The sequence below is a fragment of the Solea solea genome, chromosome 14 (assembly GCF_958295425.1).
Source record: "Solea solea chromosome 14, fSolSol10.1, whole genome shotgun sequence".
Lineage (NCBI taxonomy): Eukaryota > Metazoa > Chordata > Actinopteri > Pleuronectiformes > Soleidae > Solea > Solea solea.
The window spans coordinates 2,488,033-2,606,078 of record NC_081147.1 but is presented as its reverse complement, the minus strand read 5'-3'; the positions used below and the strand labels follow the sequence as shown (position 1 = coordinate 2,606,078).

At 39.2% G+C, this 118,046-nt stretch overlaps 4 protein-coding genes and 1 non-coding gene across 7 annotated transcripts; 2 read left to right on the top strand and 3 right to left on the bottom strand.

Moving 5' to 3' along the window:
- Positions 1 to 32,933: 32,933 nt before the first annotated feature.
- trnal-aag (transfer RNA leucine (anticodon AAG)) lies at positions 32,934 to 33,015 on the bottom strand. The gene has a single exon. It is a non-coding gene; the product is annotated as a tRNA-Leu (tRNA).
- A 5,830-nt stretch (positions 33,016 to 38,845) lies between these two features.
- Positions 38,846 to 47,779, top strand: smu1a (SMU1 DNA replication regulator and spliceosomal factor a). The gene is made up of 12 exons (XM_058649086.1): positions 38,846 to 38,967; positions 39,949 to 40,159; positions 40,479 to 40,631; positions 41,085 to 41,195; positions 41,284 to 41,412; positions 41,504 to 41,623; positions 41,716 to 41,832; positions 42,762 to 42,889; positions 42,986 to 43,112; positions 44,111 to 44,278; positions 44,368 to 44,520; positions 45,856 to 47,779. The coding sequence occupies exons 1-12, from the start codon at positions 38,942 to 38,944 to the stop codon at positions 45,952 to 45,954; spliced, it is 1,542 nt and encodes a 513-aa protein (XP_058505069.1). The 5' UTR covers positions 38,846 to 38,941; the 3' UTR covers positions 45,955 to 47,779.
- An 84-nt stretch (positions 47,780 to 47,863) lies between these two features.
- LOC131472167 (probable carboxypeptidase X1) lies at positions 47,864 to 58,960 on the top strand. 2 transcript variants are annotated; one of them, XM_058649067.1, is made up of 15 exons: positions 47,864 to 48,318; positions 49,751 to 49,906; positions 52,958 to 53,067; positions 53,160 to 53,299; positions 53,929 to 54,013; positions 54,268 to 54,427; positions 54,508 to 54,599; positions 55,144 to 55,267; positions 56,041 to 56,237; positions 56,314 to 56,493; positions 56,688 to 56,885; positions 56,981 to 57,077; positions 57,520 to 57,659; positions 57,749 to 57,851; positions 58,383 to 58,960. In XM_058649067.1, exons 1-15 carry the CDS (start codon positions 48,078 to 48,080, stop codon positions 58,688 to 58,690), a joined length of 2,331 nt encoding a protein of 776 aa, XP_058505050.1. In that variant the 5' UTR covers positions 47,864 to 48,077; the 3' UTR covers positions 58,691 to 58,960. The 2 variants fall into 2 exon arrangements, with proteins under 2 accessions (XP_058505050.1, XP_058505051.1); XM_058649068.1 differs by lacking the exon at positions 49,751 to 49,906.
- Positions 58,961 to 59,801: 841 nt separating this feature from the next.
- elp1 (elongator acetyltransferase complex subunit 1) lies at positions 59,802 to 96,848 on the bottom strand. 2 transcript variants are annotated; one of them, XM_058649052.1, is made up of 36 exons: positions 96,736 to 96,848; positions 95,416 to 95,619; positions 95,173 to 95,325; positions 94,499 to 94,580; positions 94,337 to 94,417; positions 94,132 to 94,217; positions 93,419 to 93,609; positions 93,225 to 93,348; positions 92,753 to 92,846; positions 92,447 to 92,677; positions 91,878 to 92,048; positions 91,369 to 91,447; positions 91,111 to 91,266; positions 89,986 to 90,092; positions 89,805 to 89,908; positions 89,670 to 89,723; positions 89,465 to 89,570; positions 88,950 to 89,065; positions 88,783 to 88,856; positions 88,551 to 88,629; positions 88,149 to 88,228; positions 87,908 to 88,048; positions 87,291 to 87,376; positions 86,848 to 86,996; positions 86,433 to 86,556; positions 86,036 to 86,133; positions 63,621 to 63,822; positions 63,409 to 63,470; positions 62,112 to 62,174; positions 61,941 to 62,001; positions 61,708 to 61,821; positions 60,766 to 60,865; positions 60,556 to 60,683; positions 60,326 to 60,477; positions 60,034 to 60,109; positions 59,802 to 59,956 (listed from the first exon to the last, which is right to left on the bottom strand). In XM_058649052.1, the coding sequence occupies exons 2-36, from the start codon at positions 95,563 to 95,565 to the stop codon at positions 59,889 to 59,891; spliced, it is 3,942 nt and encodes a 1,313-aa protein (XP_058505035.1). In that variant the 5' UTR covers positions 95,566 to 95,619; positions 96,736 to 96,848; the 3' UTR covers positions 59,802 to 59,888. The 2 variants fall into 2 exon arrangements, with proteins under 2 accessions (XP_058505035.1, XP_058505036.1); XM_058649053.1 differs by having other exon boundaries at positions 95,416 to 95,634; positions 96,736 to 96,794.
- Positions 96,849 to 100,857: 4,009 nt separating this feature from the next.
- On the bottom strand, positions 100,858 to 106,347 carry lman2 (lectin, mannose-binding 2). Its single transcript, XM_058649096.1, has 8 exons — positions 106,090 to 106,347; positions 104,643 to 104,761; positions 104,445 to 104,562; positions 103,579 to 103,661; positions 102,783 to 102,944; positions 102,592 to 102,706; positions 102,361 to 102,480; positions 100,858 to 101,677 (listed from the first exon to the last, which is right to left on the bottom strand). Exons 1-8 carry the CDS (start codon positions 106,235 to 106,237, stop codon positions 101,517 to 101,519), a joined length of 1,026 nt encoding a protein of 341 aa, XP_058505079.1. The 5' UTR covers positions 106,238 to 106,347; the 3' UTR covers positions 100,858 to 101,516.
- Between the last annotated feature and the right edge of the window lie 11,699 nt (positions 106,348 to 118,046).

The following is a 118,046-nucleotide window of genomic DNA, read 5'->3' as shown; positions in this document are numbered from 1 at the left end:
ACAAATCCACGCTGTTGTTTCACCACCAGAACAATGTGCATGGTGTATTAAATTGTGGGTATCCATAGCAACAACAACACAGAGGTAACAACCCTACAATAATAATAAAACAATGCTTATACAGTATAGTAATATTTAATAATAATTATAATAAGCCTTATTTTTATGGCACATTTACAAACTCGGCTACAAATCGCTGCAATAATTAAAAACGTTTTTTATTGTTATTGTCCTCTTCTTTTACAGGCTGAGAGTCTCCAGGTTTATTGAACTTTAAATGAATGTAGTATGTTGGAGAACCTGTCGCCTCCAGTTCGTTGTGGACTACACTGTAAAAACATGGTGGAAAATAAGACTTTTGCATCTTCTATCTTGTTGTCAGCCATCTTCCAAAAGAATACCTTGAATAAAAACCTATGTAGCCTTCAGTTAGCATCAAAACCAAAAAACAAAGGTTTTATTTTGTTCACTGTGGGCTACTGTGGTCGTCCAAAATAGCCTAATCTATAGCTCCCGATCTAAATATAAAAAACTAACTTAAATTTCTGCCAAATACAATGTATTTCAGCTACATTTTAAACATAAACAACTGGTCAAGGGTTTACTTGACAGGCTTCACACCTGGCAGGTGACTTATTAAGGCCACTAGTGTATGAAGTGTTGATTTAGACATTGTTTGGACAAGAAATGTCCCAGATTTCAGTGAAAGAAAAAAAATTAAGTTAAATTGGTAATTTTCTAGTCGTGATGACCACTCAAAGCTGCTTTACCAAGCTTGTTTTTTAATCCTTTACCGTTTCTGCTTCAGCGTGGCGTCTTTGCTGTCTTCTTTTGTGTGGCCGTCCCTCTGTCGCCTGCAGCAGATCATATATCCTTTGGGACGATGATGAAAATAATAATAACAATAAAGCTTCCCAGTTCCTAAATATCATCCTAAATGTGCATCTGTGTCAGTGTGGGACACAAAAATCTGTCAATACTTTACAGCAGAGACTAAAATAATATGAGTGTGTTCTCGTTTACAGCCTGGCCTCATGGCATTTTGATAAAAGACTGTGCTGTTGTTAAATATATATGTATACAATATAAAGCTCTCAGTGTATTGAGCAAAGTTACAGAGAGAAAAGTAAACTTTCAGGACTAATGACTTCCTGTTTCTTCCTTTCTTAACAATGGCAAATTCCTCTTTGCAGGTTTGTTGAACCGTTGTCAGGATAACAATATGAGGTCAGAGCAGCAGTTTTTTTGATTAGGGATCACTGCACCTAATGTGTATTGAATGGTTCCAGAACAATAATCGTCACATTTATTTTCACTTATAGACCCACAACAAATCTGCTGCCGTTCACATCGACCGTTACTTCTCCATTAGGTCAACACAAATGAGTCCATGAATTGACCAATCATTCGTCATAATCCCTAATGTGTTTTAAAGATCGCAGTGACCTCAGGTCTTTGTGTGAAAACAGACTCTCCATCGTTTTTGTACGTACATTTATAAGCATTTATATTTTCTTTTCATGTAACTTCTAACATATTGTATATTACAGTTGTTCTAAAAGACTATTTTTAAACCGTGAGCTGCATTTCTGAGGAAATCTGGACCCCATATTGTGGATATATATGCATGACCTCTATCTATAAATGTCCGTCTGATTGTCACTCACATATCTGTCTAATAGCTTCAACTTGGCAGGTCATTTGCAGAGGGTACCAGTGTGTACTGTGCCAACTTTGGTGATTTTTGGATAAGAAATGCAGGAAAATAAATGGTAGAAATGTGATACATATATAGCGCTAATAGAGCCACTTCTAACCCCCCAAAAAACAGACACATGCAATGCACTATTAAAGCTCATTTTCATGGCGATTGTTTGGTTGGAAGTATGTTCCAACCAAACAACATAAAAACATTTTATTCAATGTTTCCATTGAATAAAACGGTTTGATTTTGTACAGTACGGTACGTATATTTGTCTGTGTTTATATTAGGAGAAGTACCATTTTTTTGGCACCCTTCCATTGGGGCACCAGAGAACCAGAGTGACGGCACTGTCAGGGTGCAGCTGGACCGGCTGATTGGGAACAAACTCCCTTGTAATCGGTGTAAATATTCCTTGGAAGTTTAGACAAACAATCACAAACCGAGGAGGAAAAAAAGAGCTGCTGAATGTCCTGTACCAAACATATCATGATGGAAACACGGCATAAGAAATCCTTCCCGATCAGAGTATCAGAGTAAAATGGTACAGTAAGGTCTGGGTGGAGCTAGAGCGACAGAAAAACTCTCTGGCGACCGGCGTTCCTTCAACGCCCGGAGTCTGTTCTCATAGAAAGTTTGAAGTCTTGTTGAGACAAACAGCCACAAACTGAGCAGAGAAAAAACGAGCTGCTGGATGGCCTCCTTTGTTGTCTGTTGTGTAGCGTTCAATGCCGTTATTCGTTGTCGTTGCACCACCGTCACGCTGACATAACTCGCTGACACGACCATCATTCCCTTGGGGTTTACTGAAGTGAAATGGTGCGTAAGGTCAGGGTGGAGCTCGACCTGCCGTTCGTCGTTGTTGACGCACCAGGACGATGTCACGTTGCCATAACCTACCAAGTTAAGATACTTTTCTGAGTCGAAACACAAGCTGACCCAGGATTTTACCGTACTGTACCAAAGAGAACCGTATCATGATGGAAACGCAGCATAAGGAACCCTTTCCTTGGGGTATCAGAGTAAAATGGTACAGACCACATGCCGCCTACCAAGTAAAGGTACTGTTCTGAGTCAAAACCTTTGACTTTACAGTTCCAACATGGTGGAAACACAGCAAAAGTGAAAGCTTTTGAGTTTCACACCTCAGTAATTCCACACTGCCACAGAGTAACTTATACACTGTCATTTCTTAATTTAAAACAATTACTTATAAGTGGAGCTTTGATCTCGTCCTCATCTGGGTTAAAAACCACCTCGTGGACCTCTGCGTGTTCTCGGGCCCTCGACAGAAACACCACTGCTACAAGTGGTCTCACATCTCCAGAGGGAGAGAGAGAGAAACCTTATCCAAACACACAGCAGGGGAGCAGAGCTCCACCAGTCTGAGGGAATAGTTAAAAGCTCAGCTCAGAGTCACGAGCTCGCTGCAGGTTTTCAAGCCCCGGTGCTGCAGAAATGAGATGGGAGTGACGGCGTCTGCTGCTGCTCGCCCAGTACATCTGCAATGCGTCGACGTTGTTTGTGTTCGTGTTTGTTTGTTTTCCTCCCATTTAAAGAAAAACCGTGAATATTACAACACATAGCAGTCGTTACAATCGGAATCCGTCAAAGGAAAGAAAATCTGGAGCTCGTGATTAAAAAACTAAGCCGACTGTGTGTGTGTGATCTGCATTGTAATATTCTGTGTGTTCACTGCAAGGTTTTAAAAGATTCCTGCGTGGGAGTTTGAAAAGCTCCCCACGGTGCTTGGGTTGTGTGGGGGGAACAAAGGCGGCGCTGGTGTTCATGTTTCCCATGTTTCCCCGGCATTAGCTTTTCATCATTATTTTTTTATTTTTGGGGAAACTGGGGCGATGAAACAGGTCTCCCCTGAAACAGGCGGCGACGTATTTAGTCTTAAATGTCGCTGTTGTTGGTGGAGACGACTGTGATTTATATGAAAATAGAATCAGTGTTAAAGGAGAATTCGGAGATTGTTATTGACGCAGCACAAATGTGCAAGGAATCGACAAAAGAGGGGGACCTTTGACCCTGGAACATTATTAAAGTACATGGCAAATTGTCTATTGACTTGGGTGTGCACGGTGGGGCAGCGGTTAGACCTGGTGCCACAGGAATCGCAGTTTGATTAACTGAAAATCCTTCAACGGACAATATATGAAATTGTTAATGTGATTGGATTACTACAGAACGCCAAACCTCATTTCTTTACTACAAATTGTCCTGAATGCTTTTTTACAAGCTTATTCATGATCTGAACGAAATTGCGAAATTGCGAATTCAATCCACGCAATGAGCAAATTGCAAAGGCTGCAATTGAATTGTTCTGTTTTTTTTATTATTTATAAAAGTAAAAGTAAACTAAAAATGTGTGGTACTGAGTTTATTAAAGTCTTATTCTGTCCTGGTGTTCATACAAACCGGAGGTGAAACGTACACTTGTTTTATTTCCACTGTGTTTTGGTGATAAATTAAAGTGAAACAGATATTTGTGACACGACAAGTTCTGACATAATAATCAATAACCACCGCAGAACTGTTAGAGTCCTGAGAGAGAGTTTATCAAAGCACAGACATGGTCTAAACACCTGATGAAATATTGATTTATCTTTATTTATATATATTTTGGGCCTGTCTTTTATAATGGAGATAACCTGATATAGTGGCATGTTATTTAAATGCTGCTGTTTCTGTTTTAAGTGTGTGTGTGTGTGTGTGTGTGTGTGTATATATATATATATATATATATATATATGTATGAATGTATGTGTGTGTATATGTATATATATATATATATATACACACACACACACACATTGTGCTATAGTGTTTAAAACTATACAATAATGAGCAGAAATAGAAAATTAAAACATGGTGTGTCCCCCTTTCTCTCCTCTGTCCACCCATTTTTCCTTTCACCACAACCTGTCTAGGCACATGGCCACACACCTTTGAGTCTGGTTCTGTCAGAGATTCCTTCCTCTCTGTAACATTTTAAAGGTTTCTGCACCGAGTACAGAGCCTTGAGATCATCTATGTTGTGATTTGGCGGAATACAAATAAATTCAATTCAATTCAATTCAATTAAATTGAATAACTCTTTTAGAGGCAGTTTATGGTCAAATTTCAATTTGACAGAAAGTGAATACTAAAAATATTTACTAAAAAGACACATTTATAGCCTCTTAATAAAATAAAATAAGTTTTACATATGACAAGAAAACATTGTAAATGATATAAATAAGGAAGCTCCAGCACAGAATATATGAGGTATATGAGACCCTAAAAATCATGGTAAAGAAATATTAATAAGAATAAGAATAAGAATATTAATACACACCGAGGAAAAACTGTTTACCATGGAATTCTATGGGAGATCAGGTCTGACTCTGACCCTTGACCCTCATTAATGAAGAAAACACTGTTTTTAATGCCGAGCAGAATATGTTCACTTCTAACAGAAGACTAAAAATGGCCGGATGTTGTTGTGCGACGAGGTTCGGTCACACTGAACAGTGTCATTCTTAAAAAGATAAGCTAATAAAAGCTGCTAATTAGTCTAATTATCTGGTGTCTTGTGCCGTGTGTGTGTGTGTGTGTGTGTGAGAGACGTGAAGTCCATATATCATGTGTGCTCAGACATTCACAGAGAGTCAGTGTGTAATTAAAGCGTCCTGTGTTCATGGTAAAGGTGTCACAGTGACTTCTTCTCTCCTCTTCACGTGTGATGGATGCGGTAATTACAGGAAGTGGAGCTACAGCAGAAGCTAAAAGTGTCTGTTTTTTTTTTACTAACATCTACGTCTACAAGTCATTTTAAAAACAGAACTTTCTTCGTGGTGAGACGTTAGAACGTCTTCTCCGCTCACGTCCTCCCTTTTACCAAACATGTCAGTGAACTACGGTGGCCTTCATGACCTCAGTAGAAAGGTTGTTGGCACAAGTTGCTTTTTAAAGCTGCATTACATAACCTATGGCCTGCTAGCAAAAAAACTGCAAAATAAACTGGAAATAAACCAAATATTCTTAAATTTATTTAAATGTTCATGGTTTTTTAAAGAGTTTGTAAATCTACAGTCACTCTTATACTGTTATTAGACTTAAAACGAGGAAAAACTGGACATCATTTTTGATTTTAAACATTTATAACATGATAGAATTTAGTTTGTTTCCTTTTCTGTGATAAGTTACTTCTTCTACGTTATTTCTATTTGCATTTTAGAGTTTTTTAATTATAGTGTATGTTTTGATGATGTTTTTTAAATTGTTTTTAACTATCTGCTATCTGGATTGCTGGTTGTACTGCTCCCTAGCACAATGACAATACATTATATTTATTCTATTCTATGAAACAAGACTTCTGTTACATTCATGAAAGTCCGTTTTTGTTTAACTTGAAGGCCCTGTCAAGCAAAACTATCAGTCTGTGTGCGTTTGTGTGTATACAGCAGCGGAGCAGAGGCAGCCGGGGTTAAAAATGACGTACGACAGCTTTAAATCACATTAAAATACTCTCTTTTTGTCCTTTTTTAAGAGCTGCAGATCACACTTTTGTTCTAATTTCTTCTCTTTTTTATTCTATTTCTATTCTCTGTCCTTTAGCTGCTGCGACACATGCATTTCCCCAGTGTGGGATTAAATCAATGAAGTCTAATCTAATCTAATCTTCTGTGACTCACATCCTCAGAAGCTTGTGATCATTTTGCTGTGACAATAATGGCTTTGCAGATGCTACAGATGTAAAACTCACCTCAGACTCACAAAATAATAAATCCATGACCTCTAAAAGCTGCATTTTAGGAAACCTGCAGAGTGAGTGACTGACAGAGAACGAGGAAGTTGGGAATTTCTGTGCTTAATTGTGCTGGAAAACTTTCCAGGGAAAAAAAATGCAAGAATATAGAAGTTATTTTCTGCCGATGTGGCTGAACTGGGACGCTTTAGTGCTGACAGGATATGTTTCTCCTGCAGGTGAATGCTCTTCTAAAGCGTCTCATGTTAATTGTGACAAACTATTCCAGGCGATTAGTCCCGCGTGGGGGAAAAACGCCACACATCCGTCAAAACACCGCAGCGCAGTGGGCGGAAGCTTTTTCATTGTCCGCTGTGTTTGGTGGGAGTTGAGTCGGGGACTGTGAAGACAGGTAAACGTCCTACTTTGCCTCTCGGGCTGCACACACACACTGTTCACATGAAACTAGGAGCCTTTACAGAAACTGTGTATTTTTCCAACTGCAGGATCCGGATCTAAATGATGTTGCACGTCAAAGCCAATGTGTGGTTATCATGGTAATTTGCTGATGCAGGAAGCCGGCGGATTCAAAGAATTGTTAAAACACCTGTATATAGTTTCCATTTTTTGGCCATTGAGACAAAATCTCAAACAAATATTGCTTTCAAATTTCTAATTTAACACGTGCAATCTGTTAAATTGTTAATACACTATTTTAACATGCGGTAAATTGTAAATAACTGCCAGATATTGAAAGTTATTCTGGAAAAATGGACAAAAACAGGACATACTCTGGTCCTTTTTCATAATTTTGGAAACTATTCCTCTGCACCAAAGTTCATAGAGAAAATCATGATTTTTAGTAGTAGTCCAGTTTGGCAAGTCTGTGTCTCCAAAGTGAATCCATTTTGTAAAACACATTCATTAAACTACAGATGTGACACAATTACACATTTGAACTTAGTGATGGAGGCAGCAGTGGATCAACAACTCCTCTGTGCTGTGATGTTAAAATCGTTGATTTTCTCTAGGGAGTTTGGTGCAGGTTTAACAAAACTTCTTTCAGCTCGTCTAACATTTGGGAAAAAAATGGGAAAAAAAGCATAAATGTAATAAAAACCTGTCTGTTTTCTTAAAGCTGCCTCTTCAGCAGGTGTTAGAGCTTAACTGGAAACTTGCAGCTGCTGAAAAAGGTTTGTTTCCTGAGAGAGAGAAAATTAGTTTAGGTTATATTTCCCTGTTGAACAGAGTTCCAATATACAGTAAACACAAAGTGAATGTAAATGTTCTTGTCCACACACACACACACAATAGTTTTATATCAGTTTTTGCGCCGAATAAACTGAGAATAATGATGTTGTGACAGATTCTCAGACTGGTTAGTTTGGCGTTTAACGGTCAAAACTGTTTCCTGTAAAGTTCCTGCGTCTCCGAGGTCGCCTCCTCCGGCTCCCAGCGAGCGCCTCGCGCTGTTAGCACGTGATTAATGTGCAGCTTAATCAAGGCGCTCGTTGGAAAGGTCATCTAATGAGTGGGAGTGAAGATCATATGTTCGCCTTTATCGCTCACTGTGGGGAACAGTGGTGAGCAGAGAACACCTGTCGCCCCCGCTGTCACAACATTAGCTCGCGGTAATTAGCGCGGGTCGACTGCGGGCGACGGCAGCGAGAAGGAAAGACCTTATAAAAATAAATCAAATATATGTAAATTAGGAGTCCTAAAGTACCCTTTTTTAACAGTTTTCAGAGTCAGTGTGATGGTTAAATGTCTGACTGTGTTGCTGTTGGCACCGCCAGACGACAATCCTTCGATGAAAGGAGTAGCCGAGGGGTAACATAAGCTTTTAGATGTTTAGTTTGTACCTTTTCCAGGCTACCTGGGTGCTAAATCCTGCCCCTAAACTAGAGGATTTTTAAAAACGTGAGCGACCACAGGCTTTTTTGTGATCTCACAGAAACACGCGTGATTTAACACGACACGGAGGCGGACCTAACTGGGCTGTTTTTTGAAGTAACGCGTGAAGGAACTTTGTTTAGCCGTCGAGTAATGTGCAAACAGGAGAGAGAGGATGTGGAGAAAGGATGTTCATTTGTTTTAACAATTATGTTTTGTAACCATTCCACAAACCTTAACCCTAAACCTATGAAAACCAATAAAGATATTTGTGTTTTTGTGTTTCTTCAGCATTTTGTGCTGGAAATGGTGCAGAAGTAATAAGAAATAACCAACGGCAAAAAACGAGAAATTGGCGTGTTCATCTAATGCCTATCAGAGCAGAGTCAAACACCGGTTAAAATAAATAATTAAATGAATGTATTTAGGTGTTTTTTGGAGCAGTGGAAAGTGGGTTTTACTTCAGCTACTTTCTCTCCGCGCCTCCACTTTATTTAGCTTATCTTCTCGTCCTCCTTTTCTCTGCAGACTCCTGTGGATTCCAAAAGGTCACTAAATGTGGGACGATTAAATGCACACACACACACACACACACACACTGAAGTCAGTGCAGGAGTTCAGCTCTTGACACTAACTTGAAATCAGCATGAGGCGCCTGACATGTTTTTAAAGAGGGAAGGTGTCCTGTAACACCCACACACACACACACACACACACACACACACACACACTCAGACTAACAACATTATCCTTAACCATAACCACAACTAGTTAATGCCTAACTCTAACCATAACCACAATTCAAATCGTAGCCCCAGTTCCTCAGAGTATGAGGGTTCTGCCTCATATCAGGACCAGGTTCTGGTCTCCATGAGGACTCCTGGGTCCTGACAAGACCAGTATTTACGAGTGTATGATCCAAGAACGCACTTGAGACGCTCAGCCTGTGCTGTGTTTCATGTATAATGTGAACCATAGACTGTGACATTTAATTCACACTCTTCATCGACTGCAGCAACAAACTCGCACAATGTTGTGCGTCTCCTTTATTTATCGCACACATGTAACAACAGTAAGTGTTGCCTCTTTAACTACATGTATAAAAGCGTATATGTATATACACTGTAACAAATACGCTTATTTCTTATTCAAAAAGCTATTTCTTTTCTGTTTATATCTTTTATTCAAAAGATATAACATTATCCGTCTGACAAATGTTCCTTGCATTTTGCAGGTTTCAATTTCTCACACTTAAACGTTTCAGATCATAACACAAGGTAACACAAATAAATACCATATAAGGTTCATTTATTAAAAGGACATGTGAAAAATGTATTGCCCTAGTTTTAAATCCCTTTTCACGGCTCTGTAGATTATTCAGTAACTTGATTCTCCGTGTTGAAAAAGCAGAAAAAGAAACTTTACATCACACATTGTTTGTGGGAGGCTGAATCAACAGTCGCCCGGCAGCATCTGAAGTGTCCCGCCCCAGTGGACGCTGTCGTCTCCGACTGGAGCACGGTCGTCTTCATAACACGCAACGCCGTCTTTGAAGGAAGCCTCGCTCTCGCTGTCACGGAGGCATGACAGCCCCGCAGGCCGCCGCGCTTCAGTGGAGGCTAAACTCTGCTGGATCTGTGTCTCGCAGTGTGTGACAGACAGAAGCAAATAGTGATGACAGGAAAAAGCCGACAGGAAAAACACTCTCATGGCAAACAACCAAGTCTGGTTTGATTCAGATCTCTTCCACACGACGCTGGCTCGAGGTCAGGAGGACGCTAACGAGCTCTGAAACCAATCCAGAAATCTTTCATGTCGGCACTTAGCATCTCCAACCAAGCCGCGCCGCTAATGAGACGACTCTCAGAGAGAGAGAGAGAGTGTTTGTTTCCATGAATTTCTCTGTTAAATTCATGTTTAAACACAAACTGCACACATTCACTCGTTACTCCTCTGAAAGCACGGTGCCGTCACTGCCTCGATGCTAATTAGCTTTAGCAACCAAATAAAAGAATTTCCGTAGTTTGCGTCACATGTGATGTAAAGTTTTCTTCTATTGACTTTGTTCGTTACACGCTTGGTTTTAGGCACGATGTGGTTTTTAAATGTAGCTTAATGTTAGCCTGGAGCTAAAGTCTGGGCTTGAACATGTATTATGATGATTTGAAAACAGCACAGCCAAACACCCTTCTTTAGGTAAACATGATTTATCGTCAAGACGTCTGTTTTCGCCCTAGTTCCAGCTAGCTGCATGTGCTAGCTTCAGGAAACCGCTTTCTGACGGAGACCACATGACGTAGCGTAACCTTGACGTCAGTTACGTAGTGTGATATGAAGTTCTAAAATACTTAAGTCACAATTTAACAAAACCATCATTTAAATTGACCCTGTTTTTTTAGAAGGTCTTGAAATGACTACCCTGTCAAAATAGCAACTAGCTAGCAACTATTTCTGGGTTTTTGTTTAGTCTGGTTTTATTTTGTAGTTCCTTATTCATGCAGGAAGTACTCAACGATTCTGTGAACAAATCTTTTTTATCAACTGATTCTAATGAGTCAGTTACACCGAAAACAACCGCTTTACAAGTCACTAGTTTGTGTGTTTGTGTCGCGTATAAAACCACGTTGAGGAGGCATGAAGGAGGAATGAAGTAATGTCATCGTGCTAGAACGGTAAAAATGGAAAAGAGGCGTAAAGTTTTCTGATGAGTTCGACTCAAACAGACGCTCAATAAAAACACAAAAAAGAGCGTGAAGTCACTCTCTGCTCACGACGTTTGCACATAAGAATAATCTGAAATTAAAGGTCCAATGTGCGACAATGTCTTCATAGTAGGTGACAAAAGCGATTCATAGTGTGTGTGTTTGTGTGTGTGTACGACTGCAGCTCTGTTTCAATTTGTCCTCTCACTGTAAAAGCAAAATAAATCAGCTTTTATTGGACTGCACTGTGGCTCCAAATGACTCCAATACACCAGTGAGTGGCTGATGAGGTATTTCATCAACACCAGTGGCTCAACAGTTACTGGCTCCAGCTGCGGGTAAATCCAGTTCATTCACCACAACATTTCATGGTGGGAATTTATTTATCCCCTCCCCCCCCCCCCCCCCTGCCACCCGTTAAATTACAACATATTTAATTCATGAGAGGAGAAAACAAATGAAAAGCACTTCAATTACCACAGAATCCTCCAAGGTGACGTTTGAGTACGAACATTTCGGATTGTTCCCTGCTCTCATTAGAATCCTTGTTGGTCATTATTATGAAAATGTGCCTTTTATGTGAGTCGTAGAGCAAAACAGGACTCAGTCAAATGAGTTAAAATCCAAACAAGACATGTTTAAGAGACTCTTTGTTAGTAGGTTCACATGCAGGGTCTGAAGGCTAAACTAAATTAATTACTGACCAACCTGAGCAGGATGTTGGCTTCCACCTCCGAGGTCTTATTTCTTCATTATCTGCTGGCACCGTTTCATTTCTGGCTGGGAAAAGTGTGCTGAGTGTGCACATGGGGTTGTTATTTTCAGTCTCTGAGGAAACAGGATGTAAGTAAGAGGCGAAAAATAAACAACTGTGTGTGTGTGGAGGAGCGTCTCAAACTCACACTGTCTTTGTAACTAGGGCAGAGTGATATGGGGACAATATCTAGTGATGATATTTCCGATACTGCTGTCAAATACTGCCTCAATTCAATATTGCCGTTCATGACGGAGCATTCCCGACATGCGATATCATCAAAATGATTGATTTTTATACTGCAATATAGTGATTTTAAATTGGTATAGAACATAGAACAATCAAAATCCCCACCATGAAATTTGACCTCTTCATTTAATCTGTGTTTTTTATACACCACTAGTGTACACACTTGGGGATTAGGTGCCTTGCTCATCGGCAAGCCCGTCCTTTACCTGTTAACCCTCTGGTTACAAGCCTAACTTCTTTTCTGACTGACTAGATATCTGTAGTGACGAGTAGCTGAACAGGTGTACCTAACAAAGTGGCCGACAAATCTACGATATGATATGAATCTATAAAACTGCACACTGTCTAGTTCTGTTAGAGCACAGGTCGTTTTGATGCCGGCTCATAAACTGTGCGACGTGTTGGCAAAACAACCATCATTGGATTTATCATCCCATCTTATCTTTTCTGTGTCTCTTTCTCCATTAAATCCTCGTCTTTTCTTCCTCTCATCCTTCACTTCTCTGTCCTGCCTCCTGCTCCTGGCACTGTGCAACTTTCATTAAAATAGAAAAGAATTGGCACGGGTCTCTAATTTACTGCCATATGGCCATCGTGTCCAAACCTAGGTGAGCTGCAGTCGTTGCCAGCGATGAATTATTTTTGATCAGTGGAAGATGACTGCGCTGCCAACGACAACGACACAAATCCTGACAAAAATTGGATTCGGGAACAAACAGCGGCTGGCTGACAGGTTGCCATCATGGATCGGCTTCAAGCTTTTGATGAAGTGTAGTCACAGCAGTAACAGCTGACTGCATCACTCTCATCTCGCCGAGACTTCTAATTAGAGATGAGATGTGCGACCGCTCGCCGAGATGAATGACATGTTTCTACTTAACCCTGAAAGCCAATTTAGACAACGGAGCCGCCTGCGCCACAGAGCGAGAGAATAATGGGGAGGCTCATTCACCAACACGCTGTGTATGAAACTTTTAAAATGTAAACAGAAGTCTGTTGTAGCACATATTTGATCTCTTGAGTCTTATCCACAGATATTTCCCTATGGTCTTTTTTTATTATTTTTATCTATCCTTCAGACACACTAAACACTATACATGCCAAGCATGTACATGTGTGCTGTGTATAGTTATTGTATTATATTATTATAATACCTAAATCTTACACACTGGACATTTGAAGCGATTACACTTGCAGAATTACACAATTATGAGTAGTATTTTCAATGTTCTGCCCTAGAAAAAAACTTAACTTTTTGTTACACGCTAAACCTTTAAATGTGAAGTCATCTGTTTACAACCTCTTTTGATTAAGAATTTAAATTTTATTAATCCCCTTAGGGAAATTATTCCTCTGCATTTGACCCATCCTAGAATTAAGAGCAGTGGGCTGCCACACTGAATAGCGCACGGGGAGCAAGGGGGGGGTACCCCAGCCCTTTTGGCTGGGTGGGGATTTGAACCGGCGACTCTCTGGTTACAAGCCAAGTTCCCTTTCCACTTGGCCACGGGGTACCCAATTAATGTATAAAGTGTAATATCAAACCCTTGATGTTTAAAGTTATAGATTATAGATCTATCTTTTTATCTTATCATATTGGGAGAAGGGTAACTATCTAGCTAGCTAGCTAACTAGCAGTCATCTATTTACAACCTATATAAAGATTTTTTTTAAATCTATCAAATGTTTTGGGGGGTTATAAAGGGGGTTCGAGACTCAATTTGGCAACTATTGTAAACTAACTAGCTAGCTAACTATCTATAAATTGCAAATAACTTTTGTCATGTGTAGGCTACCGTCCGTCCATTCATCTTTGTCCATAGTGGTCATTAGAGATTAATCAGGGTCTTTAGCTCAGTGGTGGCAGAGAGTTTTCCTGCCTGACACACACACACACACTATAAATAGGGGCAATCACAGAGTTCCTGTCTGTTCTCGCGACCTCAGATTGCTATGAGGGAGAAATGACATGCTGTTAGAAAAATCACAGGCTGTTGCACCAATAACGGGAATGAGCCATTTGTGACATGCTGTGTCATTCGTTTCATGTCAGCTCACTTCATTGCTGAGAAAAAGAAAAAAAAAACTGACAATCGCTCAGTCATTACACGATCAGGAAAATATCCACAAAAAGCCAATTCAAAGTGTTCACATTTAATAGTCATATAATTTGATATATGAACAAGAGTTTTGTGTTTAATATTCATATTAAACACAAAAAGCATTACATTCAAGTGTTTTTAGATGGGGTTTAGTGACTTTTCTTTTTCTCAGAGCTCTGGGAAACGATGGTTTCATCCTCTGAAACTCCTGCTTTCCTGCTTTTTCTCACCAAATTCACCAAAAAAAAAGAGTTTAAAACCACTGTGTGAAGCTTTGACACCTGATTGTTATTCATTTATTCATGACTTTCACTCATGCCGAGAACCGACGACATGAATTTTCAGGCCAATTTTCGAGCGATTTGGTCGTGACCGACGCATTTCCAGTGTCGGACGCGATTATGGACATCAGGAACAATGAACAGACGTGTAGCATCACTTATTTGAAGCGTCTGGGTTGTTGTGAGATGTTCCACGACACAAGAAGTCTACCGTGTTAGAAGTTTTTCTATTTTCTCACCTAGTCTGATGTCTCCTACGATGTAGACCACAAGAATAACAGAGTGTGGAGACATACGGACATAAACATGGTGACGAGAGCGTCTCTCTGAAGCTATGTTTCTATGTAGCTCTCTAGCAAGCTTCTTATTGGAAACAAGCTAACTGGATAGCTAGTGAGCTAACGAGCTATTAGTTAGAAAGACATTTTGACATGTGATGAATATTTATATCTATCTAGCTCTCTTCATATCTTTCTATTTTGCTATCTTGAGGGCTATCTGGCCATCTAGCTAGCTAGCTAGCTCACTCTCTTTCTAGCTAGCTGTCTTTAAATCAGTGTCATCCAGTGAGTAAACCTTTGTATTCTCAAAGAAGGCCGCTGACCTTTGGCACACAAATTACAGAATATAGATTTGAGGAAATGTCGGTCTGTGACTTGGTTAATGTGCAGGAAACAGTAAATGTATGAAAACATCATTTTATAATTTGGGAGAATTTCCACCGTTAAAGCTCCATTAGCTCCATGTGTTGACTTTAAACTCTATGTAGCTCTCTAGCGAGCTCATTATTGGAAACAAGCTAACTGAATAGCCACCTAACTAGCTATTAGTTGGGAAGATATCTTGTCATGAGATGACTATTTATGCTATCTATCAATCTAGTTCTCTTCATATCTTTTTATTTTGCTATCTTAATTGCTATCTGGCATTCTAGCTCTAGCTAGCTAGCTAGCTCGCTCTCATTCTATCTAGCTCTCTAGTTAGCTCTGTTGTCATCCAGTGAGTAAACTTTCGTATACTCAAAGAAGGCCACTGGGCCATATAAATCAGAACTACCTATATAGATTTTAGGAAATGTCAGCCTGTGACATGCAGTGGTTAATGAGCAGGAAACGGTAGAAAAAGCTCCATTTGCTCCATATGTTGCCTTTAAACTTCTCGCGTGTGAAGAAAGTGCAGCAGCGTGTTGTTGTAAATGAATCACTTTCTCTTTTTTTTTAACGGCTAAATAAAGGTTATAGAAACCTGACATTTGTTTACGCCCCCGAGACGCCATGGTAGCTGGCATGTGGTGACACTGAGAAATACCAGTGTGAGAGCTCTTTGACATGAGATGCCAGCTCACCCCGCCTTTTGTGCGACTATTTTATATTTTGGTCCAGTCCAGGTCGTGACAGTACCTGCAACATTGGCTCACTGCAAAGTTAAACTTGATTCTGATGATAGGACATAAAATCTCAAACTGTAAGTGAGACTTTTGTTGTATTTTTGTGACACAACGTCTCTGAATGCTAATTTAATTCAGACATAGAAGGGAACTCAGATCTGTAAAGGTGCAGGATAAAATATTTGACCATAAAATGCAATAAAACTACTGCAGAAAGGAAAGTTTCAGACTACTTTGGGTTCATTTGAACATGAAAGCTTTTAAAAACTGAGAGGCAGATAATTAAAAAGAAAAAGAAAACTCTCAAATTGTGCGTGAGAGAAAGTCACTTTCAAGGTTGAGAAATAAAAGCACAGAGAAAATGATGGGATTTTTGTGTCTGGTTCCATTTGGCAAAGGTTAAGGATGGAATACTTGATTATAGAATGAAAGAAAGCAAGGTTTTTTTAATTCATTTGCACATGAAAGTATTAAAAACTGAGAGGAACAGCAATATGCAATGCAGATTATTAAAAAAAGAAACTCATAAATGTCTAAAATTTCACGCAAAAGGTGAAAGGGAAATTCAAACACACCGTGCATATTCAGTAGTATGTTTAGTAAAAGTTTGGGATAAAATATGTGACCTTAAAATGCAGAAAAGCAAAGTGTAAAGTAGTTTCCTTACTTTATTTTTTGGTTAATTTGCACATGAAAGCTTTGAAAACTGTGAGGGAAAGAAAAATGCAACTCAAATTATGTATATTACGTATATTGAAAGCATAAAATATCAGGTCATGAAAAGCCGCAAAGGAAAGTATGGAAAGGTAATCATTTGCACATGAAAGCATCGAAAAATGGAGAGAATTGTTCAGAAAGAAAAGGAGTAAAAAAGTTATAAAGACAAAGAAACTGTCAATGCTATGAAAATGAAGCACATGGTTCCATATTGCAAAGGTTCAGGGCAAAATATTTCATTATAAAAATGCAGGAAAGCAAAGTAATAAGTAAGATTTGAAAAATGAGAAGAAAGTCAGATAATAACAAGTGGGTGAGTAAAAGAAACCTTTGGGTTTTGAAGTTAAAATACTAAAAATATGATAGTTTTTTTGTGCCTGGTCCCATTTGGTAAAGTATTTGATTCTAAAAATGCAGGAAATCAAAGTATTAAGTAAGATTTCTGACCTTTTTTGGGGTTAATTTGCACATGAAAGCTTTGAAAACTGAGATTGGCACTAAAACACTGTATGTATATCATGTATATTTAAAGGATAAAATATCCCAATCATAAAATGCAGGAAAAGAAAGAACAGAGAGGACGTTTTCTGACATTTCTGTAATCATTTGCACATGAAAGCATTGGAAAAGAAAAGTGAGGATAATCAAAACCATAAAACTCACAAACTGTGAGACAAAAGAAAAATGTCAAGGTTATGAAAATAAAGCACTCAAAAATGATGCGTGGAGGTTTCCAAATGTGTGTCAAAACACTGCAGTACATATCTTTTATTTTTATGCCTGCTTCCATTTAGTGAAGGTTCAGGATAAAATGTTTGATCATAAAAATCTGCAAAAGCAAAGAAAAGGAAGGTTTGTGGCTCATTTTGTTGTTAATCATTTGCACATGAAAGGATTCAAAAGTGGATAAAATAAAGAAAAAAAATAGATAAAGGCAGAAAGACAAATGTTTTTTTAAACGTGTGCCTTTAAGAAGCAGTGACCCGCCACATTTCCAGCTGTCATGTGTTTGTAGGATAAACAAAAAACAAAAGTGTCACCACAGGAATATAAAACTCAGATATAGAAAAATCATCACCATCTCTAGAAGAAATGAAGGGGAAATAAAGTCCGATAAATTGAGCAGGGAGACTAAAAAACACAGTGTTATAAAACAAAAATGATTGAGAAGTTTGGCTTCATTGGCCTTGCAGCTAAATAATAGCCCGGTGGTCTCGCGGTCAGGAGTGGAAATGACACGGTAATAGTAGCAGAGTGTGTTGTCGAGGTCGCTGATGGAAGGAGATTGGACTGACAACACTGATCACACCGACCGCTCCATCTTCCACCACCGGCGCCGTCATCCGTCATCCTGTGACGTAAAAAGGTCATGAGAGATCGTCATGGCCGACGATCTCTGCCACGAACAAAGAGGTCGAGACGCTGAGCTTTTTTTCATCCTCTGACCTCAGAGACTGATGAGTTCCAGTATTTATTGACTGAGTGCCAGCATTTATCGACTGTTTTTGTGTGTTTTTCACTATGTTGTGTTTTGTTGTATGTGACGTATTTACTGTGGTGGCCTGGAAGTGCAAACCATTATTACAAAACGTGAAACCCCTTTTTTTCAAATACCAAAACAAATTTAAAATGAGGCGAAACTTTAAAAAATAAACAAAAGAGATCAGCCTGCCTTTCAAAATAAGAGCCACTGACTACTCCTTTTTTACTACTTCTTATATATCATCTTTTGCCATAATGTTTACTGTATTAGTTAATGAGTTAAATATGATGTTAAATATGATGTGTCTTAGTGTCACAAAAAAAGAAGAATTGACCCCTCACATTATCGCTTCCGGGTCACTTGCAGCATTTGGTACATTCCGTTTCCGTGAGGACTGTGTGCTTTTGTAAATCACTTTTGGGATTTCCTGTTTTGCAAAATGTAAATTTGTCTCACCCTGTTGCAAAGAAACCAAACTATCCCTTTAACGATGATTTCAGTTCATGTTTCCGATGTTACAGCCATCGTCCCACTCACACATAACTGTCAGAGGAGACAGTGACAGGCTATTAAAATAGAAACAGGAAAAAACAAGAGTAGATTCTGACATACTTTCTCGGTTGTGTGATAAAAATGATTCCTCTCCGCATCTTAATCCCAAAAAAAAAAACAGTAATACTCTGTGATTGTTGTCTCAGAAACACAAGGACGTGTGTCTCTCAGTGGAATCCTCAACCAGAGTGAGACATTCGTGTTTAATTCATGCGCCGCTTGTTTAATTTGGGATAAGTGAGTTGATTTTCGGTCAGCCAGCTGGCCGGCTGGCTCCCTCTGTGGGGAAAGTGACAGTTGCTTGGAGACACAGAACCTTCTCAGCGACACTTGAGCCGCGCTGCGGTAAAAGAACATGGAAGTGCACTCTTGCGCTTTCAGAGAGTGGACCGAGGCGTCTTGACCTCTAATCTCTCACTGGACGCACAATAAGTCACCGGCGTTCACACGGGAGGAGCTGCTGCTGCTGCTGCTGCTGCTGCAACACCAAACACAATCATTTATTTCCTGTTAGTGATTTGTATTAAAAAAGGAATCAACTAACAAACAATGTGAGGGGGCTTTTATTTTGGAAATTAAATATATTTACTTACTACTGAATGTCAGCCCACCGTGACATCACCCGCTATTTTGAAGACTTTTTAGTTTTTTTTAAACTAGAAGTAAGCATATTTGGAAGTGCAGAGGCGGAGCTTGATCAGGAACGGAACGGAAATTGTGCAAATTAGTAGAACTCTGGGCCAAATAAAAGAGTTCAACTGAACAAAAACGCTACTCGAAAAATGCTGCTAACTGCCAAATATCTTTTTGAGTTGCTGCCATGTCCCAGGATACCAAACAAATTTTACTGGATCACCAAAGAACTGCTATTAAACACCCTCAAAGTGAAGATAGACATCAGAGCAATGGGAATCGAGAGGCAACAAAATTGGAAAAAAAAATTCCTGCCAACATGGCGGAGTAAACAAACTGAGTCATAATATGTCTGGATTAAGACGAGATAAACAAAGCGGGAAATTGACGATGTCAGAATACTGCAGTTCCGGAATAATATCCTCTCCAGGTGTTTACGTGATATATTGCATGAGGTCCTTGCATCCGTCTATTGATGTTGTTGAGGACAGACAATTCACTGGTGAGGATTTTAGTGGTTGTATTTTGGATATTTTGATTCTGCTGTAACACTGCAAATTCCCCATAGTGGTACTTATAAAGGATTGGATATTTTGTATCTTTTTACACATATGTACATGTTTCAAATATGGAAATGTATGATGTATAAATATGAAGGAAATGGCTAATCTGTTTAACAGTTTCTCCTCTTTGTGTAGGATTTCAGTGTTTTGTCTCTTTTATATGAATGTTTTGGTTATAACTCTCATAACTCACAATCTCTTCCTCAAATTCATCCGTTGCCATGAGACGGCACAATCACAGCAGAGGGATCAGTGTTTTCTTCATTTTTTTTAAATTGCCGTGTAAACAAAATTCATCAAATGTCAGTGGAAGCCAAAGTGAATTTTCACGCCGCTATCACAAGATAAAGAGCCACTTTACAGTGAGAAGCGATCGGTAGCTGGCGGAGACCAAACCATGTGTGCGACATCCCAAGGTAACGTGTTATTATGCTATCAACGAGCAGCTCAGCAGCCATTATTTCATTGTCAGAGCTGATGAGGACGGGCGGGGTCCAGAGGAAGATCCTTGAGGGAAAAATCAGCCCAGGGAGGAAGCTGACAGTTGAGGAAACATCATGACAAAGTTTGTCCTTAACGCTTCGAGTGTAAGATTTCAAGAACCTTGGCATCAAATACGACTATTTCTGTACACGTTTTTACTGATATCCCTTGCATTTTTTATCTACACAATGTCAAATTTGTCACCACACACACTGATGCTCTCAGGAACTCATGGCTGCAGGCAATCCATTCTACAGAAGACTGTTGGTAATCTTTATGTTTTTGTCTGCAGAGAAAAAAAACAAAGATTTTTTCTATGCACAAACTATTGTTATAATAAAAAAAAGAAATATGGAGAAAGAATTAAATAAAGAAAATTGCTTTAAAAATTTGGTTCTTTCATTTAATTTCAGCAAATAACTTAAATTATGTTCATAAGAAAAATGAAAGTTAACAAGTTATAATCAACTGTGTTCAAATGAGAAATAAATGAAAAAAGAAAGTGGTCGGACAAACATGAATTTAAAACTTAATTTCATGAAATTGGGTTTGAACTACATTCATTTGTGTTTTCACAACGGAAGGACTTCTTAATGTTTGTCTTTTACCAAATGAAGCACAATGAAAATAACACATGAAAACATTAAACTGAGATTCTTATATTATTATGAACTGCATTTGTTGCTTCACTGCACAGTTGTATTACAGTTATACATGAATTCCCCCTCACACGTGTATGAACAGACGAACACTATCAAATGATCCATAATTTGCCACAAAGTGCAGCCTTCAAAAATGCCATTGATTTTCCTGCGCGGGACTCCACTCGCACTCTCATTGAGTCTCATTGACTCCTGGGTGTAAATTACACAGTGAAATGCAGCCTCTCATTGAGCGGGAGGAGCCTTTTCAACGAGATGGATATGAGGAGTCTATCATTAGGCCTAATGGACTCAGAAACCTGGACTCAGAGCCTGGACTCACTCAAGGGAACAAGAGGGGTTCACCTTTAGAATTATCAAGTGAAACCATGAAACTTTGCTCATAAAAGCCCTTGAAAGCTTGGAAGTAAAAAAAACATTGAAACCTTATAAGAAAATCTAGAAACCTTGCAAGTAAAAGACCTTAAAACATTGTAAGTAAAAAAGAAACCTTCAAACCTTTCCAAGTACCTTGAAACCTTAAGACCTTGAAACCTGGCAAGTAAAAGACCTTGAAACCTTGCAAGTAAAAAAAAACCTTGGAACCTTGTAAGTAAAAAAAACCAACCTTAAAACCTGAAAGTAAAACCCGGAAATCTTTGAAGTGAACTCTTGAAAACCTTGCAAGTAAAGGTTTCAAGGTTTTGCTTGCAAGGTTTCAAGGTACTTAAATATCAGGAAGGAACTAAAATATAATGTTTTATCTTTTTTGTCTTTTCATTCATATTTCTTATCTTTAGTTTAGATCTTTAGATCTTTTCCTCCACGAGCTGAAGTCTCTTTTATTCGCTGCTGCTGCTGCCATCGTAAACGTCTTGGCCCTCAGGGATCAATAAAGTTTATTTTGTCTTATCATATTTCTCGGGGGGGAAGTCGATGGAGCGCGCGTTTCCTCTATCACTAATGTGATCAGACTCACTCTCAGTGAGAATGAAGTCACAGCAGGACGCCGTCTGCTCAACACTGACGGGAACACACCCTTGCTCGAGGGCACGCGGGTAAATCGGCGTTGTCATTTGTGATCTTTGAAGCCTGATTAACATTAGACACAGTTTCAGCTTCAGAGGCTTCCTCTTCATGTGACTCTGACCTATTTTAGTGCGTTCATTACTAGAAAGGTTTCTGTGTCACTTTATAAGTTCTCTGCGTTTATTTTGGTCAAAATGTGGGCCAGTTCTCGATTGTTTAAGCTGGGGGGCGTGGATCAATAGGGGGCGCTATGGCAGCTCCCCAAGTTTGAAGTTTAGTCATTTTCTGTATAATGACGCAGTATTTTCCAGTACTTTCAAGGTTTCAAGGTTTTACTCAGAGGAGAACCAGGACCGTGAAGAAGATTTATTACCTTACAAAAATACTTTAAAGAAGGTGAATTAATGTGAGTAAAATGAGGTGACCTTTAATATCAACGTGAATCTGGCCTGAAATTCCCTGCGAGTGTCTCTGATTGTGTTTGTCATGTTCTTGCAGCCCGGCGGCACCGAGGCCGACTCCGGGAGAATGAGTCTGATCGTTGATGAAAGAAGCGGCGAAGATGAGCTCTCGTCTTTTCAGATAAGATCTGCGGGAGCCAAAGGAGGCAATTTGTCACCAGCGTCTGCAGCTTTTTATTTATACCTTTTTCTTCTTCTAATAACTCGCTTTATTTTCCTAATGAATGTCATATTTCACCCTCAGCGGAGACGGAGTGACACAGACGCAGACGAGGGGAGCTGTGGCGACCGGGAGCAGCCGTGAAATATGTAATTTTTGTATAATTCTATTCTTTTGTTGTTTTACATTTTTAGATGTTGTGTTTATTAGAAACAATATAAAAAGTGATATGGCGGTGGGGACGTGATATATCCACATTTGTACACTGATCATTTAGATCTGCTTTACAAAATCTTACCTTATCTAAAGACTAAAGTCTGATTCATTTTCATTTTTTAAGTCCTGCTCAAATCACAGCTTGAAAAGCTGATTCTGATTTCATCACATTTTCTTCTCGATGCCAGGCTTCTTGCAAGTAAAACCTTAAACACTTGAAACTTTGCAAGTAAAACCTTAAACACTTGAAACTTTGCAAGTAAAACCTTAAACACTTGAAACCATGCAAGTAAAACCTTGAAACCTTGTAAGTAAAACCTTGAAACCTTGCAGGTAAAACCTTGAAACCTTGCAGGTAAAACCTTGAAACCTTGCAGGTAAAACCTCGAAATCTTGCAGGTAAAACCTTGAAACCTTGCAAGTTAACCCTTGAAACCTTGTAAGTAAAACCTTAAAATCATGTAAGTAAAACCCTTGAAACCATGCACGTAAACCCTTGCAAGTAAAACCTTGAAACCTTGCAGGTAAAACCTTGAAACCACGCAGGTAAAACCTTGACACCTTGCAGTAAACCCTTGAAACCTTGCAAGTAAACCCTTGAAACCTTGCAAGTAAACCCTTGAAACCTTGTAAGTAAAACCCTTGAAACCTTGCAGGTAAAACCTTGAAATCTTGCAAGTAAACCCTTGACACCTTGTAAGTAAACCCTTGAAATCTTGCAAGTTAACCCTTGAAACCTTGCAAGTAAACCCTTGAAACCTTCCAGGTAAAACCTTGACACCTTGCAAGTAAACCCTTGACACCTTTTAAGTAAACCCTTGAAACCTTGCAAGTTAACCCTTGAAACCTTGCAAGTAAACCTTTGAAACCTTGCAGGTAAAACCCTTAAAACCTTGCAGGTAAAACCTTGAAATCTTTGTTTTAGGCTGTAAATGAAGACAGCGGTAAAATATTAAAGGCGACATAGAATGCTTGTATCGCACATATATGTTAGTTATGGAGGTCTACTTACATATATTAACTTGTTTTCATGATTAAAAACCTCCTAATCGCTGCAAACGAGCCGATCAAAATATCTCACTGACGAGAGCGTCAGTGAGGTTTTGGTCAGTTTCAGACCAAAACCACCCCCCCAGAATGTGGACTGTGTTGTGATTGGCCAGCCAACGAGAGCTTTCCCACTGTCCTGTGATTGGCCAGGTACCTGGAAGTGACGTAATAGATAGGCCAGCTCTCAGATACACAGCTCCCCCTCTGGCACGGTGGATGCTCTGCATCTCAGCAGCTACAACCAGAGTAGTTCTTCTTCTTCTGCGGTTGAATGTACGCAACCGGATGTGCCCGGACTAGTGCCCGCACTAGGAGGCGCTACCGTGGTGAGAGGAGTGGAGAGGATTTTTGATGACGACATCAAACTACGGAAGTGCCGATCCGCTTCGCAGAGCCCAGGAAAACAATACAACACTATTTTCTCAGCAGTGGCTGAACTGTTTGTTCTGAAACTTTAGGGTTTCATAAACGAGGTAATGACGCAGATACACACACAAACGCAGCGTTAATTGGAGCTTCCGGTCTATGTCACCTTCCTGATATATAATAAATAAATGGTCCAGTCTGATGTCATGTGCAGAAACAGTGAGTTCACATGAGGATTTCGGGACAAAGACACAGATTATTGAGTCCACATATGTGGTTTTTATGTCTCTGTCCATTCACACAGAGAGGAGCCTGGTCTTGTCCAAAAATAACTGCCCTCAGGCGTTTTCAACATGGCTGCCAAGTGGCAAGAATCTGCTAGAAGGACTTTTCAAACTCTAAGTATAGTCGGACTTTCTTTATCCTTCAACAGGACACGTCATTTAGCCCCGAGGCACCGACTTCTGTCTGCTGACATGTCCTCTGACAGAAGGACAGGGAGAACACCAGTTCACATTGGACCCAAAAAAAATAAAACCCCACAGAAAAAGAAGTTCCACAATGTGGGTTTGATTGAAATGATGTTTACAGAGAAAAGGCTTCACACGCGATCACATCGTTATTCTGTGCTGAGTTGAAGCTGAATCAAGGGATCAAGGGATCAAGGAAAGGATGTAAGGGATCAGTGCAGCATGGTGGAAGTACGCGCATCAAACCGATGGTGGAACAATACACCGTGAAATTAATATACACCTTTCTCATGATTTGAATAAATACCAGTGCAAAGGGAGGCGGGGGGGGGGAACAGGGTAACCATGGTAACAACAAGTGCAGTTTACACTTCAAAACAAATCTGTGTGTCACAGTCGACACTGCACCTCCACTGTCCTCGGCAACACAGTTACAGATTCTCCCGTTTCGCTATCATCTCTAGCAAAGGTGCTGAAACAGGGGTTCCCAAAGACTGGGTTGGGACCCACATATGGGTCACGGGGCATGTTGTGGGGGTCCCCAAAACAGATTTATTCAAACCTTCCCAATCTTTTAGTTATGACTGTATGTTTTATGTACCCTAATTGAACAGATTCAGAGTCATTGTGATGGTTAAATGTCTTGTTGTGGGGAGATTGGGGGTTGTCTCCACTGCCCCCTAGTGTCTGTTAGTGGGAAACGGGGTTATTTTAGACGTTCATCGTGGCAGAGTTCTGGTTCTAGCTGACTTCAGTGATGTTTGTTTGTGGAGAAAATTTGCTTTTGATATTTCAGATGAAATGAAAGAAGAATTCAGAAATAGCCTCAGATTTTTGTCTTTATTACTACTAAACAAAAACAGCCTGACAGTCAGAACCTGATGAGGTGAAGGAATCATTCTGAGAACGGGCTGCAGAGAGGAAAACACTCTTCTCTGCACTGGATTTAAGTCTCACCAGGTCTCCATTGCAGGATTTGTGTGGGTTTTAGAGTTGTATAAGCTTCTTTTTTTCTTTTTTTCCACTGCCGTGAACAGAACTTTAGAAACACCTCTGCTCTTCTCTCTCATCATTCATTTCTTCCATTCTCTTTCAGCCACAAGAGACACATATTACATAATCACTCCCTGAAGCAGAGGAAGATACAGATTCTTTTTTTTTCCAAACGCCTCTTCTCAGAAATGAATCAGGATAATGGGATTGATAATGATTTTCAGAGTAAATATTGAGTAGAACTAGTGTTGGGTGCTGCTTACAGCTCTTTATTTTTAATGACATGAGGGATTTGCCACAAACACTGTTGCCTCACAGCAAGAAGGTTGCCAATTCAAAGTCCAGTTTGACCAAGGTTCTTTCTGTGTGAAGGAATTGGTTTTTGTCCTTCCAAAGTCCAAAAACATGCAGAGATAAATTGGACACTGAACGTAAGAGGTGAATGGTCCCTGCGATGGACAGGCTGACCTGTCCAACTTGTACCCCACTTTTCACCCGTTGTCAGCTGGCAACCCTCATACGAAGGATAAAGCTGTAGATAATGAGTGAGTGAGGGATTGTGTTGCTCAGTTTGGAGGTGAAGGTGTCAAGACCTGTCAAGGTGAAAAGGTTTCAGTGATGCTGAGTCCAAAAGAAGTACACTTTCAGTTCAGTTCGGGAGGTTGGACAATTAACTGTATTGCCATTGTCAGAAACCTGTCTGGACTATTCCAGTCTTTGGCCTCCTTTCACTGAGGTACCAAGTGGTACCACAGTGGTCCGGCTACTAAAGGGTGGAACAAGACACAAAGCAGTCCAATTTGACCACATGGTGGTGCAGTAGCTAGGATTGCTCCCTCACATCAAGAAGGTTACCAGTTCAGATCCCAGTTGGACTGAGGGCGTTCTGCATGGCATTTGCATGTTCTCCCCAGGAACTGCGGCTTCCACCCACAGTCCAAAACCATGCAAACATTGGGGAGTGGACACTCTACATTGGCATTAGGTGTGGATCTGAGAGTGACTGGTTGTTTGGCTCTTTCTGTTGTCCCTCTGATGGACAGGAGACCTGTCCAGGGTGTTCTCCAGCCCTATGTTGGCTGGGATTGGCTCCAGTTCTCCCCACAACCCTAATGTTGTGGATAAAGCCATAGAAAACAGATGTATGGAAACATTTATGCCATGCAACACTAGGGGAACAAACCCCAAACTGTTGTGTTTTCTACGCAGCCTTCTATCAAACAATATTCTTGTGATAGTCGACCACATTCCAGACAAACACAAACTTCTGGATGTCCTTCCGTTGTTACCTTTGAATCCCTGCACTCTCATACTGGTATGATATCACAGTTGACACGGCTCTCACCATCCGGTGGTGGAAACGCAGGCCAGATCAGGGTGTACTGTTCCAAACTGTTCCATGGTGAGCAGAACTGCTTGGTGGAAAATAGGCTGTAGGCTGTGTGTTTGGGTATTGAAAGCCTTTGCATCCCTGACACCTGCATTCTCTTGAATAGCCATCAGGGGTTAGGGTGGCAACTGCTCGTGACATCACCCAAAAGAATCAGAACTCACATTCTCACATTTTTAAGCCTCCAGAGCTGAATCTTGGCACGGCACCATGTTGACATTTTGGATGTTCAAAAACCAAAGTAGAAGTAGAAGCTAATTTTCTTATCAACTTCCAATAAAACTGACTTGAATGGCCATTCTCTATACTTTTACTTTCACATTTCCACAAGTCTACATCTACTGTGAGGTCAGCTGTGGTTTGTGTGTCTTTTATTTCCTTCCAGCCTTTATCTTCCCTCCCCATCTCCTCTCTGTAGATTTGTGAAGAAACCCAGGGAGCATATAGATATTTGACTGAGCCGATGTTTGCCATCATATGAATGCAAACATCCTCCACAGTCCATGTGACCTTGGTCTTCGAACATGGACGGAATGATTCAAAGAAAAAGGACTGGTATGAATTGAACTGAGTCAAATAAAAAGCATTATCCGCTGATATGAATTCTAACTCTGATATTTTCAGGAGGCTTCAGGTCAGTTCTGCCTCTTTAATCAATAGAATTCATGCTGCAAGAACAGCCTGTTTCACCCGGGAGCCAAATGTGTTTTGCTCGTGCTTCTTTGGCCCCTACTTCCCCTCACATACATCACACACAGCTCCACCTGTGCGTTTCCTATTGAAAACAAGCTCATATTCTGTCTGTGTTGCAGTGTTACAGCTGCAGGGGGGGGTCTATGAAATTAATTGTGAATTACTGTGTTATTTAAAAAAAACACATGCATACAGAGTAGAGTGCTGCAAATGTTCTTCTATTAAATCTTCTATAACCCAGAGTCAAAAATCCTTGTTCCCACTCTGATAGGACGACAGTTGTTAGATTTACACTAATGCACTAGTCAAGTGTGAGATCACATCGAACCAATCAATGTCTGCTGCCTCCCGGACTGCAGCAGACAGCTACAGAAGATAATACGACAGGATGCGGCAGTCGGCGACTTCGCTTTCTCCTCACGTTCTGCTGATTGAACGTCAGCAGCAGGTTAGAGACAGAGAGAGAGACAGAGAGAGATTCTCGCAGTCTGCCTCTTCTGCTTCACACTGTTTACCTGAGTGTGTTTGTGAGGGCAACAGGGAAACACCGGGTGTGTTTCCTCTGCAATAACGACAATTGATTTTGACAAAAACAGGAAAATAAACTGTGTTTTTATGTCACAAATCTGTTTGATGAAGCTTCTGTGCTGCTACTTCCTCCCTGCATCTTCAAACTCTCATAAAAGATTCTCATGAGATTTGATTTTCCTGCTTACGAGGAACTCTTGTGAGACTTGATCCACAACAACTACTATCTTTTTTTCGACAATACTTAGTATTTAATATTTTATCTTACTGTCGTGTTTTGCTTAAGCATTTAAAACATTATGAAAATGAGGAATCAGTTTCAGTTAGCAGCTAGCTTTTTAGCAACAGCTAGTTTTTTTTACCAATACTTAACCATCTTACTGTCTTACTGTTTTGCTTAAGCACTTAAAACTTTATGAAAAGTAGAAAATTGTTGTCTTAAAAGCTTGAGTTTCTCATTAGCAACTAACAGCTAGCTTGTTAGCAAATAGCAGCTAGGTTCTTGCCGAGACTAAATGTTTAATAATTTATCCTACTATCGCGTTTTGCTTTAGCATTTAAAGCATAATGAAAATGAGAAAACTGATGTAGCAGCTAGAACCTAGCTACTAGCAGCTAGGTTGTTGCCAAGACTTAATGTTTAATATCTTACATGATTTGCTTATTAAAAATGATGAAAATTAAAAAACGCTTCAATTGTTCATGAACAACTACCACGTAGCTTCTTACCAACTAGCAACTAGCTTCTTAGAAAGACTTAAAGTACATTTTTTATCTTATTGCCGTGTTGCTACTACTGAGATATTATAACCTCAAAAGCCTGAGAAGCCGGCAAGCAGCTAAAGCTTCTTAGCAAGTAGCAGCTAGAGTATTAGCTTCTTAGCAGCTAGCTTCTTAGAGAAATCTGATGTTTAATCGTTGTCTTATTGCCTTAATACCACTTCACAAGTCCAAATTATTACAAAACTGAACTTGACATGTGTCTAAACTGTTATTTAATTAAGATATTATATTACATCAAAAGCCTGAGTTGCTCATAGGTTTTTAGCAAATAGGAGCTATATTCTTAGCAACTAGCAGCTAGGCTCTTAGCAAGACTCTGTAATCCTTGTCTCATTGTTGTGTTAGTCCAAATGATTTGGATAAAGACACTACAGAATGAGAAAAACCGTCTGTAAACATGCAATACTGGGGATTAGGTCATTTGGACACTTTTAGTTGACTGCAGGTGTGAATTTGACAGTGCATTGTTGTGTGTCTCTGTACATTGTCTGTCTCTGCGATGGACAGGAGATGTGTCCAGTGTGTACCCTGCCTTTTCTCTCTCTGACAGCTGAGATTGGCTTCTCCTTTTTTTATTGTTACCACAAAAATACAAAGAAACCTCATTTTCTAATGTTAAAAATAAAACTTGCATGTCATTAAACATTGACAGACTAATTATCATACATCAAGAATTTGAATTGCAAATGGGGAAAAAGCATTCTTGCTGTCATTATCAGGCGGTGACCTTTGCAAATGGGTTTTTCTCCTTATACTTTCATTGAGTCGTGACACTCTCTGACTCTTTCCTGTGGAGGCAAAATGCCACAGAGAAAGAGTAATATAACACTGAGCGGTGCTATAGGACACATGACATGCAAGCCACTGACATTTGAGATTTCCTCTTCCATTTCTGCACTCAAGTTCTTTTTTTTTTCACAAAGGAGCCGGGTGCACACGGACTCCTGTCTCTGTAGGTGTCAACTGCCATGGGGCACACTGACACTTCATCGACCATTATTTCAGCTCGGAAAACCACATCCTTGCTGTGAGGTGGCGAGAAATAACCTCAATCAGCAGCGGATGAAATGTCGAGGGTTTTGGATCAAAAACCACACGGGTCTCGGGGGCTAAGTGGACAGTTGACATGTTAATATGATCCCAAAAAAAAAAAAGAATGAAGAAAGTCAGGAGGGAAAGAAAGCTATATTGATTTTAAAGCTAGAATAGACAACTTTTTGGTTTTAAAGTTGTTATTAGGGTCAGGTTATTTTAGGTTTTTTTTGCACAATCTGCCATATACAGATCAAAGGCAAATACAATTCCCTACCCAAGTTTCCATGGCAACCCGGATCAAGGAGATGAGGAAGAAATTCCATGTTCCTCATCCAATTTCCTAAGTTAGCAGCAGCAGCAGCGTTCACCACCCACACACGCGGATTGCAAGGACTACCAGCTTAAATTTTAACATATTTCTATGCACATTACAGCACAGAGTATGTTGATAAAATAATGAATAAACAGCTGTCTTGGTCCTGAATCCGATCTCTTTGAATGTCTTCTGAACGTCTCCTGGTCTCAATCACTAGTTTCAGCTCTTCTGTAAAAGGGCATGATGTCCATATTATAAGTTATGGTCCTATTTGCAGTCAAATGGACAGTAAAAATGGTACATGAGGTGGACACATGCAGTGGACAAGCTATAGGCCTGTCCACCCACATGGTAAAAACCACATGGCACTGGTCAAAATATTAAATTGAAGCTTCAAAGTGACGGTTGAGAAATAAATTGTAGGGCAAGACAAGTTTATTTTACACAAAAATAAATAGGCACACATAAAAATGAGACCTTTAAGAGCGGAAAAATGGCAAGCAACTGGTCCACCAGGTGCTATGGGACCAAATTTAAACCTCACACAAACCGGTCGCCTGCTTATCTTTAATAGAAAATACTTCATTCAGAGTCAGGAAACGTATGAACCATGATGACATTTGCCTAACATTCATATAAGCTCACAAAAACCAAACAATTTTCATTTTACAGCAAATACCCAGAAACATACCGGGTAGTATATTCCATTTCTGCCACTAAAGCTTCCTAAATGTGACACGAAGGAGCTTTAAAAGTGTCTTTATTTTGGACTTGCTAATGTTTAAGAGGAACTGAGTATGAAACATTCACCACTGCAGCTTTGTTGCGATTGTACTTGTCTCATGAAGAGTGCTTATGTCATTGTTTGAGTGATAATATCCCATCAGATGGCTTTGTTCCACTCCAACAGCACACAATAATTAAACCACCATGGATGAATTTATTCTATTATTGCATTCTCTGTGCCAGTGAACATCCCGAATGTTTCCCAGTCCCCTCGCACCTCACTGCAGCTCAGTGCGGTGTGTTGGGACTGCACGGCAGAGAACAAAACAAAGGTAATCATTAACAGAAGACAAAAGAACCAAAATTGGGCCTCCATATGTCTCCCTCCCTCCCTCTGGAGCACTTTCCCTTCAGCAGGGACAGACAGAAGATGGATTTACTTATTATCGTGCCTGTGCATGCCAATGAGTGAGACTTGGGGAATCAATAACTCTCTGGGAGGAACGTGAGCAGCGTACAAATGCTCGGTCAAGCCAGGTTACAAACGAGGCAATTGCTCCAGTAAAAGTGAGCAGAGAGGGAACAAAATATCTGCTGTATAAATTATTAGCCAGTTACTAAGAAAATGACCACAATAATTAAATGCAAAAAGCGCCCTTTCTGTCTGTCGGTTGGGTTTTTCCATAATAGCCTCATTTCAACCTGCCAGATCTTCCTACGATAGCGTTCAGAAGACAATTACCATTTAATTGGGCTCCACAACTTTGAGGGGCTTTACCGTGTCATTTAGGGAACAGGGTCCTCGAAAGATTAGGTTGTCAGGTGAATTCTTAAGACTGGAGGGATCCGTCTTCCACCCGCTGTGGGTCTGCTGTGTCCAAGCTTGGACAGTGCTTTCAAGACCTGACTGTCTCCGTGCCAAGCATGCAGTTGTGTAGACGGTTTGTAATTTGGCAGAGCAGCAATTAACAATTTATATTTTGAAAAACACACCAAAGCCTTTAATCACAACCCTAATGGACTCGCACTCTTCTCCTTTTTCCACATGAAAGCCTCCGCTCAATCATTTTCTGACTCAGCACATAATGAAGTGGTCCATCGACGACCATCTCCCCGCCAATTAGGAGTTATAACCCCATTCCCACTTGTCAAAACAGCTGATAGCCAGGTTTAAATAGGTTCTTTTGATCTGTTCAAACAGGTTAATTTGGGTGTTTTTTTTTTTAAACCAGTGGGAATGTGTTTAATCAGCAGTCACTCACGGGTCAAATGACTGGAATTAGATTTATTTGCACAGCAGTTAGTGATTGTGATTGTGACCTCTGAATTTAACCCATCCTTTTAACACACCAGCTGTGAACACGCAGACTGGGCACAGGAGCAGTGGCAGCACTCATCTGCAGCAATGACCAATGGTGGTTGGGTACCTTGCTTGGGGGACACCCCAGTCCTTGAACTGGTGACGCTCCAATTCCTTTCCACTTATCCACGGGTTGCCACAAACATGCAGGATATTGTCTTATAAAGCTCCACTACCTGATGTCACACAACCAAGATAACGTCCTCTGGCAGGAAACGACGTTGTTCCCCGCGGTAGACGTAAATACTGGACAACACATACTGTAAATCAGGCAACATGGTGTCACCATAAATGATGTCGAAGCAGTCAGAGTTCCCCAGAGTTTCAGTTTCAATCCTGCTCCGTGAAATTTAAGTGCTCAGTGAACTTTCCGGTTGAATCCAGCAACAGCTGTGTTTATTCTTGACTGTACTTCATAGAACCCGAAGTATGTGACACTGGAGCTCTATAAATACTACACACGAGCAAAGGCAAAGTGTTTGGCAGCGGTGGGATTCGAACCCACGCCTCCGAAGAGACTGGAGCCTTAATCCAGCGCCTTAGACCGCTCGGCCACGCTACCTTGTGTTTGTGCCATGGTTTTATTGTGGACCGGGTCTGACTGTCTGTACCATTTTATTCTGGTAAAAAAAAAAAAATGGTTGGGGCCGGTAATTCTGGCACTATTCCTAATAGAATAGTTACCTTAACGTACCAAACTGAACTATTCTACTGCTTTGGAAAATGGATAAAATGACTTGAACGTGCACATTTCCTCACAAATATTTCTCACTGATACTACGAGGCCACAGAGTGCTGGTTATCATTGCCAGATTAGAATTATGGCAGATTTTTATCTCCCACTGTCACCGTTTGCAACAAGTTTAAACTCTTTCCTTGAGACATACTCAGTTTTTCTGTCATATGTTCATTAAAAGCATAGCGAGCCTGATAAGAGTTTCAGCAGCCTGCTCAAAAGAGGTCTCGAAAGAAACTTTTGCAGTTTTCTCGCTTTAATTTCCCATGCCTCTTTGACTTTTAATGCCTGAAGCTTCTCACCGGTACGCTGGCTTTTATTGCGTCGTCTACCACTAAGCATTGGTCGATATTTCCCACCTCGCACCTGATTGTGAATCTTAAAAAACTAAAGTGCCCAAAAGCTGCTTTTTCACTCCCCCGCCGCCGTCTCCTCCAGCTGGAAAGACTCTGGTGCGTGGCCTGAATGTCTATGAAGCCCTCCAGAGAATGTTCTTTTCAGAAAGCTGACAAAAAGAAGATGCCTCAGAGTTGTTGATGTCAGACGAACATGAGTGCAGGCGCTGGAACAAGCAGAGATAGACCAGTAAGTAAGACGGGGGGGAAAAAAAGAGCTTACCCTATTCAAAACATCCACCATGTCAGCACTTTGTGTTTTTCTTTCTACCCCAGGAGAAGTAGTAGACTCATGCGGGGGGGAAGTCATCGCTTCCATTTGCATTGTCACCAGCAGAAGCATGATCTGCAGTGTATATCACTTTTATTCAGGCAGCTTAGAGACGGAGCATATATCAGTTTGCACGTGTGCACCGCCTTACAGGCACAATCCCATTTCCAGCTCAGCGCTTCATCACCTCAGTGACCAGTGATTCATCGAGCAGCGCCGCCAGCCACTCCGGCACGATAGCACCCGATTCTGTGTCTTTGTATGGGATTGTTTGCCTCCTCTTCAGCAAACTGACTGTAGTTCTTCAGCTACAGTGTTGGCGCTTATTCCCCGTGTTTGAGTCAAGATGGTTGAGGACATCAATATGGACTTGTCAATGAGTCCCCTTTTTGCTTTCTAACGCATCCGTTCAGAATAATAGACGTGCCGACTGGATTGGAGGCTCGTACCCAAGAAGTAAACAGCCTTCAGGGGCAAATCCATCAAGATTTACTGCCTTACTACCACCACCACCACCAGCAGCAGCAACAACATCACAAGAACCAATATCTCTCTCACACACACACACACACACACACACCTCTTCCACCCACACTCGTCACTTGAGGGCTGGCTGGTTGACTGATGCAGAAATCAGCCATTAGCAAGAAACTGTGAGCTGCTTCTCAAATTAATGGACTTGTGTTCGTTGTGTTTCGGCCGCCAGTTACACTCATGGGCAAAGCTCTGAAAGTGACATCAACAACCAGATGCAGTAGTTTCATCGAGCTGTTTTGAATCAGAGTTGTAATTTATTTCTTGGAAGAGGCGGATTCACCTGTTCAAAATTATTTCTCAGTTGAGAAATGGCAATAAAAACTGTTAAAAATGTTATAATATGCTATCTAAATTGACTAGTAGGTCATGATAGGTAGACATTTTTAATTCAAGCTTTAATCAAGCTAAGGCCATAGTCAGACTAAGACAGGCAATCGGACAACTTGTCTGACTCCGCCCTCCGTAGGTGACGCTGTATCTCTATCTAAGCTCGTGGGTATTGAATCAGTTTCCTGTTGACCTTTACTAAGCGTATACATGCAAGAGTAATCGGACTATGAATCACATTATCCAGGTATGTTAGTCCGACTAAGACTAGTTTGTTTTTAGTCAGACTAACAAGTTTGCCTTACATTAGGAAAACTGAATTACTGTTTTAGTCCAACTAAAATTAGACTTTAACATGCTTGTAAAGGCACTGAGGGATTCTTTAAGGTAAGATGAAGGGAAGATAATCAGGAAGATGAGGATGTCAGGATACTGCAGGTCTGGAATTATGTCCTCTCCCTCTGTTTCCAAACTCGTAAAAAGCATTATAAGAATCAGATATATTGAGTCTGTCAAGTATTGTGCGATATTTTGAGCGAGCTCTATGGATTTAAATTGGATTTAGAGTTGAATCCATCATCGGTCCCATTCATTTCTGTGCTGCATGTTAGGCTGCCAACATGATGGTTCATAGAAACCGAGTCCCGTGACGTCCAGAGCTCTATACACGCTAAATTTAGCATGACAGAGTCTTTTGTGAGTTGTGCAGAGAATGGCTGAAAAGCATCCTCTCCAAATCTCAGAAAAAAACACAACATCTTGTTTTGTGGACCTGTAATCCCTTTTTGCTGACGAGACATGACAAAGACTTAGTATAAGGTGTAGCCTGTTCTTATCTTGACTTGAAATTTTTGCCAATTATGCTCGAGACACCTTTAACAAAACCCTCTGTCAATACACCTCGCAGATCTCAACACAGAGGCAGCACAAGATTAGAGAAAGAGGCACTGAATTTGAGTTACTGATACTGAGAGGGTTTGTTTTTTTTCTCTCCAAAAGGAAACTTCTAGATTAGAATCTAAAATGGAACGATTAAATAGAAAAGTGGCCTTTTTATGCTGCCGGAGAGCAGAAGCTGCGATCTGTGCCGGCCTGTGAGAACACATCCCCTGGTGCCCCTCCGGTCCCTTTGCCGCCACGTTTCCCTCCGCATCCATTTTGTCGTCTATTGAATCATTCATCTAAAACACTCCCAATGCTGCACTGTGATGCTTTGATTTGCAATTACTGTCAGAGCGGAGTGCATTTCACATGGCCAAGTGGTCATTCCACTTCAGCATTTTAAATGGTTGCCACAAGAACACAAGAGATTTGTGTGTTATGAAGACTGTGCCAGGAATGTAGATTTATCTGCAGAGTGCTCCACAAAACTGTGATTAGGAGGCAGTGAATAGCACATAATTGTAGTCGGTTGGCAGGGTTTGAAAATATTGTGATATTGTGATGTGTGTGAGCGGAATACAGAGGCAAAACTTCATCAAGATGTCTAAATAAAGTTTCTTTTGTGGTGGTAATGTGTGCTAATTATGACAATGGCCCTGATTTTAATACTTCACATTTAAAACTGTCTTTGTTTCGTTTTTTTCTTCAGTGATTGCGTTACACCTTCTTGTGTCGCTGTTTTGAAAAAATAATCTGCATTTTAAGGACGAACATTTTAAAAAATAGAACATTTGCATTTACCCAGAAAATGCTGATCATGCTAACTACTTAGGCAGTGTTCCATTTACTTCAGAACTAGGACGTACAAACTGGGAGTGACACAGACATGGACACATATCCCAGGCTAGCTATTGTTAGCAATGCTAGTCGAAAAACAAAGCTCTACACATGGACGCTAACGTATACCGGGCTAGCTGTTGTTAGCAATACCAGATAACAACCTCTACGCAGTATTTTGCGCACACAAACAGCATAGCAACATGTCCACAGTTAAAAATTTAACACAACTTTGTGTTTGACCGATTTACTGTGAAACGAATAAAACAGAAGTGCAATTAGCGGCAAAAGTAGCAGTGCTTGTACAGCGGCAGCCATCTTGGAATCCTATGCCCGGTTTGTTGAGGTTGCCCAGAGTTTCCTCGTTGGACATTCCGAGTTCCGACTACAAATAGCACTTGTGTGTATTATATTGTTACACCATATGATCCTATCGTGTATAATTTTATAACAAGCAGATAAAAAAGCACAATTCATGTGTCTGTGCATGTGCAATTTCCCCAGAAAAATGCAGTTAGGAATGCTGAGTCATGCCGAGTACTCTTGCCATTGCTTTTGATATGTGTGCAAACGACCAATCTACCTACCTGTTATCTGCCCTCTCTAATAAGTTCCACTTGGAGAAAAAAATGAAAATATTATTACCCCCATGTGGTTCCTATAGTGTATAATTTCACCAGTGAGCAGATATGAAAGCCCAGTTCATGAGTCAGCTCGAACAAAGTATCTGCTTCCTTCCTGGAGAAAAGTTTCTTTTGTGCTGGTAATGTGTTCTAATTACGACAGACGGGCCTGACTTTTGAAATACGCCCCACGTAAAAAATTAGAACTCCCTTTGTTTTTGTCAGAAAAGGATGAAGTGATTGCATTACAGCCTTTTGTGCCGCTGTCATTCTACCCGCGCGACGGTGTCTCCCTCACTCGTTTTTTCTGCTTTGTCATGCCTGAATCATCACACTGTTGTCTTCTGCTCTTGTGTTAATGTATTCACAATGACGGCAGCGTTTGGGGGGGGGGAACACACACCCCTCCCTCCTTCCTCGCTCCTCGCCATCACTCCCCCCAAAAGGCAACTCAGTCCAATGTCTGCTGTCTTCTTGGTGCCAAATTAATTTTCCAGTGTGGACGCTCTTTGGTCGGATTATGTCATGATTGCGGGGAAAACAATCAAACCCGGGCCGTGGGACTGCAGAGTGAAGTGCTTCTGCTCTGAGCGCCAGCATCATCAACATAACCTTGAAAGACCTTCACTGGCAGGAGGAAGGAGTCAGGAGGGCCTCTGAAGCTGTGGCTGTGCACAGAGCTCCCCCTGTTGACCGTTTTTGGGAAGAAATTACAATGAAAGCAAACAGGGATGGTTGTGCAAATGTCCTCAAATACTCATGAAGAGGAAAAGATCATCACAAATGATGTTTTACACACATCAAATACGGAATGTTTGTGCTGTAACTTCATAAAAACTAAAGGTCAAATACATGATAAATCCATTAAATCGGATTTGAATTCATACTGATGCAGTATATCATATTTATATATACTGTATAATATATGCAAAAATATGTATACTATGCCCTATATATTCTGGGTATTCTATAGTCTATAGTGCAAATACTATTTTATTATCTTCATTATTTATTTGTATATATTGTATATTCATAGATGTTAAATTGCATGTTTATTATTTATTATGTTTTTGACATGTCTTTTCTGCTGTAACTGCTTAAATGTCCCCATTGAGGGACTAATGAAATACTATCTTATATTATTATCTTATTTCTTTGATTCTACTGTGATGTGTATGCTATCTTTGTTTTGAGGCCAAATAACAATAGTGTTTTAGGACGTTTTCATTTTGAGGTTTTGGAAACACTGACCTACATTTGACTGTGTTCTGCATTCTATCAATCTCTCTATCAAAAAAAAATTAAAACATTTGCATTTTAGTTGCAGAAAATGCTGTGGAGAATGCTGAGTCATGCTGTGGCTTCTGCTGCTTTTATCTTGTTTACCTTTGATCTAACTTTGACCACTCACTCAATTTCCTACAGAAGGAAAACAGCAGAAAGGTTCTAATTTCCAATAAAAGTAAAAACAATAGCTGGGAAACAACATACCCAATCCCAGCTAATAATCAAGACTGCATGTCATTTCTTCCAGAAATATTTTATTGAATTTATTAAGAACAGATCAGTCACACACAGTATATATTAATTTATAGATGTTTTTTTGTTTACACTTTGAGAAATATATTTGGAAATAAAATGGTGATTCAGGTAAGATAACCTGAATATTTCTGTTTAAAGTGTATGACATACAATGTTTATTCATGTTAATAAAATAATAATCCACCTTTACATTAACGGTCGAAACTTTTATTCTGAAAACCCTCGGCTCCACTTGTCACTTCCGTGTTTGAGTGTTTCCTGCGTGCTACCTTCTGCTGCCGTATTCTCAGTATCTTGCTGCAAACTGTCTTCTGACTGCGATTTAAACGTTAATAATCATGTCTCTGGAGGTGGAATCCGCAGAGTAAGTATCCCAGTGCACCCACATTAAATCGGCATCTTTTCCATAACAACTTTATTGTTAAAAAGTCCGCTTTTAATCACGTTTTCTGCCAACGTGGCCTACTTCACCCTTCTCTGGCGGTAGCCATTTAAGCTAAGCTAACTCCCGGTTATCTCGGTGTGGATGTTGTATTCTTTTTAATGGTGTTACTAAGTGAAGGTTTAAAGAGTCGATGCGTTTTACAAAGTGCACCATTCTCTGTCGCTTCTGTTTTTTACTGTAATACCTTTTATAAAAAAGATAAGAGAAAGTGGAGTGGAAATAAAAGTTAGCATTATTAGCTAAGATTGCACTGCCATTTGCTGAGGACGCTGCTCTTTCCGACAAGATAAATGTTTTAAACTTAATACGTCATTAATTAATTTGATTGACTTATTTATTTACGTTCATTATATACTTAATATATACAATGATCTATTATCAAACTCTAAACCTTAACAATAATGAAAAAAATACAGTAGCGATATGACATTCTTGGCCATTTACATATTTTTGTACCATGCAGCATGTTTGTCATAGAGAAATAATTTAAGAAATGCAATAAGAAAACAAACTAATGAAACAACTCAGTTTAAATGAATGAAAAAAGCTTTTTAAATGTGAATATTGTCTGGTTTCTTTGCTCAACATATCAAATGAATCATTAAAACAGATACATTTTGGTTTGTTGTCATAATAACTGACATTTCTGACATTTTGTGGTTCAAAACAATCTAATCCAAGAGAATAATCATAACTTGCAGCCCCAATCTGTTCTAACTTCAGTAGCAACCTGCTTTTATTGAGGAAGGTTCAACTTGTTTTTGCAGCAAGAAAATAATCACAGTAAAATTACCTTTTTTCATATTAAAAGCTTCCTATGCAATTTAGGATTTTACTCCAGATCTTAGATAATTATTTTGTCTTAGAATATTTGCTGACCTAAATATGTGTTTTCCACAGCGTGATCCGTCTGATTATGCAGTACCTGAAGGAAAACAGTCTGCACCGGACTCTAGCCACCCTGCAGGAGGAGACCACCGTGTCTCTGAACACAGTGGACAGTATAGAGAGCTTTGTGGCAGACATCAACAGTGGACACTGGGACACTGTCCTGCAAGCCATCCAGTCCCTCAAGCTGCCTGACAAGACCCTTATTGACCTTTATGAACAGGTGAGGGTTATAAAATCTGTCATCTAAAACATATCGTCCTCCTGTCAACTCACACCGACCAGCTTTGACATTACAACCGGTAATGATCTTTATTGTTGTGGCTTATCAGTGATTGTCTATAGTGTGTATAAAGGCTTAATCTTCATCTAAAGGCTTCATCTATAATATGTGTTTGCTTTTTAGATTAAATCATTCTCAGTGTCCGTATGATTTGAATAATGTGGTTCCGGTTAGATTTGGATATGGTCTTACTGGTGACATGAAGTCCCACGAGTTATTATGATGTTGCCATGATCTAATCAATGTTTTTTTTGACCAGGTTGTGTTGGAGTTGATCGAGCTGAGAGAGCTGGGAGCGGCTCGTTCACTTCTCAGGCAAACCGACCCCATGATTATGCTTAAACAAACCCAACCAGAGAGATACATCCACCTGGAGAACCTGCTGGCTCGCTCTTACTTCGATCCCAGAGAGGTGAGTCCAAACCAAACGCAAAAACAAGTTGGTTCAGCCATGTTGGGTCATAAATGGAGCAATAGGCACGGCTTAACAGCAGAATTAAAGAGACGTTTAAAACAACACAGAGATTAAAATGACAGAAATCAATACAATTATGAGAAATAGAAACCATTTTCTTTAAAAAGAACATAAAATAAACTTCAAGGAGCAGAATTAATGTAGTATCAAATATGAAAAAGATAAGAGTAAAAAAAAAGTAAAAGTTTTGATCCTATAACCTCAGATTTTGTGGAATAGTTAAGTTAAAGGCACTTGTGGCCAAATTATATTTCAATTTGGATTAAAAACTGGCAATAGATGGAGCCTAAACACCAAAGACGGACAAGTTAGTTTGTCCTCATGGTGTCTTTGTCTTTATATGAACATAAAAAAATTCTAATATTGTTGTATGTATTTTGGTGCATGTAGGCGTACCCAGACGGCAGCAGTAAAGAGAAGCGCAGAGCGGCCATCGCTCAGGCTCTGGCGGGTGAGGTCAGTGTGGTGCCACCGTCTCGTCTCTTGGCTCTGCTGGGACAGGTAAGTGTTCTGGAAACCTGCAGGTGTGAACCCAGTCGTGCTAGCACACAGCTAAAATTAAGCTAATTGTGTTTCTTGTGTCCCTCAGTCACTGAAGTGGCAGCAGCATCAGGGTCTCCTGCCTCCTGGTATGACCATTGACTTGTTCAGAGGTAAAGCAGCCGTTAAAGACGTGGAGGAGGAGCGTTTCCCCACACAGCTCAGCAGACACATCAAGGTAACACTAGCTTCACTTTTCCTCGTGTTATTCTCAGATTTGTGTCTTAAACATGTTGTAACGTGGATTGTTTTTTTCTTGCCTCCCACAGTTTGGACAGAAATCTCACGTTGAATGTTCACGGTTCTCTCCCGATGGTCAGTACCTGGTCACCGGCTCTGTGGACGGATTCATCGAGGTCTGGAACTTCACCACAGGCAAAATCAGAAAGGTAAACAAACCAGATGGTGCTGTGTGGTTCCATATTAAACTACTGAATTATTTCCTGATGACCTGTGGTTTAATGAAACTGTGGCCTGGCAGGATCTGAAGTACCAGGCTCAGGATAACTTTATGATGATGGACGATGCCGTGTTGTGTATGGGCTTCAGTCGGGACACGGAGATGTTGGCCACTGGAGCGCAGGATGGAAAAATCAAGGTAGACGACAAAATTTCACTTTAATTCTCCTAATCTTGTTTAATTACGTCCTGAAATAATCCATTATTTTGAATAACAGTTTAATAATTAGATTTTTAGGACAGTTTAAGCGTTTTCTTTTGCATCTGCTTCGTTAAATATAAAAAAATCTCTGTACTCTCTCTGTTGACTCGTTTATTCTAGGGCTGCAACTAATGATTTTGATTTTAGTTTTCATATTTAGTTAACCTGACAATTGTTTTTTCAATTAATCGAACAGTTGTTTGTTCAAGTAAATGTCCCAAACCTCGTAATAATGATGATTTTTTTCAACCATAATGATTTTCTTTGTTATATTGAGTAAACAGAAAATATTCACATTTAAGAAGCTGGAAAAAGCTGTTTTAATTATTAAAAAAAAAAAGATCATTGAAATCGTTTACAATTAATTTAGTAATTGATCAATTGTTGCACATACACTACATATTCATTGTTGTTGATTTTGTTTGTTAAGTTGGTCCATTTAAGATTTTTTTAATGAATCACTCGCTGTAGTAATCTCATAGTAATCCTCATAATGACAATAAAAAATTCTTGAATCTTGAACCTATGTTTTTACACTGTAATATTTTATTCCTCTCCTTGCTGATTATATCTTCTTAAACATCTTATTTTATTTCATGTTTTTATTATTCTTTACATGCATATTTATTTAGCTTTTATCTCATATCTTCTTTTTCTTATCTTTTAAGAGTTTTAAATGCCTGAAAGTGTTGCTGTAACACAATCATTTCAATAAAGTATTAGAAAGTTAAATGTTATTGGAACAGAAGAGGTTTACACTTACAGGTCAGTATTAATAAGCAAGAAAACAGGAGGGGGATTTCAGATGACATTGGCATTTAACTGTGTGAGTGTGTGTGTGTGTGTGTGTGTGTGTGTGTTCATAGGTGTGGAAGATCCAGAGTGGTCAGTGTCTGAGGAGATTTGAACGAGCCCACAGTAAAGGAGTAACGTGCGTCAGCTTCTGCAAAGACAGCAGTCAGCTCCTCAGTGCCTCCTTCGACCAGACAATCCGGTAAAAATACAATCTGACCTTCAGTTGTCGTGGTTTCTGTGTGTAGTTGTTCTCCTTGGGTCATGTTTGTGATTGTTTTGTTTGTTCTGCATCAAGAGTCCACGGACTGAAGTCGGGAAAGTCTCTGAAGGAGTTTCGCGGACACTCGTCGTTCGTCAACGAGGCCTCGTTCACTCCAGACGGTCACCACATCGTCAGCGCTTCCTCTGACGGCACAGTTAAGGTAAGAGAAGTCCAAAGTGACAAAGACATGTTTGACTATAAACCAAACCTTCCTGCTGCTTCCAGCTTTGAAACGTTTTCAGAACAAACTCTTCACTGTTGTCGTCTTGTTTTGGCTCCTCCCTGAGAAAAAATGAGCCGCAGGTGCAGAAGTTAAAGAAGAATCAGTTTACATTTGAGCATAATTATTATTAATAATTAATAATATTAATAATAATGCATTTAATTTCAAGAGAGTCAAGGACAACTTCTAATAAAACAAAGCATTTAAAAACAGAATATCAACAGAGACAAAACAACAGTTGGTAAAATGGTCAACGTAGAGAAGCAGATCTAAAAAAGTTGAGTTTGAGGTGAGAAGAGAGTCAGTGTTTTGTAGGCTTTGAGGGAAAGAATGTTAGAAACGGAGTTGCATGACTGAAGGCAATTATTTTCATAATCTGTTGATTATTTTCTCCATTAATTGATTAGTTGTTTGGTTCATAAAATATTAAAAAATATTGAAAAACGTTGATCTGTGTGTACCAGACCTCGAAATGATCTGCAAACTGTTTTTAATTGATCCTTTGTGATATGAAGCAAAGAAACCAGAAAAGTATTCACATTTAAGAAGCTGAAAACTCTGGGAGGTTCTCTTATTTATTAAAGAAAACACTCAAAACTGACTAATCTGTTAATCAAAACTGCTCTAATTCAAATAGATTCATTAATCCTTTTCATTTCCTTTTAATTTTTCTATCACATGTCTCATATGTGTGCACTTTAAGTCTTAAAGTTGTGTTTATTTATATTTTTTGACATAGGCATATTTATTTTTTCTCTTTCTTCTGTTTTATGTTAATGTTCACACCAAGGCGTTTGCATCCAATTTTGTTGTACAGAATTATAGACCAAGAACAATAAAAGACGTTCTGATTCCACTTCCCTGTCAAACGGTATCATCATGTCCGTGTCGTGTGTTTAAAATCCTAACAACCGCTGTCTCCTCTGCGCCTCCAGCTGTGGAACATGAAGACCACCGAGTGCTCAAACACCTTCAAACCTCTGGGCACGTCCGCGGGCACCGACATCACGGTCAACAACGTCATCCTGCTGCCCAAGAACCCCGAGCACTTTGTCGTTTGTAACCGCTCCAACACTGTGGTCATCATGAACATGCAGGGACAGGTCAGTTCAAATCATCACTGCAACGCTCACTGTCGTCTCATGTCGTCCATCTAAACTCAGATGAATGTGTTTTGTTCGTGTGATGACAGATTGTGAGGAGTTTCAGCTCCGGTAAGAGAGAAGGAGGCGACTTTGTGTGCTGCACTCTCTCCCCCCGAGGCGAGTGGATCTACTGCGTGGGTGAAGACTTTGTGCTCTACTGCTTCAGCACAGTCACCGGCAAACTGGAGAGAACGCTGACGGTACGTGACGCCTCAGAAACATCATTGATCAAAGTATTCAAGAGAGAGAAAAAAAAAAAAAATATATATATATATATATATACATATATATATCCTGTCATGTTCGAAAAAGTTCAGACTGAAGTTTTGATCCAAGTGATGAAAGGAGGATGTTCAGCTCAAGATCTTGACGCTATTTTTAACCAAACTACAGCATAATATTCCAAGAAAATTGTTTTGACTCGAGCGTCTACAGCAGGAAAAGCCACAGTGACATAGATGAAACAAACAAAGAGCAGCAAATAAAAAAAAACAGTAAATAAGATTTCCATTGCTGACTGAAGTGAAATGCTTTTATTGTGAAGGTGCTTCACTGAAATGTCTTGGTCTGAATTTGCAATAATTAGAGATAAACTTATTACACTTAACATTTAGTGAAGTCTCTTCTGGTCAGTCAGCAGATTTGTTCTTTAGTTTCTCATTAAAGTTCTTCCACGTGCTGCTTTTCAGATGTTTTAATGTGGCGTTAATCCGCTCAGACGTTTGCCTGTGTTGCCCATTTTCACAGAAAAAAAACTTTTATGAAGGTTTAACAAAGTCCGCGTCTGTCTCACTTTTGCGTTTACTGCTAGAGAGTGCCCCCCCCCCGTGGCCGTTAGCCAGTAAAAATCTATAAATTAGCCGCACCATTGTATAGGCCGCAGGGTTCAAAGCGTGGGAAAAAAAGTAGCGGCTTATACGCCGAAATTTACGGTAGTTCACATACAGTGCACTTTGATCTCAAGTGGGCCAGACCAGTAAAATAATAGCATAATAACCTATAAACAGCAAGGACTCCAAGTTTTTTCCCCTTTTTTTTTACATTTAATGAAGTATCTTTTTTTTTAAAACATCATGAACAACTTAAAAATTCTTGAGGAAAAATAAGTACAATTTCAACAATATTATGCCTAAATTTACTATTTACACGTGTGTAAAACAACTTATAGATCACAGTAGATCTCTGGTGGTTCATTTCTGGCCTGCAGGCCGCGCATTTGACACCCCTGAGTTAGTGTCGTTATCAACCGGTATTGATCACCATGACTTGACAGGTGAGGTCTTGCATCATAAATCCCTTTTTATTGTGTTATTCCATGTCAAATAAAGCACTTTTATTTTGAAATTCAATGAAATATGGCCACAAATACTGTTATGCAGTATCATGATGGAAAAGTAGCTTTTCCACCAAAAAAAGTTAGCAATTTTTTCCCACTTCTTGACCAGACTAGAAGATCATTTGAGTTTGTTTTAACTCAAACATGATTTTATTTCACCTCAGACACCTTGGTCACATGTCGCGTTCTCTCCCTCCAGGTCCACGAGAAGGACGTGATCGGCATCGCCCACCACCCTCACCAGAACCTCATCAGCACGTACAGTGAGGACGGTCTGCTGAAGCTGTGGAAGCCTTGAAGTGTGGAGACTCTCCTCACTCTGGACTCTCTGCTCTGCTCTCTCCTCCTGTTTTTGTTTCATTTTCTTTTGTCGCATCCATGTGGACATTCAGGTTTGGACACAGATCTACACGTTCAGCTGCGTGTTTCCACATCGCTCGGTCGTACGAGTGCGCGTGTGTGATAAATGTAAAAAGTGAGTGTGTGTTTGATTTCCCGTTTTTGAAACACGCAGCTAAATGTTATTTGACAGTAAAAATTGTCTCAGTTTTACTGAAAATATTTCCCTTTTTTTATTCTGTTCACAGCCATAAAAGTGACGTTTGTGCATCTGAAAAACCTTCATTAGCTCAAATTAGTCACAGTCACTGTGGGGGTCATGTGATTTAAAGCTGGGGTAGGCGAGATCTTTTATAAAACTGTTTGATATTGTGTTTCATCTCCAGGTCGATAAATGCTAACATTTTGTGATAAAGCTCTCCGTTTTGACTACGTTAACTTGTCTTGGAAAGGCTCCGCCCACATTTATTTGCGTTTTTTTTCTTTTTATTTACGTGTATTGTCCAGATCTGCTTTAGACTCTTTTTCTCTTTTTGTACATTTATTTACAGCGTAGGTGTTTCCTCGAACAGCAACTTTTCCAGTGAAGGCTCTTCTGTGTGGAGCGACTGAGTAGAGCAGCCTATAGGTGGCGCTCTCTCACACTCTCTTTCTGAACTGTGCTGTGATTGGTCAAAGTCTCCCAGAGTTCCACAAAGCTGGAAACAGTCTAGAGGAGGAAGAAGTCTTGTTTTTTGCCTCCCGCAGCTTTAATGAGTAGATATGACTCCTCTCTCACACACTTTTGCAAAACCACGAGCAGGCAGAGTTCTGGAGTGAGGATTGTACATACTAGACTTAATTGAAACATCAATTTTTGTCTGTAAATATATTTTTTAATTGAGTTATTTTTTCCTCTTTTTGTTTATCTTTAAAGAAGAAGTTCAGTAGTGGTTTTTTTTTTGTAGACGTGAGAGACTGCAGCAGCGGGGGGAATAAAGATATTCTTTATATTCTTCAAACGTGGACACAGTTATTGTCATAAATTGAGCAGGAAAAAGGTTTTTGGTGATAAGTCAACCTTGTTTTTTCTTTGTATGTCATTTCTACAGAGATTCTTTTTTATAATTCTACATATTTTTTTAATTCTGGAATCTTTACTCAGCAACAAGTCACACAAATGACAAATGCTTTAATAATCCACTGGATTATATAATGTGTGTCGTGTTAAACTTCTCGTCCGTGTCGTTGAAGCTGTTTGACCAGAAGAGTGAAGTGAGAGCATGTTCAAGTTAAAAGAGACATGGCCACCAGGTGGCACTGTGCAACCATCAATACAGATCCCTGTAGGACTCGATTTAGACCAAGGTTTCTCAGTCCTGGTCCTCAGGGACCCACCTTTACCAGGACCAGGATTGAGAAACACTGATTTAGACCCAACAGTATCCGTGTGTATTTATTTAAATGTTTGAAGCCTTTCTTTGTGGGAGAGTTTTCAGAGTCTAATCCTTGGATTAAACTTTGGTTTTCACTGTTGGTTCAAATCTGCAGCAAGAGATTTAATCAGCCCTTCAAAATAAAAGCCTGATTTGTCATTTGGACCTCAATATCACAGAAGTTGATATAAAATCCCCCCTGCTTTTTTTTGTCACTGATTATCTCAAATAAAAAAAATGTGTTTTCTGAAATTAGACACCCTGAAATGAAAACGTCTTTGTCTATTAGACTTATTTTGAAATGTAAAACTTGTGTTTTTCTTTACTTTTTTTATCCTTCTGTTATTAAAAAATATGAATTTGACTGTTTTTAACATATCTCTTTTAATGTCTTTCATGTGAAAACAGTATACAGAACACAGTATAAACCTGTGATTTTCCACAGCTGTATCTGAAAGTGCTTGAATTTGACCTTTGACCTGAAATTATTGAAGTACTATGTCCTATAATATGTTTAAAAAGCCGTTTACTGTTTGAGTCTTTTATTTTCCAAACCAGCGACAGGAAGCTGTGTTGTACACGGCGGTCGTCTTGACAACAGTAGGTCACAGAGGTTGAATGAGAGCCCGGGTGTTTCTCTCTGTGTGTGTGTGTGTTCACAGTTAATATGGCAGCGGTCGTTCACCTCACTCTGCTCCTGCTCCCGTTTGTGCTCCGTGGATCTGTTCTCGTTGCCTCGGCCACAGACGTCGAGTTTGTGACGACTGTGAGTCCTTTCTCTGCAGGAGGAACTGTGAGGAACGCCACAGATGATCCCAGCACACCACAAACAACCAGCGTCAGCACGTCCACAACCAGCAGACCTGTCCCTCAACAAGAGGAAGAAGATGAAGGTCCTCTGGAGTTAGGTGAGTCATTTATTGTACCTAAATGAAAAATGAGATGTTAAAATTAGCATCAATCGCTTCAAATGCACATTTTCTTTGTTTTCCCATTAAAAAATAGAAAACCAAAACAAGTAAAACTTGAATTTTAAGGATAAAATGTTTATTAAACTTGTTAAACGATGAATCAATATTTATCTTTCATTAGTTTCATGTGTTTTCTTTTTTTCCTCATAAAGAAAACCAACAGAGGTGATAAAAATTATAATTTTGACTGTTACATGTCAAACTTAACCCAAAAAAAAGCAAATAAAACTTGAACTTAAGGTTAAATATCAAACTTCCCTTAATAACAAAGAAGAAGTTGAATTTAAGGAGAAAATTTTACTTAAAACTTAAAATTCGCTTTATTTTTCATTAGTTTCATGTGTTTTCTTTTTTTCCCTATAAAGAAGACCAGCAGTGGTGATAAAAATGATAATTTTGAGTGTTAAATGTCAAACTTCCCACAATAATAAACCACAAAAAAGCAAATAAAACTTGAACTTGAGGAGAAAATGTTTGTTTAACTTGTGCTTTACTGTCATTAGTGGCTCTGGTTCTGGTTCTGGTTGTAAATAATGTTCCTCAAAGGTTCAGAGTGAAAAGAGCTTTGTTGGTCTTTGCATATCTGCGGTCAGGGAGTCAGTGTCCGAGTGGTTGGGGGAGGATGTTCCACATTCTACCCGGTGACTGTTTTCTGCTGATGGAAAACAGATGCTCGCTGGTGATGCCTTTTTTAAAGAAGAAGGAAAGAAAATCCAGAGAAACAGTTCGACCCTCGTCCTCGTTTACTGCTGAAAACATTATTATTTTACTGTATGTTGACACTGTAAAACAGTGTTAATGTAAATACTTCGAATTTAACTTAAACATCAGTACAAGCATCTGTCAAATTCAGGACTGTAAAAACTTTTATAGCTTAATTTTTTGTGTTTATTTCATGGTTTTGCATTAATTTATTTCTAACGATTAGTCTCGAATAATCCATTAGTTGTAAGAAATTATCTGTTTTGTCGACAAATTAAAATGGTTCAGTTTTAATGATTGTTTTTTTGTTATGTGGAGCAAAGAAAACCAGAAAATGTTCACATTATTTAAAGCACTTTTTTTAATTATGACAAAACCCCTCAAATTGACGAAAATTAAAAGACGCAGCTAATCATTTTCCGTTGTTTCCTTTTTACAAAGTCCAACAGAGACAATAATAACAAGTCACGTACGGCAGTGGAGGAAAACAAAAAAATGTTTACATTCAAACGGTCAATCGTCTTATTTTTAAGCCTTTAGTCAACTGTTTATATTAAAGTGGAAAGCTGTGTTTCCATCAGCTGGTGCCTCTCCACTGCTCCCTCTGGTGGTAGCAGACGGAAAAACAAGTAGTTTAACCGTCTAAGAACAGTTTGCCTCTCCGTAGCGAGCAGGTCCATCAGGAGTGTGGCAAAGAAGCCCAAAGTGGTCCTCAAAAAACGCCGAGTCATCGCCAAGAAGTCAAAGGTCGTTAAGAAAACCAAACCGCAGGTGAAAAAACGTGGCGGCCAATCAGGCGCCGGCGGCACCGGAACGCTCCCACGTACGTATGTGAAGAATATACAGTATGTAAATCAGCAAGGGTCAGAGATTTAGAGGCAAATTATTATATCTAATCATAGACTGTGTATTAAAAAAAGGACGTAAGCAAAAATATACTGAATAGCCACCAGGGGGCGACTCTTCTGGTCTCGAAAAGAACTCAATTTGAATGGAAGGTCTATGGGAAAACCAGCTTCTACGTCCTGAGTCTTAATCGCTAGTTTGAGCTCTTCTTCTTCATCCATTTTAAAGGAAAACAGACGACATGAGTGGACACTAGCTTGATTGACAGCTGGTGTCCTCCAATAGGAGCCTCGTTTCAGGTTTTTGTTTTTTGTCTTGAAATCCCAAATCTCGAAGCTTCACAACAAGACTTTGTCCATTTCTTCATATACAGTCTATGTTTCTAATATACATATAATAAACTTATTTAGCTTTTATATGTGAAACTATTTACTCATTTAACACTAAATTCTGACCCAGGTCTGATTCCTAATACTGTATATCCAAACCTGTACGCTAAAAATAGATGGTTTCAATCTCTTTAATTTAATTTAAAGATGCAGTGCGTAAGAATTAGTGACTATATATTAGTGAGTTTTTGTCCACAGTGGGTTTGTTTAACATGTTTCAGTGACTGGTTTCTTTGTGTTTATGTTAGAAGTCTATGATGTTTTTATTATATAAACACACGTAGACATAGATGAACTTTAAAGTACATATGTGATGATTTATCATGCTTATGTTTGCATGTACAGTTACATATGTGCTGTATGTTAGAAAAGTTGGAGAAGTATAGAAAAGAAAAAATGGAAAGTTTCATCCAAAGTTGAGGAAATCGTAAGTTTTGGAGGTACCAACTTTTATTTTTCTTCTTGAACTTCTTAGATCAAAGGTCTCAAACTCACGGCCGCACCACTTAATATCAAGTAATGAATTATTTCTCGATGTATTTTTAATAAATACAGTCATTTTGCCTCATGGATACATTTTTATTGTGAACTTGATGTGGCTATAAAAAGAAATGCTTTTATTTTGAAATTCCGAGAAAGCCACAACAAATATTACTTGGCACAAATTAAGCAATAAAATAAAGACAATAAAAAGCAGCAGGAGTTAAAGATAATTGTAAATTATTGTAATATCACGACATGGCAAAAGAAAAACATCCAAAAAGAAACTAAGGTCACTGTAGTGACCTTTTAAGTGCCATTTAAGTAAAACTCAACTTCCTCATAACTTGAATTAATGTTGATTAACCAGTTGCTGTTTTTACTGAACTTAGGTAACTAATCGCCCCTAGAGGGCGCCCTCGTCCTCTTAAAAAAAACAACACATTTTTGAGCCAATTTTGAACAAATTTTCTCTTCCCTTGTGTTTAAATTTAGCCTCAAATGTTTGTTTGGACATTTCTTGTCCTCTGGTTTTTGTCTCGTTGATGAGACATCGTAACTCTGTGTCTTACAGTGAGTCAACAGTGAGAAAACAGAAGGTTTGAGGGTTTTGTTCCTTAATCAGAAAAACCCTCAAATGAGCCACGAAGCAGATGTTTGTGTGTGTTTTTCATGACCTCAGTGATTTTAGAGGTTTAACCACTAAACTGTCATGGTTTCATGTCCAGTCATCTGTCTGTCTTTGTCTTCTGGACATCATCATCACAGTGTTTCTGCCTCTGGTTTGGCAGAAAGCCCCGTGTTCCCACCAACAACAGACAAGCTGGAGATCCAGCCGGACAACAAGGAGATGTGGGGACGGTTTTTTAATGTCACACATGTAGCATTCATTGATGCTGCTTCTAAAGCTCAGCGCTGACGCTTCTCCACAGCGTCCCGCTGGCAGGAAGAGGCCGCGTGAACCCAGCTGAACTCTCAGTGAGACAATGAGAGTCTGTCTGAGGCGTTACTGCGGCGGCAGAGGACACTGTACGCTGGACGGACAGGGTTAAAGAAACACACGAGCCACAGACTCATTAGCTGTAATGAGAGGGAGAAAAAAACACACTAAACGTGCTGGAATTCAACCTCCATTCATCAAACACACAAAAGTAGTGAAGTGAATTGGATATAATACGTTTATGATTATGTTTTTATTCATGTTAAATCGTTTTCTTTTCTTTAGAGAGAGCCACAAACTGAAACACCTGAAAAATGGAAGCAAAAGGACAAAGTGCCTGAAACTTGTATTCTCAAGAATGTCCAGGAGGGGGCGACTCCAGAAAAACCCCGTTCTTACATGATTTAAATCGTTAGTAAACATTTGGTCTTAATTACGATCTTCAGGTTTTTCTTCAGTACAGCATGGCGTCCATTTTGGAAATGATGCTCCTGTTTGGAGTCAAATAGGCAAAACAGAGGATGCCTTAGGGCGTGGCTATGGTGTGATTGACAGGAGATGTCGCACATCAACTTGTCGGACTTGTCGGAAGCTATGCCCCTTGCTTCTTCAGCGGCTCCACCCCCTCATCCAAATATGGTCTCTTCTGGTTCTTAAAACGAAACCACATGAGCCATGTTTCCACCATAGAACATTGCAATCTGCAAACTCACCACTAGATTCCACTTAAACTTACACGTTTGTCCTTTTAAAAGGATATTTCACCGCTGGAAAAATGAATTTTTACTGAAAACTGGGTCATCTACGTGGTAGAAATGTGAAATAATATTTGTAGTCGGCACCTTCTTAGCCGAGAAATTTATTTTTGCTCATGTGGCTGAACAACAACTCCCAGAATGCAGTGCACTCACAGGATGCCTTAGCTTAGAGGTTTTGCCCCCTCCACCGGTTTGAAAACTATATTCTGCAGATGTCGTTCTTTGTCGTTCGTGTACTTGTTAGCTAAGAGGGTGGACGCCGTGTTTACGTTCTGGCAATGAAGCCCCGCCCCCTATTGGCGAGTCTAAAATGTCGCTTCCTGTTTAACTTCTAACTGCAAAATACTCAACTAATCATCTACCTCCGTCAATAGAAAATCAATTAAACTGCCTCCATTTCGCTTGCTAATGGTTTTGCAATAATAATGATATTGTGACTAAATCTGTGTCGGCTGTGTCAGAATGTCCTCCGCTGGGACTGGAGTCGCTCCGAGTCAAAGACGATCAGCTCAAAGCGTCGTCCTACAAACGCAGAGGTCTGGGTCCTCACCGTGGACGCCTCAACATCCAGGTGACCTCACAGGAAGCTTTTCTCAGAAGACGCCACGTTGACACTGTGTCCACACTCACCTCTCAGTGCTGCCGTACTTGTGTGTCTCTCAGTCTGGGATCGAGGACGGGGACATCTACGACGGAGCCTGGTGCGCTCAGTACCGAGACAAGAACCAGTGGTTGGAGGTCGACGCTCGGCGGCCGACGCGCTTCACCGGTGTCATCCTGCAGGGACGCAACTCCATCTGGAGGTCAGTACTGAAGGTCAGAGCGTCTGGAGCATCACATTTACCCGTTTGAAAGGCTTCAGAGACTTAACTGTTCATGATAAAGGCCAAAACACGGTATCTTCATCAGGCAAAGTGCCTTAAAACGTCTTCAGTCAGAAACAAAAACTCATCTGCTGCCCTAACCCAACAGCAGTGTTTTTTATTTTTTTTATTTTTTCAAACCAAACATTTAGTTTGAAATCTATTTGTGAATCCGTTCATATTTATTTTTCACAATAAAAGCACCAAACTGAACTCAATGTGGTGAAGATAACAGAATTGTTAAATCAACTGTCGGGCCCAGAAACCGATGCTGGCGGGCCAGTTTTGGCCCACTGGCCACCAGTTGATTACACTTCACTTTTTCACCAGTTAGGGTGCAGCCATCTTATATGGTCCATTATATATGATGTAATGTTTCTCTCATGGTTTAAACATCTTTTAATTGTTGTGTTTTCATCATAAACTCAATATAAGTTGTATATTCTGCTCATATCTTCATTATTTCCCAGCATCCCGCTGTCTTTTTATCTTTTAAGTATTTATTTCATATTTATTGTGTAAACGTCTTGTTTTATAAATATAAAAGGACTTATTTTGCTCTCACTCAGCTGGGACGTGGTTCACAGCTACAAGGTCCAGTTCAGTAACGACTCTGTGGTCTGGAAACCCTGTATGAATGGGACCAAAGAGGCTGTGAGTGAATATGTTCTTCTATTTATCACTGTTTAAACTGTATTTTACTTAAAGTCATCTCATATAAACGAGTATATCTTATGTTTACGGGATGTTTTTAATGTCTGTGATTAAAAGTCCTGAAAGCCATGAATAATAAAATAAAACGTCATTATTATGGTTTGGCTTCACTACACAGTCAAAAACTAGTGTCTTAGTTTATTCTGTATGTAACTTCAGATGGATTTAGCTGTGCTGTGTCTCATGTGTCAAAGGTATTCGAGGGGAACCAGGACGCAGAGACGCCCGTCCTCGCCCTGTTCAACACGTCCACCGTGGCCCGGTACATCCGCATCAACCCGCAGACCTGGTACCAGAACGGGACGGACGGCTCCGTCTGCCTGAGAGCAGAGGTGCTGGGCTGCACACTGCCAGGTACACACGCTTCTACAAGACAACAACAACAACAACAACAACAACAACAACAGACTCACACCATCTCCATCCTTTCATAGATCCTCATAATGTGTACGCGTGGCAGACGGAGCCGACAGAGTCCAGAGACAAACTGGACTTTAGACACCACAACTACAAGGAGATGAAGAAGGTGGGACACACACACACACACACATATGCACAGGGGTGTTTCAAGGAGCAATAGGGGCCTGAGGGGGCATCTTACATCAAAACCAATATAGATTCAACGTAAAAGGATTTTGATTTCTTTGAAATTGGAAACAAGCTAGTGCCTCATTAGGGGCTGTTTACATGTGTGGGGGCCCCACTCAGCTAGGGGCCCCAGGTTTTTTTTGCTGCAACAGCCCTGGATATACAATATTTCCTGTCTGATGATTTCTATGATGAGAGGAAGAGGGAAACCTCCTGATCAATAGTTTCAAAGAAAGAAAATGCTATTTGACTCAAATTCAACATCCATAAGATAAGATTATTTTTTAATTTTTACCGTATATCATTTTGTATTTTGACTTAAAATAATAAATTCTGTTGTCAGGAAACCTAAAAAGTTCTGTTAAAATATCAACACCAGGTTTTAGTTAGTCAATTTTTAGTTAGTCAATTTTCACAATTTTCAATTCATTCACCTTGACAAAATCTAATCTTCATAAACCTGAATTTTTCTTAACCCACAGCTGATGAAGTCGGTGCACGATGCTTGTCCCGACATCACTCGCATCTACAGCATCGGAAAAAGCCACATGGGTCTGAAACTCTACGCCATGGAGATCTCCGACAACCCCGGAAAACACGAACTGGGTGAGACGAGCTAAGAAAAGTGATGCGAAGTTATTTTTATAATTATTCATTCATTCAGTACGATGTTGTATAACTAATTTCAAGCCAGGACATCAGAATAAAAACATAACAACAAAAATTAATTCAATTCAAATTTTTATAACAAGTTTCAATGGGTACATTTTTGTACTTAAGGTTCTGAGTGTTACTATTTCTTTTACACAGTGTTTTATAGATCTATCAAAAGTTGAAATTTTAATTATTACAAAAAAATAACCCTGGCATATTTTAGGCCATGTGTATTAACATATTATCAATAAATAAATAGATTAATATAAGCATAAATTGACCCTAAGGTTGAATGAGGGTTGCAAAGAATAAATTACAGTTTAGTCCAGTTCAGTTAAAAACTTCTAAAAATTTCTGCCTCATAGCAGCTGAAACTGAACTTTCCCTCACACTGTGTCCTTGACACGCTGCTCATCTAATGACGGACAGAGATTATAGGTGTCAGAAGGTCAGGTGCAGGCTGGACGCCCACAGTGGCGTCCACTGTGTCCCAGACCCGACCAACACAGTCCAGCAGTGTGTGAAAGGTAAACATGTGCAGGTCAGATTCACTCTGAGCGGCACTAATGTTGTCTTTGGCCTCGTCAACTCAAAACACACAACACCGCAGAGTGGAGAGAGTTTTCCCGCCAAAACACACGGCAGTGTAGAGAGTTTTCATGGTCATATGGTGCAGTTTATTTAAAAAATAATAAACTTTGTGTTTGTTTTGGCGCCCCCTGCAGGAGAACCAGAGTTCCGGTACGTGGCAGGGATGCATGGCAACGAGGTGCTGGGCCGCGAGCTTCTCCTCAACCTGATGCAGTTCATGTGTCAGGAATACAAACGCGGCGACCAGCGCATCGTCCGCCTGGTCAAAGAGACGCGGATCCACCTGCTGCCCTCAATGAACCCTGACGGATACGAGATGGCCTTCAAAAAGGTCACCACCGTTAATTATCTCCACCTCTAACTGCACTCGCTTCCATCCTTCTTCATCTCCTTCCTCTGACCTTTAGGGTTCAGAACTGGCCGCCTGGGCTTTCGGTCGCTATAGTTACGAAGGCATCGACATGAACCACAACTTCGCCGACCTCAACTCTGGCATGTGGACGGCCATCGAGCTGGAGACGGACCCATCCAAACTCATCAACCACTACTTCCCCATCCCTGAGCACTACACATCTGAGGAGGCCTTTGTAAGTCACACACACACTTTACCCTTACCTTAACCCTCAAAAAGACCCTCATTTGTTAGAAAAGTGAAAAATTATCTGGAAACATAGATGTAAGGGTCTAAACGAGGTTTTAATGTGTCAGAAAGACCAACTTAAAAACACCCTAGAAAGATCTTCATAAAAAGAGCTGGGATAATGAAATTCTCCAACATTAGGTGGCGTCAGAGACCCGCGCCGTTATCAACTGGATACAGGACATCCCGTTCGTCCTCGGCGCCAACCTGCACGGCGGAGAGCTGGTGGTCACGTACCCGTACGACATGACGCGTGACTGGGCTCCCCGTGAGCACACTCCAACGGCCGACGAGAGCTTCTTCCGCTGGTTGGCGACAGTGTACGCCAGCACCAATCAGGTCTGTCCTCCTCCGCCTGAACGACACTCCCGTTATAGTACCGCCATGTTGTTGTCGTGGTTACTGTATGTGTGTGTGTGTCTGTGTGTGAGTAGGTGATGTCCAACCCAGACAGAAGACCCTGCCACAACAATGACTTCCTCAAATACAACAACATCATCAACGGAGCCGACTGGCACAACGTACCAGGAAGTAAGAGAATTTATTTCTGGCCAATGATTATAGAGCTGTGGACGCCATGTGACTCAGTTTGTTTACACCGCCATGTTGGCAGGAAACCACCCCGGTGTCAGGATCCCCGAGATGGGGCGATATATCGCAGAACTTGACAGTTAGGGACCAACTTTGGAATCTTTGTTGGATTTGTCTTGATTTGACTGACATTTTGGTCGAGACAAGATTCCAGGGGGGACGTTTATGAGTGTAGGACCAACAATGACTAAGTAGCCATCGGAGACAAGCGTGGTACGTAAAGCGCTACAAAACTCTCCATTAAAACAGGAGTGAAGGCGACTTAGCTTCTAAAGCTCATAAGAAGAACCAGGGGAATTTATTGCGACCCATCTGTGGGTCTTGACCCAGTCTTTGGACAACACTGAGACTTTTAAAACGATGTGATTGTACGGTTTCGCAGGTATGAACGACTTCAGCTACCTCCACACCAACTGTTTCGAGGTGACGGTGGAGTTGTCGTGCGACAAATTCCCTCACGCCAGCGAACTTCCCACCGAGTGGGAGAACAACAGAGAGTCTCTGCTGGTTTACATGGAGCAGGTGAAGAGTCAAATGACAAAAATCCAATGTAAAATTGTCCTGTTTGCTGTAATTTACACTGTGTTGACTTAAAGCTTATTTTCTTCCAGGTTCACAGAGGAATTAAAGGCGTGGTTCGCGACAGAGACACAGGAGCAGGTGTAGCAGACGCCGTGATAAAAGTGGAGGACATCGATCATCACATACGATCAGGTACAGTTTTATCTGATCCTTGAATTTCACCTTCACAAACATGCAACTTTAACTTTTAGCCAAGTGCTAATCTGTTCATCTGTGGGTTCCAGTCGACGTTCGTACCAAATTTGATGAAACGCCCTGAAGGAACTGTTGTTTTCAAGAGGTCTTCTTCTCAAAAATTGGATTATCGACCCGTAACTCCGCATTCCCGTCTGTTTAGCTCACGGTCGCCGACAGCGACTATAAAATGATTAATTGTTCAGGTCCTTTTGTGAATCCAAACTTTGACGGCTCATTGGGTAATGTATTGTCACAGTGGCCTCAGTTGACCATTGACCTTCCACCATCAAATTCTAATCAGCAAATGAAAGTTTGCCCCAAATTTGAAAGGATTTCCTGAAGGGGATCCTTGAATTTCAAGGGTTCCAGTGGACGTTTGTACCAAATTTGATGAAATGCCCTGAAGGAACTGTTGTTTTAACGAGGTCTTCTCAAAAATTGGATGATCGACCAGTAACTCCACATTCCCTTCTCTTTATCTCGCAGTTGCCGACGGCGACTACTGGCGGCTGCTGAATCCCGGTGAGTACAGAGTGACGGTCACCGCAGAGGGCTACTTCCCGTCCTCCCGCACCTGCCAAGTCATGTACGACCTCTACCCCACAATCTGCGACTTCAACCTCACTAAGGTGCCCGCGCCGAAGGTGAAGGAGGTCTTAGCGAAGAGAGGGAAACTCGCCAAGGACCTGCAGTTCCGGCTGCGCCAACAACGACTGCGTAAACTCCGCGTCACTACCAAGGCCATAAACCAGAGACGAGCCGCTGCCGCCGCTAAACGAGCTAAGAGGGTTTGACGATGATGCTAACGAGAACAAAGCAGGACTTGTTCAGTTCACTAGAGGTTTGGAGACAATCAGTCGTCACTGGGTTCATGTTATTTATCAAATACACTTTCATCTCCTGCTGTGGAGCAGCAGAACGTTCGCAGTTAGCCTCAGGATTTGCGATTTCACTTGGACTTGAGCACAAAAACACTTCCTTTTTCTTTAACAGGAACCTACACTGATGGAATTTTGTAATGTTTGCACAGAACTCTTTCAAAATAAAAGCATTATGTCTTTAAATCCGAACGTATATTTTCAGCACAGGAACTTTCCACCGGCTCTAAACCCCAAACCCTGAACTTTAAAGGCGACATAGAATGCTTGTATCACACATAAATGTTAGTTATGGAGGTCTACTTACATATATTAACTTGTTTTCACGGTTAAAAACCTCCTAATCGCTGCAAACGAGAAGATCAAAATATCTCCTCACTGACGCTCTCGTCAGCCGCGCTGTTTCAGACCAAAACCACACCCCCAACCAGGACTGTGTTGTGATTGGCCAGCCAACGAGAGCTTTCCTACTGTACTGTGATTGGCCAGGTACCTGGAAGTGACGTAATAGATACACACATACACAGCTCCCCCTCTGGCACGGTGGATGCTCTGCATCTCAGCAGCTACAACGAGAGTAGTTCTTCTTCTTCTGCGGTTGAATGTACGCAACCGGATGTGCCCGGACTAGTGCCCGCACCAGGAGGCGCTACGGTGGTGAGAGGAGTGGTGAGGATTTTTGATGACGACATCAAACTACAGAAGTGCCGATCCGCTTCGCAGAGCCCAGGAAAACAATACAACACTATTTTCTCAGCAGTGGCTGAACTGTTTGTTCTGAAGCTTTAGGGTTTCATAAACGAGGTAATGCCGCAGATACACACACACAAACGCAGCGTTAATTGGAGCTTCCGGTCTATAAGTACCAGGAGCCCTTTTTTATTTTTTTTTTATTTTTTTCCAAAGGTCCCTGCAGACCAGTGTCGTTGGCCTTGTCCTGGAACTTGAAGTTCCTCATACTTTTTGACAGAAAGTTTAGAGAATGGTGCTGGAATTTGGGATGTAATACGCGTTTGTACTGCATGGATATGTTTGGTAACTGAATCTTTATTTATTACATATTTAACACTTGACTGTTACACTTAAAAATACATGTTTAAAAAAAAAATGAAATTTAAGTCAGAATAGCGAGCTTCCACTTGATGCCGTTTCTCATCTTTGGCGGCGCCAACACCTCCAAATCTACGAAGCAAAAAGAAATTAAAAAAACTGGAAAAAGTCAAGATAATGCGATGGATAGTGTTTTAAATGCTGCTGACCTTGTGTAGCTGCAGGTCTCTGCTGCTGCTGGTAAGACGCCATGATGCTGTTTGCGGTCGAGTTTGGCCCAGTGAGCTAAAGAAAATGAGATTACACAAACAAAACCACATTCTTGTTAATTGTGCAGTCAAAATATTTATTTTAAGGCGACTGTTTAAGTTTATTGACGTAAAACTAAGCCTACAATATCTTACGTTATCATTAGACAGACTTTTTCAGTGAGAAACTGACGTCAAAACACTTGGTCTCCAGCACCAAAGTCCATAGAGAAAATCAGTGATTTCTAGTTACCGGAGCTTGACTGTTCTGGACGTTCTCCGGCCAAACCTCTGGCACCGCCCCCTCCATCATCTGCAGGGCTCGGTCGTAGGCCGACTGCAGCTTCTCCGCGTGTTTGTCAAACTGGAACAGCACCAGCGCTCTCAGCAGACCGTGCACTTCCTCTGCAAAAATCCATCAAAGGGAGTGAACGTCTCCTCGAGGTCGAGCTGTAAGAGATCCGGGATTATCTCATGTGTTACCTCTCATCTTGTCCACAGTGGTGATGATTTCACCCAGAGCGAACATGAGCGCCCGGTCCTCCATGGGACTTCCTTCCTTCAGACTCAGCTTCTTCCTCTCGGCTTTCCGCCGGTTCTTTGACGACCTCCTGCACACACACACACACAGAGCGCATGGTCATGCCATGTTTGAAAACAGTGAGAATCAGTGGAGGCGTGTTTCCGTCTTACGAGGAAATGCGGGAGTTGCTGTGCGAGTATTTGGAGCCGGTCATCGCGCTGCTGGCCTCGGAGTAAAGCTCGGCGTCGGGACAATCTGGACCGTCCTCGTCTGTCGGAGAACACGACAGGTCAGTGTCAGAAGGGTCAAAATCAATTTGAACGATTTCTTTGTTTTATGGAGCAAAAGAAACCAGAAAATATAATAAAATCCACCAAAAAACAGGACACGTCACGACAAAATCAATGTTAAAGATATTAAAATAATAAAATTACACTCAAATAAAATGTGAATAATTAAAAAAAAAAAACACTGATTCAATTATCAAAGTCATTTTAATTATGTGAGTAGAGACATTTAATTAATATTAATGATCAATAAGTGTAAATATGCCAGATTATATCATTCATAATCCGTCTATAGAGGGCGACCAATGTTTTTTTTTTCTAAGGCCTGTATCTGATAAAATAACTTATTATATAAAGTATTATACAGCAATTTTAATATAAATAATTTATAAACTAAATATTATAATACATGAAATGGGTAAGAAAAAAAATTGTAATAGTCAGTGCAGATTAAATCTAAAATAATGTGATGAAGCAAAGGAAACCAGGAAGTAAGGACCATGAGATTTCCCTTAAAGTTTCCCTCGGATATTTCATTTAAAAGATGTTTTGTTTTGAAGTGGCTTTAAATGAATTTGATGGATTAACTGATTAGAATTTAGTGACTGTAGGTCTAAAAATTTAATTTATTCATAATCTCAGCGCACATTTCCGTCATAATTTAATCCATGTGTCGGACATGTTTTAAACGTTTGGACCAAATTAGAATTCGATTTCCTGGACACAGACGTATAAAAATCACTTGTGTAATCTGTAATGTATAATAGATTAAACCTCTCGTAATGAAGTTGTTAAATGATGGTTCAGATTAGGATTTAATCTCACCCAGCAGGTCCAGTCTGGCCTTCTCCTTGTTCTCTCTGACCACACAGAGTCTGCTTCTGTGTCGCGTGAACGTCGTGACCTGAGCCTCCAGGAAAACAGTCTGTGTGTTCACACCTGACGGAAGAAACACAACATCATCAACAACAACAACAACAACAACAACAACAACAACATCAACAACAACAACACAAGACAGGAAACGTTATCATAACAACAATCAGAAGTGTAGTTACCATCGAGCAGAGCAGGTTTCAGGTTTGTTTCTGTGATGTCTCGTCTGTTGTGCATGTAAATCTGTAACACACACACACACACAGAAACTTTTATTATACTAATAATGATAATAATAATAATAAAACAATGAAAGAACTGAAGTTTAAAACACCATCATTTCTCTCACTGACCAGTCTTAACGCCTCCTCCCAGACTGCACCTGTGATCAGAGCCAAGATGGCTTCCTCACAGTCCTGAAGGAGACAAACAAACACACACACACACACACTCTGAGGTTTGATGTCAAGAAATCTCTTTTTTCTTCCTGAGCACATTTCTTTCTTTCTGAGTTCATTTATCTTTCATTTTACTGCTAATCTTTCTTCTTTAAGTTGTTTTTTTTATAAGCAAAGTCATTTTTTACTAAGTCTTTTTTTTCTTCCTTAAGTTATTTATTCCTTTACTAAGTCATTTTTTTCTTTCTTAACAAAGTTATTTATTTATTTTTTCCTTTACTAAGTCATTTTTTCTTTCTTTCTTAACAAAGTTATTTATTTATTTACTGTCATTTTTTTTCTTTCTTTCTTAACAAAGTTATTTCTTTCTTACTTTACTAAATCATTGTTTTCTTTCTTTCTTAGTTATTTATTAATTTATTCCTTTACTACGTTTTTTTTCTTTCTTAACAAGTTATTTATTTATTGATTCCTTTACTAAGTCATTTTCTTTCTTTCTTAACAAAGTTATTTATTTCTTAACTGAGTCATTTTTTCTTTCTTAACAGTCATTTCTTTCTTACTTTACCAAGTATTTTTTTTCTTTCTTTCTTAAAGTAATTTCTGTCTTACTTTACTAAGTCATTTTTGTCTTTCTTAACAAAGTTATTATTCCTTTACTAAGTCTTTTTTTTCTTTCTTTCTTAGTTATTTATTCCTTTACTAAGTCTTTTTTTTCTTTCTTTCTTAGTTATTTATTCCTTTACTAAGTCTTTTTTTCTTTCTTAACAAAGTTATTTATTTATTCCTTTACTGTCATTTTTTTCTGTCTTTCTTAAAAAAGTTATTTATTTTTTCTTTCTTTCTTAAAGTTATTTATTTCTTTACTGTCATTTTTTTTCTTTCTTTCTTAACAAAGTTATTTCTTTCTTACTTTACTAAGTCATTTTTTTCTTTCTTAGCAAAGTTATTTATTTATTCCTTTACTGTCATTTTTTTCTGTCTTTCTTAAAAAAGTAATTTTTTTTTTCTTTCTTTCTTAACAAAGTTATTTCGTTCTTACTTTACAAAGTCATTTTTTCTTTTTTAACAAAGTTATTTCTTTCTTACTTTACTAAGTCATTTTTTTCTTTCTTAGCAAAGTCATTTCTTTTGTGAAATGTCGTGTCTCTATTTAGTGTTATAATAGTAAGAAAAGCGAACTTAAATAACTAAAAGACTTCAGATTGACGGTTAATCTGATTAAAGGTGTAATAATCTGCTTGTTACTTACTTTAGCGTACTGGTCCAGCAGCAGAGCAGCTTCAGAGAATCTTCTCTGTTCCGTCAGTTTCTCTACAACAGAAAAAGCTCATGGTTTACATTTAAACACCTGAGTTTACAAAAAGGACATTACGTAAAACTATTATTCTTTTGAAGATATTCCAAGGAAACAACTGCTCTGCACAGGGTAGTATCTGTCCGTCTCCGTGTTGCCATGGTTACCTGCCAGGTCTCTGGCCAGCAGAGCGAGCTGGTCAGGTGGTAGAGGGATGTGCTGAGCCACACAGATGGCGTTTCTCCAGCTGGAGCTGCTGGCGAACGCCTGCAGGGCACCGACCGTCTCTCCACATCGCCATAGCAACAGGCCGGCCTGCTCCGCCTGCTGCTGCTCCACCAGGTGTTCAGCGTAGACACAGCTCAGAGCCTGGAGGTCAAAGTTCAACGGTATAAACGACATACTATACTATGACGTTTTTTAGTGATTTTGGACATCATACTATACTATGACGTTTTTGTCACATTTTGGACGTCATACTATACTATCACGTTTTTAGGTAAATTTTGGACGACATACTATACTATGACGTTTATGTCACATTTTGGACGTCATACTATACTATGACGTTTTTGTCACATTTTGGACGACATACTATACTATGACGTTTTGGTCACATTTTGGAAGACATACTATACTATGACGTTTTTGGGTGATTTTGGACGACATACTATACTATGACGTTTTTGGGTGATTTTGGACGTCATACTATACTATGACGTTTTTATCACATTTTGGACGACGTACTATGCTATGACGTTTTTGTCACATTTTGGAAGACATACTATACTATGACGTTTTTGTCACATTTTGGACGTCATACTATACTATGACGTTTTTGTCACATTTTGGAAGACATACTATACTATGATGTTTTTGTCACATTTTGGACGTCATACTATACTATGACGTTTTTGTCACATTTTGGACGACATACTATACTATGACGTTTTTGGGTGATTTTGGACGACATACTATACTATGACGTTTTTGTCACATTTTGGACGTCATACTATACTATGACGTTTTTATCACATTTTGGACGACATACTATACTATGACGTTTTTGTCACATTTTGGAAGACATACTATACTATGACGTTTTTGTCACATTTTGGACGTCATACTATACTATGACGTTTTTGTCACATTTTGGACGACATACTATACTATGACGTTTTTGTCACATTTTGGACGACATACTATACTATGACGTTTTGGTCACATTTTGGAAGACATACTATACTATGACGTTTTTGGGTGATTTTGGACGACATACTATACTATGACGTTTTTGGGTGATTTTGGACGTCATACTATACTATGACGTTTTTATCACATTTTGGACGACGTACTATGCTATGACGTTTTTGTCACATTTTGGAAGACATACTATACTATGACGTTTTTGTCACATTTTGGACGTCATACTATACTATGACGTTTTTGTCACATTTTGGAAGACATACTATACTATGATGTTTTTGTCACATTTTGGACGTCATACTATACTATGACGTTTTTGTCACATTTTGGACGACATACTATACTATGACGTTTTTGGGTGATTTTGGACGACATACTATACTATGACGTTTTTGTCACATTTTGGACGTCATACTATACTATGACGTTTTTATCACATTTTGGACGACATACTATACTATGACGTTTTTGTCACATTTAGAACGTCAAACTATACTATGACGTTTTTGTCATATTTTGGACGACATACTATATACTATGACGTTTTTGTCACATTTTGGACGACATACTATACTATGACGTTTTGGTCACATTTTGGACGACATACTATACTATGACGTTTTGGTCACATTTTGGACGACATACTATACTATGACGTTTTTGTCACATTTTGGACGTCATACTATACTGTGACGTTTTTGTCACATTTTGGACGACATACTATATACTATGACGTTTTGGTCACATTTTGGACGACATACTATACTATGACGTTTTTGTCACATTTTGGACGTCATACTATACTATGACGTTTTTGTCACATTTTGGACGACATACTATACTATGACGTTTATGTCACATTTTGGACGACATACTATACTATGACGTTTTTGTCACATTTTGGACGACATACTATACTATGACGTTTTTGTCACATTTTGGACGACATACTATACTATGACGTTTTTGAGTGATTTTGGACGACATACTATACTATGACGTTTTTGTCACATTTTGGACGACATACTATACTATGACGTTTTTGGGTGATTTTGGACGACATACTATAGTATGATGTTTTTGTCACATTTTGGACGACATACTAAACCACGTCTTTTTTGGGTGATTTTGGACGTCATACTATACTATGACGTTTTTGTCACATTTTGGAAGACATACTATACTATGACGTTTTTGTCACATTTTGGACGTCATACTATACTATGACGTTTTTGTCACATTTTGGAAGACATACTATACTATGATGTTTTTGTCACATTTTGGACGTCATACTATACTATGACGTTTTTGTCACATTTTGGACGACATACTATACTATGACGTTTTTGGGTGATTTTGGACGACATACTATACTATGACGTTTTTGTCACATTTTGGACGTCATACTATACTATGACGTTTTTATCACATTTTGGACGACATACTATACTATGACGTTTTTGTCACATTTTGGACATCATACTATACTATGACGTTTTTGTCACATTTAGAACGTCAAACTATACTATGACGTTTTTGTCATATTTTGGACGACATACTATATACTATGACGTTTTTGTCACATTTTGGACGACATACTATACTATGACGTTTTGGTCACATTTTGGACGACATACTATACTATGACGTTTTGGTCACATTTTGGACGACATACTATACTATGACGTTTTTGTCACATTTTGGACGACATACTATACTATGACGTTTTTGTCACATTTTGGACGTCATACTATACTGTGACGTTTTTGTCACATTTTGGACGACATACTATATACTATGACGTTTTGGTCACATTTTGGACGACATACTATACTATGACGTTTTTGTCACATTTTGGACGACATACTATACTATGACGTTTTTGTCACATTTTGGACGACATACTATACTATGACGTTTTTGTCACATTTTGGACGACATACTATACTATGACGTTTTTGAGTGATTTTGGACGACATACTATACTATGACGTTTTTGTCACATTTTGGACGTCATACTATACTATGACGTTTTTGTCACATTTTGGACGACATACTATACTATGACGTTTTTGGGTGATTTTGGACGTCATACTATACTATGACTTTTTTGGGTGATTTTGGACGACATACTATACTATGACGTTTTTGGGTGATTTTGGACGACATACTATACTATGACGTTTTTGTCACATTTTGGACGTCATACTATACTATGACGTTTTTATCACATTTTGGACGACATACTATACTATGACGTTTTTGTCACATTTTGGACGTCATACTATACTATGACGTTTTGGTCACATTTTGGACGAAATACTATACTATGACGTTTTTGTGTGATTTTGGACGACATACTATACTATGACGTTTTGGTCACATTTTGGACGACATACTATACTATGACGTTTTGGTCACATTTTGGACGACATACTATACTATGACGTTTTTGTCACATTTTGGACGTCATACTATACTGTGACGTTTTTGTCACATTTTGGACGACATACTATATACTATGACGTTTTGGTCACATTTTGGACGACATACAATACTATGACGTTTTTGTCAAATTTTGGACGTCATACTATACTATGACGTTTTTAGGTAAATTTTGGACGACATACTATACAATGACGTTTATGTCACATTTTGGACGTCATACTATACTATGACGTTTTTGTCACATTTTGGACGTCATACTATACTATGACGTTTTTGTCACATTTTGGACGACATACTATACTATGACGTTTTTGTCACATTTTGGACGACATACTATACTATGACGTTTTTGAGTGATTTTGGACGACATACTATACTATGACGTTTTTGTCACATTTTGGACGTCATACTATACTATGACGTTTTTGTCACATTTTGGACGACATACTATACTATGACGTTTTTGGGTGATTTTGGACGTCATACTATACTATGACTTTTTTGGGTGATTTTGGACGACATACTATACTATGACGTTTTTCGGTGATTTTGGACGACATACTATACTATGACGTTTTTGTCACATTTTGGACGTCATACTATACTATGACGTTTTTGTCACATTTTGGACGTCATACTATACTATGACGTTTTTGTCACATTTTGGACGACATACTATACTATGACGTTTTGGTCACATTTTGGAAGACATACTATACTATGACGTTTTTGGGTGATTTTGGACGACATACTATACTATGACGTTTTTGGGTGATTTTGGACGTCATACTTTACTATGACGTTTTTATCACATTTTGGACGACGTACTATACTATGACGTTTTTGTCACATTTTGGACGACATACTATACTATGACGTTTTTGTCACATTTTGGACGACATACTATACTATGACGTTTTTGGGTGATTTTGGACGTCATACTATACTATGACGTTTTTGGGTGATTTTGGACGACATACTATAGTATGATGTTTTTGTCACATTTTGGACGACATACTAAACCACGTCTTTTTTGGGTGATTTTGGACGTCATACTATACTATGACGTTTTTGTCACATTTTGGAAGACATACTATACTATGACGTTTTTGTCACATTTTGGACGTCATACTATACTATGACGTTTTTGTCACATTTTGGAAGACATACTATACTATGACGTTTTTGTCATATTTTGGACGACATACTATATACTATGACGTTTTTGTCACATTTTGGACGACATACTATACTATGACGTTTTGGTCACATTTTGGACGACATACTATACTATGACGTTTTGGTCACATTTTGGACATCATACTATACTATGACTTTTTTGGGTGATTTTGGACGACATACTATACTATGACGTTTTTGGGTGATTTTGGACGTCATACTATACTATGACGTTTTTATCACATTTTGGACGACGTACTATGCTATGACGTTTTTGTCACATTTTGGAAGACATACTATACTATGACGTTTTTGTCACATTTTGGACGTCATACTATACTATGACGTTTTTGTCACATTTTGGAAGACATACTATACTATGATGTTTTTGTCACATTTTGGACGTCATACTATACTATGACGTTTTTGTCACATTTTGGACGACATACTATACTATGACGTTTTTGGGTGATTTTGGACGACATACTATACTATGACGTTTTTGTCACATTTTGGACGTCATACTATACTATGACGTTTTTATCACATTTTGGACGACATACTATACTATGACGTTTTTGTCACATTTAGAACGTCAAACTATACTATGACGTTTTTGTCATATTTTGGACGACATACTATATACTATGACGTTTTTGTCACATTTTGGACGACATACTATACTATGACGTTTTGGTCACATTTTGGACGACATACTATACTATGACGTTTTGGTCACATTTTGGACGACATACTATACTATGACGTTTTTGTCACATTTTGGACGTCATACTATACTGTGACGTTTTTGTCACATTTTGGACGACATACTATATACTATGACGTTTTGGTCACATTTTGGACGACATACTATACTATGACGTTTTTGTCACATTTTGGACGTCATACTATACTATGACGTTTTTGTCACATTTTGGACGACATACTATACTATGACGTTTATGTCACATTTTGGACGACATACTATACTATGACGTTTTTGTCACATTTTGGACGACATACTATACTATGACGTTTTTGTCACATTTTGGACGACATACTATACTATGACGTTTTTGAGTGATTTTGGACGACATACTATACTATGACGTTTTTGTCACATTTTGGACGACATACTATACTATGACGTTTTTGGGTGATTTTGGACGACATACTATAGTATGATGTTTTTGTCACATTTTGGACGACATACTAAACCACGTCTTTTTTGGGTGATTTTGGACGTCATACTATACTATGACGTTTTTGTCACATTTTGGAAGACATACTATACTATGACGTTTTTGTCACATTTTGGACGTCATACTATACTATGACGTTTTTGTCACATTTTGGAAGACATACTATACTATGATGTTTTTGTCACATTTTGGACGTCATACTATACTATGACGTTTTTGTCACATTTTGGACGACATACTATACTATGACGTTTTTGGGTGATTTTGGACGACATACTATACTATGACGTTTTTGTCACATTTTGGACGTCATACTATACTATGACGTTTTTATCACATTTTGGACGACATACTATACTATGACGTTTTTGTCACATTTTGGACATCATACTATACTATGACGTTTTTGTCACATTTAGAACGTCAAACTATACTATGACGTTTTTGTCATATTTTGGACGACATACTATATACTATGACGTTTTTGTCACATTTTGGACGACATACTATACTATGACGTTTTGGTCACATTTTGGACGACATACTATACTATGACGTTTTGGTCACATTTTGGACGACATACTATACTATGACGTTTTTGTCACATTTTGGACGACATACTATACTATGACGTTTTTGTCACATTTTGGACGTCATACTATACTGTGACGTTTTTGTCACATTTTGGACGACATACTATATACTATGACGTTTTGGTCACATTTTGGACGACATACTATACTATGACGTTTTTGTCACATTTTGGACGACATACTATACTATGACGTTTTTGTCACATTTTGGACGACATACTATACTATGACGTTTTTGTCACATTTTGGACGACATACTATACTATGACGTTTTTGAGTGATTTTGGACGACATACTATACTATGACGTTTTTGTCACATTTTGGACGTCATACTATACTATGACGTTTTTGTCACATTTTGGACGACATACTATACTATGACGTTTTTGGGTGATTTTGGACGTCATACTATACTATGACTTTTTTGGGTGATTTTGGACGACATACTATACTATGACGTTTTTGGGTGATTTTGGACGACATACTATACTATGACGTTTTTGTCACATTTTGGACGTCATACTATACTATGACGTTTTTATCACATTTTGGACGACATACTATACTATGACGTTTTTGTCACATTTTGGACGTCATACTATACTATGACGTTTTGGTCACATTTTGGACGAAATACTATACTATGACGTTTTTGTGTGATTTTGGACGACATACTATACTATGACGTTTTGGTCACATTTTGGACGACATACTATACTATGACGTTTTGGTCACATTTTGGACGACATACTATACTATGACGTTTTTGTCACATTTTGGACGTCATACTATACTGTGACGTTTTTGTCACATTTTGGACGACATACTATATACTATGACGTTTTGGTCACATTTTGGACGACATACAATACTATGACGTTTTTGTCAAATTTTGGACGTCATACTATACTATGACGTTTTTAGGTAAATTTTGGACGACATACTATACTATGACGTTTATGTCACATTTTGGACGTCATACTATACTATGACGTTTTTGTCACATTTTGGACGTCATACTATACTATGACGTTTTTGTCACATTTTGGACGACATACTATACTATGACGTTTTTGTCACATTTTGGACGACATACTATACTATGACGTTTTTGAGTGATTTTGGACGACATACTATACTATGACGTTTTTGTCACATTTTGGACGTCATACTATACTATGACGTTTTTGTCACATTTTGGACGACATACTATACTATGACGTTTTTGGGTGATTTTGGACGTCATACTATACTATGACTTTTTTGGGTGATTTTGGACGACATACTATACTATGACGTTTTTCGGTGATTTTGGACGACATACTATACTATGACGTTTTTGTCACATTTTGGACGTCATACTATACTATGACGTTTTTGTCACATTTTGGACGTCATACTATACTATGACGTTTTTGTCACATTTTGGACGACATACTATACTATGACGTTTTGGTCACATTTTGGAAGACATACTATACTATGACGTTTTTGGGTGATTTTGGACGACATACTATACTATGACGTTTTTGGGTGATTTTGGACGTCATACTTTACTATGACGTTTTTATCACATTTTGGACGACGTACTATACTATGACGTTTTTGTCACATTTTGGACGACATACTATACTATGACGTTTTTGTCACATTTTGGACGACATACTATACTATGATGTTTTTGGGTGATTTTGGACGTCATACTATACTATGACGTTTTTGGGTGATTTTGGACGACATACTATAGTATGATGTTTTTGTCACATTTTGGACGACATACTAAACCACGTCTTTTTTGGGTGATTTTGGACGTCATACTATACTATGACGTTTTTGTCACATTTTGGAAGACATACTATACTATGACGTTTTTGTCACATTTTGGACGTCATACTATACTATGACGTTTTTGTCACATTTTGGAAGACATACTATACTATGACGTTTTTGTCACATTTTGGACGTCATACTATACTATGACGTTTTTATCACATTTTGGACGACATACTATACTATGACGTTTTTGTCACATTTTGGACATCATACTATACTATGACTTTTTTGGGTGATTTTGGACGACATACTATACTATGACGTTTTTGGGTGATTTTGGACGTCATACTATACTATGACGTTTTTATCACATTTTGGACGACGTACTATGCTATGACGTTTTTGTCACATTTTGGAAGACATACTATACTATGACGTTTTTGTCACATTTTGGACGTCATACTATACTATGACGTTTTTGTCACATTTTGGAAGACATACTATACTATGATGTTTTTGTCACATTTTGGACGTCATACTATACTATGACGTTTTTGTCACATTTTGGACGACATACTATACTATGACGTTTTTGGGTGATTTTGGACGACATACTATACTATGACGTTTTTGTCACATTTTGGACGTCATACTATACTATGACGTTTTTATCACATTTTGGACGACATACTATACTATGACGTTTTTGTCACATTTAGAACGTCAAACTATACTATGACGTTTTTGTCATATTTTGGACGACATACTATATACTATGACGTTTTTGTCACATTTTGGACGACATACTATACTATGACGTTTTTGTCACATTTTGGACGTCATACTATACTGTGACGTTTTTGTCACATTTTGGACGACATACTATATACTATGACGTTTTGGTCACATTTTGGACGACATACTATACTATGACGTTTTTGTCACATTTTGGACGACATACTATACTATGACGTTTTTGTCACATTTTGGACGACATACTATACTATGACGTTTTTGTCACATTTTGGACGACATACTATACTATGACGTTTTTGAGTGATTTTGGACGACATACTATACTATGACGTTTTTGTCACATTTTGGACGTCATACTATACTATGACGTTTTTGTCACATTTTGGACGACATACTATACTATGACGTTTTTGGGTGATTTTGGACGTCATACTATACTATGACTTTTTTGGGTGATTTTGGACGACATACTATACTATGACGTTTTTGGGTGATTTTGGACGACATACTATACTATGACGTTTTTGTCACATTTTGGACGTCATACTATACTATGACGTTTTTATCACATTTTGGACGACATACTATACTATGACGTTTTTGTCACATTTTGGACGTCATACTATACTATGACGTTTTGGTCACATTTTGGACGAAATACTATACTATGACGTTTTTGTGTGATTTTGGACGACATACTATACTATGACGTTTTGGTCACATTTTGGACGACATACTATACTATGACGTTTTGGTCACATTTTGGACGACATACTATACTATGACGTTTTTGTCACATTTTGGACGTCATACTATACTGTGACGTTTTTGTCACATTTTGGACGACATACTATATACTATGACGTTTTGGTCACATTTTGGACGACATACAATACTATGACGTTTTTGTCAAATTTTGGACGTCATACTATACTATGACGTTTTTAGGTAAATTTTGGACGACATACTATACTATGACGTTTATGTCACATTTTGGACGTCATACTATACTATGACGTTTTTGTCACATTTTGGACGTCATACTATACTATGACGTTTTTGTCACATTTTGGACGACATACTATACTATGACGTTTTTGTCACATTTTGGACGACATACTATACTATGACGTTTTTGAGTGATTTTGGACGACATACTATACTATGACGTTTTTGTCACATTTTGGACGTCATACTATACTATGACGTTTTTGTCACATTTTGGACGACATACTATACTATGACGTTTTTGGGTGATTTTGGACGTCATACTATACTATGACTTTTTTGGGTGATTTTGGACGACATACTATACTATGACGTTTTTCGGTGATTTTGGACGACATACTATACTATGACGTTTTTGTCACATTTTGGACGTCATACTATACTATGACGTTTTTGTCACATTTTGGACGTCATACTATACTATGACGTTTTTGTCACATTTTGGACGACATACTATACTATGACGTTTTGGTCACATTTTGGAAGACATACTATACTATGACGTTTTTGGGTGATTTTGGACGACATACTATACTATGACGTTTTTGGGTGATTTTGGACGTCATACTTTACTATGACGTTTTTATCACATTTTGGACGACGTACTATACTATGACGTTTTTGTCACATTTTGGACGACATACTATACTATGACGTTTTTGTCACATTTTGGACGACATACTATACTATGATGTTTTTGGGTGATTTTGGACGTCATACTATACTATGACGTTTTTGGGTGATTTTGGACGACATACTATAGTATGATGTTTTTGTCACATTTTGGACGACATACTAAACCACGTCTTTTTTGGGTGATTTTGGACGTCATACTATACTATGACGTTTTTGTCACATTTTGGAAGACATACTATACTATGACGTTTTTGTCACATTTTGGACGTCATACTATACTATGACGTTTTTGTCACATTTTGGAAGACATACTATACTATGACGTTTTTGTCACATTTTGGACGTCATACTATACTATGACGTTTTTATCACATTTTGGACGACATACTATACTATGACGTTTTTGTCACATTTTGGACATCATACTATACTATGACTTTTTTGGGTGATTTTGGACGACATACTATACTATGACGTTTTTGGGTGATTTTGGACGTCATACTATACTATGACGTTTTTATCACATTTTGGACGACGTACTATGCTATGACGTTTTTGTCACATTTTGGAAGACATACTATACTATGACGTTTTTGTCACATTTTGGACGTCATACTATACTATGACGTTTTTGTCACATTTTGGAAGACATACTATACTATGATGTTTTTGTCACATTTTGGACGTCATACTATACTATGACGTTTTTGTCACATTTTGGACGACATACTATACTATGACGTTTTTGGGTGATTTTGGACGACATACTATACTATGACGTTTTTGTCACATTTTGGACGTCATACTATACTATGACGTTTTTATCACATTTTGGACGACATACTATACTATGACGTTTTTGTCACATTTAGAACGTCAAACTATACTATGACGTTTTTGTCATATTTTGGACGACATACTATATACTATGACGTTTTTGTCACATTTTGGACGACATACTATACTATGACGTTTTGGTCACATTTTGGACGACATACTATACTATGACGTTTTGGTCACATTTTGGACGACATACTATACTATGACGTTTTTGTCACATTTTGGACGTCATACTATACTGTGACGTTTTTGTCACATTTTGGACGACATACTATATACTATGACGTTTTGGTCACATTTTGGACGACATACTATACTATGACGTTTTTGTCACATTTTGGACGTCATACTATACTATGACGTTTTTGTCACATTTTGGACGACATACTATACTATGACGTTTATGTCACATTTTGGACGACATACTATACTATGACGTTTTTGTCACATTTTGGACGACATACTATACTATGACGTTTTTGTCACATTTTGGACGACATACTATACTATGACGTTTTTGAGTGATTTTGGACGACATACTATACTATGACGTTTTTGTCACATTTTGGACGACATACTATACTATGACGTTTTTGGGTGATTTTGGACGACATATTTATAGTATGATGTTTTTGTCACATTTTGGACGACATACTAAACCACGTCTTTTTTGGGTGATTTTGGACGTCATACTATACTATGACGTTTTTGTCACATTTTGGAAGACATACTATACTATGACGTTTTTGTCACATTTTGGACGTCATACTATACTATGACGTTTTTGTCACATTTTGGAAGACATACTATACTATGATGTTTTTGTCACATTTTGGACGTCATACTATACTATGACGTTTTTGTCACATTTTGGACGACATACTATACTATGACGTTTTTGGGTGATTTTGGACGACATACTATACTATGACGTTTTTGTCACATTTTGGACGTCATACTATACTATGACGTTTTTATCACATTTTGGACGACATACTATACTATGACGTTTTTGTCACATTTTGGACATCATACTATACTATGACGTTTTTGTCACATTTAGAACGTCAAACTATACTATGACGTTTTTGTCATATTTTGGACGACATACTATATACTATGACGTTTTTGTCACATTTTGGACGACATACTATACTATGACGTTTTGGTCACATTTTGGACGACATACTATACTATGACGTTTTGGTCACATTTTGGACGACATACTATACTATGACGTTTTTGTCACATTTTGGACGACATACTATACTATGACGTTTTTGTCACATTTTGGACGTCATACTATACTGTGACGTTTTTGTCACATTTTGGACGACATACTATATACTATGACGTTTTGGTCACATTTTGGACGACATACTATACTATGACGTTTTTGTCACATTTTGGACGACATACTATACTATGACGTTTTTGTCACATTTTGGACGACATACTATACTATGACGTTTTTGTCACATTTTGGACGACATACTATACTATGACGTTTTTGAGTGATTTTGGACGACATACTATACTATGACGTTTTTGTCACATTTTGGACGTCATACTATACTATGACGTTTTTGTCACATTTTGGACGACATACTATACTATGACGTTTTTGGGTGATTTTGGACGTCATACTATACTATGACTTTTTTGGGTGATTTTGGACGAAATACTATACTATGACGTTTTTGTGTGATTTTGGACGACATACTATACTATGACGTTTTGGTCACATTTTGGACGACATACTATACTATGACGTTTTGGTCACATTTTGGACGACATACTATACTATGACGTTTTTGTCACATTTTGGACGTTATACTATACTGTGACGTTTTTGTCACATTTTGGACGACATACTATATACTATGACGTTTTGGTCACATTTTGGACGACATACAATACTATGACGTTTTTGTCAAATTTTGGACGTCATACTATACTATGACGTTTTTAGGTAAATTTTGGACGACATACTATACTATGACGTTTATGTCACATTTTGGACGTCATACTATACTATGACGTTTTTGTCACATTTTGGACGTCATACTATACTATGACGTTTTTGTCACATTTTGGACGACATACTATACTATGACGTTTTTGTCACATTTTGGACGACATACTATACTATGACGTTTTTGAGTGATTTTGGACGACATACTATACTATGACGTTTTTGTCACATTTTGGACGTCATACTATACTATGACGTTTTTGTCACATTTTGGACGACATACTATACTATGACGTTTTTGGGTGATTTTGGACGTCATACTATACTATGACTTTTTTGGGTGATTTTGGACGACATACTATACTATGACGTTTTTCGGTGATTTTGGACGACATACTATACTATGACGTTTTTGTCACATTTTGGACGTCATACTATACTATGACGTTTTTGTCACATTTTGGACGTCATACTATACTATGACGTTTTTGTCACATTTTGGACGACATACTATACTATGACGTTTTGGTCACATTTTGGAAGACATACTATACTATGACGTTTTTGGGTGATTTTGGACGACATACTATACTATGACGTTTTTGGGTGATTTTGGACGTCATACTTTACTATGACGTTTTTATCACATTTTGGACGACGTACTATACTATGACGTTTTTGTCACATTTTGGACGACATACTATACTATGACGTTTTTGTCACATTTTGGACGACATACTATACTATGACGTTTTTGGGTGATTTTGGACGTCATACTATACTATGACGTTTTTGTCACATTTTGGAAGACATACTATACTATGACGTTTTTGTCACATTTTGGACGTCATACTATACTATGACGTTTTTGTCACATTTTGGAAGACATACTATACTATGACGTTTTTGTCACATTTTGGACGTCATACTATACTATGACGTTTTTATCACATTTTGGACGACATACTATACTATGACGTTTTTGTCACATTTTGGACATCATACTATACTATGACGTTTTTGTCACATTTTGAACATCAAACTATACTATGACGTTTTTGTCATATTTTGGACGACATACTATATACTATGACGTTTTTGTCACATTTTGGACGACATACTATACTATGACGTTTTGGTCACATTTTGGACGACATACTATACTATGACGTTTTGGTCACATTTTGGACGACAAACTATACTATGACGTTTTTGTCACATTTTGGACGACATACTATACTATGACGTTTTTGTCACATTTTGGACGACATACTATACTGTGACGTTTTTGTCACATTTTGGACGACATACTATATACTATGACGTTTTGGTCACATTTTGGACGACATACTATACTATGACGTTTTTGTCACATTTTGGACGTCATACTATACTATGACGTTTTTGTCACATTTTGGACGTCATACTATACTATGACGTTTTGGTCACATTTTGGACGACAAACTATACTATGACGTTTATGTCACATTTTGGACGACATACTATACTATGACGTTTTTGTCACATTTTGGACGACATACTATACTATGACGTTTTTGTCACATTTTGGACGACATACTATATGACGTTTTTGAGTGATTTTGGACGACATACTATACTATAACGTTTTTGTCACATTTTGGACGACATACTATACTATGACATTTTTGTCACATTTTGGACGACATACTATACTATGACGTTTTTGGGTGATTTTGGACGTCATACTATACTATGACTTTTTTGGGTGATTTTGGACGACATACTATACTATGACGTTTTTGGCTGATTTTGGACGACATACTATACTATGACGTTTTTGTCACATTTTGGACGTCATACTATACTATGACGTTTTTATCACATTTTGGACGACATACTATACTATGACGTTTTTGTCACATTTTGGACGACATACTATACTATGACGTTTTGGTCACATTTTGGACGACATACTATACTATGACGTTTTTGTCACATTTTGGACGACATACTATACTATGACGTTTTGGTCACATTTTGGACGACATACTATACTATGACGTTTTTGTCACATTTTGGACGTCATACTATACTGTGACGTTTTTGTCACATTTTGGACGACATACTATATACTATGACGTTTTGGTCACATTTTGGACGACATACTATACTATGACGTTTTTGTCACATTTTGGACGACATACTATACTATGACGTTTTTGTCACATTTTGGACGTCATACTATACTATGACGTTTTTTAGTGATTTTGGACATCATACTATACTATGACGTTTTTGTCACATTTTGGACGTCATACTATACTATGACGTTTTTAGGTAAATTTTGGACGACAGACTATACTATGACGTTTATGTCACATTTTGGACGTCATACTATACTATGACGTTTTTGTCACATTTTGGACGACATACTATACTATGACGTTTTTGTCACATTTTGGACGACATACTATACTATGACGTTTTTGTCACATTTTGGACGTCATACTATACTATGACGTTTTTTAGTGATTTTGGACATCATACTATACTATGACGTTTTTGTCACATTTTGGACGTCATACTATACTATGACGTTTTTAGGTAAATTTTGGACGACATACTATACTATGACGTTTATGTCACATTTTGGACGTCATACTATACTATGACGTTTTTGTCACATTTTGGACGACATACTATACTATGACGTTTTTGTCACATTTTGGACGACATACTATACTATGACGTTTTTGTCACATTTTGGACGACATACTATACTATGACGTTTTTGTCACATTTTGGACGACATACTATACTATGACGTTTTTGGGTGATTTTGGACGACATACTATACTATGACGTTTTTCGGTGATTTTGGACGACATACTATACTATGACGTTTTTGTCACATTTTGGACGTCATACTATACTATGACGTTTTTGGGTGATTTTGGACGACATACTATACTATGACGTTTTTGAGTGATTTTGGACTACACACTATACTATGACGTTTTTGTCATATTTTGGACGACATACTATACTATGACGTTTTGGTCACATTTTGGACGAAATACTATACTATGACGTTTTTGTGTGATTTTGGACCACATACTATACTATGACGTTTTTTAGTGATTTTGGACATCATACTATACTTTGACGTTTTTGTCACATTTTGGACGTCATACTATACTATGACGTTTTTAGGTAAATTTTGGACGACATACTATACTATGACGTTTATGTCACATTTTGGACGTCATACTATACTATGACGTTTTTGTCACATTTTGGACGTCATACTATACTATGACGTTTTTGTCACATTTTTGACATCATACTATACTATGATGTTTTTGAGTGATTTTGGACATCATACTATACTATGACGTTTTTGTCACATTTTGGACGACATACTATACTATGACGTTTTTGTCACATTTTGGACATCATACTATACTATGACGTTTTTGTCACATTTTGGACGACATACTATACTATGACGTTTTTGTCACATTTTGGACGTCATACTATACTATGACGTTTTTTAGTGATTTTGGACATCATACTATACTATGACGTTTTTGTCACATTTTGGACGACATACTATACTATGACGTTTTTGTCACATTTTGGACGACATACTATACTATGACGTTTTTGTCACATTTTGGACATCATACTATACTATGACGTTTTTGTCACATTTTGGACGACATACTATACTATGACGTTTTTGTCACATTTTGGACGACATACTATACTATGACGTTTTTGTCACATTTTGGACATCATACTATACTATGACGTTTTTGTCACATTTTGGACGACATACTATACTATGACGTTTTTGTCACATTTTGGACGTCATACTATACTATGACGTTTTTTAGTGATTTTGGACATCATACTATACTATGACGTTTTTGTCACATTTTGGACGTCATACTATACTATGACGTTTTTAGGTAAATTTTGGACGACATACTATACTATGACGTTTATGTCACATTTTGGACGTCATACTATACTATGACGTTTTTGTCACATTTTGGACGACATACTATACTATGACGTTTTTGTCACATTTTGGACGACATACTATACTATGACGTTTTTGTCACATTTTGGACGACATACTATACTATGACGTTTTTGTCACATTTTGGACGACATACTATACTATGACGTTTTGGTCACATTTTGGACGACATACTATACTATGACGTTTTTGTCACATTTTGGACGTCATACTATACTGTGACGTTTTTGTCACATTTTGGACGACATACTATATACTATGACGTTTTGGTCACATTTTGGACGACATACTATACTATGACGTTTTTGTCACATTTTGGACGACATACTATACTATGACGTTTTTGTCACATTTTGGACGTCATACTATACTATGACGTTTTTTAGTGATTTTGGACATCATACTATACTATGACGTTTTTGTCACATTTTGGACGTCATACTATACTATGACGTTTTTAGGTAAATTTTGGACGACATACTATACTATGACGTTTATGTCACATTTTGGACGTCATACTATACTATGACGTTTTTGTCACATTTTGGACGACATACTATACTATGACGTTTTTGTCACATTTTGGACGACATACTATACTATGACGTTTTTGTCACATTTTGGACGACATACTATACTATGACGTTTTTGTCACATTTTGGACGACATACTATACTATGACGTTTTTGGGTGATTTTGGACGACATACTATACTATGACGTTTTTCGGTGATTTTGGACGACATACTATACTATGACGTTTTTGTCACATTTTGGACGTCATACTATACTATGACGTTTTTGGGTGATTTTGGACGACATACTATACTATGACGTTTTTGAGTGATTTTGGACTACACACTATACTATGACGTTTTTGTCATATTTTGGACGACATACTATACTATGACGTTTTGGTCACATTTTGGACGAAATACTATACTATGACGTTTTTGTGTGATTTTGGACCACATACTATACTATGACGTTTTTTAGTGATTTTGGACATCATACTATACTTTGACGTTTTTGTCACATTTTGGACGTCATACTATACTATGACGTTTTTAGGTAAATTTTGGACGACATACTATACTATGACGTTTATGTCACATTTTGGACGTCATACTATACTATGACGTTTTTGTCACATTTTGGACGTCATACTATACTATGACGTTTTTGTCACATTTTTGACATCATACTATACTATGATGTTTTTGAGTGATTTTGGACATCATACTATACTATGACGTTTTTGTCACATTTTGGACGACATACTATACTATGACGTTTTTGTCACATTTTGGACATCATACTATACTATGACGTTTTTGTCACATTTTGGACGACATACTATACTATGACGTTTTTCGGTGATTTTGGACGTCATACTATACTATGACGTTTTTCGGTGATTTTGGACGACATACTATACTATGACGTTTTTGAGTGATTTTGGACGACACACTATACTATGACGTTTTTGTCATATTTTAGACGACATACTATACTATGACGTTTTGGTCACATTTTGGACGACATACTATACTATGACGTTTTTGGGTGATTTTGGACGTCATACTATACTATGACGTTTTCGTCACATTTTGGACGACATACTATATACTATGACGTTTTGGTCACATTTTGGACGACATACTATACTATGATGTTTTTGTCACATTTTGGACGACATACTATATACTATGACGTTTTGGTCACATTTTGGACGACATACTATACTATGACGTTTTTGTCACATTTTGGACTTCATACTATACTATGACGTTTTTGGGTGATTTTGGACGATCTACTATACTATGACGTTTTTGGGTGATTTTGGACGACATACTATACTATGACTTTTTTGTCACATTTTGGACATCATACTATACTATGACGTTTTTGTCACATTTTGGACGTCATACTATACTATGACGTTTTGGAGTGATTTTGGACATCATACTATACTATGAAGTTTTTTAGTGATTTTGGACGACAAACTATACTATGACTTTTTTGTAACATTTTGGACGACACATACTATACTATGACTTGTGGGTGATTTTGGACGTCATACTATACTTTGACTTTTTTGTCACATTTTGGACGACATACTATACTATGAAGTTTTTGAGTGATTTTGGACGACATACTATACTATGACGTTTTTGTCACATTTTGGACGTCATACTATACTATGACGTTTTGGAGTGATTTTGGACATCATACTATACTATGAAGTTTTTTAGTGATTTTGGACGACATACTATACTATGACTTGTGGGTGATTTTGGACGTCATACTATACTTTGACTTTTTTGTCACATTTTGGACGACATACCACACTATGACTTTTTTTGTCACATTTTGGACGACATACTATACTATGACGTTTTTGAGTGATTTTGGACGACATACTATACTATGACGTTTTTGTCACATTTTGGACTTCATACTATACTATGACGTTTTTGTCACATTTTGGACGACATACTATACTATGACGTTTTTGGGTGATTTTGGACGTCATACTATACTATGACGTTTTTGGGTGATTTTGGACGACATACTATACTATGACGTTTTTGTCACATTTTGGACGACATACTATACTATGACGTTTTTGTCACATTTTGGACGACATACTATACTATGACGTTTTTGTCACATTTTGGACGTCATACTATACTATGACGTTTTTATCACATTTTGGACGACATACTATACTATGACGTTTTTGGGTGATTTTGGACGACATACTGTACTATGACTTTTTTGGGTGATTTTGGACGACATACTATACTATGACGTTTTTGTCACATTTTGGACGACATACTATACTATGACGTTTTGGTCACATTTTGGACGACATACTATACTATGACGTTTTTGTCACATTTTGGACGTCATACTATACTATGACGTTTTTGGGTGATTTTGGACGTCATACTATACTATGACGTTTTTCGGTGATTTTGGACGACATACGACGTTTTGGTCACATTTTGGACGACATACTATACTATGACGTTTTTGTCACATTTTGGACGACACATACTATACTATGACTTGTGGGTGATTTTGGACGTCATACTATACTTTGACTTTTTTGTCACATTTTGGACGACATACTATACTATGAAGTTTTTGAGTGATTTTGGACGACATACTATACTATGACTTTTTTGGGTGATTTTGGATGACATACTATACTATGATTTTTTTGGGTGATTTTGGACGACATACTATACTATGACGTTTTTGTCACATTTTGGACGACATACTATACTATGACGTTTTTGTCACATTTTGGACGACATACTATACTATGACGTTTTGGTCACATTTTGGACGACATACTATACTATGACGTTTTTGTCACATTTTGGACGTCATACTATACTATGACGTTTTTATCACATTTTGGACGACATACTATACTATGACGTTTTTGGGTGATTTTGGACGACATACTGTACTATGACTTTTTTGGGTGATTTTGGACGACATACTATACTATGACGTTTTTGTCACATTTTGGACGACATACTATACTATGACGTTTTTGTCACATTTTGGACGTCATACTATACTATGACGTTTTTGGGTGATTTTGGACGTCATACTATACTATGACGTTTTTCGGTGATTTTGGACGACATACGACGTTTTGGTCACATTTTGGACGACATACTATACTATGACGTTTTTGTCACATTTTGGACGTCATACTATACTATGACGTTTTGGAGTGATTTTGGACATCATACTATACTATGAAGTTTTTTAGTGATTTTGGACGACATACTATACTATGACTTTTTTGTAACATTTTGGACGACACATACTATACTATGACTTGTGGGTGATTTTGGACGTCATACTATACTTTGACTTTTTTGTCACATTTTGGACGACATACTATACTATGAAGTTTTTGAGTGATTTTGGACGACATACTATACTATGACTTTTTTGGGTGATTTTGGATGACATACTATACTATGATTTTTTTGGGTGATTTTGGACGACAAACCACACTATGACTTTTTTGTCACATTTTGGACGACATACTATACTATGACGTTTTTGAGTGATTTTGGACGACATACTATACTATGACGTTTTTGTCACATTTTGGACGTCATACTATACTATGACGTTTTTGTCACATTTTGGACGACATACTATACTATGACGTTTTGGTCACATTTTGGACGACATACTATACTATGACGTTTTTGTCACATTTTGGACGTCATACTATACTATGACGTTTTGGAGTGATTTTGGACATCATACTATACTATGAAGTTTTTTAGTGATTTTGGACGACATACTATACTATGACTTGTGGGTGATTTTGGACGTCATACTATACTTTGACTTTTTTGTCACATTTTGGACGACATACCACACTATGACTTTTTTGTCACATTTTGGACGACATACTATACTATGACGTTTTTGAGTGATTTTGGACGACATACTATACTATGACGTTTTTGTCACATTTTGGACGACATACTATACTATGACGTTTTTGGGTGATTTTGGACGTCATACTATACTATGACGTTTTTGGGTGATTTTGGACGACATACTATACTATGACGTTTTTGTCACATTTTGGACGACATACTATACTATGACGTTTTGGTCACATTTTGGACGACATACTATACTATGACGTTTTTTCACATTTTGGACGTCATACTATACTATGACGTTTTTATCACATTTTGGACGACATACTATACTATGACGTTTTTGGGTGATTTTGGACGACATACTGTACTATGACTTTTTTGGGTGATTTTGGATGACATACTATACTATGATTTCTTTGGGTGATTTTGGACAACATACCACACTATGACGGTTTTCTTTCCAAAGTAAATTTACTATTATTTACTATTTATTTATTTACCTTGTACTGAGCGCTGTTTGACTCATAGAGTCTCAGAGCTTCACTGTAGAGTTTCTGCTCCCTGACGAGCTGCAGAGCTTCAGGGAAATGTTCCTGACCTGAACACAAGGGAAAGATTAAGTCATGAAAATAAAAATCTACAAAACCAACACAGCTTTCCATTAGCCTTGATTTTATATCACAGCACACAGGTGTTCTGTGACACAAAGTAAAATTTGGGGTCCCCCAAGGTTCAATTTTAGGTCCTATTCTTTTTTTCATCTTTACATGCTGCTGATACACAGCTTTATTTTGCCAAATCTCCCCTAAGTGCTACAACTCTCTGTGTGAAAAGTGCTATTTAAATAAAGCCTGATTAACTGATTGATTGGAAAGGAGTTGACGCTCTGTGACTGACCACACTTGCTGAGGTGCAGCAGCGCCTTCCTGTAGCGTTTCAGGTGTTTGTCGATGGTGTAGCGTTGGTAGTTTGGCTCCAGGCTCTTCAGCATGTTTAAGAAGGGAAGATATTCTTTGGGATCCTGCCGAGAATAGAGGAAGAAAAAAAAGGCATTAGCAGATAAGTACGACTTTTAGAGCGGCTTGAACACCTTAATGAGCAAACTTGTGTGATAAACGCCTCGTGTTTAATTTTAACTCCAATCCGATGCTTTGTGGTGCATAAATCTGCAGAATTATGACGCTCCCTGCTGTGATAATGAGGTCAAAAATATCACAACTGTTGTGCAAAGACAACATAACGTTCATTAGCATGACTGATCATGTCGTATGTACAAAATCATGGAGAACTTTCCTCCTCTGTCGTCTCGTACCTTCTGAGATTTCTCCACCACCATGAGAACGAGGTCAAAGTCGTACGTTCCCAGAGAGTGTTCGTACAAGTCGTTGACATTGACGAGGAAGAGGAGGTACTTCAGCGCCGCTTCAGCGCTAACGGCACCCGGAGCTTCAGAAGGGTTCTCTGGACAAAACATTAAATGATGTAAACAACTGAGCACAAAAGAAAATCCACTGTGTTCTTGTATTTGTTACCGTGTAAGCAAATCGTCTGGCATGAACACTGAGCTTGGTATTGACTGTTATGGTTAAGTTACAGATTTGTTTAGTCTGCCCAAATAAAAGTAAGTTGAGGAAGAAGAGAGAAGGAAAAGCAGAAGAAGAAAGAAGAGAGAAGTGGAAGAAGAGAGAAGTAGAAGAAGAAGAGCAGGGCAAACCTGTGTGTGCGTATGTGTCTGTGTATTTGAGGTCTTCTCACCTCGAAGCTCGTGGACTTTCTGCAGCGCGATCTCCAGCTCTGGAACCGTCTTCTTCACATGAGTCGTCAGTATCGAGAGACAGAACCTGGGAGGGAAATCAACAATTATGTCATGTCACTCAAAAATGCACATTTCTGTGGGATAAAGGATCATTTATATTCCTTCACGTAAATTCACATACACTGTTTTTACAGTTTTTACATGGAATCTGGAAAACATTTGCCAGATTTAGAAACTTTAACCGATGTTTTAGCCAATTAACAAAACTAAAAACGCTTCACCTAACATAGACTACAATTTTTTAATATTTTGGCTGGTTTATTTCATTATCAAACAGGTTTTTACAAATGAAAACTGCCGCCTCCATCAGTTTAGTTAAAATGTATTAAGTTAGGATTCAGTGTTTGAAATGATTCATTCAGATTCACCACAGTGACACAAACTTGCAAAACAAAGCAGAAATAGACCAGCAGCTCCCTCATCCCCATGAGCTAAAAACGCTGATTTTCTCTATGGACTTTGGTACAGAAGCAAAGCACTAAAGCAAGCAGATTTAGGGGCTGTTATTTAAGGGTAAAATAAGACTATTAAGTTATTAATTTGCGTCTAAACTGACTTGTTTGGATCCATTGACTCCATCTTGCTTCGTAAAGCGTCACAGACCACGTCGACCTTCTTCAGTGCAGAGACCTGTGGCTGTGGCTGCACTGGGCCGCTCTCAGGACGCGGGTACATGCTGCCGGTTGTGTCCTCCTCTCTGGAGACCAAACAAACAAAAATAAGGCCCGGGAAGTCAAACCTATTTTGTGTATTCGATGATTAAATGAACCACTTTTAAGCTGTGACAAAAGTTGTACTTGAGCTCTGTGAGGAAGAGGTTGATGTTGTTGATGGAGGTCAGTTGTGTGATGAAGGTCTCAATGTTCTCCAGGAAAACCTGCAGGTGGAGAAAGAAAAATGGTTTAAGGACGGCTCTAAGTTATCTTTATAATATATACATTAATCATAATATCACCTGAGCGACTGAATAAAAGTATTACTAGTACAAAAATGTGTTTGTCTTGTCTAGATCTCACTTTTTAAAATGGGTTTTAATTGTCAATGTGACTTCAGAGAGAAATAAAGGCTGAAAAACAGAAGAAATAATCAAATAAATTTACCGATATCACATGTTTTTATTGGATTTCCAAAATGCTGAATCTTTCATTTGCAAATCAGGTTTTTTCTGTGTGAATGAAATAAAAAAGATGTGTTCAAACCTTTGGATTGTGGTCGTAAATGAGGTTCAGGTTGATCCTCAGCTTCTTCATACACTCAAAGGCTTCTCTGAACCTCAAACTGGAAGAAAAAGAGGAAAAAAACTGAGCTTCAAGTTCAACATTTAATGCATTAATTAAATTTCAGTGACATTGCCCAGAAGAAGAATGTCCATTTCTTTATTATCAAGACTAAAATTAGGTCAAAATATGTGCAGAGAAATATCAAACTCACACGTCCAACCACTCCCTGAGCTGAGCCAGCACCAGCGCTCTGTGATGAACCGTCTCCAGGTTCCCACGAGGCATCTGGACACAAACTTCTCAGTTTATAAAACAGTTGTTTGCAGTAGAAACGGGCTAAAAGTAGCAGAATGCTAGTATGCGCTAACATGACCTGACCTGCAGAATGACTTTGGTGTCCAGAGGCACCACAGTGACGATCCTGGATCCCCTCTCCACCCGACGCAGCGTCTCGTCATTCTGTCCTTTATCTGTGGCCAAGGCCGCCTGCAGCCCTGTCAGGTCAAAGGTCATTTCAATCAGCTCGACTATTAAATATACAGCGGTGACAACAATAACTAACCTAACGAGTCATTTTTAGAAGAACAGAGGAGCTGAAAAAAGGTTTGTGTCACTGCTCGATCCCCGCACCAAAGTCCATAGAGAAAATCAGGGATTTAGTATCACTGGTTACAGAAGTTGTTGATCCACTGCTGCCTCCATTAGTAGGTTAAAATGTGCTGTTTTGTGATTTCAGTGTTTAAAAATGCTTTCTTTCTTTTACATATGTGACACAAACTTACTAAACAAGGCAGCAATAGACCAGACGCTCCTGTGACCCCAAGAGCTAAAAACGCTCATTTTCTCAATGGACTTTGGTGCACGAGAGACAAACTTCTCTCTCTGTTTCTTACCTTTGACGGTGAGCATGCTCAGCTGGAGGCAGCGGCAGGTGTGAGAGTGTGTGGTGATGAGGAGGAAGTCGTTGCAAACGGCAAAGGAGGACACATTAGATGCCAGCTGAGAGAGAAGAAAAGACGACGATAAATAAAACGTGCAGTTTGTCCCATGCAATGATCACACTGAGACAGCAGGGGGGAAATCAAAGTGACGGCTTACCTCCGTGTCTCCAGCGTACAGGTGGGATCTGTCCGTCAGACCGAGTAGATATTCCTACAAAAACAAACGACGACATGTGAATTCCGGCTTGAAGACGAGAACGTGGTTACGATCGATCGTCTCTGCGTCGATTACCTCTCCACTGACGCTGCAGAGAGACGTCTGGACGCAGGGGACAGGGAAGTTGATGTTACATCCGCTGGAGTCTCGCCAATTCTGCACGGACGGTTCAGGACAATCTGCAGAGACACATGTCAACATGGGCTTCATCTAGAAAAAAGAGAATATTAATAGAAATAAAGTGTTTGTTGCTGACCCCAGAGTAATTTCCTGATCTGTCCATCCTCCAGCTGCAGAGCCACAGTCCCAGTCTGAGCCGAGTGAACCACACTGACCACAACACCGTCCACCTCTACCTCAGACCTGAGGGGGGGGAAAAGTCACTTAAATAAACCTTTAGTGTCATTACGTCACAAGCTTTGCATGTGGCTATCAAGCAATACAATGTTTAAGAGATTTACAGAGACATATAAGCTTTTTTTACTGCTTGTTTTCTAGCATGTCAGACTAAAACAAGAGGAAAACAGATAAATAGAACACTTTCTTTCCTGTCCTGTCTGGTTTCATTGAGAAAATAATGTGGTATTACCATGTTAAAACAGTATATACAGAGGCTTTGCAATATAGAGTGTCTTATATGCTGTTTTCTGATGATGAATCAGAAAAAAAAAAAATGTTCACGCAAAACTACTTAAAATCTTTAAAAATGGGTTGAATTTCGTGAAATTTGGAAATACGTCACAGTTTAAAGTAAAAAAATAAGAGAAAAACAATATATTGTGTGACTTCTGCACAATTATCACTCCCGAAAATGCCTTTTGTAAAGACTGAAGATGTCCATATAAGGAGTTGTGTTTTATTCCCACGGAGTTCCATCTAAAGTAAGGGAGCAGGTTTTAATCTTGGGAAACGAGATTCCCGGAGAAATCCAATCAGAACCATTTCCAGAATCCAGACTCTTTTTTTTCTTTCTTAGCAAAAGAAAATTTCATAGTCAACTCTCAAGTGTTTGTTTTATTTAAGGAGGTTCATTAAAGCAGTTAATTATTATTGTCATTAAATGACAGTAGATTATGTCTCTGTTATCTATCATGTTATTAAGCTTTATTAGGTTTTCTACAAAGACCTGGGCTTTAAAAAAAAAAAAGGCACCATCGTGACTCTTTCCTCGACTCCCTCGCTTATATGCACCTTTTTTTTTGGACACTAGGTTTGAAACGAAATCCTGAACTGACAAATGAGACGACAACCTTGCTTTCACCAAACAGACAACGCACCGGCCTAACTCTAACTCGGGTTAAGCCCTGGACTCAGCTGCTATCCAATAACAAACATTAATGAGTGAACGATGTCCTCGTGGCTACAGGAGCCGGTTCCTGACCTGATCACAAGTGCGTCGCCGTCGTCCTCGGCCGGGTGAAGCACCTGCAGGGCGGAGGAGGTCGGCAGCTGACCGGAGGTGACGCCCACAAACAGCTCGTCCTGCAGCCACAGCAGCTGCCGCAGGGCCAGAGGGTCGTCTCTCTGCGCTGCTACACTGGAGGACCAGGAGCAAGGAGAAATAAAGACTTTACATTCTATCAACGACACAGAATCACTGTGTGTGTTTGTGTGTGATGCTGCCAGGTCGCTGGGTTACCTGAAGGTTTTCTGAAGAACCAGAGGACGAGACACAATCCTGAAGCCGTTCGCTGGTTTCTCAGTCTCTTCTCCCGAGTCTGTATCAATAAAATTAGCAGAATTTAACCTTTCAACAACGTTTTTAGAGAACATTTGTTCATTAACAGATTATTAATAGATTACTAAATGAATAGCCAACTATTTTGATCATCAATTCAGTGGTTTGAGTGGAATTTTGTAATAATCTAAACCGGTTCTTTGACTTCTCAGCTTCTTACAGTGAATATTTTCTGGTTTCTTTGCAAATAAATATAATAATATTAATATTTCGAGGTTTGGGAAACACTAAAATCAACATTTACAGACATTTCATGGCCCAAAAAACAAAAGAATGAATCAAAAAAGCACTTGATTGATTGATGGATTATAAATTCAACATAAAAAATAAACCAAAGACATTTCAATTTAAAGTCAACCCTAGACTCGTACAGTAGTTATTCAAATCTCGGTGGAAAACAGAAACTCCACCTTGGCTGTAGACGGAGATCTGTCCATCAGCGGTGAATGCTGCCAGCTGATTGGTCCTCTGAGGACGGCAGAGGAAGGTCACCTGGTTGACGGGAGATTTGAGCGTGAGCTCGAACGAGCACATGGGAGGAGGGACGACGCCGCGTCTGAAGGTCGTCACCAGGATTTTATCTGAGGGGCATTCGCATCAACTGTGTAACTGTGTCCTAGTCATTTACTGCTTTTTCTAACCGTTAGAAAAAACTACGGGATTGTGCTGCTTTTTAAAACATCTCACTCTCCCGCACCAAAGTCCATAGAGAAAATCAGCATTTTTAGCTCACAGACACACAGGAGTTGCTGGTCTACTGCTGCCTCTTGTAGTAACCGTGTGTCCCTCGGGTAAGTCCAAACAAAAGGATTTCAAACTCAGAAACAATGACATATTTGACCTTTCTGATGGAATCAGCAGTGGCTCGACAACTCACGTGTGCTGGGATGTAAAATCAGTGATTTTCTGTATGGGCTTTGGTGCGGGAGCGTGTGCAGTTTAAACAGGGAGAGAAAACTTCCCATTTTTGGTCCTGTACCTCCATCGATCACAGCCACGTTGGCGTCGTCAGCGGCGTCCAGCCCGAGGCTCCGCTCCGTCGTCCAGCCCCAGTCGTACGTGACACTGGTCCAGCTGCGTCTTACCAGGTGGAGCCTCAGGGGGCGCTCAGGATCCCAGCAGACCCAGACGGGAGCCTGCTGAGGGTCTCCGCCGAAGTGCAGGCTCTGCTTCAGATACCAGTGGTAGTTCCCTACGGTCCACAGCTGGACTGCAGAGGGAGAGCGAGAACAAGGGCTTTTTAAAACCGTCTAAAACCTTCTTCTTCAACTATGGCTGAACTTACTGTAAGTGTTAACTTGTCCGTCCTCTGACGGAGACATGTCCTCCAACCACACGGCCAAAACAGACGAGTCACTGTTCCACAGCAGCTCCTTCACCTACACACACACACACACACACACACACACACACACACACACACACACACACACACACACACACACACTTCTCAATCCAATAATCTCCAGTGAAAAAGCATTTCTCCGTGTCCAGATTACAGTGATTTCAGGCTGACTGAACCCCTCTAGAAGTAGAAGATAAATCTGGTCTTTAACCTCAGACTGATAATCGCTCCAGATCTGGGTTGACTCAGAACTTATCGACGATATTTAAAAGATGCAACATTTCCATTCTTCCTTTAAGCAGAAGCAGGAGAAGAACTTCAAACCTCTAAACCTTGTAAAGGGCAACAGGTCACAGCGCTACCGCAAAGACATTTTACAGCCTAAAACCAGCTTTTTGCGTGTGCAACACACCTTGACTTGGTCCTTGCTGAAGGGCAGGGTGAAGTCTCCATGCAGCAGTCCGTTCTTCTCCATGAACACCACGCTGTGTTTGTTGGGGAGACGTTGAGTGCTGGCGATCAGACTGCCAGAAGGTCTGAAACCCATGGAGAAGATGTCACGTGATTCCTGATTCACTGATTAAAAATGTGTGAAAAGGCTCTCACTTCCAGCAGAGAGCCTGTTCCAGGCCGTTGATGGTCTCACTGGTGGCCTGGAGGATGCCCTCTCTGTTCCACACACGCACCTTCCTGGCTCCCGTCTGAGGACACACGGCGCTGACGGCAAACAGCTGACCGTCGCCTCGCCACGTCACCCGCGGCCGGCGGTCGTCCCACGCAGACACTGCTTGCACCTCCTGCGTTCCACGATGACATCGTACGGAATATTTTTCAGCATCCACATGATTGTGTCGCATTATTTATAGCTGTTGCATCCACACTTCTGTTTTCCATTCCTTAGCAATATTATTGGTGAATTTGCTGAGTCATCATCCATAATGTCATTCTGCACTCTATATTAATATTGTGAGTGCTGAGTCAGCATCCACATCACTGTTTTCTATTCTTAAAGATTAGGATTATTATTATTATAATTATTAGTGGAAATGCTGTGTCAGCATCCACTTCATTGTTTTCCATTATGCATTAGTGGTAATGTGAATGCCGAGTCAGCATTCACACTGTTGTTTTCGATATTTCAAACAGTCGTGCATCAACACATTTGACGTGTAAAGAACAACTTTGCAAAATTGGTCCAAACATTTGAATAATTTTCCTCAACTGAAATAAGAATTTGAGACAAAAACTCAACACCAGAATTTTCCTAACAGTCTTTTTTCCCCCTTACAAACTCCAGTGTTTGTGTGGTTAAAACTGACCTGGATCTTCTTCTGTGCTGCCTGTTTCCCCTCTGAACCGTGAAACTGAGTCTCCTTCTTCCCCCAGCCCACAGTGATGAACTTCCCTGCAACACACACACACACACACACACACACACACACAACAAAACACACAAAAATATTGAAATATGATTCAAGTGTAGTTATAAATTTGTCGCCCTCTGGGTTAAGTCCTTTTTTGTACCTTCGCCAAAGTCGTCTTGGTGGACTCCAACCTCAGTGATGGGCTCAAACTCTTTGGTCATCATGATGATCGTTTCCTGACCTGCAAGTTACAAATTATGAGTGAATTATTTTTGGATCATGTGCAGACGTCAGGATCACTACAAAGAACAAAACCACTGACCGGTGGTGAGAACGACGAGCTCTTCATCAGGACTCCAGCTCATGGACGTCAGACCACTGTCCACGCTGCCGACGCACTCCAGCTGTATAACATACAGTATAATGACATGATGTTTGGTCAGGATCCGTCTTTAGCTCCTTATCTTTAACTCAAATTAAAACAAACTCAAACAGTTAAAGGGATAGAGCCCAAATAAAACGGTCACACTCTCAGTGAAAACATGGCTGAAGATTTTAGCCACACTACAAAGAATATTTAGGCTGGTTTATTTCGCTGTTAGACCACCAAAGTGAAGTTATTTATTGTTTTGTAACCTGCTCGCTCTCCCACACAAAATACCATGGAGAAAGTCAGCGTTTTTAGCTCATGGCAACATGGGAGTTACTGGTCTTACTGCTGCCTCATTTGTAAGGTTTGTGACACTCAGGTTAATCAAAAAGGATCAAGGGATTTTTAATTACTGGTCACAAAAACAACACATCTTAACTTACTAACGGAAGCAGCAGTGGATCAACAACTCCTGTGTGAAGGGAGTGCGAAACAAACTCGAGTTTCTTGTTTTAAAAGGCTGTTTAAGGGTGAGCTAAAGTGTCAAACGTATTTTTAAGATAAAGAAAACTTATGGTGGCAAGGATTTAATAGGGTGAGACTTAAGTCAGTGAGGATTTAAAGACCTGGCAGGTGTTGAGGTTGAAGAGGATAACATCGCCACCGGCTGTGGCCAAACACGCCGACTCAAGTTCAGCCAGGTCCTGCAGTCCGACCACCACACCACTGCCGTCCTCCGGGAGGAAACCATCGGCCGTCAACGAGGCTTCACTGACGACCTGCAGAAGACGAGGGAGGGACGATGAAGTAAAGATGAGGAAAATAAAAATGTTCTCCTCCACCTGTAACTACATGACCACCAGACTCACCTGTCCAGTGCGAGGGTCATACTCTGTGATGGAGTACTGAGAGGCGACCAGCAGTGAACCCGTGTCTGCTCGCACGCACAGGAACTGAGGCGAGCCGGGACTCTGCAGCTCAGAGCTGTGCAGGCTCTTCAGGAGCTTCAGGTTCCTCATCTCACCTCAGGACACGCCGGACCCTGAAGGCTGAAGATCAACGCTGCAAAACACCTGAAAGAGCAACAACTGTGGTGCTGTAAGGGTAACCGAACACTGGCATTTCTGAGCCTTAAACCAACTGCATCGCTTTGAGAAATGTAACAAGCTTTACTTTAAACTTAAATTACCGGTAAGAAGTTAAAAACTATGGGCGAGATTTTTTTAGTCGATTATTATGCAAAGTGTTTTTTAAAAATCAAAACAAGTTCTCTGAATGTTCAGCTTCTTAAATTGTAATATTTCCTCGAAATCAGTAAATTAAACAATTTTGGTATGTGCGACATTTGAGAACATCGTCATCATTTCCAGGGTTTGAGAAACACCAATCAACATTTTCTGACATTTTGGGGACCAAATAAATACTCGAGATTAAAAGATTATGAAAAGATCCATTGGTTGCAGCCCCAATTTTAAAAGTAACAACAATTGTACATTATCTGCTGGAAGAAACGCTTCTATTTAGTGTATTTCTGGCTGTTTTTTTACAGGTGTAGTCGTTTGCACAAAAATTAACTTCATGTTGAGGAGTTTAGTCAGTGTTTGGATGTGGATAGAAACTTTAAATGAAACGTACAAACTATATTATACGTACAATTGATCCATTATCGGACACGCACATCTAGTTGCCTCTCCATTAAAACATGGATTTAAAGAAAAAAAAGACTCTAAGAAGCGAGTCAGATATTTAAAATCCTGTTTCTTTCCACGCCTGAGGCAAAGACTAAAGGATTAAACAGGTTTTGATTCGAAACGTTGTTAAAATTGTTCATGTTCATGTTTGGACACCGAGCAGCAGCACGAGCACAAATCACTCCACGCAAATGCATGTAATATGGAATATAAACCAATGATGTCTAATAGTAATGAATACTTAATACAACACTAACAATACGTATCACTGAAAACGCGTATATGCGACTCACTGGATAAAATGTAGGTGTTTTAATACAAGAGTGTGTAGGGCTGTCCGATAATGGATCTCGCTAGCTTACCATCAAAAACGTATACGAAAACGCGTGTTGTTGTTGTTTTTTTTAGCTACGGCAGCCCGGAAAACCAACATAATATGACGGATGTTGGAAAATGCTGTTTTATGGCGCAATAAAGCGTAAACACAAGAAAACGTACCTAGAGAAGAAGTAGAACCTTTTAAATGTCCAGCATCAACAAAACAACAACGTGCGTGTGGCGGCGCCGCTGCTGTCAGGCTCCGTCACAACCTTTCACCTCTGACGCAGCTAGGTGACAAAATGGCGACAGCGCCATCTGGCGCCGTGGAGTAAATCTGCCTTAAGAGTTGTACTTTATGCAATGTGACAAAAAAAGTGATAAAAACTGTTCTCTACTAACTTTTCTAAATGTTGTCGCCTCTTATTTTAAAGTATCGCAATTCAGGGAAAAAAAACTTTATTTGTGTTTTTTTGTATATTCTTACACATATATGGGCAAGGAACCATACAGGCACTTTCATGGACTTTTATTTTCTATATGCAAATAAAAACATTTTGAAAAATGTAACAAAAGGAAAAAGGTCTCCTCAAGGGTTAAAACAGATCAAAGTTAGCCGCGTTCTTTGGGATTCTCAACCACAGTTCTTTTTGTGTATGGAACTGTTATAAGTTGACGCTTTTACCTTTGATGTTTTGATGACGTGTAAAAAAATAAAAAGGCAGTAGAGCAACATGATGAATAGCCTTAGTAGAAGTTACCCTTACACACCACTACCAACAAACGTTATGGATGCCTTCTACTAATTATAACACCAACTGCCACTGGAATGACCAAGGAGGCAGTAATGCATCTACTGTAAAATACAGAAGAAGAAGAAATACTCGTCATCCAGAACGGCACACATTGTGAAAGCATAAAAGGACATCACCATGTCATTCATGGTGTTTAACCTAGTGGGTGCCGCAGTCACCACGATCATCAGGAGGCTCATGAATTTCCTCACCCCTCTCCAGGGGAACAGTGTTTCTGAAAACCCTAACGTACCCTTTGCATGCAGGGTTCTCGAAGAGTTACATTCTGAAGCAGAGAACACTGTGGTCAGCGATTCGACTCTGGGAAGCGCCGCAGACATCAGAGATGCTTTGACCCCATCGCGGATCCCCATTTTTGTATATAAACCCATATATGTATGTAACCTCGCACACCTGTCAGACGCTCTAACGGTTACGCAGTGCAGCTCCTTCGAGACACAAAACTTCCCAAACACGGATTTGTCCAAAGACCAGTTCAAGGTCAGTGACCCTCGCAGACCCAACTACAAGTGCGCCTCCATCTGCAGGTTCTCAAACGAATTTCTCAACTGCTGGATGAACGCGGCACTACAGGCGGTGCTCAATCTGAATCTTGTGCAGGACATCTCCCCTGACAGCGCCGCAGAGCCAATCACGCCAACGTTTGGTGAGTTGTTTTTGACGGCCCTCGCACACCCGGGCAGATTCTTCTCGCAAAGAGAAGTGTACATGGTTCTGCAGGAACTGAATGACGCCATACCATATCTACGCTTGGGACAGGACAACGATGTACTTGACTTTTTGCAGCCACTGTTGGTCTGGCTCGAGGGGTGTGGAGTAAAAACGATGATTAAGATGGATGAAAACCTCCTGTGCAAGCAATGTGGATTCACCTCTACAGACATCACAAACACCAGTATTTACTTTTTATCGCCACCGTTTTGGGGCGACTCCATTGCATCTCTCTTGCAGAGCTCTTTGAACGGAAGCGCGGGCCTGGCACGTTGCGAGAAATGTGACCGAATTGATCAGAAAATCTCAAACATTTCGTTCCCCGATGTTTTGACCCTTCATCTGCCCCGAACACAGGGCCCCTCTAGAGAGCCCGTGGCCCCGAGTCGAATCATAGAATTAATGCAACACCCAAAAACACAGAGATTCTCACTCTCCTCTGTCATCTGTCACAATTCCTCGCAAACACATTGCGGGCACTATTGGTGTTACGTGATCAAAGATGACATCATCATCCAAGTTAATGACGACGACGTATCGATTGCAAAAAGCCTGGTCAACCTGTACTGTGATGGGCTTATTTACTTCTATGAAAGGTGTTAAATGCTCCAGTTTTGTCAGAAGTCAGACGTTTCTCCTCAGCTTGGATTTCCAACACGGAAAGTCGGAGCAACCTCACAAACCCCCGACATAGGATTCCGAGATGGCTACTAGTTGCGTCAATAGTAAAAACACTACTAGAGGGGAGGTGCGGTTCGATTTGGTGCAGTACGGTAAAGCCCTGGGTCAGGCTTGCGTTTGAATTGAGAACGGTACCTTTACTTGGAAGGCGGGGTAGGCGATGGCCGTGTAGCATGATGTCATACCGGTGCGCAACGAACAACGACATTGAACGCGACACAACCCTGACCACACGGTACCATTTTACACTGGTCCCTCAATTAAATGGAAGGCTAGATAGAGAATGGTACGGCTACGTTCTATCCAGTGGAATCATGGCTAAAGGGTCCTGCTACCTTTCATAGCTCTTCCAAAAACACCGGTATAATAAATAAAAAACAGTTGTTGTTTGTGTTAAAGTTCTCAACAGTATCTATTTGGAACTCTGTTGTTGGTCATGTTATCCATTTCGTGTTTTCAGTTGGGGGAGGGGGGGATGACTCCTCTACTTCAAATAAAGTAAAACAAAATTGTGAACAAAAACCATCTGTTTGGTCTTCATCAACAGATATAGTTCAGTTTTTTTGATCATATTTGAGAAAAGTACCAAAGACTCACTAAACTCACCAGACTTAATTTTAGAGATAACCACTAAAGGACATTCTAAAGGTTTTTGGTCAATATTGGAAGTTTTAAATGCTAACGCTACCTAACAAAGTCCAAGGGTGAAGGAGCTAGCTTATATTTGTGCGTCAGTTTTAAGTGTGAAAATGACTATTTTTAGAGCTGCCTGAGCTGTGTGCGCCCCCTGCTGTACAGACGGCCACCCAGTTGCTATCACTGAAAACATGGCTGCCAATGCTAACACAAAGAAAAACTGGTTTTAGCCACATAATGAAAATTTTACTTAATAAAATCCTTCACCTTTTAACGTCTACCGTATCTGCTTAACGTCAATGTTAGCCAACATTTTTTCAACAAGGAGGTGAACTGAAACTTGTAAGGGATAGTGTGTGTGTGTGTGAGAGGGTTTTTGGGTAATATTGGAAGTTTTAAATGCTAACGCTACCTAACAAAGTCCAAGAGTGAAGGAGCTAGCTTATAATTTAGCATCAGTGTCAGTGCGTTCAGTTGCCTGAACTTTGTGCGCCCCCTGCTGGCCACCAGGGCAGACAGACACCCGGAGACACGGACAGTTGCTATCACTGAGAACATGGCTGCTAATGCTAACACAAAGAAAAACAGATTTTTAGCTACTTAACAAAAACGTTACCCAATAAAATCTTCACCTGTTGACGTCTACCGTATCTCCTTTATGTCAACGTTAGCCAACATTTTTAAAACAAGGACGTGAACTGAAACTTATTTACAATTAAAAAATGTGTATAAATGTAAAGGGCAGCTAGTGTTAGGGAATGTGTTTGTGAGGGTGGGACACAAACCCAAAAGGACTTTCTTTTCTCTTTTTTAAAATTTATTTCTTTATTTTAATACATTATTTCTGATGAGAGGAGCAGGTTTTCAGAGTCTCATCACAAACCTAAGTGATGTGGCAGAGGCAGATGCAGACGGGCTTCAAGATCATACGACAGAGACTCAAAACATCCACCCTGCTAAAAGATTGTTAAGAAAATAAAAATAAAAAAGCAACAACAATCTCGGTTTCATCTCGCTCATCAAAACACAACTCTTTGAAAAGCATTTGAAATGCAAAGCAAATGTGAAAAAGAAACTTGTTAAAAAACTAACAACCAAACAAGACTTTGAAAGAATTTGAAGATATTATTGCTTAGAAAAAATAACATCCATGGATATTAAAAATCAACAAATGACATCTGCGGAGAACAAATATTTAGGGAAATAATTGAGTCGTATTTTAGATAAAAGCCCAACGTGCTGCTCTTATGAAGTGGTTTCACGGTAAAAGCTTCAGTTTTCAAACGTCACAGTTCAAATTTACTGTATATGGACATAATTTACTGCTGCTTTTACATTTTCTGTCCACAGAATGTCAGTTCAACTTACACTGAAGCATCATAATTAATCTATTAATTAACCGACAGCTGCTTTTACAATACATTCATCAGGAAAAAAACTTCCAGCTTTTCAGACTCAATTCATTTGAGTGTTATGTTAACTTTTACTTTGATTTTCATGATCAAATTTCAGACATTTTCAACCAAATGGCTAAACAAGAGTAAGGAAAGTCAGATTAAACAGTCAAATGTGGTCAAAATGAATTGACATTTGATCCTTCCAGTTTAAACGAAAAGAAAAATAAGACAGAAATTGAGTTAAGTTGTGTAACAGTGGTTATTTAAAGAAAATATCTGTTGTTCACAATTTCAGTTATTTCAAAATGACTTTAAAATGCTTAGACAAAAGCAAAATTAGGAAAAGCAAGAAAATCACCACAAAATGTCAGATTATTTCGTGTCAAATTGTCTCTTCCTTCACAGTAAAACAGTAAGAAAAACAAAACCTTTTTTAAAGGATCACACTCGAATCAGAGAAACATAGAAATGGACTTGTGGTAATTCTGCCATCAACGAAAACAAAGAAAACAAACAGCATTTACCAGGGCCTCTCAGCTCTGCTCTGTCTTACCAACATCAAAAAAGAAAAAAGATTAACCCCCAACGCAGTGCTTCAAAAGATATAAACATTTGTACAATCTTTAGAAAAAAATTCACATTGAATGTGCTCGATCTGCCGTCAGGAAACAGTTCAATCCACAGCAAACACCTCCTCCTCCCCCTCCTCATCCTCTTTTTTTCAGTAGAACCTCTTGTTCCTCTCTTGCCTCTTCTGGAAAACCACGGCTCCCACCACGCCGCACACCACGATTCCCAGCAGAGCGCACAGCAGCAGCAGGAAGACCTTCCAGCCGGTGAGCGGCGTGCTGCGGAAGTTTCCGGTGGGATCGTCGATGTTGTCTATGGAGGCGAAAGAAAGTAAGTCACCTCAGATTAGGGCAGACTCAAGGACTTTTTCAAGGACGTTCCAGAACTAATTCCCCTCAAATTCAAGGACTGAGACACTTGTAAGAGCCGTCATTGTTCTGCACAGAATCTCATATCAACAGCGATGAGAGACAGTGGACAGCGTCCACGTTTGTCCTGCGTGACGCCTCGTCTACGTACACCGAGCAGCGCAGGGCATGAAACAGTAGGTGGCGCCATAACAAACAAGGGAGACATTTAACTTAGATACCTCAACTTCACTGCGTTCTCACACAAAATTCAAGCACTTTCAATGATCCATGTCGATTTAGGGCAATTTTCAAAACCTTTCAAAAGGCTCAAATTATTATTTTTCTTTCAAATTCACAAACTTTCAAGGATTACAAGGACCCCTCCCTGGGAACTCTTGATTCAAATCAGTTAAAGAAGCTTAAAAAAAATAAGAAAACGACTTTTATTACCAAAAAAAACAAACACACAAGCTGGGATTTATAAATGAGCTGTTATTAAAGAGTATATAGGAAAGCTATAAATTCAAACTTAATTTTCTTATTAAAACTGAAAGCCCCTAAACCATATCCCACACACACACACACACACACACACAGAACTTTAAACTGAATTAAAAACCCATTCTCCTGTGGTCGTGACGTTACCTTTGGGAGACTTAAGGAGGCTGACGCTGGGCTCGATCTTGGACCAGTCCATGTTCTCCTCCTCGGGGGTGTGTTCTACCATCAGCTGGTAGAGCTTCATGGAGATGATGTCATGGTTATCTGGGGGGGGGGGGGAAACAATGTGAATTTTCCTATCTGTAGTCTAATCTAAAATCTTTGATCCCAATGAGACTTCCTAGTAATTAAATAAAGGTAACATTAAAAGAATACCTGAGAGATCTCCTGTCGCTGCTGAGGCACCAAAGTAATATCCCGTGGGAAGACGAACGCCGCCGATGTCGATGCACTCCCTCCACTCGTTCTTGTCGTCCACGTCGATCATCACCTGCGACACACGCAGCAGGTGTGAGACGCACAGTCACCTAAATGCAGTAGGAGGAGGTTGAAAGGTTCCTACATACAGTGAGTCTTCCTTTGGAGTAGCGGACGGCGAGGTACGTGTCGTGCTCCCGGTTCCTGATCTCGGCCGAGCAGCCTCCCAGCTCCGACAGGCGGCCGTCTTTGCTGTGGTCGTAGCTCACCGTGCCGTTGTTCACCATGGCGGAAATGTACGGGAAGGAGCGCTGGAGACAGAGAAGCGGCGGCTAAGTCACGACAAGCACGCGATGAACACATGAAAGATGACGGACAAATGAATATGTGAAATAAAAAATAATGAACAAGGCCCACATCTCATGCTTAGTACGCAAAAGCCTCCTTCACATGGCAGCGATTTTAAAATGAGGTTCATGTCTAATATTCCGGCTGAAATATTAGTTTACGACGACTCAAATTACAGAAAAAAAGGGAGAATGTTATGAAATATTCAAAACAATAGATGAGTAAAGGTTTTCCCAATTTATTGACCCAGAGCGATTGATTTTTACTTTTCAAAATGCAGGAAAAACACTAAAATAAAAGGTTTATTATTTAATTTCAGCTGCAGTGTGAAAGTCTTGTTGCCGTGCTTCAGGGGTCAAAGGGTCAGACAACATGCCGGCAGAAAGCAAAGACACGAAACTGTCCACTGACACGATGCCGACAGGTAAAATAAAACCTGAGCAGCGACTCACGTCCGACGTATCGTCGTTAGAGTAAGTATCTATAAACACGGCCAGCCCGTGGAAGTGAGCATTGTTGGAAAACACGGGCCCTGCAAAACAAAACAGGGCGGGGTCAATCGACCACGCGGGAGCCACACACACACTGCACACTTACATCCATCCCATGGAGGTCATTGCGGAAGGTATCCAAAAAAATAGCCAGGCCAAGAAACGGATCTTGGTTTCCAAACACGGAGCCTGAGGACGGACAGGGACAGGGATGAGGTGAGACATGAGCAGGCCTGTCTCACACACACACACCGACCGCTCTGTGGTCAGCACTGATGAAGACGACAGGCATGACAACGATCTCACAGGATGGAGAAAGCGTCCTGATGGAGCGTGCTTTCATATTAAGTATCTCTCTGAAGGACAGGGGGACGAATGTACATGTCTGGACAACAGTCTTACCTTTACTGGTGCTGCCCTTCATGATCTGGAGCACTGACTAATATATGAAGGCTGAGAGAATTGCAGTCTGTTCTATATTAATTAAAACACTTCCCTTCCTTTATGATTTTAATGTTCAATATAACGTGTGTAGTGTCAGCCTTTATTGTGAAACACTAACAGGAAGTCAGGCCTTATGTTTCAGAATAAAATACTGGTGGTGAGAGGAGGAGCAGCAGCAGACGACAATTCATTGTTGCATTTTTTGATTTATGGAAACTTAAAAGTAAAGAAATTGAAAAGTAAGTGACTAGTAAGTGATTTGTCAACTATTTAAGGTAATAAATTAAATAATTTCAGAGATATTATATTAATATCAGCTTCTTAAAAGTGAATATGGTCTGGGTAAGGGTTAGGGTTGTGCCTTTTTGCTTCTCTGTGAGAGTAAACTGAATGATACGAGATATTTGAGGTTTTCAGGTTAGGGTAAACAATATTTTCTGAGATTTTATTGCCAGAACAACTAATGGATTAATGAAGAAAAAATAAACCCTTCTTTCACAGAATATTAAAAGAATCAGTCGTCTTCACCTGGGTGCAGTTTTTCCTTCGTGTACCAGAGGGCGATGCCATCGCCGTGGAGATTCTTTTTCCCCGACCCATGAACTTTAAACTGCACGTGCATCTCCCAGTCCTTCAGGTAACAAGGCTGCAGAAACAGGACGCAGGTTTTAAATGTGACCACACAGTACAGGAGATATTCACCACCGTTTGCCAGTTCTTCCTCACCATTGTGTTCCAGATGGATCCCTGTTTGCTCCTCTCGTCCGGGGTGAGTCGGACGTACGAGGACGTCACCAACGTGCTTCCCCAGAAGTCCCACTGACTGCTGGCGCTGCTGCCGACGCCTGCACAACACAACAAACACACAATACATTTGTAAATCTGCTTCACAGTGAAAAAGCAGTCAAGCAGTGCCTGTAATAAAACATGAAGTCATAAAAAAACATGTTTTATTTCTTCTTATTTACACAGACTGAGGGTTGCATTTCTCCGTGCAGTAACAAAGGGAGGCAAGTGAAGCTTCACACGCCTTAAACAAACACTTTCATGGTCTGAGGGGCCTCCTGCCTCCTGTTTTACTGACACATATGTTCTTATTCACAGTCAGGGCGTGGTGTCGAACCTACACACACAAAGGCTGCAGGTCACTGCTCTCGACACTGTGAGAGCCACTTTGTCCGGTTATTCATTTAATAAGGAAATATGTCGTTTTAGTGTCTGAGAAACAGTTGGACATAATAGCCTGTGTCAGCTTTATTTATTTTTTTACTGTACCATATTTTGTTAATGAATGTCTTGTTAAAAAGGGGCATATAATGTAAGATTATTCTACTTTCTCCAACTTTTCGTTTATGTTTTGGGATTTTCATTGTTTAAGGAATATATATATATATATATTAAGTTAAAAAAATACAGATATTGTAGAAAAAAGTATTAAAGAATTTGAGAATCTGAAACAACATAAATAACCAAATTGTCCTTTTCATGATGAAAACGACTACATGGGATTCAGGTCCTATTATTGGCAACAGATTTTACATTATGTCCTAAATCAGATCCTAATAATGATTGTTGCCATCGATGTTGAAATATTCTTACTTTTACAGCTTTAAATGCGCAGCCTTTGCTGTTAGGAGCCTTAACACAAGTTAAGCAACACTTCAAAACTGCTCGCCATCAATGAATGAACAAAAAAAGTAGCAGGAATTAGAAAGATGTTACAAAAAACCTGACCTGTCTGAATTATGACATAAACATTCTTTATATAAGTCACATTCAGGCTTATCCAGTCCCATTACTTTTTCTACACAGTACATACATTTAATCCACTTTTTTTGGTTCTAATCTAACCCTATGCTGCACATTTGTCATATCTTGTTAAGTTTGTTAATACAGCGAATTAATTTATTGATAATGTAAATCAACTGCATTAAAATGTCTACTTAAAAATAACTTCATCCATTTGCAATTCACTTTCACTAGCGGAAAAAAGCTTAGAAAAGGCGCTTAAATGACACTCAAGTGTGAACTACGATAACACATAGTTATAGTACAATTTAACGTTATTACTCTTCGTGTTCTTTTTTGCTAAATAAGTTAATAACAGCAAAGAAAGTAAGGAAATAAACACCATGTTAGCCGTTAGCCGAGGAGCTAACTGTGTTCAACTCACCTTGGTACGGCTTCATCAGCGAGTGCTCCCGCTTCAGGTGCTCCGCGTTCCCGTCCGTAATGTCACAGCACACCAGGCACACGTCGAGCAGCAGCAGTAGCAGCAGCACGGCGAGTGTTGTGCTCGAAAAAACCCTGAAAGTCGTCATTTTTGGTGCTCAAACGCCGCGGAGAGAAACTCTCACAACAAACGCTGTTCGTCCAAACTCCATAAACCGAACCTGTCCCTTCTCTATTGTCGTCCGGCTAGAAACGTCATCAACACGCCGACATTTTCTAAAATTAAAAAGCCTAATTTCTCCGACCGCGGGTTTCGTATAGAACACGTATATTTATTATATTAAATTCGACGACATAAAATTTACATTCTATAGATTTTAAGTTCGCATTTTCTGATACGAAAGAGTAATTTAAAAAAGTGTTTCCACACGGAAGGTTTTTGTAGACGGTACGTTTTCCAATCGGCCAATCAGAGACGAGCACATCGCAAATTAAGCCAATCAGCGATGACTTGCATCTCGCGCCTTTTATCCACAAGATGGCGACAAAACAAAAGCTTTAAAATAATGTTTTTAAAGAACGTTGGAAGGTATGTGTAGTTTTCTGTGATTTAGTAAAGAAATTAAGTTTCCTTACGCCACATGTTAAGAGTCTAAGACACTTACAAGCGAATAATGTTATAAACGGTTATATTATATTGATAGGATGAAACAAACCTGTTTAAAACCTTTGCCTCATTAGAGATTTGGTATAAAAATGAGTTCAGTATTATTCAAGGATTCAAAAAACAACATGTTGTCTCTGCAATGAAATTCTCATTTCTCCATTTCATGACCTGATCACTTTTCTGAGTTTAATTTAAAAAAAAGGAAGTAAATGCAAAAAAAGAGGAAGTTAATTCTAGGAAGTTAAAGAAAATACTAAATGTAACTGTAAATCTACTTAGCATTTAGGTGACACATGTTGTATGTATGAAATTAGACTAAAACATGAAATAAAAGTACATAGAAAACAGGACAAATTACTTCACATTCATACAAAAGCAGTTTAAACACAAGGATATGGTTTTTTTTTTATATCACCTGATGTGTTTATTTAATGCTTAAATGCTTTTACTTTCTTACTTTCTTTAGCATCACAAATGTTCCAATAGTGGAATTACAGTGGGATTATTTTATTGTATCATATTTTATAACATGTAAATTATTAGTTATTGAATACAATGAGTTCAGCTGATTCTAAACTAATGTATAATACATGTTTATTCAATTTAATCTTTATTTCACTGACTTCACAGAGGGATTTTTTTTGACAAAGAGCTCTAATGTTGTATTTTGCTGCACATTTTCTACATTTCTCTGCAGTTCTTCCACTCTCACATTTACCTGAATATGTGAAGATTTGATGGCAGTTTGGTACTCAAGTCCCCGCCCCCCTCTGTCCCTCTGTCCTTTACTGGCAAAAAGAACACTTCCTCGTGTGCGGGAATCTCATCACCAACATGTTCCAGATGTGCCGCGTCGCTCTGTTCTCCTCTCCGTCTCTTCTCGGCACCCATTTGTCATTCATTCATTCATTCATCCATGCTTTCTGGTTCATTCATGTTTGCCTCGGCAGAGGAGATTGATCCATTGCTTGGGACGTTGTGTTATTGATTTTTGCAAACCTTTAATTGATTTTTCTAACGTGAACCCCCTGGTTTTGTATTGTTTTCTTTTTTAAAGTCAGCCATGACATGTTTTTGAAATGTGACATTTTAATTCCAAAATCTACTTATAATTCCAAAACCCACTGATTGGTCAGAGAGTGTCGTCACTCATGACGATTCCGCCCAGGCTGAGGAACTACCATAGTAATGGAAAACGATACCAAACCGAGCCGAGTCGTGCTGGAACTGTATCATGGAAAAGCGTCATTTGGGCACAGAGACGTTCTTTAGTGTCTTGTTTGTGAGCGTTTATATTTAAATCCTCTGAGCCCTGAAGGCAGCACGGCACAGTGGACACTCGGCCCTCAGGCCCGGTCAGAAACACCGACGTGACCTGTCAATAAACCATATTCATCATCGGGGGCCACAGGGGGTGAAATAATGGTGGGAATTTGATGGAAGCGCATGGCTGATAATTCTGTGATCTGTAAACATCCTCTCCACGCATCGACCCGTACATCGATCACGCATCATACTGTGCGTGACGCGATCTGATCAATGGAAACACAACGACTGATCCGTGTTGTTTTTTGACCCCGAGCTGAGTTCATTTTACATAACTTAACCCAGAACTGCTGTTTTTTTTTATTATTATCATTATTATTGTTATTAATATACGCCCTTTGCCGCCGCCGCGCTCCCCGTTACATCATCATCGTGTGATGAGCTCAATTTTAACGCCGCGGCTCTCTCTGACCTCCTTTTGTCACAGTGGATGTGTTATTATGGAGCTGAGCTCTCTGTGTGTAATGAGAAGTCAGCGTTTGATTACAAATCTCATTTAAACACCCAGCGATTTTTACCTGCAGTCAGTTTTCACGGCACGTGTTTGTCCTGTTTGACGCGTGTTTGACTTTGCACGTAAACGTTCTGCGGCGTGAGCGCAGCCACGATACAGAAACCCTCAGAGAACTTTATCTGCTCCTTCACTATTGTCTTTGTTTAGCTAGCTGAAACGCCTTTGTCCTGCAAATGTGTCTTTACCTCAATGTAAAAACAAACAAACAGGAAAGCTCATGCATTATTTCAAATTCAATAAAGATGAAGGAACTGAAGTGAGAGAAGAGTAGAAAGAGAAGCAGGCTGCAGTACCACTGATAGAGGAAAGAGGGAGACAGAAAGCAGGACTGTAGCTTAATCCAGCTCCGTGTTTGTGTCCAGTATGAATTCGTTAAAGTGTGATTAAAAATGGTGAAAAATGTCACTTATATATAAATTTGTGACACAAGTTCTTTGCTATCAGAGAGTTTACAGTAATATTCTGTACAAACACTGACAAACAGCGACGTTCAGCTGCTTTGGTCCCCACTAAAGTGTGTGTTTTTTGGCTCCTTCAGTGGACACGCCCCAAATTTTGGAACATTTTTTTTTGTTTTGTGTTTAATGCCTGAAAAAAGTCACATATAGCCTCTGTAACAGCATGATTCTGGTAATTTTAGTTTGGAAAACTCTGGGTTTATGTGAAGCGACGACACAAAAATACAGTTCCTAACAATCCAGTAAAAGTGCGACCTTCTGCTTTTCATCTGCTTTTAAATGCTTCTGTTTGGCAGCAAACACATCATTTGATTATAAAAGCAAATGTCGCCACATTACAGAACGAAAAAGAACCTTCACTGCACTCCTGAAAATCTCGCTGCTTTTTTCTGCTGTTGAACAAGAGATGAGGAACAAAGAGGCCGGTCGTCGTGATCCCAGTGTCGTTTGTTCCCCAAGATCCACACAGAAGTATAATAATGCAGTCAGAGAAAGCACCATGAGTACCATTATTACCAATCGCCAACGGCACTTTATATCATTTTTATTATGCTTGACGTCCATTTGTGCCTGCACTGTATACACATGTCGACGTGTATATTATTCTGTGCATTTATTTGCTCATAAAAAGCCTCTTTAACTTCTAAACCACCCCTTTCTCAGGTGAAAACCACCGTATATGGGTAATGATTTCGTGTTTGTTGGTTGTTTTTCTTACAATTTTGACTGTTTTGTTTCGTTTTAAGTGTATTATGTTTACATGTTTGAATTAAAGCCTTCATTCATTCATCTAGTATTGTTATTTGTTAATCTGGGTGCAGTTTAATGTAAAGCTTCTTAAATGTGAATATTTTCTACTTTCTGTTATTTTTCAGCTTTTTAAATGTGAATATTTTCTACTTTGTCATTTTTCAGCTTCTTAAATGTGAATATTTTCTACTTTCTGTCATTTTTCAGCTTCTAAAATGTGAATATTTTCTACTTTCTGTCATTTTTCAGCTTCTTAAATGTGAATATTTTCTAGTTTCTGTCATTTTTCAGCTTCTTAAATGTGAATATTTTCTACTTTCTGTCATTTTTCAGCTTCTAAAATGTGAATATTTTCTACTTTCTGTCATTTTTCAGCTTCTAAAATGTGAATATTTTCTACTTTCTGTCATTTTTCAGCTTCTAAAATGTGAATATTTTCTAGTTTCTTTGCTCCGTAGAAGAAATAAATCATTCAAACTGAGTCATTTTTGGTTTGAGAACATCATTATAACAAAGTTTGAGGAAGAATTATCAACATTTTCTGACATTTTATGGATGAAACGATTGCTGAAGCCCTATCAAAAGTATGCGATGTTAATTCTGTTGAATTATTTATCGATTTTTTTATCTATCATTATTTTATAAAAGTACTTATATTATAGATTATAACTCTAGCTCTGGTGTTTCCTCATGTACGGAGGATGATGTTTTTATGTTTTGTGTCATATTTAATCTGTAAATGAAGACTTTCATTTTAGTATCACTGGATACGGTTTTGGGAAAAAACGTGATGAATGGATTCAGATGAAAAGAAGAGAAGAAATGGAGACAGAGACGATGTCTCTGATGATGATGATGATGACTCGTTTAACTCCTGCACTTTTCCTCGTGTGATAATTCCACTGTGTTGATGAGTAAAATGTCAGTTATTAACTTCTTCCACCCTCCGTCTAATTTAGCCGTCACTGCCTGTCGCTCTTTATTTGCTCAGCTAAAGAAAAAATAATGGAATAAACTCTGCTGTGTTAATGAGACGTGGGAGAGAGAGAGAGGACGGATTAGAAACACAGCAAGTAAAAGATTTTTATTGATTTTATTTATGAGATATTATTTAGTTTGTTATCATTTAAAGGAGGGGAGATTTCTTGACTTAAATTTAAGCACTATTGTGGATAATTAACCGTCAGTGATTTTCCCACAATTTTCACCTGAAATATTGTATTTTTTTCCATTTGAAATAGAACGCGTGTTTATTGACCACCAGACGACAAAACAGCACAGATTACTCTCAGAACAAATAAGGATGTTTTATACCTCTGACATCTTTGAACTACAGACATGGACATTTTTCAAATATAACTCATAAGATTAACCACCAACAAAGGAAATGATGCTCTCTTGCCCATGGATTATTGGTCTGGATTAGTGAGATGTGAGGCTCACTGAGTGTAAAACAGTAGACTCTTGTTTGAGTCTGAACAGAACACGGACGCGTGTGGAAATGTGGTTCTCTAAATACGACCCGGTCTTAAATTTTTGCCTCTCAAAACATTTACACCTGTGTGGCAAGTTCCGTCAGAACAAGGTCTGGTTCACACTGGATGAATCCAATGAAAATACAATTCAAGGAGTATTTGGTTATTATCATTGTCAGGCCCTAAGATGGGTCAATGATTGCAGCAGTTTTTGGGAAGGTGGCATTTTCTGTCACTAGGAACAAATTACTAAGTTTTTTTAAGGAACTCTTAAGGGTTAATAAAAATTAGACGATTGGAGGATTGTAAAGGAGCTTCAAAATAGTTTTCGCTGACGTTACCTCAGCTGGAAATGGAGTTACCATTGCCTCTTGTGGGCGACTCTGAATCCACGTGGTGTGTTTTAGTCAAGAACAACATGTTTACAGCTACATGTCTTGATCGCTAATACCTCACCTTGTCTTCTGAGTAGGTCAAACCTCAGTGGGGAGAAGGAGGAATAATGAGGTGCGACAGCGTGCCAAACCACCTTTTCAAACTCAGACACAGCGACGACGACGCTACGATGCTGAGTCACAGCGTTGGGGCAGATCATCACAGCAGCAAGAGACACTCAAGACAAGTGGTATTAAAATAAGGGAATAATAATTAAAGTCCCCTCAGAGAAGTAAGACTGACCTGGAGCTGAGTTTACAGCCTGTCCTTGTGTTTACTGCCCACGTTTGAGTCATTTAAAAGAGAAGCTGCCGTCCACCGCTGTTAAACTTTTATTAATATAACTGAGAGAAGTAACAGGTGATGAGCCCTGATAAATCAATCCAACTTATCCAGGAACAATGTGACAAGACTCTGTACTGTAAATCGAACCACTGAAGGCAGCGAGACAGTGAGTGGAGCATTAAGAAAATTGTAGTTGATTATGATCAGCAGAACATTATTATTATTATTATATTTATCATTGTTATTATTATTCCCGAATAAGTCACTGAGATTAAAATCTGTGAAATCAGTGAAGTCATACCCAACTGTGAAAGTTAAAAATATTAAATGCCTGAACCCCTTTGGACGATTGTCGCAAATTCACCTCAAACCAAAAGTTACATGAAAGTTATGTGAGCGTGACCCGAAAGTTACTTGATCCAAAAGTTGCTTGACCCGAAAGTTGTGTGACCCAAAAGTTATGTGTCCCCAAAGTTGTGTGACCCCAAAGTTACATGACCCTGAAATTGCGTGACTCAAATGTTACATGACCCGAATGTTAGGTGACCTGGATGTTGCGTGACCCGATTTTACAGATTCCAGTTTTTTGCGGATAATAATAATAATTTGGACGTGTGTGTCCTGGCCGGGTTGGAGAGTGCAAAAAGGGGGTGGAGGGGGTACATGGGACACTTGTCTCCGACAGAGGAGTGCCTTGCTCGGGCACAAGAGAGAGGAGAGAGCTCCCTGGAGGTCCAGAGGAGGGGATTCCTTAAATGCCTGATGTCGCTAATTTACCTAAATCTATAGTATGTGCTTTATAAAAAAAAAACAATCTTCTCTTACTTTAGCGTCTGAGACAGCAAACACACATACACATAATTAGCTTTCTTTAATATAATTGGAAATATATTCAGGGGGATTATTAAAGACAGTGTTACATAATCACACTGAAGGAGGACATGTGTGTATCATTAGTTAGAGGCCAATCGAGTGGCCACTGTAAGATTATTATGTTTTAACAGATGCTCCTCTGTGTGTGCGTCCTCTTGTCACCTACGATAAGCTAACAGAGCATAATTAGCCCCGTAATGGAGAAAATAACTCAGAACGGACTGGAACGATGGAAAGATCGCAGAGAAATCAGGTCTCACCGTTGACCCCAATTACACTTTAATTAAAGTTAAGAATGTGAAACCGCTGAAAGTGACGAGAAAGACCTGCTTCTCTGACCCTGTATTATCACTAAGGCTGATTGGAAATGCATAGATACTTTTATTAATCAGCCGTGCCGTTTTCTACAGTTATCTGTTGTTAGTGAGCCCAACATCGGATTTCTAAGCTTATCCAGTCTGTATTTAGCTTAATTTTTGAGCAACTGAACAATTTAAAAACACATGAGGTCTGATTTTTCCAAATCTGAATCTCAATCTGAACGTCACTCACTCTCGGTCACTCAGATAGGATGTTGAAGTGTCTTCCCGAGGGATTCACTGAATGTTTATCCGTTGTGTAGCGTCTCTGTTGTGGCATAAGAAGTGATATGAATCCACTTTAGTCAAAGTATAGTATCTATCTAGCTTCCACTAAAGCTAAAGAAAGCTAAAGAAATCCATGTGGAAGACGAGACTCGACCATGTCAAAATGGACACAAGCAGATCTGATCAGATCACTTGCGATAGATAATGCGAACAGTTCATTGGGAAGATCAGATTCTGATCAGATTTACTTACAAATCTGATTTGGGCTGCAGTTGAAACAAGGCCTTGTTTTTAACCTGAAGTTTGTCTCTCATCGTAGTCAGATTCTTTAAAAATGGAGGATGTGATGTCATCCTTATCTCTTGTTTAAATGTTTTTATTACTTTTTTTTAATCCTTTATTTGCTCCAACTCGCCTTGTGTGATGTCTTCTTTGTCTTAGTTGTCCTTTTGATAATCTCCACAGATAAAGACGAGGATTTATCTCTAAGTTTCTCCTTCTGTTAACAACTTCCTGTCTTCGGTTTTTGACGGACAAAATCTGAATTTTGTTGTGTTAGGGTTTGGTCAGAATCTCCTCGCTGACGATGTGACAAGAAATCCCTATCTCATGTAGGAGCCATATTATATTCAGTTGTATTTTCTGGGTTTATTCCTCTTCCTGAACACCAGGGCACGTAGAGGACGACGAATCACGGGTGTTGCTAATTTTGGGGACGCTTACAGTTTTTGACTGTGCTCGGAAGATGTTTGTGGGGTTTTTATGGTGTAAAGATCGAAGGTAACGTCGCAATAGAGTGTGGACAGCATCCAAATTAAGACATGCGTTTCTAAGCAGACTACCTTTTAGCATTGGCAGCGGCTGAAAATGGGGCATAGCCACTACGTCTTCGTATGACAGAACAAGCTCAGGCGCTTATATCTCAGCAACAACTGAACAGAAATAGCCTGAAAACAACATTTAATATAGATATGCTGCAGCAGAGTACAAATCCAAATAGTTTGGTGCTGATGCTGCGTGTCATTTGTGAACAGCTGCTTTGTAGAGGTGACTCTGTCGACGTGGAAATGTCATTATCATCTGTCAGACTTGATACCGCCGCCTGTCTGTTGTTTTTCCCCGGCTGTGTGAAAAACAGATTGACAGGCGATGCCAGGATTAAGCTTTTTTTGCGCCAAGCTGTGAAGTGAAGTGATGCGAAAGGTGATTGCCACTTCACTGTGATGGAGATAATGATAATAATAATAAATCCGTCACTGAATGTTTATTTTTTCATCACTTTTTCATTATTTTAACCAGCGTCACTGCTTGTAATAGTTTTGAATCACTTTTCAAACATAGATTTCAGTCCAAATTGATATTACAGGAGTTTTATGAGGAAAATCATCATAACATTGCACTGTATATATCAAAAATTATTGGCCCTAATTCTCCTCTGAGCGAGGTATTTCTGCAGCATGTGTCAGCATTCATCTCTAATCGTAGTCTGTTAAGTAGGATTTGGGAATAAATCCTATTCCCTCCATAGCTGAAGGAACACTTTGAAGAGCTTTTTCAAGGCCACTTTGACCAAATGTAAGACCTTTGATTCATGACATAGCAAAAAAGTATGAGACCACATAGCAAACACTTATTTGTCTTTAACCCTTTAACGCCGAGCGTATCAAAGACAACATTTGCATTACCGAAAAACACGCTAAGTAGTTGCACATCAAAGCCCATGTGTGGTTATCACGATAATTTCCCTGCAGCAGATCAAAAAACGAGGTGTCGTAGCGCTTCACATAATTAGTCCGCCTCATGTCGCGCTCAACATGTTGAAAACATTTAAAGGTGTGAACAAAAATTCTCAAATTCTGAAGCCCTGGAGTGAAAGATCTGTAGGGGAAACAATTTTTTTTTTAAAATTAAAGTATAACACGCTCAGCTCTCAGCCCACGTCTTGGCATTTTTCAAAATGAGGTGTTAGTCAGAGTCTTAGAAGAAGAGGTTTAAATACTGTTTAAAGACTTTTTAATGACATATGGACTCCCAGATCACTTGGTGAAATGGTTTGATCCCCGTATGCCAGCTGAGATTGGCACTGCAACTGCATGGTCAATTTAGAGTGGGACACTCTAAATTAACCATAGGTGACGTGCTGGCGACCTGTCCAGGGTGTACCCCGTCTTTCGCCCTATGTCAGGGATTCACGAGCCTAAGAAGAAGGATACAGCGGTAGACATTGAAGGAATGAATGAAAGTTTGACTCAGTCATTTTCTATCCCTTTATCCTCCACATGAGGGTCACAAGGGACGCTGGCACCTATCTCAGCTGACAGCGGGGTACACCCTGCACAGTTTCTATGAAGGTTACAAGTCTTAACTGAGTTTAATTCCTCCATCTGTTTGTTCCTTCCAGTTTGACCCAATCCCCCCCCGACATTGGCAGCAGATATTTTTTGGCGAGCACCTCCTCTCGAGGCCGGAGCCAAGCGTTGAGAAGCAGGTTAGGGTGTTGAAGGCGTGACAAAGTGGCAGCGTGTCGAGGCTGGAATTGCCATTTAGCGCCGTTTAATCGACTGTAACCACTTCCACATCTGTCTTTCCCCCTCTTGCTCCACATGTGTGCGACCCATCCTCGTGGATCGCCAACCGCTGCACACCTCACTGCAGAGACTACACCACACACCAAAGGAACCCGTGAAGAAGAGCTACTTATTTAATGGTGACAGCAGCCGTGCGGGAAGCACAACACTTGCTAGCCCGTTTGTGTTGTGTCCAGACACTTTAGTGTTGACGCCAGCTGGGTAAAAACAACCTCATTTGCACCATCAACGCTTTCTTTTTCCATATGTGTTAAATTGTCCGGTGACTCCACCGCCAAACGACCTGCGAATTCACAATCTGCCAGCGCAGGGATGAGCTGCTGTCCAAACACATAAAACACATGAAAGCGTGCATTTAAGTTACTCTGTGAGGAGAATGAATACAGTGGCTGTGTCTCTGCGCCCCCAGTGACACAATCTGCACTTTAAAAGGAAATGAGTAAAAAAAAAATATTTGATGTGCGCTAATGGGGAAAAAAGGCGGCAATTAATCCTTTGTGTGCTTTGGTTTAAATGGAACAAAAAGAGCCGTTGGGAAGAAAACTAATAATAAAATGATTTGAATGAATTTGAGAAAAGGATTGTTTTACATTTTATTCCCTATTTCTAACACAAGTGATGTTACTCGGTCATTAAGTGCTAAATTATGAAATAATACACATTTTTTGCTGTTCCACCAGGACACAACTATGCCAAGAAGTCAGTGAATACGACTTCCAATTGATATTGTTCTTGTTTAACAGTAAAAAAAATCTAGACACTAGAAACAAACACTAGACTCTTAGGAGAACATTATTCTGGTCCATAATAGAAAAGAACTAGACAGATAATCTACTTTAAAAAGTTTTATTTTCAGACAAGATTACTAGACCTGGTCCTCTCAGTCGATGACTTCACCACTTCACTGCCCACGGAGGTTCTGGACTCCACTCATTTGACACACACATCAAATCCACCTTTTTCCTCCTCAAAAATACATCTCCCGACTCTGGCCGTCACTCCCTGATTCTGTCGCTGAGACCCTTATCCTTGCTGTTATTACATCACGTCTGGACTACTGCAACGCTGTCCTGTTTGGGGTCCCCAAGAAAACCCTGGATAGGCTCCAACACATCCTTGGCAACACATCACCCCCCCCCCCCCCGCTGAAACACCTGGATCATCTTACACGTCTCTCATGGAGTCCCTCCCGGCACCTGCAGTCTGCTGACCTCAGTCTCCTCTCCATCCCCCAGCACCTGCAGGCAAAACTTTGGGCAACAGCTCTTTCAGTGTCACTGCTCCCTCCGGCTGTTCACCAGGCACCAACTCTGGAGTCGTTTACATCAGTGTTGAAGCGACACTTGTTCCTGAAGGTTTTTTCCACCGGTTTGTCTTTTTGTTCTGATTTGTCGTTTTTCTACTTTTTACCGTGGGTTTTGTGAAAGGCCCTTTATAAATCAAAGCTGGCTTATTTAACAGTTAGTTCCAGCTCATTATAAGGACCTTAAACAACCCGTACGACGTCCACATGAACGTATTCCATTATGAAGCTCTTCCATTCACTTACCTGCTCGGCACATTTCTTCAGGTGTACGCGGAGAAGAGAAACTCTTTCGCGCTTCATTTACCGCAAGTCTCTTTCGCTGAGAGCATCAAACCTTGGCCCGCACTCCTTCTCCTTCTTCAGCGCTGCCGAGTATGAAATTATCGGCGAAGACATTCCTGCTCACTCTGCTGAGAAAACACAACCTGCTCGCCAAAAACCAACTGCCAACTGTCCAGACCCCCGAAAACCTCAGTGGGCAGGTGGAATCTGATCCGTGCTGGAAATCAATCTTCCCTGCTGCTCCTGCTCCTTCACTGCCTCTTGATTTTTGGCGAGAGAGAGAGGAAATGTGCTGTTTAGTGAGAAAACCCCCCCCCGAGCAGAGCAATTGAATAAACACAGCGTGATCTTTTAAAGCCACTGAAATCTGTCTCACTTTCGCCCGCAGGAAACAAAACCACAAACACAAACA

Bases quoted from the DNA above. Each gene is read 5' to 3' on its own strand.
- smu1a (XM_058649086.1), top strand. From the start codon at position 38,942: ATGTCTCTGGAGGTGGAATCCGCAGA. The intron at 40,160-40,478 runs GTGAGGGTTATA...TTTTTTGACCAG, and splicing joins TTATTGACCTTTATGAACAG to GTTGTGTTGGAGTTGATCGA. The intron at 40,632-41,084 runs GTGAGTCCAAAC...TGGTGCATGTAG, and splicing joins CTTACTTCGATCCCAGAGAG to GCGTACCCAGACGGCAGCAG.
- lman2 (XM_058649096.1), bottom strand. From the start codon at position 106,237: ATGACGACTTTCAGGGTTTTTTCGAGCACAACACTCGCCGTGCTGCTG. The intron at 104,563-104,642 runs GTGAGGAAGAAC...CTGTTTCTGCAG, and splicing joins GATCCATCTGGAACACAATG to CCTTGTTACCTGAAGGACTG. The intron at 103,662-104,444 runs GTGAAGACGACT...GTCCGTCCTCAG, and splicing joins GAAGGAAAAACTGCACCCAG to GCTCCGTGTTTGGAAACCAA.
- LOC131472167 (XM_058649067.1), top strand. From the start codon at position 48,078: ATGGCAGCGGTCGTTCACCTCACTCTGCTCCTGCTCCCGTTTGTGCTC. The intron at 56,886-56,980 runs GTCTGTCCTCCT...GTGTGTGAGTAG, and splicing joins TGTACGCCAGCACCAATCAG to GTGATGTCCAACCCAGACAG. The intron at 57,078-57,519 runs GTAAGAGAATTT...ACGGTTTCGCAG, and splicing joins CTGGCACAACGTACCAGGAA to GTATGAACGACTTCAGCTAC.
- elp1 (XM_058649052.1), bottom strand. From the start codon at position 95,565: ATGAGGAACCTGAAGCTCCTGAAGAGCCTGCACAGCTCTGAGCTGCAG. The intron at 92,678-92,752 runs GTAAGTTCAGCC...CTCCCTCTGCAG, and splicing joins CGGACAAGTTAACACTTACA to TCCAGCTGTGGACCGTAGGG. The intron at 88,049-88,148 runs GTACAACTTTTG...TTTGGTCTCCAG, and splicing joins CTCTTCCTCACAGAGCTCAA to AGAGGAGGACACAACCGGCA.